The sequence below is a fragment of the Lepus europaeus genome, chromosome 2, assembly GCF_033115175.1.
Source record: "Lepus europaeus isolate LE1 chromosome 2, mLepTim1.pri, whole genome shotgun sequence".
Classification (NCBI taxonomy): domain Eukaryota; kingdom Metazoa; phylum Chordata; class Mammalia; order Lagomorpha; family Leporidae; genus Lepus; species Lepus europaeus.
This window is the reverse complement of record NC_084828.1, coordinates 68,167,285-68,282,831: the sequence shown is the minus strand read 5'-3', so window position 1 is coordinate 68,282,831 and position 115,547 is coordinate 68,167,285. Positions and strand designations below refer to the sequence as shown.

General features: G+C 38.1%; 1 protein-coding gene and 1 pseudogene across 1 annotated transcript; both read left to right on the top strand.

Moving 5' to 3' along the window:
- The first annotated feature begins 1,546 nt into the window (after positions 1-1,546).
- Positions 1,547-115,193, top strand: SLC9C1 (solute carrier family 9 member C1). The gene is made up of 27 exons (XM_062180986.1): positions 1,547-1,700; positions 2,682-2,782; positions 4,965-5,093; positions 6,304-6,469; positions 10,012-10,140; positions 27,595-27,756; positions 29,565-29,664; positions 37,461-37,604; positions 38,726-38,900; positions 45,987-46,068; positions 47,619-47,785; positions 49,960-50,088; positions 60,935-61,032; positions 62,801-62,920; positions 68,810-69,005; positions 72,202-72,387; positions 74,717-74,866; positions 76,160-76,211; positions 78,083-78,231; positions 86,619-86,744; positions 87,881-87,979; positions 88,850-89,017; positions 102,120-102,251; positions 102,389-102,574; positions 103,952-104,078; positions 113,869-113,921; positions 115,149-115,193. Exons 1-27 carry the CDS (start codon positions 1,547-1,549, stop codon positions 115,191-115,193), a joined length of 3,525 nt encoding a protein of 1,174 aa, XP_062036970.1.
- LOC133748093 (large ribosomal subunit protein uL16-like) lies at positions 34,739-35,345 on the top strand (annotated as a pseudogene).
- Positions 115,194-115,547: the final 354 nt, after the last annotated feature.

Sequence of the window (115,547 nt, the reverse complement as noted above, 5' to 3'; positions counted from 1 at the left end):
CTATTCCTGAATTTCAGAAATAATCAGGATTTGGGGTAATTTTATCATTTTCTGAAAAGAGTTTATTAGGACTGGATGCCCTAATAAACCTTATAAAAGTTTTTCAAATCATTTTAGAATTATAAAAAATGCTGTGGTAACATGTATCCTTACTTACAAAAGGACTACAAAAAGTTTGTGGAAAAGTAGAATTAAATCCCTGCATAATTTTTTCATAATATACATTTCCATGAAGTTATTGAAGACCCCCATGTGCACAGATTTCATTTCTTTTGGCTCAAAATAGAACTATATTTTTATTTCATTTAACTTCTTTTTTTCTTTTTGAGATAGAGATCTGCTTATCCCATCTTTTTGTTGTTTGTTTTTTAGAGTGGTAACTCTTGATGTACCCTTGTATGGTTTAGCAAACAATAGATTCCTTAACTACATTAAATTCTGGAAACATGTAAGAATATGCAACCATCCTTTTTTTGGCCAAGTCAGTATGCTCCAGCATGTTTAGTCCTGGATTAATAGTGGGCAAGGTAAGAGTTGGCATTACAATGTGATGTGTTTTCCTCAATAGTTTCTTGTTAACTAACAGCAAGTATTATTGCTCAGTCAGAACACTCTTCCCTAATAGCACAGATGTCTCCTAGAGCAAGTCCCTCTTTAGGATCATTGAGCTGATCCTCTGAGGGTGGCACTGAGCCAGAAGCGTCTTTAAAATCCTCCAAATGATTTTTTGTGTAGCCAAGTTTGACAATCTCTGTCTTAACTCACAGTTGAGCTTGTTCTGCTCTCTCACTCATTTCACTACCAAGATCTCCAGATCTACTAGCTCTAGATTAGTGAAGATGAAGTTAAGGAGCTTGGAAATCTTTTGAGGAATCTAGAACAGGGTCTGAAACTGCCAGCCTGGGCTCATTCTCACCTCATGCTGGCCTAATGCTCATTGCTAATGCGTGTTGTTCTTCTCTTGGGCATAAACAATCACACAGATCATCACCATCACCATGTAAACCCTGACACAAGCAAGGTAAAACCAAGGTCACGGTGTAACCCATATACCACCAAACAGTCCCTACACTCAGCTAAATGAGTGGCTGCTGTTTCTGTACATGTTTCAGCTTTATCTTAGCTCTAGCCTACTCTCTCTATATAGGTAAGATTTATCCAGGTATCCAACCAAAGAATCATCCAGGCTTTCTGACAGCACTCAGCCTGGAGTGAACCCTCTCTTGATTAGAGCCTCTCCAAAGTTACCCAGCCAAAGTCCAGGTCCTATAATAGATTCTTTAGAACATCTTTTGTTCTGAGACAGCCCATGCCTCCTCATGATGAGTAGTTTTTCTCACTGCAACAAATATACAGAAAGTCGGAAGTATCCAGAAGGGAGAGGCATCCTTGATTTTGCCAGACTTTAAGATATTAGAATTAAAGGAGAAATATGTGTGTGTTTTTAAATAGAAAGTCAAGAAAAAATCTTACTTTCCTTTAACCCTCTTTGAGTTTTGCAGACAGACGTGGAGTCAGATTCAGACTCACTGTGAGATACAAGAAGATGAGTACTGATAATGCCATTAGTTTCAATTCCAATCCTAATAATAGAAGAAATACTGGCTCATGGCTGGAGCTGTTCAGAGTTTTGTTTTTGCATCCTGCTGAGGATCTCCCTGAAATCATCCTAATATTGTCCTTGATCTGTACCATCGGAGGTAAATATCACCCTTCCTTTGAGTTTAGTCCATAGGTTTATCTTATAAATGCTAGCATATAGAATTAAGGAGAGCAGCATCACTAGGAGATTAGAATTTTTTTCCCAAATTCATACCTTTGTCCCAATATTTTCAACAAAATGTATCAAACAATAATCTTCCTGAAAGAAGTCCTGAAGAATCTGATTTCCCTCTTCGTTTACTTCCTTTGATTCAAAGTGTTCACATCTTATTTGCTAGGTCAAGCAAATAAGATAAATCACATCTTATTTGCTAGGTAAAGCAAATGATTAAAATGATGAGGATAACTGAAACAAATAAGCAGACAAACAAGGGTGGGGATAGGAGATCTCATGGGTTTTATGCAAATAACAAGTTACTCTTAAGTCTATGGTAAGAAAAGAACATTGTAGAAACGAACAGAAAATACTGGCTTTGCCTTGATTAGCACTTGACTGAGCACTTTCTTTGACCTCTGTATTACAAAGTGGAAGAAATTAAAGGAAAGGAACTGTGGCAATTTTTTATTGCACTTTGACAATAATAAAGTTTAATATTTACCATGGGCTTTTGATGTGCAGTCGGTTACTGTTTTTTTTTCTTTCTTAAAGCAAATAACCCTAACTGGTTTCTCATTGTTCCTCAGCTTGAAGGAACCTCTTATTGTAGGATCACTAAATCTTTGATCCATGGAATTACAAATGCTACTGTAAATATTCCACTTGTAACCCAAGAAACAACGATTGTTAGCAGTGTTTATTAAGACTGCAAGGCAATATACATCCCAGGAAAGGGAAAGCAGGAACCTGGTATATCAACAATCACAGAGATTCTACTTGGCTATGGGGGTGGGTTTGAATGATAGGAAATTAGCAATGAAACAGTATTTCACTGTCTTTTATATTAAGAAATTACATTACATTAAAAGTTCTACAAATGTGATATTTAATTACCTGTCCATACAACATGTTTTTTTTCTAGCATTTTTAAACCTGCACTTGAAAGACTTTCCAATTCCTCTCCCTGTGATACTATTTTTACTTGGATGCAGTTTTGAAATTCTAAGTTTTACTTCTTTCCAGGTATGGAAATTTTGCACTATATTTAAGAATCAAAAAATACAAAGATAGCTTAAGAAAATTTGCAAAAATACTTGTCTCCTCACTGCTTTGCCAGTCAGTAGATGTTTATTGTGTAGATAACATCAGATCAGATGTGTAGAGAAAGGATCCAGGTCCAAAAAAGTGGATATGTGCCTAAAATTGAATACACCCTGAGTCTGAAATGATACAGGGAGTTCAGACGTAGCTACTGAGCTCATTTTCCATGAACATATTAAAGAGCCATGATAGTTAAAGTAGCAAAATAGTTGGAGACAGTTGGAGTCAGGTAGAGAAGGGAAAGAATTCTTACTCAAGGTACACAGATGGCATTGTTGACACATTAGACAGTTCTCTAGCACAGGAGTTTGTCACAAAGCTTTTTGTAAAAAGCCGTATTACATTACACAAGATGTAAAGTCTCTGTCATAGCTATTCAATTCTACCCACTTAACTCAAAAGCAACCATAGAGAGCAAAGTACCATTGCTGAACTCCAATAAAACTTCATTTACAAAAATGAACGTTGGTCCAGATTGATTCTAGCACCCATAGTTTGCCAGTGACTGTCCCAACCAATCAGAGTAGAACCTGTGTGAAAATGATTGAATTTAGCCAGTGATGTTTACAGAAAATACATACTTATGTGTGAACCAGAGCAGGTTATTACTTCATTTGTCATAAACAGGTTTTATGATCATATAATTTTGGCATAAATTTGTCAGTAACTCAAGAACAGTGTAAGGTCCAAGATGCCACTTCACCTGTTTGCTAGTAAGCTAGCTTACCACAGTTTCACAGTCCTGGCAAAAGACATGACACTACTGGGCCAGAAACAAAAGACTTTATTATTCACATCCTTAGCAATAAGCAGAATATGTGCATTTTCCTATGCCTGCTTCTTGAATCCCAGTCCCTCAGAGACAAGAAAAGAGAGCCAGCTGAAATGCACACACATGGTGGGTCACGTAACAGGAGATGAAACCAGAACTCAGAAAACCCAAATCATTTATAATGATAGTAAGTTTCCTTGCTTTTTAACCCCAGAAAAACACATTCTCTTTATTACATTGGACAATAAAATAAACCTGCCCTTGGCTCTGGAGGAAGACACTGGCTTCCTCTTAAAAGGTTGTTAGCCATATCAGCATTCATGAAAAGATCATCTTGAAGAAAAGCAATCAGTACATCCAATCATAAGAAACAGAGGGGAAAAAAAGAGATCCAAGGAGAACTATTTCCCTAATGCAAATTCATCACCTAATACAGTATGTACTGTTTCCTTAATGAATAAAATTTGAATAGATGCCCACAATAGGATTTACTAATACTAGCTACATTCTTATGATAAGCATCATTTATTCCCAAAACTGCAAAAACTTTCCAGTCTTTTTTTTTTTTTTGGACAGGCAGAGTGGACAGTAGAGGGAGACAGAGAGAAAGGTCTTCCTTTGCCATTGGTTCACCCTCCAATGGCCGCCGCGGTAGGCGCGCTGTGGCCGGTGCACCGCGCAGTTCTGATGGCAGGAGCCAGGTGCTTCTCCTGATCTCCCATGGGGTGCAGGGCCCAAGCACTTGGGCCATCCTCCACTGCACTCCCTGGCCACAGCAGAGAGCTGGCCTGGAAGAGGGGCAACCGGGACAGGATCGGTGCCCCGACTGGGACTAGAACCCGGTGTGCCGGCGCCGCAAGGCGGAGGATTAGCCTACTGAGCCACGGCGCCGGCCAAACTTTCCAGTCTTTATCTCTGAAAGTCTTTTTATTCTTTCCACTTACATCTATATATATGGCTACCTACACCTACATCTATATAAATCATGGCTAATTACAGTTTCTGGAGTTTGATAGAACCATTTATTCCTTTGTGAGTTTTGTGCATGGTAGTTCACCTATCTGAAATCTCTGCTTCCTCTTGTAAGCCCGAAAATCCACTATATATTCTCTAGTACCATGTCAGTGTGTTTCCTATACTTGATATTTAATAATAAATGAGTACATTTATAACTGATAATCTGATAGAAAATTATGAAAATTCAACATCAGTTCTTACTATCTTGTGATGTATTTTTTTAAAAAACTATGTTGCTAGAGATAAAAGTGCTTGACAGATATCTCATGCTAACAGATCGATGAACAAAAGAAAAAAATATTTTTATGTTACTAGATCCAAAGCTATGCAGATGCCATACAATGGATGAGTCCAGACTTATTTTTTGGTATATTTACACCAGTAATTATCTTTAATGTTGCATTTGACATGGATGTATACATGCTCCATAAGTTATTGTGGCAGGTAAGCGTTCTTTTTCACTAATATCATTCACTCAAGGACCACATGATACCTATGCTATCTACCTACCACATGCAGGTCAGATTTTTTAAAATTTTGCTCCAAATAGACAGCAAAGAAGACAGAGAAAATTAAAGGGAATGAGAGTAGTAAATTTAGTTTCTTATGTTAGTGAATAAATCATTTTCTTGACAATTGTCTATTGAAGACCCAGGGGATAAAAACAAGGAGGAAAAAAAGTAATTCTGAAAAATCTGACTGGTAGAACTTTCATATCAATTATAATTTTATTTCTGAGATGTCAGCAGAGAACTATTATGAAAGACAGTGGCTCCAGTAAAAGGAAATTGCTGAGAAAGTCATGTTTCACATTCCCTAATCTAAAGTTTCCTATACCCAGAAGTAAAAGAACAAAAGCAGCAAAGGTAACTTCACAGATGCAGCTATATTCCTAATTGACAAGCCATGTGATATTTTAAAGATTTTTTTAAAAAGTTTTACTGGAGGGAGGGGTGGTGTGGAGAGAGATGCTTGTTCACTCCATAAGTAGCCACAACAGCTTGGACTGTACCAGGCTGATGCCAGAAACTCCTTCCGGATCTCCTTCGGGGGGGCGAAATTCAAGTACTTGCGTCATCATCTGCTGCCTCCCAGGATGCATTAGTAGGGAGCTGGATAGTGAGTAGAGTAACCAGGACTTGAACTGGCACTCCATATGCGATGCAGGTGACACAAGTGGTGGCTTAACCGACTGCACCACAATGCCCACCTGTATCAGGAAAAGACCCTGAAATAAAATATTTCATAATATTCATAAACAGGAATTAAATTTCCTTCAATGTAATTGAAACAGTTTTGTAAGTATGAGGCCATCGCCTAAATTGTATAGAAACAAAACTACTAGAATAATTTATATTCTAAACCAAATGCAGGCACAAGAAGTTCTGACAAATCACAAAAAGATGAAATTGCAAGACCAAAGAACTGAAAGTAACTTGTGTTGGCTCAGATGAGCACTGCTGAGCCCTTTCGTAGATCCGTGTTGCAGGCAGGGGAAGTAGTTGGAGCAGGATGAGCTAAATGGCCCCACACCTGTGTCTGTTTGTGGGCGGGCACTCTTAGTGCTGGCTACATTTCTGATAATCCTGATTATCAGCTTTTTTAAATGGAATACGAAAGCAAGCTGACATTTTATTTTAAAATTTCTTTGCAGATACTTTTAATTACGATTCCCGGCTTTGTGATTAATTATATCTTAATCCTTTGGTACCTGCAAACTGTGAATAAATTATTTTTGAAGACCATACCATGGTTCTTATTTGCAGCTATCCTTGTGAGTTCAGATCCTATGCTGACTGCAGCTGCTATAAGAGATCTAGGTAGATATATCATTCTCTTTTCCTATTTTGAAAATGTGATGTTATAAAATCAACTTGTCTTCATGTTAACACCTTTTCTTTGTGGTAGCTTTTCCCTGTGTAATGTGATGTTGTGAGGGATTGGGGATTGAGTGTTGAACAGAGGTTCTGCAAGTGATGCTTAGAACAGAAGGAAATAGCTGTGATGCACTTACTTAGTATCCCTCCTCCCCCTAGAAAGCATTATATCCAGTTGCAGCAAAGGGCCAGAGATCATTTAGAATCTTTGATCTCCCTCGAGCCAGTAGAACAGTTCTGGAACATTACAAGATTCTGTGTAGGCTGTGGTAACACGTCTGGTGCCGGATATTTCTTTTCTTTTGAAAGCAGTCACTAGGATAATGGTAATTTTTAAATTGCCTTTGGAGTCATTGTCACCATAAAGACCAAATGCCTGAAAAGTTATAAGCAATAAAATTACCAATCATGTAATGTTTGCAGTATATACTTTTAAAGGAGACAGAAATCTATGTTTAAAATTAAGATGCCTAATTAATTTAACCCAGAAAACCAAAAAGGAAAAGAAAAATCTAAGTGTGCCTCATAAAGAAAAACAACATCCTAATTTCCCCCTCAGTCACTTTTCAATCATGATCGCTAGAAAAATTACTTTCATATGGAATATTAACATGGCATATCCATGCACATACACCATATACATTCTTTTAAATTTTATTTTCACCCTATAGCTAAAGGAAAAACAATTATTAGAGGCAAGTAGCAATAGGGTAGGGGAGACACAGCAAGTATAAATACGTGAATAAAGGAAGACTGACATAACTTGATTAAGAGAGCAAGGTGAGATTTTAGAAGGAAGAGCCAGCAAGCTGTTATTTAACCCACAAACCTTGTCTCCATCTCCATGCTCTCTTCCAGCGTACATCCCTACCTCTATGTAACTTGGCCAGTGTCCAGCATTTTTCTATTTAAAAATAATTGGGGGAGTTCAGTGATACCTGAGACCTGATCTCACATACCCCTAAACTTCTTAACTTGTAGTATAGTATTGTACGGCTTTTCTAGCCTGCCACTGTTGAATTTAAATAATCTGTTAGATAATCTTTGGATACCTTGCGAAGTTACTCATAAATTTTGGCCATCTTGCCATTACTTTGGGAACTTTTCTTTTCAATTTGCATCTTTCAAAAATATTTTTAAAAGTATTTCCCCTTGTAATATTTTTGCCAAAACTTATGAAAACAAGATGTATAACTATATATTTTACATGTATATCAATAATGTAAATTTTATAGATTTATATATGGATATAGATATCCTCAAAAAATCTGCCCAAGACTTCCAGGGGAGTATATGACTACATTCACATGTTTGTGAGCTTTTTGTAAAAGGTTTTTAATTCTTCTGTGCCCCATGTCTTTTATTTATTTCCAATCATTTTTTGCAACACTACTAATATTTTGTAAAATGGAATAATTACACAAGAAGATCACTTAAGTCTTGGCGAGAAGGGAACAACTGCAAATGCAGTGGCTTGAAACAGCAGTTATTGCCGTTTCTCATGAGTCTGGGACTTCCGACGGCATGGACTGGACTCTGCTGATGTTGGCTAGGTTCACTACTGCATCTACAGCCAGCTGGCAGGTGGTTTGTGGGCTAAGGGAACCTAGCATGGCTCCAGCTGAGAAGATCTGCCTTTCCTCCATGGCTCTCTCAATGTTATTCAAGAGGGTAGCCAGGAAATGCTCTCACTGTGGCGGGAAGTTTTCAGAGCAAGGAAGCAGTCTCTACCGCGAAGGGCATGGCTATAGGAGAGAAGAACTAGAACATCAAAGCCACTGAATCTCACAGGACAGATGGCTTTGACTGTTCTTCTTTTCTATTAGCCCATGTATTGTAATTGGGTTGTGGTCATAGTTTCAGAGTGTTCATTCACAGAATGGACTTTCGTATTTCCCTCCGATGGAGTTTAGGAAATCACTACAGATGCTCAGAATTATCCTGTTGCCACTCTAGGCACAGTTCATGGCAGAGGCAAAGGAAAACTGATAGCTAAACGTGGAATGTCATCATAAATAGAAAACAATTAGAATGTAGATAAAATCAAGATGTGCTCCATTAATGGAACTTGACTCCTATAACCACAGAAAGACGTGTGTGTGAAAGGCAGGTAGTTTGGAGCTCTCACTAGATTATCTGGGCATTTCCCTTAATACTTAAGTGCTGTGTTATAAAGTCTTGATCTTTGATTTACTTTATCCCTCAATCATTATTTTCTGTCTTGCTTTAAATATATCTAATTTATAGTGCTTCCATTTATATAGGCCAAATCACTGAATTTAAAGAAATTTTATATTTTTTTCTATACTTTGAAATGAGGAATGACAGCTCTAGTTAATTATCTTATTTAATATAAATAGAATGGACCATAGTTAATTTGGCACTGAATTATGAATATCTAACCTAACTTGCAGTTGATAAGAGCCCATGAGAGTATTGTAGGCATGGAAAGCCAAGACACTCTGGAAAAAAAAAAAGACCTAAATGAAAGATCTCTGTGAGTGAGATCCCAGTGGAAAGAACGGGGCCATCAAAGAAGGAGGTACCTTTCTCTGAAGGGAGGAGAGAACTTCCACTTTGACTATGACCCTATCAGAATAAGATCAAAGTCAGCGAACTCTAAAGGCTTCCATAGCCCTGACAACTCATGACTAGAGCCTAGGGAGATTACTGACGCCATGAACAGGAGTGTCAAATTGTTAAGTCAGCAACAGGAGTCACTGTGTACTTACGTCTCATGTGGGATCTGTCCTTAATGTGTTGTCTAATGTGAAGTGATGCTATAACTAGTACTGAAACAGTATTTTTATACTTTGTGTTTCTGTGTGGGTACAAACTGATGAGGTCTTTACTAATTATATACTGAATTGATCTTCTGTATATAAAGATAATTGGAAATGAAAAAAAAAAACAACCTGGTGTTAAATTGGAAATGGCATAGAAAATTAATTAATTTAAAAAAAATATTATGTAGGATCTCTGTCTTTAATGTGCTGTACACTGTTATTTAATGCTATAACTAGTACTCCAATGGTAGTTTTTTCACTTTGTGTTGCTATATGGGGCAAACTGTTGAAATCTTTACCTAATATATACTAAACTGATCTTCTGTATATAAAGAGAATTGAAAATGAATCTTGATGTGAATGGAAGGGGAGAGGGAGCGGGAAAGGGGAGGGTTGCGGGCGGGAGGGAAGTTATGGGAGGGGGGAAGCCATTGTAACCCATAAGCTGTACTTTGGAAATTTATATTCATTAAATAAAAGTTTAATAAATGAAAAAACAAAACAAAAAAAAGAGTACTGTAAAAACTTTCCTTTAAGTGAGTTTTTAAAAATGAATAAAGTTTGAGATAGTAGTGGAAATTGTGTGAGATAAATCCATAGCTATAAATGCCTTTCTACCTCGTAATAAAAATTTATTATTTAATATTGATGAAATCGTTCTTATTTTAAAAAATCTTCTTCTCTCTTTGATATACACAGGTCTTTCTAGAGGCCTCACCAATTTAATTAATGGAGAAAGTCTGATGACCTCTGTTATATCATTAATTCTATTTAACAGTGTTGTAAATACTAACTTCAGAAGACAACATAAGATAAACAGTACTTTAGGTAAGCACCTATTTTTTTCTTAATTACTTTAAAATCAGAATGATTTATTTCTAAAAACTGACATGAGTTTTTTAGTATCTTACCATAAGTTGTGCTCTTAGAAATATAATACTCAGGGGTCAGCATTGTGGTACAGCAGGTTATGGCACTGCTTACAATGTTGACATCCCATATTGGAGTTCTGTTTGAGTTCTAGCAGCTCTATTTCTCATCCAGTTCCCTGATAATGCACCTGGGAAAGTGGTGGATGATGGCCAAGTATTTGGGCCCATGCCAATCATGTGGGAGATTCAGTTGGAGCTCTGGACTCCTGGCTCTGGCCTGGCCCAGCCCTGGGTCATTGTGGTCATTTAAGGAGTGAACCAGCATATGGGAGATCTCTTTCTCTTCCTCTCTATCATTCTGTCTTTCCAATAAATAAAATAAATCTTTTTAAACAATCAACAAAAAGGATTTGTATAGTGATTTACTCTTTATATAGCTCTACCACACATTCCATATTTACTATTAGTTATAGTTTTGTCATGAGGTTTGATAGGGACTTTTCATGAGGATGCTTATAACAGCAGCATCCCACAGGCCTGATATGAATCAAAATGCTAGACCACAAAACAAAAGATTTTTTTTTAAGATTTTATTTATTTGAGAGGTAGAGTTAACAGACAGAGGGAGTGCCAGAAAGAAGGGTCTTCCATCAGCTGGTTCACTCCTCAAATGGCTGCAATGGCCAGCACTGGGCTGATCCAAAGCCAGGATCCAGGAGCTTCTCCCAGGTCTCCCATGTGGGTACAGGGGCCTAAGCACTCGGGTCACCTTCCACTGCTTTCCCAGACCATATGTTGAGAGCTGGATTGGAAGAGGAGCAGCCAGGACATGAACTGGTGCCCATATGGGATACTGGCACAACAGGCAAGAGTTTAGCCTACTATGCTACAGCACCAGCCCCCAGGACTTGGATTCTAACCTATGGGGTGTTGGTGTGCTAAGCATCTAAACCACTGCAGCAAATACCTTCCCCTTGGGGTCTTTTATAAGAGCACTCATCCCAGTCATGAAGGTTCCATTCACATGGTTGATCACCCTTCAAAGGCCCCCGCACCTCCTAATCCCATCGTGTTGTTAATTAAACTTTCAGCATATGAATCTTGAGGGGACACATATATTCTTAGCAGATAATAAGATGAGAAAGATATACTTCCACTTCTCAGGTAGCTTACCAGCTAATGGGAAGAAGGCACTGTGAAGAAATGGTACACAAATTACTGCAGGTACAGTAAGTGCTTTAGAATTTCAAAGAGACGAATGTTCCTTGAAGGGATTAAGAAAAGCTGCTTGTGGAGCATGATGTGGCCTAGTGGGTTAAGTCAACACTGGAAACCCATGTTGAAGTGCCAGTTGGAGGCCTGCCTGTGCTGCTTCTGAACCAGCTTCCTGCTAATGTGCTTGGGAAGGCAGCAGAAGATGGCCAAAGTAGGTGGGGCCCTGCCACCCACGTGGGAGATCTGGATGGAGTTCTTCCTCCTGGTTTTGACCTGGCCCAGCCCTGACTGCTACAGCCACTTGGGGAGTAAACAAACAGATGGAAGCACTCTCTCTCTCCCTCTCTCTCTCTGCTACTCTGACTCTCAAATAAATAAATAAGCAAACGAATCTTCAGGCAACTTGAAGGCTGGGTGAGATTTTGACAGATGGAAGTAGTAATAAAAAAGAACAATCCAGGAAGATGAGAAACGAAGGTGGAAACATTCAGGGTAAAGTTGGAATGGAAAATAGAGTGAATTCAGGCTAGAAAAATAGGGTAGGGCCAGTTAGAGGGTCTTAGGTGGCAGATTAATAAGTTTATCATTAATGGGCAAGTCCTTGGGTTTCCCCTGTGTAGGTGAGTACCTACCAGAGCTCAGTTTTGAAAAGAGTAATCTGCAAAGAGATGGAATAGAAGTTGAAACACTCATTATGATGAGACTCTCTTACCTAAGGTAGGAGCTTATTAGAGGGCAAGCAGAGATGGAAATTTTGGCTAAGGCATAAGAGTGAAATAACATTTTAAGATATGGTAAATCTTGTTCATTCATGTGTACAGTCAATGATTATTTATTGAGTACCTATCATAACCTGGCACTGCTACTGTTAGGTGCAAGAGAAAAAGGAAGACTAAGAAAGGCAAGGTCCCTTCTCAGGGAGCTTGCCGTCTAATGAATGAGATAGATGACTAATCAAACAAATAATTTCAAACTGTCATAAGTTTATTGAAGAAAGAAAAGAGCAAGGATTGTAAGATTTTTTTATAAGGACAGATAACAAATAATTTAAGCATTGTAGACTGTAAAGTTTCTGCCATTGTAACACAAAAACAGACACACACGGGACATAAAGGAATGGGCATGGCTGTGTACCACTAAAACTTTATATACACAAGTGGGTGGAGGTTGAATTTGACCAACAGTCTGAGTCTGTCATTGGCTGACTCATAACACAGTGGTAATCATCCTAGTTATAAGATCAACTGTTGAGGAAAGGCAGTGCGTGTGTTCAAGTGACACAGAGGTACTAGCCTAACACTATGGTCAAATGCCAGTGTTGTTCACTCACTCGATCTCATCATATAGGCAACTGTGTCACATCAACATCACAAGATGAAGGGTGAGTAGAGTAGAGTAAAATATTTTGAGAAACAGACCACATTCACAAAATTTATTATAATCTATTTTATTGTTGATGTCTAATTTATCAATGAAACTTTGTCCTAAGTATATATGTTTAGGAAAAAGCATTGTGTATATAGGGTGGTTTCATACTATCCGTGGTTTCAGGCATCCACTTAGAACATATCCTCCAAAAGATGTTTTTTATGTGCTAAACATAAGATAAGAAAACAAGCCAAGTAGCTTTCCCACAAGTGGTGAGAGGAGGCAGCTTCCTTTTTCTTCTTTGGACTGTCTGTCTCCCATGAGGCAACACAGAAAACTGTCAACTCAGGGAAGAAGTGGACTTATGAGGCCATCTGCAGGACAGAGAGCAAAGCTACTAAGCTTTCTTTTGCAAGGTGCTTAACAGTTCTCTTTAATTACTTTCACATGGCCCTGAACCATGGTCATGTTTTTGTCCACTCTATCATGTGCTTCTGTGAATATAAAAAACAGATGGTATATGGACAATTATAATGAATAATTGTAAAGTATGCAGCTGCATAATCACTTACAACCAGACATATATGATTACAGCACCTCCTGATGCATCGTATCTGCCCCCTCTTTGGTCAAAACACCCATCTTCCTCCTAGAGATATTGTTCTCAATGTCCAGTTTCTGAACATTTGTATAGTGAGTGGAGGCAGGTCCACAGGACCATTTTAAAGCATAAACATTCATAAAACTAAAAATATTTCCATAATAAAAATGAGATATTTACCTATTTTATTTTGTTGGCACTTTCAGTGATTATAATAGTCTTGAGAAACAGTTTGTATACTGTTCTACTCACTAGATGTCTTCTTTGTCCTAATGCCCTCTGCAGTGTTGTCTCATTCCAGCATCACTCCAGTCCCTTGAAAAACAAATGTTTAGGAAGTATCTCCATGCCATGTTCTAACCCAATATAGGTCTGTATGATGCCAAAGCATCCACAGTGTTGAGGTGGGATTCTTCTACTGCCCTTCCTTCTTCAAATTACCTTTCCAACCACTCAGGAAGGGGAGGTTTTAGTTGTAATTGTTTACCATGTCCCTGGAGAGTGTTTCATTGTTAAGCATCTAGAGACCCTGTTTTCCTCTGTTCTGATCCACCTCTGCTTACCTTATTTATAATCATATCTAAAACTCAGAAGTGGACTACTGCTACCTTTAAGATCCATTCTGAGTACCACTACCCCTATCATCTCTTCCTCAGAGTTACTCATCTATACTGCGGACAATTACCCATAAAGCATACAAGGCATTTACCTTTAGCATGGGGATTTGCAAGCAATAAACTGATAAAGAGTTCCATATCTAGTGTTCATTTCCCCAAGTCATGCAGCTTGAAACACCTGTAGGGAACTGGGAACCTCAGTTCAGCACAGAAAAACACATCATTTTGAAGTGCGTCAAATGTATGATGTCTGGAAAGCCATGAAAACACCCATACAAAATCTTCTAAAATCAAGAGTACAAAGAGAGGTGATCCTGTATGGCACTCAGAAATTTCACCATGAAACTTCCTGGAAATAAAACCTTCCTGAAGATAATTAAGAAGAAATTTCTGCTTCAGATACTTCCAAGAGAAAGGCAATTCTTGGGGTAACTGAAAAGATAAAGGAATACAATTACACATGCCAATTAGGAAGATCCATGTGTAGCTGCTAAACACAATCCAGTATTATACCAGGACATGCCGTCTCAGCTGGTCGTGTCGCCAGCTACCTCTGCTTCTTCACAGCCAGCTCCTGACTGGGAAATGCTATATCGCCGAGACAAGGTAGGAAGACATTTCTGCAGCAGCCTGCCACTGACAATGTTGACTGAGGGGAGAATTCCACAGTCCCTCAGGGACTCCAAGTCCAGCCTGGAGGAGGTCTATATATAACAAACCAACAGCCAATATATACAAATGGGGAAGAGCTGAAAGCCTTTTACCTCAGATCCAGAACAAGACAAAGATGTCTACTTTCACCACTGTCATTCAATGTGGTATTGGAGTTACTAGCCAGAGCAGTTAAAGGGAAAAAGAAACAGGGGCATCAAAAATGGGAGGGAGAAAGTCAAAATATCTATGTTTGGTGATGACATGATGTTGTACATGGAAAAACCTAATCACTCCACCTAAAAGCAGTTATAACTGATGAATCAAGTCAGTAAAGTACAGATTACAAAATAAACATATTAAAAGCAGTCATTTTTATATGCTAATGATGAGCTAACTAAAAGCAAAATCAAGGAAGAAATTTCATTTATAATAGCCACAAAAAATAAATATTTAGGTATAAATTTAACCGGAGATGTTTCTCTACAATGAAAATTATCAAACATTGATGAAAGAAATCATCAAGGACACAAAAAAAGGAAAGATATTCCTTGATCATGGACTGGAAGAATTAATATCAATAAAATGTCTATACTATTATAAAGCCATCTACAGATTCATTGCAACTTACATCATAATACCAATGACATTCTTTACAGAATTAGAAAGAACAATCCTAAATTTCATATGGAATCACAAAAGCCCCTGAAGACCCAAAGTCAACCTGTTCAAAAAAATCAGTCTGGAGGCATCACAATAGCTGGCTTCAAAGTGTGCTACAAAGCTATAATAATTAAAACAGCATGGTATTGATATAAAACCCAACACATAGATCAATGGAACACAATAGCCAGAAATTAATCCATGTACATGCAGCGAGTTGATTTTTTGACAAAAGTCCCCAGACCATACACTGAGGTAAGGATAATCTCTTGAATAAATGATGCCAGCAAAACTGAATGTATATATGTAGAAGAATGAAATTAGATCCCTACCTCTCACCATATATCAAAGATCTAAATTTAACACTTGATACTATGAAGTTTCTGGAAGAAAATTTAGGGAAAACCCTAAATGATGATAACTTCTTGGATAAGACCTCCAAAATACAGGAAACAGCAGCAAAACAAGACAAATGAGATTATATCAAACTTGGAAGCTTCTGCACAGTAAAGGAAACAATAGAGTGAAGAGACATCCAACAGAATGGGAAAAAATATTTGCAAGCTACTTATCTGACAAAGGATTAATAATCAGAATGTTTCAGCAATTCAAAAAACACAATAATAAAAACAATAGTCCTGTTAACAAATGGGCAAAAGACTTCAGTAGACAGTTCTTAAAAGAACAAATACAAATGGCCAACAATATATAAAAAAATGCTCAACATCACTAGCTATCAGGGAAATGCAAATCAAAAACACAATGAGATATCAAATCACCACTGTCAGAATACTATTTTATGAAAGACAGAGTAGCAAATGCTGGTGAGGATGTAGAGAAAGGAGAACTCTTATACACTGTTGGTGGGAATATATATTAGTACAGTCATTGTGGTAAACAGTGTAGTTAAAAAATGAGGAACAGACTTGGTATACGATCCAGCAGTCCCACTCCTGGGTATGTACCTAAATGACATGAACACACTGTATCAAAAAGAAACTCACGTCACCATGTTTATAGCAGCACTGTTCACAACAGCCAAAACATTGAATCAACCAAGGTTGATTTTATTTACATGTGTGTGTATATATATGATGGAATGTACAAGATTCACACACACACACATACACACACATACATGATAGAATAATATTCAGCTGTAAAAAATGAATGAAATTCTATCACAATAAAAATGTTGCATCTGGAGCACAATCATGCTGAGTGAATAAGCCAGATATATGTGAAAGCTAAAATTTTTTTAAAAATCAACACCAAAAACTAACAGAAAGCAATGTTTGTGTGTATCTGCTTTGTTGTAATTAGAGTGTTTTGTCTCAGTTTTAAAAAAAATTTTTGTCAAATATTATTAGGCAAGTAAAGGAAGAAAGTTGATTTTTCCTGTATACATCTCCCTGCCTATTTTTTTCAGTTGCAATGTGGTTTTGTGCTATAAAAGCAAACCAAGAAAATACTTCTATTTTTACAATAAAATTATATACTACTAGTTTTAATAATCTGTGGTAGCTTTAAAATATATTGTATATGAGTGAAATTGACATTGTTTCCTCATTTGGTTATTTTTATAGCCCTTGTCTATATTCTTTCTGAACTATGGTCTTCTTACATCTTACTTTTTATTTTTTTTTCATGTTAGGCATGTATCTATTTTTTTTAAACTTTTATTTAATGAATATAAATTTCCAAAGTACAGCTTATGGATTACAATGGCTTTTTCCACCCCATAACTTCCCTCCCACCCGCAACTCTCCCCTTTCCCGCTCCCTCTCCCCTTCCATTCACATCAAAATTCATTTTCAATTCTCTTTATATACAGAAGATCAGTTTAGTATATATTAAGTAAAGATTTCAACAGTTTGCACCCATATAGCAACACAAAGTGAAAAATACTGTTGGAGTACTAGTTATAGCATTAAAGCACAATGTACAGCACATTAAGGACAGAGATCCTACATGATTTTTTTAAAAAATTGATTAATTTCCTATGCTATTTCCAATTTAACACCAGGTTGTTGCTTTGTTCATTTCCAATTATCTTTATATACAGAAGATCAATTCAGTATATACTAAGTAAAGATTTCTTTTTTTTTTATTTTTTTTTAACTTTTATTTAATGAATATAAATTTCCAGCGTACAGCTTATGGATTACAATGGCTTCCCCCCCCCCCAATAACTTCCCTCCAACCCGCAACCCTCCCCCCTCCCGCTCCCTCTCCCCTTCCATTTGCATCAAGATTCATTTTCAATTCTCTTTATATACAGAAGATCAATTTAGTATAAAGATTTCAACAGTTTGCACCCACATAGAAACACAAAGTGAAACATACTGTTTGAGTACTAGTTATAGCATTAAATCACAATGTACAGCACATTAAGGACAGAGATCCCACATGAGGAGCAAGTGCACAGTGGCTCCTGTTGTTGACCCAACAAATTGACACTCTAGTTTATGGCGCCAGTAACCATCCTAGGCTGTCGTCATGAGTTGCCAAGGCTATGGAAGCCTTCCAAGTTCACCGACTCTGCTCATATTTAGACAAGGTCATAAAAGAAAGGGTGAGGATAGTAACCAATGATCCTAAGAGTGGCATTTACCAGGTTTGAACAATTATACAGCATTAAGTGGGGAAGAGGATCATCAGTACACACAGGTTGGGAGTAGAGCCATTGGTGGTAGAGTAGAGGTTATGATTACAAAGGAATGAGGCCCAAGTGCACTAGACAGGGCCTAGAACAAAGGACAGAGTCATTATTAGAGGAGCTAAGAAAGGTGCTGTCTAAGCTACAATTAAGTTTTCTGATTGAGAGGCAAATAGAACCTGATAGAAGGGGCTTGATAATAATCTGGTGGGCTTTAGGCCTTGTAAATTCAGAGGCCCAGACCTATCTATCTCTTCACATGGGGTATATCCTAAGGGAGGTGTGAACCTCCTAGGGGAAGGCACTCTGTTGACTTTCATTACTTGGCTGGCCTGGGAGGAGAGCTGGCCAGGTAAATGCAGGTGGCATCTCTAACAAGAAATTTACAGTTCTGCCTGCAATGTTGCTGACCCTACTTGACCATCCCCTCAGCTGCAGTGGTCACTTTGGAAGTTGGGCTGAGTGAAGGGCTTTTCAGCTTAGAGCCAATAAGATCTGTGGCTCTGACCTGGGCATCCTTCGACTCCAGGGCAGGTCCATTTCCAGTGATCCAACTCTTGGCAGAGCTGCCAGGGCTCTTCACAAGCTGACTTCTGCTGAAGCCCAGGCTTACCACATTGAAAGCCACTGCAGTGGACTGGCCTGTTGGGTCTCCTTGAGGGCAGATCACTGTACAGATCAGCCATTAATAGGCCTGCCACCCATTGCTTCTGATGCCGAGCTTTCTTTTCCTCCTGGTTTGTGTTAAAGCAGACCAGAGGATGCAAGTCAAGGGAGTGCCCGTGTCCCATCTCTAATCTTCGGTGGCCTGAACTACAAGTCTATAGTCACAGGCATGTTCTGTAGTAGTTTTTCTAAGGTAGACAATGCCCATGAGGAAAATTATATTCTCACTTTAAAACTTTCTTTCCCTTTGGTCTGAAAGGGAGGTTTTTTCTACTTACTGTATACTTCGCTGATGGCGAAGTGAATCTAGCTATGAGATTATTATTTAAGTTCTTATTTTGGCTATGCTATTGCAGAAAAATGTTAGCCATCTCTTTTATAAGGTCTAAAGATTAAATTGTGCATCCTACAGATTCCTTCATAATAGAATTAGTTTCCTACCTTGAAGAGAATAGAGAAATGAAAGAACAAGTTGGGCTTAGAATAGAGAAATGAGGGAGCAAGTCCTAGATCGCTTGCTGACAATAGCAATATCACATGAATACTTAGCAAACCGTTTCAACCATTAGATAACAACTTAAGAAAACATTTACCAGAAGGTCCAATGCCTTCTATAAATTTTAAGAATCATGTATTTGAAAACACCTCTTAAATATCTAACATGGTGTAGTTTGTTTAGCCAGTAAACTTAAGCACAACCATCTAAAATGTTTTTAGTTTCTTTCTACCAACAAGTCTAAAACATATGATACACAGATTCAGGTCCCACAAATTAAAATGTATCTTTGATTGATTTTAGCAGCTTAAATTTATGGACAATCTTATCTATAAGCCATTTAAAATAAAACTCTTAATAAAATTTCCCCATGTGGACATACAATATGTACACACATATAATATAGCATAACAGACCAATATATCAATTTTAATAATAGCTTTTAAAATCTTTAACTCTTTTTGTAGATTGCCAATTGATTTGAATTGCTTTTTCTTTTTAGTAACCTCAGTTAACCATACTTTCTCTCAGTTGGTACTGTTAATACATTATTGGCTTCATCTGTTTACAGAGCCATCCCAAAGTACTGAATACAATAAAAGTGGCTGGAAAAAGTCCATAGGAACCTATAGGAGGACAGCGAAACACAGAACCAACAACGCTTTAGTTTTATGAGCAGCAATATTCAAATTTTTGAAAAAAGCACATATTTAAATAACCCATAGCTCTTAATAAAAATTCAGCTGTTTTTGAACAAATAGAATTTAACAGACATCAAGAGAACATAATAGATTACTTTAACACATTGCTTTAACAGAGCATCAGAGTTTAATTCTATGTCAAAGAGAAATTGAGCTTCCTGTGATCTTTTGCTGTGAGGTTTCCTTCCTTTACCTTCTTTCATATTGGTGACCATGTTTCTGTGTTTCTGTGTGTAACACATCTTTAAGCATCTTTTGCAGGGCAGGATGAGTGGCAACAAATTCTTTCAGTTTCTGTTTGCTGTGAAAAGTCTTAATTTCACCTTCATTCACAAATGAGAGCTTTGCAGGATATAGTATTCTGGGCTGGCAGTTTTTCTCTCTTAGTACCTGGGCTATGTCTCGCCATTCCCTTCTAGCTTGTAGGGTTTCTGATGAGAAGTCTGCTGTGAGTCTAATTGGAGATCCTCTAAGAGTGATCCGACGTTTCTCTCTTGCACCTTTTAGGATCTTTTCTTTATGTTTCACTGTGGTGAGTTTGATTACAACATGTCGTGGTGAGGATCTCTTTTGGTCATGTTTATTAGGGGTTCTATAAGCTTCCTGTACTAAGATGCCTCTGTCCTTCTCCAAACCTGGGAAATTTTCTGCTAGTATCTCACTGAAAATGCCTTCTAATCCTTTCTCCCTCTCCATGCCTTCAGAAACTCCTAGAACCCGAATGTTGGGTTTTTTAATAGTATCCTGTAAATTCCTGACAATATTTTTTAGATTTCTAATTTCTTCTTCTTTTCTTTGGTTTGCCTGTTTCCTTTCCTGTTCTCTGTCTTCTAAGTCTGATATTCTCTCTTCTGCTTCGCCCATTCTGTTTTTAAGGCTCTCTAATGTGTTTGTCATTTGATCTATTGAACTCTTCATTTCATTATGATTTCTAGTCACTATCAGAGTTTCTTGTTCCACTAGTTGTTTCATTTCATTTTGATTCCTCCTTAATATTTCACTTTCACGAGAGAGATTTTCTATCTTGTCCATGAAGGATTTCTGTAGTTCAAGAATTTGTTTTTGAGAACTTCTTAATGTTCTTATCAATTTTTTGAGATCTGCTTCTTGCATTTCTTCGATCTCATCATCTTCATAATCTTGAATTGGGGTGTCTTTTTCATTTGGGGGTGTCATAGTTTCTTCCTTGTTCTTGTTAGCTTGGTTTTTGCGTTTGTTGTTTGGCATGTTGGAGATATTTGGTTTCTTCACTGTGGTGTTTTTTCTTGTTACACTATGGCTCTATATTAAGTGGACTGTCTGCTTTCAGTGGAGCCTTAGAGGCTTGAGATGAGTGTGGACTGAGAGCTGTGTTTGGTTCCTCAGGGCTGAGGGTGTGTCAAGGATGACACTCCCAGGTTAGGTGTGGTAAATCTCTCTTTTTTTGATTTAAAAGGGAAGTAATTCCGCACAGCTGAATGTAATTGGAGGTAGTTAGCAGGCAAATGATATACCCACAGGAGCCAGAGATCAGAAGCTCTTTCCCAAGGACCACACAGGGAATCTGTGCTGCCCTCAGTGTGGGCTCCAATTCTCCTGCAGTCTCCCACTGGGTTGCCAAGTTAGATGCTAATCTCCTGTTATTTCACCCCTCCCCCCAGAGTCAGGTTTTTCTGCTAGGCTCAGGGCTGGTGCAGACCTGAGGTCGCCCTGCTTATGACGTATGTCCAAAATGGCGCCTGCTCTGTCTTGCTCGCCTGTGAGAGGTGAGTGGAGAGAGAGAAACTTGTGTCCGTATCAGTCACTTTTTTTATTTTTTTTTCTCTCTCTTCTAGTTAGCCTGGTGAACTTTTCCCCACGGAGTTTCAAGCCTCGTTCCCTCTAGCCTCCTCTTTCCGCTTGCCTGCTGGTATCTCGGGCTATGGAGGTTCGGCTCACCTCGCGTTCCAGCGCTGGTGCGTTGAGTCTGCCGCTGGTGTCCCGAACTTGGGCTCCCACGCTCTCCACGCAGGTCCACTGTGAATCACTAGTTCCGGAAGAGTTTCCTCTGCTGTTTCATCCCCTACTCTTCCTTGACCCAGCAGTATCTCCACTTATATTAAACTTTCTCTCCCCCCGGACTAAGTGTGCTTCCTGCCTATTCTGCCATCTTGCCGCCTCTCCCTAAGTAAAGATTTCATCAGTTTGCACCCACACAGAAACACAAAGTGTAAAAATACTGTTTCAGTACTAGTTAATACCATTATTTCACATTGGACAACACATTAAGGACAGATCCCACATGAGACGTAAGTACACAGTGACTCCTTAACAATTTGACACTTAACAATTTGACACTCTTGTTTATGGCGTCAGTAATCTCCCTAGGCTCTAGTCATGAGTTGCCAAGGCTATGGAAGCCTGTAGGGTTTGCTGACTTCGATCTTATTCCAACAGGGTCATAGTCAAAGTGGAAGTTCTCTCCTCCCTTCAGAGAAAGGTACCTCCTTCTTTGATGGCCTGTTCTTTCCACTGGGATCTCACTCACAGAGATCTTTCATTTAGGCTTTTTTTTTTTTTTCCAGAGTGTCTTGGCTTTCCATGCCTAAAATACTCTCATGGGCTCTTGAGCCAGATCTGAATGCCTTAAGGGCTGATTATGAGGCCAGAATGCTGTGTAGGACATCTACCATTCTATGAATCTGCTGTGTCTCCCACTTCCCATGTTGGATCTTTCTCTCCCTTTTTGATTCTATCAGTTAGTATTAGCGGACACTAGTCTTGTTTGTGTGATCCCTTTGACTCTTAGACCTATCAGTAGGATCAATTGTGAACTGAAGATGATCATTTGGACTAGTGAGATGGCATTGGTACATGCCACCTTGATGGGATTGTGTTGGAATCCCCTGGCACGTTTCTAACTCCACCATTTGGGGCAAGTCCGATTGAGCATGTCCCAAATTGTACATCTCCTCCCTCTTTTTTTCCCACTCTTATATTTAACAGGGATCTCTTTTCAGTTAAAATTTAAACACCTAAGAATAATTGTGTGTTAATTACAGAGTTAACCACTAGTACTAGAACAAAAAAAATACTAAAATGGATAAAGTATTACATTGTACATCAACAGTCAGCACAAGAGCTGATCAAGTCACTGTTTCTCATAGTGTCCATTTGACTTCAACAGGTTTCCCCTTGGGTGCTCAGTTAGTTGTTGCTGATCAGGGAAAACAAATGAAATTTGTCTCTTTGGGACTGGCTTAATTCACTGAGCATGATGTTTTCCAGATTCCTCCATCTTGTTGCAAATGACCAGGTTTCATTGTTTTTGACTGCTGTATAGTATTCTATGGAGTACATGTCCCATATTTTCTTTATCCAGTCTAATGTTGATGGGCATTTGGGTTGGTTCCAGGTCTTAGCTATTGTGAATTGAGCTGCAATAAACATTAATGTGCAGATGGCTTTTTTGTTTGCCAATTTAATTTCCTTTGGGTAAATTCCAAGGAGTGGGATGGCTGTGTTGTATGGTAGAGTTATATTCAGGTTTCTGAGAAGTCTCCAGGCTGACTTCCATAGTGGCTTAACCAGTTTGCATTCCCACCAACAGTGGGTTAGTGTCCCTTTTTCCCCACATCCTCTCCAGCATCTATTGTTGGTAGATTTCTGAATGTGAGCCATTCTCACCGGGGTGAGGTGAAACCTCATTGTGGTTTTGATTTGCATTTCCCTGATGGCTACTGATCCTGAACATTTTTTCATGTGTCTGTTGGCCATTTGGATTTCCTCTTTGGAAAAATGTCTATTGAGGTCCTTGGCCCATCTCTTAAGTGGGTTGTTTGTTTTGTTGTTGTGGAGTTTCTTGATTTCTTTGTAGATTCCGGTTATCAACCCTTTATCTGTTGCATAGTTTGCAAATATTTTTTCCCATTCTGTCGGTTGCCTCTTCAGTTTCCTGACTGTTTCTTTTGAAGTACAGAAACTTCTCAATTTGATGCAATCCCAAATGTTAATTTTGGCTTTGACTGCCTGTGCTTCTGGGGTATTTTCCAAGAAGTCTTTGCCGGTACTTATATCTTGCAGGGTTTCTCCAATGCTCTCTAATAATTTGATGGTTTCGGGTCGTAGATTTAAGTCTTTAATCCATCTTGAGTGAATTTTTGTGTAAGGTGAAAGGTAGGAGTCTTGCTTCATGATTCTGCAGTGGAAATCCAATTTTCCCAGCACCATTTATTAAATAGACTATCTTACCCCAGGGATTGGTTTTGAATCCTTGATCAAATATAAGTTGGCTGTAGATGTTTGGATTGATTTCTGGTGTTTCTATTCTGTTCCATTGGTCTATCCATCTGTTTCTGTACCAGTACCATGCTGTTTTGATAACATCTGCCCTGTAGTATGTCCTGAAATCTGGTATTGTGATGCCTCTGGCTTTGTTTTTCTTGTACAAGATTGCTTTGGCTATTCGAGGTCTCCTGTGTCTCCATATGAATTTCAGCATCATTTTTTCCAGATCTGAGAAGAATGCCTTTGGTATTTTTATTGGTATTGCATTTAATCTGTAAATTGCTTTTGGGAGAATAGACATTTTGATGATATTGATTCTTCTAATCCATGAGCATGGAAGATTTCTCCATTTTTTGGTATCCTCTTCTATTTCTTTCTTTAAGGTTTTGTAATTTTCCTCGTAGAGATCTTTAACGTCCTTGGTTAAGTTTATTCCAAGGTATTTGATTGTTTTTGTATCTATTGTGAATGGGATTGATCTTAGAAGTTCTTCCTCAGCCATGGCATTGCCCGTGTATACAAAGGCTGTTGATTTTTGTGCATTGATTTTATAGCCTGCTACTTTGCCAAACTCTTCTATGAGTTCCAATAGTCTCTTAGTAGAGTTCTTTGGGTCCCCTAAATAAAGAATCATATCATCTGCAAAGAGGGATAGTTTGAGTTCTTCCTTCCCAATTTGTATCCCTTTAATTTCTTTTTCTTGCCTAATAGCTCTGGCTAAGACTTTCAGAACTATATTGAATAGCAGTGGTGAGAGTGGGCATCCCCGTCTGGTACCAGATCTCAGTGGGAATGCTTCCAACTTTTCCCCATTCAATAGGATGTTGGCCATGGGTTTTTCATAAATTGCTTTGATTGTATTGAGGAATGTTCCTTCCATACCCAGTTTGCTTAGAGTTTTCATCATGAAAGGGTGTTGTAATTTATCAAATGCTTTCTCTGTGTCTATTGAGAGAATCATGTGGTTTTTCTTCTGCAGTCTGTTAATGTGGTGTATCACGTTGATTGTTTTGCGAACACTGAACCATCCCTGCATACCAGGGATAAATCCCACTTGGTCTGGGTGGATGATCTTTCTGATGTGTTGTTGCATTCTATTGGCCAGAATTTTATTGAGGATTTTTGTATCTATGTTCATCAGGGATATTGGTCTGTAATTCTCTTTCAATGCTGCATCTTTTTCAGGCTTAGGAATTAAGGTGATGCTGGCTTCATAGTAAGAATTTGGGAGGATTCCCTCTTTTTCGATTGTTCTGAATAGTTTGAGAAGAGTTGGAGTTAGTTCTTCTTTAAATGTCTGGTAGAATTCAGCAGTGAATCCATCTGGTCCTGGGCTTTTCTTTGTTGGGAGGGCCTTTATGACTGTTTCAATTTCTGTGTCAGTTGTGGGTCTGTTTAGGTTTTCTATGTCTTCCTGGTTCATTTTAGGTAGGTTGCATGTGTCCAGGAATCTATCCATTTCTGATAGATTTCCCAGTTTGCTGGCATCAGGTCCTTGTAGTAATTTCTGATGATTCTTTTTATTTCTGTGGTGTCTGTTGTTACATTTCCATTTTCATCTCTGATCCTATTGATTTGGGTCTTTTCTCTTCTTTTTTAGTTAGTTGGGCCAGTGGGGTGTCAATTTTGTTTATTTTTTCAAAAAACCAGCTCCTCGTTTGGCTGATTTTTGTAATGTTTTTTTGGGTTCAATCCTGTTGATTTCTTCTCTGATTTTAATTATTTCTCTTCTACTAGATTTGGGTCTGGTTTGCTGCAGATTTTCTAGATCCTTGAGATGAACTGAAAGCTCATCTTTTTGGTGCCTTTCCAATTTCTTGATGTAGGCACCTATTGATAAAAACTTTCCTCTTAACACTGCTTTTGCTGTATCCCATAGGTTTTGGTATGTTGCGCTGTTATCCTCATTTACTTCCAGGAAATTTTTGATTTCTCTTTTAATTTCTTCTATTACCCATTGTTCATTCAGGAGCATGTTGTTCAATCTTCTTGTTTTGCACGTGCTGTAGGGATTCCCGAGTTGCTAATTTCCAACTTCATTCCTTTATGATCTGAGAAGCTGCATTGTATGATTCTAATTCTTTTGAATTTGCTGAGACTTGCTTTATGGCTTAGTATGTGGTCAATCTTAGAGAAGGCTCCATGTACTGCTGAGGAGAATGTAAATGCTTTCTGTGTAGGATGAAAAGTTCTGTAGATATCTGTTAGATCCATTTGGGCTATAGTGTCGTTTAAATCTATTGTCTCCTTGTTGATCTTCTGTCCTGTTTGAACCTCCTAACTTACTGTCCATTTCTGTATCTCCATGATTTATTACATCATTTGATCTACAGTAATCACTGGATAGATGTATATGCCTTAATGGAGACTTAAAGGTAAAACACTCTTAGATTACACTAATCAAATATTACAATTTAAGTATGGCTTTCAGTGTTTGATTAGAAACTCTTTCAAATGAGAAATCAGAAAATACTGCACATCATCCCCAAGACAATGAACTGTGTCTTATCAATATTGTTTTAAATTACTAAATTATAAATGTATGTAGATGTAGTGTACAATATAATGTGGAATGATTCAAACTAATTAACATATACATCATTTCACCTATGGTTTTTTTGTGAGATATTTCAAATTTAGTTATTTTGACACATACAGTACAGTATGATTGACTATGGTCAATCTACAACTTATTTCTTCTTTGCGTCTGAATCATTTTACCTTTCAGTCAATAATTCCCCTTCCCTCTCTCCTCATTCCCTATATCCGGCCTATAGCAAATCAAGTGTCCACTTCTCTAAGTTCAAATTTGTTAGATTTCACATACAAGTGAGATCATGTGACATTTTTCCTTTTGTGCCTGGCCTATTTCACTTAGTGTGTGCCCTCTAGTTTCACCCATGTTATTGCATTTTGAAAAGTTAACTAACATTCCATTGTGTATGTATACACCACATTTTCTTTATCCATTCCCTCACTGATGGACACTTAGGTTGATCCTGTATCTTAGAAGCAAATAACAAATGTTTTAAATGAACAAAGGACTGAAAAAATATTTCTCAAAAGCAAACATCCAAAATAGCCAACAAACACATGAAAAAATATTCAGCATCATTAAACATTAGGGAAATGCAAATCAAAACCACAATAAGATATCATATAACAGCTGTTAGACTGGTTTTCTTATCAGAAAGATGATAGATAAGATGCTGAGCATGCCAAAAACAGGAAATTCCTGTATATTGTTGATGGGAATGAAAAGTTGTACAGCCATTATGGAAAAAAGAATGAAGGCTCCTCAGAAAACTAAAAATAGAATTATCATATGATCCAACAATTACACTTCTGGGTATATATCCAAAGGAATTAAAGTCAATACGTCTAATGGATACCTACACTCCGAAGTCCACTGAAGAAATGAACTAAGTTTAAAGATAATGAAAAAAGACAGGTTGACTCAGAGTCCACTTAAAACTAAGAGCAAGTAGGTTCTATTAACAATTTTCTATCTGTTCCTCTTTCTTGTAGGCTCTCAAGTCATGTATGGAATTTGGTCATATTTTATTGCAAGTTTCTTGTTTGGAATTCTAAGTTCAAAACTGATTCAATTGTGGATGTCAACAGTTTTTGGTGATGATGTCAATTATATAAGTCTCATCTTTTCCCTTCTATACCTCATCTTTTATATTTGTAAGTGAGAGGCCAATGCCAAAAATTAAATGATATTGACAGATTCAAAATAATATGGGGAGATGACGCTGTGGTATAGCGGGTAGAGTTATTGCCTGCAGAGCCAGCATCTCATATGGGCACCGGTTTGAGACCCAGCGGCTCCACTTCCAATCCAGCTCTCTGCTGTGGCCTGGTAAAGCAGTGGAGGATGGCCCAAGTCCTTGGGCCCCTGTACCCACATGGGAGACCTAGAGGAGGCTCCTGGCTCCTGGCTTTGAATTAGCGCAGCTCCAGCCATTGTAGCTATTTGGGGAGTGATCAGTGGATGGAAAACCTTTTTTTCTCTCTGTCTCTACCTCTCTCTGTAACTTTTTCTAATAAATTAAATAATTTTTTTTTTAAAATGTAAAGCCAAAATGAGTATTTAAAACCTTGCTTTTATAGTTAAAATTTAATTGCACCAATGTTGGCTATGTTTGGAGATTTATTTAAAGTTCTATTTTAGTTCATTTCTATTAATAATCTATAGGTATATACAAGGGATATATATTCCATTTTGGGAAGTAAAACTTTATGTTTCTTATAAAGCAAACATATAAGTTGTTATTTAAATACTTTTGTACTCATAATTATTTTTTGTCCATTTGGCTATGAAATATATTTTTCTTGATAACTCATATCATATGGTAGCTTTTTTTCTCTGTATCTCTCTGCCTAACAAATAATTTAAAAGTTTTAAAAAATTGTACCTGAATTCTTATCAATGGAAGTATAGGTGTTCTTTTTTTCAAACACTAATCTCTATATTGTACCATAGTTTTTGAATTTTCCCATAGGGATAATATGCCACTTTCATAGGCTTAAGGGAGAAACAACTCTGATGGAGCTACTTTTAAGAATATTCCACAGAGGTAGATGTTGTGGTGCAGTGGGTTAAGCTGCCACTTGGGACACCTATATCCCACTTCAAAGTGCCAGTTTAAGTCCTGGCTTCTCCTCTTCCAGACAAGCTTCCAGCTCAGGCACACTGGGAGGTGGAAGATGATGGCTTAAGAGGTTGGAGCCCTACAGTCTCACTTGGGAGACCTGGATGGAGTTCCTTGATCTTCACTTCAGCCTGGCCTACTCCAGACTGTCCTGGGCATTTGAGTAGTGAACGAGTGGATGGATATCTCTCTCTCTCTCTCTCTCTCTCTCTCTCATCTCTCCCTCTCTGCCTTCCCCCCACCACCACTCTGCCTTTCAAGTAGAATAAATATATTTTTAAAAATTTCTCAAATAGGTCATACTTTATTATGCTTTTTGTCCCCCACAGTGAGTTCATTAAACCAAAATAATGCTGGGGGAGTAGATCTGTGTTGAGTCGCTCGCTTCTGGCCAAACTTCCTTAGTCCTCTCACAGTATCAAACTGTTTCTATCTTCTACTATCACCCAGGCCAAAGGCGTATGTTGGGATCTGTTCCATTCAGAACTCATCAGGTCATTTCCATTTCAACTCTGATGAGCTCCCCAAAACTATCCGACCTGTAAGAGTGTTCCAGCCTCATTAGCAGACATGAAGTATTTATTAGCTCCATATGTTGCCAGTGATCTGTGTCGAAGCTGTACAGGGTCATTATAGACTTTACTGTATAGTTGGAGGTAAATTCAAGGGTGAAAAAGAACAATGGGTGGTGGTAATAATATGCAATATTTTCCAGTTGTTGCCAAGTGAGGTAGTCTCTCTATAAAGTCACCATACTAGCAGATATTTGATATTTTAATCTTGTAAATGTTGTGCTGTTGTTCATATTAATATTTTGTGTTTATCTCCTTTTAAAAATAGGTGAACTAGTTGGAATGTCTGGAATATTCACCCTGACCATTATGGGGCTTTTTTTAAATTCTACAAGTTTTAAACCAGGAGTTGAAGCACTGCTTCTCGAGTGAGTGGCTAGAATATTTTTACTTTGTTTCATACATGGGAAGCAATACTATTACAGTTATAGGTACAGACACACTAACAACTCTTCATAAAAACTCTTTGGCCTGTACAATTTGTAATCTCACCTGAATTCACATTGGTCTTTTTCCCCCTAACTCTTCAAGCCTTTGACCATCTACTCTGCAATTTCCAATCTAAAATCCATGCTTGACAGACAGGGTCAGGATTAAGATAAGAGAAGTGAAGCAGTCACCTCAGGCATGAAATTTAAGAGGCATCAGTACATAAAGTAATTGAGATAAATCGTATTGTAGTGCAATATTTTTTAAAATGGAAATTAATGCAAAAAAACTTAAAGGTCAATATTTCAAGGATGATGAGGAGATGCTACATAAAGCAAATTAAGATTAAGCCAGGACACTCGAATAAGATTGATAGTATTATAAAAGACAGTATGGCCAGGGGAAGACATTTGGCCTAGTAGTTAAGATGCCTGCTAGGACACCATTGTACCTGGGAGTATTTGGATTCAATTCCTTGCTCTGGCTCTGACTCCAACTTCCTGAAAATATGCATCCTGGGACAGCAAATTATGGCTCAAATAGTTGGATACCCAGATTGAGTTCCTGGCACCCATCCTATTAGCTATAGATCAAAGTTATTTTAATGGTAACATTCTGTAATTTGTCCCCATGATACAATTTTTATTCATTTCTGCCACCCTCATCCTCACCCACTCTGCTTGAGCCACACTGATCACCTTGCCACTCCTCGAGCAAGCTAAATATATTACCCTATTCAGCTCTGTGTCCTTGTGCTTCCGCTCTTAGAAGGAACTTCCCCACACACACTGGCAAAAGTGACTTCCTCACTTTGTTCATGTTTCTATTTATGTATCACCTTGTTAAAAAGATATCCCCAAACAAAAACTACCTCCTGCCAGACAGCACAATATTTTATTCTTGGAAAATTGACCTCCCCCAAATGTCCAGCCAGTTAGTTGTTTTCTTTTCTCCAGTTTCTTATTGGTCAATAAAAATGTGGATGTCAGATCTCTGAAAATCAAAATCTTGATGGTGAGATCGAAGGGCTTCTAATTTTTAAAAGCTCGTCCCAGGTGATACTTATATATAGGTAACATTGTAATCATTGCTTCTCAAAACAACTAGTTTATTAGCACAAGTCATGATCAACAAATGAAGGAAAGAGACTTTAAAAAATATTCACAGGCTCTGTTTTAGTGTGCCTACATGATATTGTGTGTACACACACAGAAACGTGTGCAAGTACATGCACACATCTACTGGATGGGTTTGGAGCTCGGGTGTTGGTCTCTCACCCACCTCAAACTCAAAGGAAACTGATTCCTAAGAGAATACGATTTCATCCGCATCAGATTTCTCTGATTAATTTTAGGTATGAAAGCACCTTGACAGCGCCTCAATATTTTTGGCTTAGCTAATTAAAAAGACTGATTTGGAGTGTTCAGAGGCATTTTTTCCACTAGGAGAAGTTTTTTAACTGATCAAATGCTATTGTGGCTCACAGTCATCATTCGCTTGACTGAAATATCCTTCTCAGCATTTACTGATCTTGTTAATGTATGGATAATGTGTACAGTGCTTTGAGGGACTTTTTGGGGAGAGGATTATGCACATGTTTCAACACTTGAGGTTTTTTTTTTTAATAATGAAGTCAAAAGAAGGAAAAGTATAAAAATTACACACTTGTCATAAAATATGTCTTAGTGAGTTTTCCTACAAGTTTGTGTGGGATGCATTAGTTAAACACCAGAAGATAACAGAAGTTAAAATATGATCATCCATTTTCTTTACCTGGTCATCAGTTGATCATATCAAAATGTGATATATACACATAAAGGAATGTCACTCAGCTATAAGTAATAATGAAGTCTTGACATTCGCAACAAAATGGAACTACAAATCATTATGCTAGAAAGACAAATGTCACATGCTTTCCCTTATATATGGAAATCAGTATATAGGTATTTGGTATATAGTATTGTCTTCTCTGAATTATACCATGGCAATATATCCATTTTCTTCAATTTATGGTCTTTATTGGGAATCACATATCTTGTTACATTAATTGTCTTGTTTTCAAGAAAAATAGCATATTTAATATACATGTGAATTGACTATGAAAAAACATTAAAATTATTAAATATTTAAATTAAAAAATAAAAGTCTTTAAATGGCTGCACATGTTAAAACAAAGGAATGCTAGTTTATAGTCTGAGTACTAAACGAATTTTTAGTAAAAAAATATTTTTCACAATACAAAATAATATTTCTTAGACTTTTTATGTTGATCCTAACTAGAATTCAAATAGCATTCATATGACTTTTTAGTTCTTTCTATTTATTTTATTATAAAAATGCAGAAATTAAAGACATAAAATACATAGAAAGGAAGAAAGTGTAAATTTAAAAATTATTTTCCATATTCACACCACCAAAATATGATCAATATTGATCCTTCTCTAAAAAGTACTTATTTGTCAGGAAGAGAGACACAGAGACAGGCAGACAGAGATTTCTCATCTGCTAATTCATTCCCCACAATGCCTACAATAGCTGGAGCTTGAACAGGTTTAAATCAGTTCAGAATTTAATCCAGGTCTCCCACATGGGAGGCAACTATCCAACTACTTGAGCCATCACCTGTGCCTCCCAAAAGTGTGCATTAGCAGGAAGCAGGAATTGGGAGTACTCAGGCACTCTGATCGGGGATATGTGTATCTACAATGGTATCTTAATCACTTCAAATGCCCATCCACTGAACACCCTTTTATTTAAGTTGCTCTGCCTATGGCTGATAAGAACACGAGCTTTGGGAATGATATAGAATTCCCCTAGACTGAAGCACTTGTACAGGCATGTTTATTAATAACCTTTTAAAAAGCGAAAGAAAACACAATGAAATGAATCAGGAAAATCATACATGAATAAATGAGAAGCTTAATGAACATATAGAAGTCATAAAAAAGAAACAAATTCTGCAGCTGAGGAATACAATGACGTATGAAAAATTCAAGATTTTTAAGAACAAACTTCATTACGCAAAGGAGAAAAGCAACCTCAACAACAGGTCCTTTGAAATTAGCCAGTTAGAGGACCAAAATGAAAAAAAAAAAAAAAAGAGTGAAAGAATTAAAAAAGCACAAAGGGCCTACAGGACATCCTCAAGTGAGCTTGTATATACAAGAAGGGAAGTTAATAAAGAGAAGAGAGGGAAAGGAATCGAAGGCTTATTTAAAGAAATAGTGGCTGAAAGCATCCCATATCTGGAAAAAGAGGCATCTTGATTCATGAAGTCCAAAAATTCTAGAAAAATTGTCCCTTAAGAATAAAGGAGAGATTAATATTTTCTCAAGTTAACAAAATTGGAGAGCTTACCCCACTAAATCTGCCTTACAGGAAATGCTAAAGAGAATTCTTCAAGTTGAAAAGAAAAATACAAATAAACAATGTGAAAATATGTGAAGGTCTAAACCTCACCACTAAAGGCAGACATAAAGGCAGATACAGACCATTGAAGAACTGTAACGGTGGCACATAACCGGTGTTTAACATTATATGTAAATTAACAACAATTTACTAAGAACACTATCACCACAAAAGAAAGAAGTAAAATCTGGCATTGATGACCTAGAATATGTGATACAAAAGTAAAATGTAGATTTTCTTCTGCAAATGAAGTTAAGATATTATCAGCTTTAAATAGAATGCTGTAACTATAATAAGAATAAGTAGTACTGACCTACCCAAAACCACTTTAAAAGTAAATGGACGATAGACTCCCATCAAAGAACATAGAGAGGTAACTAGATTTTTAAAAACTCCAAAATGTTGGCCGGCGCCGTGGCTCAACAGGCTAATCCTCCGCCTTGCGGCACCGGCACACCGGGTTCTAGTCCCGGTTGGGGCACCGATCCTGTCCCGGTTGCCCCTCTTCCAGGCCAGCTCTCTGTTGTGGCTAGGGAGTGCAGTGGAGGATGGCCCAAGTCCTTGGGTCCTGCACCTCATGGGAGACCAGGAGAAGCACCTGGCTCCTGCCATCGGAACAGCGCGGTGCGCCGGCCGCAGCGCGCTACCGCGGCGGCCATTGGAGGGTGAACCAACGTCAAAAGGAAGACCTTTCTCTCTGTCTCTCTCTCTCACTGTCCACTCTGCCTGTCAAAAAAAACAAACAAACAAAACAAAACAAAACAAAAAAAACAGAAAAAAAAAAACTCCAAAATGCACTTTGTATAGGAGAGACTCACCTTAAATGCAGTTATGCTGATTTGTACACTAAAAAATGTAAAACACACAAAATACACTGAGCAAGATACAAATAAATGGGAAGACATCCTTTATTCATGTCTTAGAATTATTATGAAAGTCTTCATGCTACCCAAAATAATCTACAGATTTCATGCAATCTTTAGCAAAATCTCAATGACATTCTTTACAGAAAAAAATTCTAAAATTCATATTAGATCCTGAAGCCAAAACAAAATTATCAAAAAAGAGCAGAGGCCAGCAGTGTGGCATAGTGGGCTAAGCCTCCACCTGCGTCATCAGCATCCTATATGGGCACCTGTTCATGTCCTGGCTGCTCCTCTTCCAATCCATCTCTCTTCTTATGGCCCGGGGAAAGCAGTAAAGATGGTCCAAGTGCTTGGGCCCCTGCACCCACGTGACAGACCCACAAGAAGCTCCTGGCTCCTGGCTTCGGATTGGCTCAGCTCCAGTTGTTGCAGCCATTTGGGGAGTTAACCAGCAGATGGATGGCCTTTCTATCTCTCCTTCTCTCAGTAACTCTACCTCTCAAGTAAATAAATAAATAAAATCTTAAAAAAGAAGAAGAAGAAGAAGAGCAAAGCTGTAGATATTACACTTCCTGATTTTAAAATATATTACCTCTTTTTCCTTCAGCACGCCACCAAAGACCCTGGTGTCGCCATGGGGCACTGCCCGGCCTGGTGGCAGCACTGAATAGCGCCTGGTGAGCTCACGTGTGAAGCACACCAAATCTGAAGTTTGTTTTTTTCTTTCTGCAGTTACTGATATTGTAAGAACAAGCCGTACCCTAAGTCTTGTTTCTGCTGAGGTGTCCCCGAGGCCAAGATCGTATCTTTGATCTGGGCTGGAAGAAGCCAAAGTGGATGAGTTTCCACTGAGTGGCCCCATGGTGTCATGAATATGAGCAGCTGTCTGCTGAGGCCCTGGAGGCTCCCCATTTTGTGACAGCAAATACCTGATAAAAAGCTCTGGCAAAGATGATGTGGCTTTCATATCCGAGTGCGGCTCCACCCCTTCCAGGTCATCCAAATCAACAAGATGTTGCCCTGTGCCGGTGCTGACAGGCTGCAGACAGGTATGTGGGGTGCTTTTGGAAAGCCCCAAAGGCACAGCAGCCAGAGTTCACATTGCCATCATGTCCATCGGCACCGAGCTGCAGAACAAGGAACATGTGGTTGAGGCCCCACGCAGGGCCAAGTTCAAGTTCCCTGGCCACCAGAAGATAACACATCTCAAAGAAGTGGGGCTTTACCAAGTTTAATGCAGATGAATTTGAAGACATGGTGGCTGAGAAGCGGCTCATCCCGGACAGCTGTGGGATCAAATACATCCCCATGGGCCCTTAGACAAGCGGTGGGCCCTCCACTCATGAGGGCTTCACTCTCCCGTGCTTCTTAATCATCAATAATAAATCTGGATGTCTGTTAAAAAATAAAATAAAATATATTACAAAAAATTACAAAGTTACAGTAATCAAAATCCATACAACAGCATAAAAACACATAAACACATACAACACATAGACCAATACAATGGAATAAAAAGCCCCAAAATTTATCCAAGCATTTAAAATCAACTGCCCTTTGACAAAGATTCCAAAATATATGATAGGCAAAGGCTAGTCTCCAAGTAATTGGTATTAGGAAATATGAATATCCACATTCAAAAGAATAAAATAGACCTTATTTCACGTCACATAAAAAAATCAACTCAAAATTAAATAAAGACTTAATAGGACACAAAATTGTAAAATTAGAGGAAAACAAAGATAAAATGCTTTTTTTTGAGAGAGACAAAGAGGCAGAGACGGACAAACGTGATCCCATCTACTGGTTCACTCCCCAAATGCCCATAATGGCCAACACTGGGGCTAGAGCTGGAAGCTGGGAACTTGAGTGGCAGGAATTTAATTACTTGAGATATCACAGCTGCCTCTAAGGGTCTGCCTTGGTAGGAATCTGGAGTCAGGAGCCAGAACTAGAAATCAAACCCAAGAATTTTGATATAGGAAGCAGCTTTCTAACAGTGATTTTGCAATGATTTTTGGATATGATCCATAAATCACAGGGAAATAAGCAAAGCTAGATAAGTAGGATACATAAAAGTGAATGTTTTCAAACCATAAATCTGACAAGGGGTTAATATCCAAAATGCACAAGGAACTCACATAACTCAATGACAATAAAAATCAAATAATCCAATTAAAAATGAGTAAAGAATCTCAGAACACATTTCTCAAAAGATGACATATCAGTGGCCAATGGGTATATGAAGATACTCAACATTGCTAAACATTAGGGAAATGCAATCAAAACTGCAATGAGATGTCACCTTACACCTATGAGAATGACTGCTATCAGAAAGAAAAAAGGCAGTAAGTGTTAGCAAGAAACTGGAGAAGAGGGGACGCTTGCATACTGTTGGAGAGAATCTCAATTGATACACATTTACTATAGAAAACAGTATGAAAGTTCCTAAAAAACAAAAAAGGACCTACCATATGACCCATCAGTCTCATTACTGGGTAATTATCCAAAAGAAATTAAATCAGTATATCAGAGAAATATCTGCACTTCATGTTATTGTAACACTATTGATAATAACCAAATTATGGAATCAACCCAAATGTCTGTTAACAGAAGAATGGATGAAGAAAACATGTGATATGATAGGTAGGTAGGTAGATAGATAGATAGATAGATAGATAGATAGATAGATAGATAGATAGATAATGTGTTTGCGCCTGTATGCATAGATTCAGGAATTGTCCAGCATATATGTGTATATCAGAGAAACAGAATATTATCTTTGGAAAAGAATATCTTGCCATTTGCAACAACATGGGTGAACCAGGAGAACATTATACCAAGTGAAATAAGGCAGAAAAACAAATATTACATAATCTTACTTACATGTGACTCCAAAATTCTCAGCCTTGAAGAAGTACAGAGAATGGTGGTTGTCGGGTAAAAACTACATAAAAAGCAAGAAACAATGCTTTAGTTAGGTAAGATGAATAAGCTTTGGAGAGCTGATATATAACATGATGGTGACTTTAGTTAACAATATTGTATTGTATGTTTGGAAGTTGATAAAAGGGGATAATATGTTCTCCTAACATGCACGCGGGCGCACACACAGACACACACACACAAAACTAAGTATATGAGGTGGTGGATATATTAACTAGCTTGAGATTGTGGCCATCATTTTATACTATATATGTATAACAAAATGTAAGTTTGTACAACTTAAATATACATAGTTTCTATTTGTCAATTATCCCCCATAAGCTTAATGAGAGAACGGGGTTCTTTTAATGCCTTAGTGCTTCTCTCTTCGTACCAAATTTTAAGTACCTTGAGTGTTGATAAATGCCTTATTCATCTTTTTTCCTTATTAATGAATGGCACAGTATGTAATATGGGTAAGTCTTGCAATGAACATTATAATTAACTATACTTAAATTTTTTCCTGAAAAATGCAGATTCTGGAATTGTTTATCATTTGTTGCTTTTCTCATGGTGTTTTCTTTCACTGGACTTCTAATCCCTGCACATACGTATTTATATATATCATTTTCTGACATATATTATTCAATAAATATATACTTCACATTGATTGTTTTAAGGTAAGAGTACCATTTGAATTCTTGTATTTATAGGAGGTTAAGATCTGTTAAATAATAAAAAGGTTTCCTATCCATGATTGAACAATTGACTCAAACTTCTCCAGGAATCATCAACAAATTAATGCATAATATATTTTCAAATTTTTAACTGAATTTTAAAGCAATGTAAATACTTTGTAAAGTTTTTTGAAAAAAATAGAAAGAAAGAAAATATATTTCATAATTTTAACACCTAGAGGTAACCACTGTAAATACTTGGCATATTTTATCCAGTGTTTCTTTTTCTATGAGGTTTCATGAAGCTAAACACCTATCATACACAGAAATCTGATCTTGTGTTTTTGCTTAGCATTACATAACAAGCAATTTTGAATTAAAGTTAGAGTTCAAAATCAATTTTTAAAAAGCGCAGAAAACTTCTTTTTGTAAATGTGATTTGTGCTTAAAGAAATTTGTGGTTAAGGCCAGCAAAGTGCCTGCCTGTGCCACATTAGAGATGACACTTGTAGGAGAAATCACCGTAACTTCAATCACAGTTCTTTAATCCCAACAATCGAGTTATAACAGTCTATTTTCATCCAGGAAAATCAGTTGAATGGATAACACTATGTCACTAGTGCTAATTAAATGGAAATGAGTTCCAAACTATCAAGTAAATTTGTTGAAAAGTGTAGGAATGATATGTTACTGAATGAAGAAAAACAGATATTGGACAGATTCAATAAGATTAAAATCTATGAAGAAAAATAGAGGAGGGGACTTTTTTTCTCACTTATAATTTGCTAGATTATTTTTGTTCTTTTTGGGATCTAAAATATATCTAGAAAACATATCCTTTTGTTTTTGTTGTTGTTGCACTTGAAGAAGCGCTCTTCAAGGATGATGTGGAATGGCCCTACTACTGCTCACCTAGTATGAGAAACAAAGAGAAAAATGCCATTGTCTTGGCATGTCCCTCTAGGTGAAACACCTTCTACTTTCCTTTGGTGCCAGACCAATAGCGTATGTCGGTTCATTTCTTTGACAGTTAGCAGTGACTCGGGAAATACATTGAAATAGTGCAGAAGGAAACAAATTTCTGTGACAAAAAATAACTTTTTAAAAATTGTTTTGTCTTTTAGACTTCTGGTCTTCCTATTAATGAGCCCTCTTTTGTCTCGACTTGGTCATGGGTTCAGCTGGCGCTGGGCATTCATAATGGTCTGGAGTGAAATGAAAGGGATGCCTAACATAAACATGGCCCTTCTGCTCGCCTACTCTGACCTTTCTCTTGGATCCGAGAGGGAAAAATACCAAGTAAAGAAAGCTGTATTTTCTTGTTTGGCTATTTGATAAAATCGTTGCTGTGTACTTAAAATATATTTTTGTGGTGAGGTAGTACAACTTGCCCAGGCATGGCGGAGAGTTTCAGCTATAATGGCAAGATTGGGGAAAGGAGGAAAGACTGACGACTCTCCCCTTCCCCATTCTAGCTTAGGACTTCCTAAATTCCTTCATACTCCTAAAAGTAGGTTTATTATGATGAAATGAATTGAAACTTGTAAGTCATCCAGAATAGTATCCAAACAAACTATGCCCTTAATAGATGCCCTCATTTTTATTCAAATAAAAATTAATTTTAAAATATAATACTCAAGTGAAGACAAACTCTACCTATTATTGGCTCTTTTGCCTTCTGTAATAAATTCCTCTATTGCCTATATTTAGTAACACTAGGAACCATCATATTTTTTTTGACAGGCAGAGTGGACAGTGAGAGAGAGAGACAGAGAGAAAGGTCTTCCTTTTGCCGTTGGTTCACCCTCCAATGGCTGCCGCGGCTGGTGCACTGCGGCCGGCGCATCACGCTGATCTGAAGCCAGGAGCCAGGTGCTTCTCCTGGTCTCCCATGGGGTGCAGGGCCCAAGGACCTGGGCCATCCTCCACTGCACTCCCTGGCCCCAGCAGAGAGCTGGCCTGGAAGAGGGGCAACCGGGACAGGATCGGTGCCCCGACCAGGACTAGAACCCAGTGTGCCGGCGCCGCAAGGCAGAGGATTAGCCTATTGAGCCGTGGCGCCGGCCAGAACCATCATATTTTAATTGCCAGATAAAGTTATCTCTAAGACAGCAACCCCAAACTCTTAGCATAACATACTGGGCATGACTCTCCCTCTGCTGAGTCACAAGTCAGGAGAATTACTAGGAGCCCTGTAAGACATTTCCTATGCAGGCATCACAGGACAATGGATGATTTCATTACATTATATTTTTATATAAATGCCAAATGTAAGTAAAAGAGTGTCAGGGTGATTGCTATGTTTCTTATTAAATAATAATCTAAGAATTAAGCTGTTTTTAAAACCAAGATGATGTATTATCACACAACTTCCTTTTTCTTTTTAGTCTAGTTACACATGCCTTAATTATCACGATCAATACCATCATCATGCATGTTGATCATTGTGGTGATGAACACGGCATTTAGGTTCTGAAATTTTCACCTCAGCTACTATTTTTCCATGTGACCCTCAATTTATTTAATTCCACCTTACCTTAAGTGTCAGTGCCACTCACTTCTTAGGACACTATTTAGTATATATTAAATGTACAATAAATAGAAGTAATAATGATGCTGATGGTGAGATGATAATGGTTGTTAATAGTTTGTACAAGATTGGGCTCCCAAAACTCATGTTGACATTTAAACCTCAAAGTCTTATAATAGTTAATAGATTAATGTTAATGAATTAAGAATGGAGAATTAATCTAATTATGGCTTCTGGGAAGCTGGCCTGGTGGGAGGTGTTTTGACCAGTGGGGTCTTGCCTTTGGAAGGTAGGTATCGAGAGGGTTGGTTGCATAACTTGAGCACGCTTCCTCTCTCCCTCTACTTCTTTGCTTGCCATGTGATCATTGCTCTATGTGCTCTGCCATTGCCAACATCAATCAGATGCCAGACTACTGGGGCTACTCAATCTTAGACTGTGAACATCCACACTGTACACAGAAATCAACCTTCCATCTTCCTAAGGCACTCTTAGGTATTTAGTGAAAATACCAAAAGACTGACTAATGCAGTGATGAGGATGATGTTATTCCAGGTAGCCCTGCTTTAAAACTTTAGTCAGTAAAATCATTTTGGAAATGTCTTCCCTTTTACTTGAGAAAAACAGTCATATACCCTGCTTAATTTAATTTAGCTGAACTCTATAACTAACTTAGTTATTACAGACAGGCAATATAGTAGAGGGTTAAAAATACTAACTTCAAAGGCATGCTGCCTTTGAAATCGTGTCTATACTACTCACCAGTAACGTAACTTCGGGTAAGTTACAGTGAGTCAGATGCTCATATGCATAATTGGAGAATTTTGGTTTTGACTTTACAGATTTGTAATGAGATTAAGTAAGCCTATTATATTATACTACATGCCCACTTCCTGAATGTTAAACTGCTTTAATTATCTTCAATCTAGAATGCACTAGGGTACACTTTACGAACTTTTAGAAAACCTCAAGCATGTGGAATTCTGGCCCAGGCTATGATGAATAAAGGATATCAAACTCAGTTTCTTCAGTAAAATAGCTATAACAAAGGTGAAAATATATGAAGCAGTGGATTTTTTTGAAGAATCATTTATTTATCTATTTGAAAGGCGGAATTACAGAGATGCAGAAGCAGAGAGAGGGAGAGGTCTTCCACCCACTGATTCACACCCTAGATGGTGGCAACAGCTGGAGCTGCACTGATCCAAAGCCAGGAGCCAGAAGTTTCCTCCAGGTCTCCCATGTGGGTGCAGGTGCCCAAGGACTTGGGCCATCTTTTACTGCTTTCCAGGCCATAGCAGAGAGCTGGATCAGAAGTGGAGCAGCAGAGACTCGAACCGGTGCCCATATGGGATGCTGGCACTGCAGGCGTCAGCTTTACCTGCTTTGCCACAGCACTGGGCCCACAGTGGATTTTGAGTACCAGGAAAGGAATGTTGCACAGTTATAGGTTATATGCTTGAGAAAATAGAAACATAGGAGGTGAATTCATATTCATTCTGATCTCTCTTCCAAAATCTGGTAGAGAGAAGTGAATATCAGAGTATAGTAATCTCACTGAGTAGAAGAAAATGAAATCAGGGTTTAGGACTACTGAAACGATTTAAATTTATGGGACAGGGTACCATAAATGGCAGAATGTGTAGAAAGAAATTACTATGGGGCTGGTGTTGTGGTACAGTTGATTGAGCATTACATATGAGCCCTGGCTGCTCCACTGCAAATCCAGCTTCCTGCTAACGTGCCTGGGAAATCAGAGGAAGATGCCCTGAGTGCTTGGGCCCCTGCCACCCAAAGGTGGGAGACCTGGATCTAGTTCCAGGCTCCTGACATCTACCAGTCACAGTGCATGAACCTCACCTAACAACATGGGTTAGGTTGTGACCCTAGGAGACCATGTTGTATATTTACTCCAGACCACTCTGAGACAAGAATGATGACTGGTATAATATAGTGATCTTCCAGGAAATTAACAGCCTAACACAAAACTTGAAACTCTTTACCAGAAAAAACTTAATAAAGATTCAACAATGTAGCATCCATCATGTACAACCTAAAGTAAAATATTACGATGAATATGAAAAAGCATGAAATGTGGCCTATAATTGAGAGATAAAATTATTTAAACAAAACATAGAGAAGACAAATATGTTGGAACCAACAGAGCTATTAAAACATTTTCTAGAATTTAAAGGAAAAATAGACATAAGAAATGAGAACATAGAATACTTTGGTGAAGAAATTCAAACAATTATGGAAAAATTCTAAAAATGAAAAGTATAATGACTGAAATGGAAATTTTTCATGAACTTGATGGCAGACTGGACACTGAAAAAGAAAAATTCAATTATATATTCATATATTCTAAACAAGAGCGGGAAGATATATGAAGTAAAGCCAATTTATCATTGGAGAATTTAACACCCCTTCCTATAACTTTCTATAATTAATAGTCTTATCAAAAAGTAGTGCTAAGGGGCGGGTGGCAGCATCCCATATGGGCACCAGTTCAAGTTCGGCTGCTCTACTTCTGATCCAGCTCTCTGCTATGGCCTGGAAAAGCCATAGAAGATGACTCAAGTCCTTGGACCCCTGCACCCATGTGGGAGACCCGGAAGAAGCTCCTGGCTCCTGGCTTCAGATAGGCTCAGCTCTGGCCGTTGCGGCCATCTGGGGAGTGAACCAGTAGATGGAAGACTTCTCTCTCTCTGCCTCTCCTCTCTGTGTAACTCTGACTTTCAAGTAAATAAATAACATCTTTAAAAAAAAAAGAAATGAAGAACTGATTATTGGTTGTTGGTACTTAAAGGGGGATGGTGGCAGGACAGAACTGGATGTGACTACACAAGGGCAGTAGGAAGAATATTTATGTTATAGAACGGTCATAACCATGAGAGTGTCAATATCCTGGTTATCATATTCTAGCATTTTGGAAGATATTACCATCTATGAAATTAATGATATACATGATCTCTTTGTGTTATTTATTAAAACTATATATGACTGTACAATTATCTCAAAACAAAATGATCAATCTTTTTAAAAAAAAATGAGAGAAAAGAACAAATTACCAGTATCAGCATTAAAGAGAATGTAACTACAAATTATATTTTTATCAATAATTAGTGTAAAATATGCACAATTTTTTGTCAAGAACTTTAACACTTTAGATGAAATGGCTAAAATCATGGAGGAAATAAAGGTCTAACTGACACAGGAACAGAAATTTTGAATAATCCTATATCTGTTAAAGAAATTAGGCATATAAATTAAATATTCACACAGAGAAAATTAAAATCCCAGATAGCTTGACTGATGAGTTCTACCAAACATTTAAAAGATAAATAGCACTATCTATATACAAATTATTCCACAAAATGGAAAAGGATGGAATACTGCCTTACTTATTTTATGTGGCTGGCTTGGTCTGATACCAAAAGCCAGTAAATATATTATCAGAAAAATAAACTATTGATAAAACATCATGCAAAAATCATTAAATATTTATTCAAGGGCTGGATATGATGGTACAGTTGGTTAAGCTGCCACTTGGGATGCCCATTTCCTATATCCCAGGGCCTGGGTTTGATTTCTGGCTACTCTACTTCTGATCTAGCTTCCTGCTAATGCACCCTGGGAGGCTTCTGGTGATGGTTCTAGTGTGCTTAGGCTCCTGTCAGCCACACAGGGGATGCAGATCGAGTTCTTGGCCCCTGGCTTTGGTGTGTCCCTCCCTCAGTGGTTGCGGCCATTTGGGGAATGAAACCGTGGATGGAAGAGTGATCTCTTTGTCTCTGCACCTGTCAAGTAGAAAAAAATTAATAATTAATTTTTAGAAGAATAGTTTAAAAATATTTAGTCACATGAGATCCCACAGAGATCCTCATGTGGGATCCCTGTCCTTAATGTGCTGTACATTGTGATTTAATGCTATAACTAGTACTCAAACAGGATGTTTCACTTTGTGTTTCTATGTAGGTGCAAACTGTTGAAATCTTTATACTAAATTGATCTTCTGTATATAAAGAAAATTGAAAATGAATCTTGATGCAACTGGAAGGGGAGAGGGAGCGGGAGAGGGGAGGGTTGTGGGTGGGAGGGAAGTTATGGGAGGGGGAAGCCATGGTAATCCATAAGCTGTACACTGGAAATTTATATTCATTAAATAAAAGTTAAAAAATAAAAAATAAATATTTAGTCAATAAAATCCAAATTTTGGTGTAAAAGATAACACACTATGATCAAGTAGATTTTATCCAACATGCAACATTAATTTCGCATTCAAAAACAAACAGCACAGCTCCGTGCACTACCACAATAAAGGAGAAAATGTACATCACTCTCAGCAGATGCTGACAAAGCATTTGACAAAATTTATGCCCATTTATGAATCAGGAAAAGAAAACCTTTCTGTGAAATAGCCTTAATCTGATAGCTGGCATTTTAAAAACATCTTTGATAAACAATATTCGTCCATATTTACGGGGCACAGTGTGACATTGCAACACATATATACAATAAATATTGATCAAATTAGGGTGATTAACATTTCTCTCTCTCTGCCATTACTTTATTATTTAAATTATGTAAAAGATATTTATTTTAAAAAAAAACAACCTAAAGCTCACATGACACATAATAATAAAATACTGAATATTTTCCCCTAAATCTGGGAAAAAGGCAAATATCTCTGCCTCCCACAGTACTCAATGCCTACCCAGGGAAACAAGCGGAAAGATAGAGTTTGCTTCACATGAATACAAATAACTACTAGAACCAGAAAGTGGATTTAGTAAGATCATGAAGCACATATTCAGCATACAAAACAAATTGATACCGGTATGAACCGGAAACAGAAGAGTGAAATAACAGTAGCATCAGAAACATGACAGAGGAATAAAAATAATTAAAATATTACACGTGAGTTATCTACGGCTATGTAATAAATTGCTTCAAAATTTAACTGTCTTATTTTTCTAAGATTTATTTATTTGAAAGGCAGGGCAAACGGAGGGTGGGTGTAGAGAGAGAGAAAGAGAGGGAGAGACAGATATTTTCCATCTACTGGTTCAATCCAGCTAAGACTGGACCAGGGCAAAGTCAGGAGCTTCCTAGTCTCCTGTGTAGGTGGCAGGGGACCAAGTACTAAAAGCAATTTCTACTGACCCCCTAGGTGCACTAGCAGGAACCTGGGTTGGAACAGAGCAGCCAGGACTAGAACCAGCACTCCAATATGCCATGTCAGTGTTGCAAACAGCCATTTAACCCTTTGCGCCACAATGCCAGCCACAGTGTAGCTGCTCTGAACAAGAAACTGATCTCAGATTCTGCAGGTCAGAAATCTGGATGTAGATTAGCTGGGTGCCTGTGGGTCGGTTTCTGCCCTAAACATCTAGTCAAGCATAAATGGGGGAAGCCGACATCACAAGACTCAACCAGGGCTGGAAAAATCTGCTTCCAAACACAGATATCTGATTGTTGAGAGGATTCATCCCTCTGCAGGTAGTAGGACGAAGGGCCAGAACCCTCCTTCAGTGCCTTCTTACTTGAGTCTGCACAGAGGTCAGCTCACAATATGGTAGCTGGCTTCTCTTAGAATGAGCAAAGCAAGAGAGTAAACCCCCAAGACAGAAGCCCCGGTCCTGATTTCGGTTTGATTTAAAACATGGGTTCAGTATGTACAATAAGATGGACATCCCAGAGTACTTTTCTTGTACTTGCCTCCAGTTTCCTCCCTGCCTTGAGCATCTTCAACAGGCTACAACCTGACTTAGGCTACATTGCTAAATGTAGAATATGCTATGAGAAATTGTTGAGAACACTCACTTTGTTTTTTGTTTTTTTTTCAATTCCAGGTGTTATTTCATGGAGTCTTAGTATGCTTAATTACCCTAATTGTTAATAGATTTATTTTGCCAATGGCAGTTAACAAACTAGGTAAGCCCTCCTAATTACTATTCCAAGTGAATACAAAGAATTCTAAGTTTGCTAATGAAGCGCTAGTACAAAAAAAAGAAAAGAGAGAGAATCCATATAAATACAAGGCCTGTGTTGTCAAACTAAGAGCAAATAGAATCACCATGTAAAGGCATATTAACAGCTTTGTTCAATAAGCTTTTCTTTTTAAAAGATTACTTATTCACCTTAGTTCCATATACCTGAAATGGTGATGTAAATTTATCCAATATTAAACAAGATTTTAAGAGCTTCCTTTATGCTAAGCACTATTATAATTGATTGTGATACAGTCACAGAGATTTTTCCTGAATTGACAGAGCTTACATTGGAGTGAGGAGAAACAGGCAGTTAACATGACAAATAAGGTTCTATCAGAGAGTCGTATGTGCATCCAAGAAAACAAACCTCATCCAAAGTAAAAGAGGGAATATAGCAAGTGCTACAGCAGCTTCCAGAGAAAGCTGGAAACTGGGAAGGCTCAAGGACAGAAAGAAGGTCTGAGGGGTTAGAAATTTAAGAGACTAATACTGGTAATCTCTCCTACGTGATTGTGGCAGCTAAGCCCCGTGATCTGCTAGCTGAAGGTCTACAAATCAACAAAATCGATAAGGTAAGTCCCAGTCCAAGTTCAAAGGCAGAAGACCAGTGTCCCAGCTTACAGACCTTCAGGCAGAGAGAAGCTTCTCTCCCTCAGCCTTCCATTTCGTCAGGCCTCCGGCAGACTGAATGAGGCCAGCCTGCCTTGGGGGTAGCAATCCGCTTTAGTCAGTCTACCGAGTGAAATGCTCTTCTCAGGCAGAAACACCCTGGTGGACACATCCAGAATAATGCTAACCCCAATGCAGATGGGTGTGGCTTTCGACGGTTCCACTTGGGATCTTTCAACATGAAGATGGTGCAAAAGTGAAATTCATTCCGTGGGAACCGTACTTTCTAATCTTGAGTTTTAATCTTTTCCTGGGCTGGTGACATGCAGTACAATGTTGAGCCCCACCTCCCAGACAGCCCCAGAATCCAGGAGGAGAAACAACTGACATCCTGCAGAGTATTGTGTGGTTCAGCCACATTATTCAGTATATTAGGTATCTTCAAGCCCTTTTTCCCCTACGGGACTTTCAGTTTAGGATGGGTTTATCAGGACATCATCCCACTGTAACTGGAAGAGCATCTGTGTCCAATTACGTTCTGGGCCAATCAAGTTGACAAAAAATGAACCAAAAAACCCTGATCCTCTGTTTCTCACCTATCATACTAGGAGAAGGGACTCACAGCAAAAGTTGATAAAGACAAACAAAAAAGGCTTACTACATGCAAAATGGCCAGACATGTTTCCCTAGCACAGAGTAAGCAACTTTTATGAAGACTATTATAATAAAAAAATTTTAATTGTTAGCATTCCTATTATAAAATTTATGTTGTCTTTTTTTAAAGAAATGACTGATGACAATAAGAATCAAAAAGAGCTTTATGATTTACATCAAAATGGTGATGCTCCCATTAATTTATAAAATGTACTCTTTGTGTCAAAGGTCTTCGTGATGTCACATCAACTAAATATAAATCAGTTTATTATACATTTCAACACTTTCAAGAGCTAACTAAATCTACGGCCTCTGCACTAAAATTTGACAGAGATCTTGCTAATGCTGATTGGAATGTGGTTGAGAAAGCGATTGTACTTCAAAACCCATATGCCGTAAGCAAATAATATCTTTTGCTTATTCCTTCAAAGTAAATACGATTGCCTTTAAGTAAGTATAAATCATCTTATAAATATTAATTCACAACTTTTAATATTTGCACTCAACAGAGAAGTTGTATTAGTAGGTCCTTATGTATCAGAATAGTAAAGAGAGGCTCTTAACTCTGTGATCATGATTGAGCAAAATGGAAGTCTCAACTCTTTTGAGCATGAAGAAAACATATGCATTGTAAATTCAAGAGGAAGCAGTTTTTTGGAGCTTTCTTTAAGAGATGTCATAAAAACAAGAGTGTGAGGCTTCAAAAATGGTTAGTTTTTGACCAGATCGAGGTTGGCAGTGGCCTTAATTCATTCATTTCTTCAGCATTTATTTAGTTTATTATATATGTTAAACATTTGCTAGACCTTAATTGGTTAATCACACAGCTTATTTTTGAAATAAAATGGAACTGAAGGCCAGTCATCAGTTAGCTGTGTGTGCATGAAATGTCACTTTCTGGTTGGGAGATGCACTTTAAAATCTTTGTGGTCAAACTGAGCCATGAATGAGTACTCAGCACACCAAACAGTAGTGGCGTCCTTAAGGAGAAATAATATGTCCTGGGATCTCAAAGCTGCTGCTGCTTTTCTTTCCCACATCCTACGTCGTGTCTGGTTCTCCTTGCAATTTTCTTCTATATCACACGGTACGAAGGACCACCTTCTAGGAGTGCAAAGGAAAGGTCATGAATCTATAAAATAGAGTATCCCCAATCCATCTCATACCCACTATCCAGTGCTTGAAACTGCAGATAGGGCCTGAGCCAATCCCTGCGCCTGAAGAACTACCGCCAGGATTTCTGAATGGAGAAAGTATCACAAATCCAAGAATTTCTCTAGCAGCTCTCAATAGCTGATTGTGGCCTTTTGCTAATCTGTCTGCATCAGAATAATCTGAAAACCTTTCTAAAAATATTGAGCTCCTGGCTCCCATTCTGGGATCATTTAAGACACTACCTAGATAATTCTAACGCAGAATAAGAGTTTGGGCTACAGCTCTAGTGACTGATGTACTTCAGAAGGAGGAAGAACAAGCAGCCAACCACACTTTTCTCCTTATGAGGCAGACATAAAGAATGCTATAGTCTTAGAGACAAGCACTGGCTTTGGACTTGAAAGTCTTGGGTTCACATCCTAGCTTTGTTACTTAATTCATAGCTTTGTGGTCTTAAGCAAATCAATTACTTTCTGTAAGATTCAGGTTTTCTCATCAATAAATTGTCTGTACTCCCATCTTCTTACATGTTCACCCTCTGACTCCCTTAAGTGATTAAAGCAGCAGTTGTCAAACTTCAGCTGAGCCCCACGCCGTGGCTCAACAGGCTAATCCTCTGCCTTGCTGTGTTCTAGTCCCGGTCGGGGCACTGGATTCTGTCCCGGTTGCCCCTCTTCCAGGCCAGCTCTCTGCTATGGCCCGGGAGTGCAGTGGAGGATGGCCCAAGTACTTGGGCCCTGCACCCCATGGGAGACCAGGAGAAACACCTGGCTCCTACCTTCGGATCAGCATGGTGCGCCGGCCGCAGCGCACTGGCCGCGGCGGCCATTGGAGGGTGAACCAACGGCAAAAGGAAGACCTTTCTCTCTGTCTCTCTCTCTCTCACTGTCTACTCTGCCTGTCAAAAATAAAAATAAAATAAAATTAAAAAAAAAACTTCAGCTGAATTAGAATTGTCAAGTGAGTTTGCAGAAACACAGACAGCTGTCCCCCCCGCTTCCAATTCTGATCTAGTTGGTCTGAGAACATGCATCTCTCACAGGTCTCAGGGGCTGCAGTTGCTCTTGGAGGATCATATTTTGAGAACTGCTAGCTTCAAGTCTGATTGAATATAATATGGGATCACCTTTATAAACTTTTCAGAATGCCATGTAAAAGTAAAAAATATGATACAGCTCTTCTCTCTGAACTGATAGTTATTTTACCTTCTATACAACTAAGAAAATGGAAGGGACATTTTTAAAAAATAATGAGCATCTGAACATTTTTCTAAATCTCACAGATTTTCTATCATATTTTGATTGGTTCTGGTATGAGAATTGCTTGAGGTTTATGCAAAGTTATATGTTACATATGTTAATATATGTTATATGTTAATATCCATCTATTATTTTGAAATTTGTGTTGGATTTAGTTGGAACACGAGGAAGAAACTCTAGAACATCAGAAAGTGAGATGTCCAAGCTGTGACAAGGAAATAGATGAGACCCTTAACCTTGAAGCAATGGAGCTGGCCAACAGACGTCTCTTGTCTGCACAAATAGTTAGTACTATACTATACCATTTTAACATTGCTTAGGGGTATAAAATCATACTGAAAACTTTCTCCTTGCTAAAGAATCCATGAGTATGTTCATTTGCATAATCTATTATTTACAAGCAAAGGGAAGTTTGGCATTGTCTTAGGAATCTGCTTGACAGACAAAGGTGGGAGGAGAGAGAGTGAACATCACCCAAACCAACTTCAGTAAAACGCATTTTTAGTATGGAGATCTGTCAATTTCACAGACCCAAAGGCAAGAATTACTACTGGGCCCAACCTTCTGATACATTAGGCAATCAGTTCCATGACACTTCTCATCTCTAGCTCCATGCCAGTTTTTCAGGGAAGGATACCACCCAATTCTCTCATAACAACAGGTAGAGAATATTGTGTTTCAAACCTTGGGTAAAAATTAGAGAAATTCTGGAGCACAGCAGCCTACAGGATGCTGTGGAAATCAGTTAATAATCTAGTTTCTGTTTGCTAAAAGCTCAGGATGTTCACCATCTACCACAACGCACACTTTTTTTTTAAGTTTTATTTAATAAATATAAATTTCCAAAGTACAGCTTTTGGATTACAGTGGCTTCCCCCCCCCCATAACTTCCCTCCCACCTGCAGTCCTCCCATCTCCCACTCCCTCTCCCATTCCATTCACATCAAGATTCATTTTCAATTATCTTTATATACAGAAGGTCAATTTAGTACATATTAAGTAAAGATTTCAACAGTTTGCACCCACACAGAAACACAAAGTGTAAAGTACTGTTTGAGTACTAGTTATAGTATTAATTCACATTGTACAACACATTAAGGACAGAGATATCCTACATGAGGAGTAAGCGCATAGTGACTCCTGTTGTTGACTTAACAATTGACACTCTTGTTTACAGCATCAGTAATCACTCTAGGCTCTTGTCATGAGTTGACAAGGCTATGGAAGCCTTTTGACTTTGCCAGCTCTGATCTTATTTAGACAAGCTCATAGTCAAAGTGGAAGTTCTCTCCTCCCTTCAGAGAAAGGTACCTCCTTCTTTGATGGCCCGTTCTTTCTGCTGGGATCTCACTCACAGAGATCTTTCATTTAGTTTTTTTTTACCCAGAGTGTCTTGGCTTTCCATGCCTGAAATACTAAAATGTTCAATGTTGGGTCTTAGTGCATATGGAGCTGTCATAAATTTTTCAGCTATTCTATCCATCCAATATTCCAAGCATTCTATTTGCTCAGTCTAACTCTGGAAACAGGAGATGGGCAGGGATGTTGGCTCTCTTTAGCAGTTGTCCTGGCGGACAAGTTGAGCCACCAAAACAATCTTTTTTTTTAAATTTATATATTTATTTGATACTCAGAATTATAGGGAGAGAAAGGAAGATACAGGGCCGGCGCCGCGGCTGAATAGGCTAATCCTCTGCCTGCGGCGCCAGCACACTGGGTTCTAGTCCCGGTCGGGGCGCCGGATTCTGTCCCAGTTGCACCTCTTCCAGGACAGCTCTCTGCTGTGGCCTGGGAGTGCAGTGGAGGATGGCCCAAGCGCATGGGAGACCAGGAGAAGCACCTGGCTCCTGGCTTTGGATCAGTGCAATGCACCGGCCACAGCGCGCCGGCCGCGGCAGCCATTGGAGGGTGAACCAACAGCAAAAAGGAAGACCTTTCTCTCTGTCTCTCTCTCTCTCACTGTCCACTCTGCCTGTCAAAAATAAATAAAAATAAAAATAAATTTAAAAAAAAATAAAAGAAAGGAAGAGACAGAGAGAGGAGAGAGATCTTCCATCCACTGGTTCACTCCTCAAATAACAACAACTACCAGGGCTGGGCCAGGCAAAACCCAAGAGCTTAATCTGGATCTCCCACATGGGTACAGGGGCCCAAGCACTTGGGGCATCTTCCACTGCCTTCCCTGGCACATTAGCATGGAGCTAGATCAGGAGCGGAGCAGCCATGACATGAACCAGTGCCCATCTGGGATGCTGGTTCTGCAAATGGCAGATTAACCCACTGCAACACAGCGAGGGACCCCAAAGCAGCTTTTTCAAGGGGCCAAATAACCTCTTTAAGCAGCTGAGGCAGTGCCATGCAGGATGAATCTTATGACCACATGATACTTTGTTCAACCATCAGAATTCCTACCTGTCTCACCAAATTAGGTGTTGCCACCTGCAGGGCAATGATTTCCTCACATAGGCTAATTTAACACAGGGGGAAATACTCCTTTTCTACCTCTGTCAGTCTTCTAAATCTGAAGCTCCAGAGGCAAAGAGTCTAGAGATATATAGTCAAAAGCCAGTCATCAGGGTTCCCCTCTGAAGCCAAGACCAGGATGCAGACTGTGTGAAAACACTAAGCCAGCAGGAATGAGCCAGGGGAAAGGTCAGTCAAAAGGGAACACTGGAACAGGAGAGACAAATACTGCAATCAGAATTTCAAAGTAGAAGAGCATCCAAAAACCACAGAGAGCTATGCTAGGGTAACCCTGAATGATTATGAACACTCAAATATTGCTTCTTTAAGCTGCAATCATTGCTCCCTTGGACGAGGAAACTAGAAAGGGGAAGCTTGTAGAAATTAGTCTGTAGCTGTGAAAACATGCGACAGAATAGTGAAAAGCAAAGCCGTCTGCTATATAATATAGGAAATATAAACCACAGTTCTTTATTTCTGTAGAAGTTCCAAAATAAGAACACTTTCGATGAGACAGAAAATGAAAGCCAAATTCATCCTGCTTCACCTTGAATTGACCGACTTCACTGTGTCCTCCCATTTACATGCATGTAAAAAAATGCATTTACTCATTTATTTGAAAGGCAGAGAGAATTTTCCATCCACTGGTTCACTCTCCAAATGACCACAACAGCCAGGAATGGGCCAGGATGAAGTCATGAACCAGTAATTTCATTCAGGTCTCTATTTGGTGACAGAAGTCAAGTATGTGAGCCATCAATTGCTGCTTCCCAGGAGAATTAGCAGGGCACGTGACCAAAAGCAGAGCAGCCAGGACTGGAACTGACACCCTGTTGTGGAAAGCCAGCATCCCAAGTGGCTGTTTAAGCTACTGTGCCACAACACTCACCCACACTGTGTCCTCCCTTTGGTGCCTTTGTCCTACTCCTCAGATTGTGCAGACATACATTTTGATAATAATTCTGTTCACAATTGATCATAATGATAGGACTAAGAGCCAAAGGGATCACATAAACAAGACTAGTGGCTGCTAATACTAATGGATAGAAAAAAAAAGGGAGAGAATGATCCAACATGGGAAGCGAGATACACAGCAGACTCATAGAATGGCAGATGTCCTAAATAGCACTCTGGCCTCAGAATCAGCCCTTAAGGCATTCGGATCTGGCTGAAAAGCCCATGAGAGTATTTTAGGCATGGAAAGCCAAGACACTCTGGAAAAAAAAATGACCTAAATGAAAGATCTCCAAGAGAGAGATCCCAGTGGAAAGAACAGGTCATCAAAGAAGGAGGTACCTTTCTCTGAAGGGAGGAGAGAACTTTCACTTTGACTGTGACTTTGTCTAAATATGATCAGAGTTGGTGAACTCAAAAGGCTTCCATAGCCTTGGCAACTCATGATAAGAGCCTTGGGTGATTACTGATGCCGTAAACAAGAGTGTCAATTTGTTAAGTCAACAACAGGAGTCACTGTGCACTTATTCCCCATGTAGGATATCTCTGTCCTTAATGTGCTGTACATTGTGATTTAATGCTATAACTAGTACTCAAACAGTATTTTTCACTTTGTGTATTTATGTGGGTGCAAACTGTTGAAATTTTTACTTAATATATACTAAACTAATATTCTTTATATAAAGAGAATTGAAAATGAATCTTGATGTGAATGGAAGGGGAGAGGGAGCAGGAAAGGGGAGGGTTGCGGGTGGGAGGTAAGTTATGGGGGGGTGAAGCCATTGTAATCCATAAACTGTACTTTGGAAATTTATATTCATTAAATAAAAGTTTAAAAAAAGATTCATTTTCAATTATCTTTATATACAGAAGATTGATTTAGTATATATTAAGTACAGATTTCATCAGTTTGTACCCACACAGAAACACAAAGTGCAAAATACTGTTTCAGTACTAGTTGTAGCATTACTTCACATTGGACAACACATTAAGGACAGATCCCACATGAGAAGTAAGTACACAGTGACTCCTATTGTTGACTTAACAATTTGACTCTTGTTTATGGCGTCAGTAATCTCCCTAGGCTCTAGTCATGAGTTGCCAAGGCTATGGAAGCCTTTAGAGTTCGCCGACTTCGATCTTATTCTGACAGGGTCATAATCAAAGTGGAAGTTCTCTCCTCCCTTCAGAGAAAGATCCTCCTTCTTTGATGGCCCCGTTCTTTCCACTGGGATCTCACTCACAGAGATCTTTCATTTAGGTCTTCTTTTTTTTTTTTCCAGGGTGTCTTGGCTTTCCATGCCTAAAATACTCTCATGGGCTCTTCAGCCAGATCCGAATGCCTTAAGAGCTGATTCTGAGGCCAGAGTGCTATTTAGGACATCTGCCATTCTATGAGTCTGCTGTGTATCTCGCTTCCCATGATGGATCTTTCTCTCCCTTTTTGATTCTATCAGTTAGTATTAACAGACACTAGTCTTGCTCATGTGATCCCTTTGACTCTCAGGGCTATCAGTGTTATCAATTGTGAACTGAAATTGATCACTTGGACTAGTGAGATGGCATTGATACCTGCCACCTTGATGGGATTGTATTGGAATCCTCTGGCATGATTCTAACTCCACCATTTGGGGCAAGTCCGATTGAGCATGTCCCAAATTGTACATCTCCTCCCTCTCTTTTTCCCACTCTTATATTTAACAGGGATCTCTTTTCAGTTAAAATTTAAACACCTAAGAATAATTCTGTGTTAATTACAGAGTTCAACCACTAGTACTAGAACAACAACAACAACAAAAATACTAAAAAGGATAAAGTATTACATTGCACATCAACAGTCAGGACAAGAGCTGATCAGGTCACTGTTTCTTATAGTGTTCATTTCACTTCAACAGGTTTTCCCTTTGGTGCTCAGTTAGTTGTCGCCAATCAGGGAGAACATATGATATTTGTCCCTTTGGGACTGGCTTAATTCACTCAGCATAATGTTTTCCAGATTCCTCCATCTTGTTGTAAATGACCAGGTTTCATTGTTTTTGACTGCTGTATAGTATTCTATGGAGTACATGTCCCATATTTTCTTTATCCAGTCTACTGTTGATGGGCATTTGGGTTGGTTCCAGGCCTTAGCTATTATGAATAGAGCTGCAATAAACATTAATGTGCAGATGGCTTTTTTGTTTGCCAATTTAATTTCCTTTGGGTAAATTCCAAGGAGTGGGATGGCTGTGTTGTATGGTAGGGTTATATTCAGGTTTCTGAGGAATCTTCAGACTGACTTCCATAGTGACTTAACCAGTTTGCATTCCCACCAACAGTGGGTTAGTGTCCCTTTTTCCCCCCACATCCTCTCCAGTATCTATTGTTGGTAGATTTCTGAATGTGAGCCATTCTAACCAGGGTGAGGTGAAACCTCATTGTGGTTTTGATCTGCATTTCCCTGATGGCTACTGATCCTGAACATTTTTTCATGTGTCTGTTGGCCATTTGGATTTCCTCTTTTGAAAAATGTCTATTGAGGTCCTTGGCCCATCTCTTAAATGGGTTGTTTGTTTTGTTGTTGTGGAGTTTCTTGATTTCTTTGTAGATTCTGGTTATCAACCCTTTATCTGTTGCATAGTTTGCAAATTTTTTTCCCATTCTGTCGGTTGCCTCTTCACTTTCCTGACTGTTTCTTTTGAAGTACAGAAACTTCTCAATTTGATGCAATCCCAAATGTTAATTTTGGCTTTGACTGCCTGTGCTTCTGGGGTATTTTCCAAGAAGTCTTTGCCGGTGCCTATATCTTGCAGGGTTTCCTCCAATGCTCTCTAATAATTTGACAGTGTTGAGTAGTAGATTTAAGTCTTTAATCCATGTTGAGTGAATTTTTGTGTAAGGCGAAAGGTAGGAGTCTTGCTTCATGCTTCTGCACGTGGAAATCCAGTTTTCCCAGCACCATTTATTGAATAGACTGTCCTTACTCCAGGGATTGGTTTTGGATCCTTGATCAAATATAAGTTGGCTGTAGATATTTGGATTGATTTCTAGTGTTTCTATTCTGTTCCATTGGTCTATCCATCTGTTTCTGTACCAGTACCATGCTGTTTTGTGAACAACTGCCCTGTAATATGCCCTGAAATCTGGTATTGTGATGCCTCCGGCTTTGTTTTTGTTGTACAAGATTGCTTTAGCTATTTGAGGTCTCCTGTGTCTCCATGTGAATTTCCGCATCATTTTTCCAGATCTGAGAAGAATGTCTTTGTTATTTTCATCTGTTTTTTAAAAATAAAAAGAATAAAAATAGTTTACTAGATCTTGTATCAGTGGTTGAGGATATAAAGATGAATTTATTTCTATTTCAATATTTTGAACACTTTTGTGTTCCTCTTTTAACTTTCAAATCATATTTACAAAATTGTTTTTTCCAAGTATGCTTATTAGCTATTCTTATGAACAATCAGTTTCTTATAGTTTCCTTTCTTAAATATTACATTCTTCAACAGGCTATCATTATTTTATAATTTTTTACTTATTATTTCTGGCAACTTTGTTAGTGGAGAATGTTTCTCAAATCTACCTTCTAATGTTATACCTTGTGCCTATAGCCAAATGTATAGAAAAAGTGATTGATTATTGAATTTTTAAAGTATTTCAAATCTAAAAATATGAGAGTACAGCTAATGATACATTCATATAAAAACAACAGTGATGAAATTCATAAATTAATATTTGTGGAATTAAATACAGCATCTTTTCCTGCTTGGATGCTAGCAGAATTATTTCTATTTGCTTGTAACATTAACATCAAATTCTGATGGGATTATGTCTTCTAATCACTTTCAAATTTGTAAATTTATTTCAAGAAAACATAATATTCAAGAACTAGCAAAACAAATGAAGGATATTCTATTTCAAATCTTGCTTTCATTATTAATAGGGCATATGATTCAGAACCCCATCTGTAAAACAGAAAAATTATGCTGACTGGATGATCTCTTAGATTCCTTGCACTTGTGATATTCTACATTTTCTGCACCATATATTCTATGCACCATTTTGGTTTCTTACCTCCAAACTTTGGTTTCTTTTATTACATCTTTGACTGTTGATTTTGTGCCTTTATGCAATGCTGTGCTTAATATGGAAATCCAATTTTCCAAAATAGATTGGATCTCTCGTCCCACTTTTTATCTTTGTAGTCCTTTTTATGACATATTTTCATGTTTATCTTGTTTGTTGATTCGGTTTCTGCAGTCTCAATTCTAATGTTCCCAATAGTAATATAAATTGGTCTTTTACAGTTTTCAGAGCTTCGAAAGTTTCTCTGTAAATCTCAGCCAGTTCTTGCTGAGATGGTATCTATTGTAGGTTGGAAAAGAAAGCACAGTGTGGCAAGATGGTGGTGCTTCTGCACCACGTGGGAGGAGGGGAACACGCCTTAAATGCAGAGATATTTGGGTTTCTAATATGATCTTAGGAAAACTCAATTCTGCGAGCCTCAGCTTTCTCTTATGTACAAGAGAGATCAGAACATGGTTTTTCATAATGCAATAACAATGTTAAACAAAAACATGTAGACTAGTTAATCTAATAGTATAGCAGAGAGCTCATGAATAAAAGTTGTCTTTAGAAGTCAGTCATTCTCCTAAAGAAGTTCAGAGTCGGTGAACTCAAGGGGTTTCCATAGCCTAGACAGCTCATAGCAAGAGTCTCGGGTGATTGCTGACGTCATAAATAAGAGTGCCAATTGTTAAATCAACAACAGGAGTCACTGGGTACATGCTCACCACGTAAGATCTCTGTCCTTAATGTGTTTTACTATGAAACTTAAAAACAACACTACTAGACGAACAATACCCTATACCTTGTGCGGTTGTGTGAATGCAGCCTGTTGAAATCCTTGCTTAGTATATACTAAGTTGATCTTCAGTATATGAAGGTAATTGAAAGTGAAACTGGCCGGCGCTGCGGCTCAATAAACTAATCCTCCACCTTGCGGCGCCGGCACACCGGGTTCTAGTCCCGGTCGGGGCACCGGTTTCTATCCTGGTTGCCCCTCTTCCAGGCCAGCTCTCTGCTGTGGCCAGGGAGTGCAGTGGAGGATGGTCCAAGTACTTGGGCCCTGCACCCCATGGCGAGAGCAGGAGAAGCCCCTTGCTCCTGGCTTCAGATCAGCGTGGTGCGCCGTCTGCAGCGCGCCGGCCGTGGCGGCCATTGGAGGGTGAACCAACGGCAAAAGGAAGACCTTTCTCTCTGTCTCACTCTCTCACTGTCCACTCTGCCTGTCAAAAAAGAATTAAAAAAAAAAAAAGAAAATGAAACTCGATAAAGGGTGGGATGGGAGAAGGAAAGGGGAGGGCCACGGGAGGGAGGGAGGCTGGGAGGGGAAGCCACAACAATACGAATGTTGCACTTTGTAAATTCACACTTATGAAATAAAAAATAAAATAAAATAAAAAAAGAAATTAAAAAAAAAATATATATGGAAAAAGTGTTAATATCAAACAACAGCATTAAAAATATACTCTAATGTACTTCAGAGATATTGTTTATGCAATAGTTGAGAGACTTGTAACTGGGTTTTAATTATACAACCCATGAAAGCATGGGCATCACCAGCTTTTGATTTCATTGCTTATTGTTTACTAGAAATATAATTTTGAAAAACATGTTATTGAAAACAGTTGGATAGCAAAATAAAAATGAAGGTTTTTAAAGTAGTCATATAATATTTTTCCTTAGGAAGTAGAGAACGATGTGTAACTGTGTGCACAGAGGAAATGCTCATGACTATGACATAAGAACGTTGAGACTGTTCATTTACATCAAAGTCATTGCATGCCATTAATAGGCAGAAGCCACTATCAAGAAAACAATGCCTGTTGGTGTTATTTTTGTGGTTATAAAGTGAGAATAAAAAACTCATGTTAAAAAAAAAAGAAGTCAGTCATTTCCTAAATTCTTCTTTTATTTTGGTGGGAGTTATCATTCAAGAATTTATATTTTTTAGTATCTTATTTCAAGCCACCAGACCACCAAGGAGACAGGATTTTTCTAGTATCTTAACTATTTTATATTGCTAAGCTTTCTTGAGATCCATGTCATTTTCAGCTTTTTCTTTTTCTGCCAACTACAATTTTTAGGAGGACACAAAATTTTAATCTTATATGATTTTTAAGGATTTTGATGATGTTTAAGGAAACAGATACTATTTTATTGAATTCTTGTTGTCATGGACGATAGCTTTTTTTTTTTTTTTTTTTTTTTTTGACAGGCAGAGTGGACAGTGAGAGAGACAGAGAGAAAGGTCTTCCTTTTTGCCGTTGGTTCACCCTCCAATGGCCGCCGCGGGTAGCGCGCTGCGGCCAGCGCACCGCGCTGATCTGATGGCAGGAGCAAGGGGCTTCTCCTGGTCTCCCATGGGGTGCAGGGCCCAAGTACTTGGGCCATCCTCCACTGCACTCCCGGGCCACAGCAGAGAGCTGGCCTGGAAGAGGGGCAACCGGGACAGGATCGGTGCCCCGACCGGGACTAGAACCCGGTGTGCTGGCACCGCAAGGTGAGAGGATTAGCCCTAGTGAGCCGCGGCGCCAGCCGACAATAGCTTTTTGATGCTATAATCCCCAAATGTAGTTGCTTTCTCTTCCTAGTACCCTTCAAGAACAAAACAGTGCTTTAATATCCATAAATGATGTTTCAGAGAGAATGCCTGCAATGGAGCTCAGGGATCTTGCGTTATATCGGACATTTCAGTTTAAGAAGTTGGTATATATAGTGATTCTAAACAGTGTGCAGCACATTTAGGCAGAGACAGTGTCAGGTGGTGCTTTCCACAGCATGAATTACAGTCCCTGAAGCTGAATAAGCTCCCAATATTTGACCTGAATGAAGGAGTAGCTGTGTTCTGTACAATAATAGTAGTCCCTTTAATCTTTAGCAAAGACTGCAGACACCAGTGTTCTGTTGTAACAGCATGTGTAAAAGTGAAACCAAATAAAGACACAAGCCAAGATCTTTCATCTTAAGATTTCTCAGGCCCTCTAATATTGTAATTTTGGAGGTAGGCATTTGATTCAACAATTAAGTTGCCACATGGGACACCCATGTCCCATATCAGAGTGCCTCGTTCAGGTCCTGGATGCTCTGCTTCCGGTTTCCTGCTAGTGCACAACTTGGGAGGCAACAGGTGATGGCTCAAGTACTTGAGTCCCTGCCATCCACATGGGAGATCCAGATGGAACTCCTGGCTTCTGGCTTCACCCTGGCTCAACCCTGGCTATGGTGGGCATTTGGGAAACCAGCAGATAGAAGATCTGTAGCTGTTTCTCTCTGTCTCTCTCTCTCTCTCTGCCTTTCAAATAAGATGCAAATAAATAAAAATTTTAAAACTATATATCCTATTATGCATTATGAACTTTTAAGTTGGGGATGTAGCTCGCAGCAATTCCTGGTCTTATTTGTCACAGAACTCCATTTTACTTTGTGGAAACCTAATTAGTGTCTAGGAGAACCCTAGTCCCTTCAGAACAAGTTGGATTCTACCCAAAGCCCAGAGGTACCTTCTATGCTGATCTTGTGTTGTGGACTCCGTAGGAAGATTCATTTTATAAAGAAACTAGATTATTTGGGGATTTTTGACCTATTTCTCACAGATTATATTCCCATAAAAGTGGTAATAAGTTGTTGCTGTTATCCATGCTCTGTAATGATTTGAATCAACATTTCTTTCAGGCAAGCTACCAGAGACAGTACAGGAATGAGATTCTGTCTCAGAGTGCAGTCCAGGTGTTGGTAGGTGCAGCAGGAAGCTTTGGTGAAAAGAAGGGAGAGTAAGTATGTTGGAAAGAGAGGGCTTTTATCCCAAACCACTGCATTTAGGAAACTATGCGAGTGAGTTTTCATGCTTTTAGTAACTTGGGTTCATCTAGTATTATATGTGCAAGCCACTGCTTGCTCTGATCGCCACACTCAGGCCAAAACACCTGTCTTCAGTTTCCCAGATGTGCCGTATTATTTCACGCCTCTGTGCATTTGAACTAGCAGTTGCTTCTAACCAAAATGCTTTTCCCTTTCTTTCTTTACCCCCTCCAAAAGCTAGACTGTGGTGGATTAGTCTTCCCATTTAGACTACTGGGACGCCTGACTAAGGGCGAAGTCTTCCTTAATCCCTCTACACATGATACCAGATTTCAAGACATACTACAGGGCAGTTATAATCAAAACAGCCTGGTACTGGTACAAAAACAGATGGATAGACCAATGGAACAGAATAGAAACACCAAACATCTACAACCAACTTGTATTTGATCAAGGACCTAAAACCAATCCCTGGAGCAGGGACAGTCTCTTCAACAAATGGTGATCTCACAGAGCTTTAGGATTTGTTGGAATCTCTGAAATTATCAGGAACCTGTGAAATCATTAGCTTCAGCATTAATCTCTTCAGTAAGATTTAATCATTCCCCAAACCTACATTAGGTGCCCCTCTTTCTGGGTCCAGAATGCTGTCATCTTAATTATTATCTGTTGCAACATGTGTTCCGGTTTACTGCAATTGCTATTTCTTGCCTTATCCCACTACTTGGCTGGAGCCTTGAGGGCAGTGATCAGTATCTTCTTATGGTTTATCCAAAGCACAGTAGGTGTTCAGTAATTATTTTTTAAATTATGAATGAATCAAGTCATAGATCCATTGAAGATTTTCCATGTAATTAGCATATTGAATCATGAAGAATTAAATTACTGCATTTTTAAATTTTGATTAATATCCCTGTAGCACAGAGACTTAGAAATTTCAGAGTTGAAACATTATAGTCAATAGGAAAGACAAGGTCCATCTTGAATTTAAGTCCCCATGACTCCTCCATTAAACCATATTATAAGCTGGACCTACCCACCTTCTGATGAAGACAATGAAAGTATTTGACCAACATCAGGCAAATTCCCCTATAACCAAGGGAATTCGCCAAACAGGACCATAGCACAGTCCACAGATTGAAAAGTCTCAGTGCAGAAGCCAACAGAAATCTAAAGGCAGTGCCACCTTTTAGGTCCTTTGGGTAATTTATGACCATTGACTTCTACAATCTACAATTTTGACTTTTTTGTAGTCCTTTTAGCCCAACTACTTGCCCTAAAGGTGAAAGAAGAGAAGTGGGAAGATGTGTGAGATGGACTGGATGTGTTATATATACTTTCTCATTTAAGTATCCCAGCCTGACGCAGACGAACAAGCATGTTACTGAAGTGACCTATTTATTGTGATGCCAGAGAATGGAAGCTCCAACATGAAAACCCAGATGAAACCAAACCCTAAATATTTGAATCATGATATACTTTCTCTCCGTAAACCTTGGACGGTCTCACTATTTTGAGCCATGTATCTCCAATTTCTTATACTCTCTTTATAATGAGTGGGCCCTACAATCTTATTTTATGATTATATATATACTAGTTCTAACTTCATGACTTGGAACTCTGCCCATGAAAATGTCTCATTCACAGTCACCACTGTACAAAATGGTCATTTTGCTTTCTGACAATACTGCATTGTTTACCCATTTTGAAAGCAAGTCCAAATGCTGTTCTTTCTTTTAGATATATGAATCTTGGGACAATAAAGGTTTATTCTGAAAGTAAAAAATTCCTTACCTTTTTAAGAAAATTACTGCTCAACTGGGTATATAATACTAAAAAAGACAAAGGAGTCCCATCAAGGTAAGTGCTTATAAATGTTACAAGAAATGCTTTTATATTTATTTGAAATTCTCTATTTTTAAATCATATCCAGAAATACTCTGCAAAGTATTTTGAAGTAGTATACAAATCACTAAATCTAGTAGTATACTAAATTACTTACATACATACAGAAATATACTTGAAAAGAGATAAGATGATATTCTCTCTTCTTTAACTGATGTATATTTCACCTAAAATTAACCATAGCCATTTTAAAGGGTACAATTCAATGTTATATTCAATGTTATTTTGTACATTCATAATGTTGAACAACAATAAGTTCCCAAAATTTCTTACAAATAGAATCATCAATATTTAGCCTTGCATTTCTGTCTTCTTTCATTTATCATAATGTTTTCTTAATTTCATTTTTGATAGTTCATTTCTAGTGTATAAGGATACAACTGATTATATATTGCTATTCTATCTTGAAAGATTATTGATTTAGCTTTTTAATTCTAGCAGCTCTTTTGTGGATTCTCTAGGATCTTCTATAAATACTGTCATGTCATCTGTGAATAGAGACAATTTTTAATTCTTTCGTTTCAATTTGAATTCCTTTTCTTAGATTCAAGGGCAAGGAATTCATTTGCTTCAAGAGAAGTCTCAAAGAACTTACAGCCATCTTTAATCTACCACACTCAAATATCAAAATAATGTTTTTGTATTAATTATAAACCTTTAACACTGACTTAAGCTAAAACTTTTCTGAACAGTATTTCTATTGATAATAACTTAGAAGGGAATTTGAGAAACTAGTATTGGCAGTCCATGTATCCATAGGCTATCTTTCAAATATTATCCTAGAGTAAACAATGGTACAGATTCTGGAGTCAGATGACTTGGTTTAGAATCCCAGGCTCCATCACTCGTTAGCTGAATAAGTTTTTAAGGTCTGAGTTTCTTCATTTGAAAAATGAACACAATCATGTTGACATTTCTGGAGAATAGCAGATATTTGTAAAGGATCTAGTAAGGTAAATGACACAAAGTAGGTACTAGGATATTCTAATTGAGTTACCCTCTGCTTACCTAATGAGATTATTGTAAAGACTGCATAAACAGTATGTATAGAAAAACATAGGGACAAGAACTAAGTAAACAGCTAACAAAAGTTAGTATTTATTACTAAGTGCTAAGTAGCATCTATTCAAAATTGAGTCCCATAGCCAATGGATGAAATTACTATTAAAGATCAACAAACACAGAAGAAAATGCATAGCCATGAAAGAGAATCAGCAGAACCACCTGCAGTTTTATGTCTCTAATACTTCAGTTATTAGAATTATTCAATATGGACTATAAGAATAGTATTACTAAGATGTAGGACTTTATAAACAATGGAATCACAAACATGGTAAGTCCAATCACCAGAAGAAACTGAATAGAAAAGTAGAATACATATTAATTATAATTGGAATTAATTCAACTTGTTAAAAATCAAATAATATAATCACTATACCATTTATAATTTGAAGGGCTGTAGCTACACCTGTGCAAAGGAAAATAAATGCAGAGCATTGACAATGCTTCTGATAGAAAAAGATTGGGTCTGTGACACAGGAAATAGCCACATTAAGCAAGTGGACAGATCTGAAGGTCTTAAATCCCCAGATTCTCACAGATGCTGTGGCCTGTCAGAAGCAACCTTCTCTCCCCACGAGAGAAGAGTAGCTTCCTATCTTTTCAACATGCAGCAAGGCCATCACAAAACGAAGATTTCTAAGACTGATTTTTAATGATCTTTCATTTTTCCAGGGAAATTACCTGGCCAGGTGTCAGCTCAGCTAGAAGGGGAAATACAGTGCTTGCTTCTAGAGGCTACGGATTATTACAGAGATTATGAGATTGAGTAACATCAGCAAATTCTGGTAGGATTTATGAAGTAATGAATCTGGAGGGTATCAGTCAAGTACGTAAAACAGATCAGGGAGAATGTATTGGCATAGGTGGTCTTTCCCCCTGCTGACTCAGGGCTCAGCACTCTGTACCCAGTACTCTGGCACTATTTTATTCCAGAGGTAGTCCTTTAAAGTTTAACCAATAGCCTACGTTAAGTGAGATGCAGATGACAAAAACTGGAATGTATGGCCACATTATTCCATAAGAAAGAAGAAGCAACTGCATAACTGTGGTAGATGTCTTCTGCATGGCACAGTTGACAGTAGGAGAAACTGCTGTGGAGTTGATGTCATGAATTACAGAAGGATGTTAAGGATTCATGAATGGCAAAGGGAAGATGGTAACACCTAAATGTCAGCAGCAAGATGGGCATATTTTCTCTTATGGGCAGCATATCTGTAGTAATAGGGGAGCTTGACCTGAAGAATTTCTGGATCTAGGTATGAATAGAAAATAATGCATTTGGAGGATGTGGGGAAAAAGGGACACTAACCCACTGTTGGTGGAAATGCAAACTGGTTAAGCCACTATGGAAGTCAGCCTGGAGATTCCTCAGAAACCTGAATATAACCCTACCATACAACCCACCCATCCTACTCCTTGGAATTTACCCAAAGGAAATTAAATTGGCAAACAAAAAAGCTGTCTGCACATTAATGTTTATTGCAGCTCAATTCACAATAGCTAAGACCTGGAATCAACCTAAATGCCCATCAACAGTAGACTGGATAAAGAAAATATGGGACATGTACTCTATAGAATACTATACAGCAGTAAAAAAAAAAAAAATGAAATCCGGTCATTTGCAACAAAAAGTAAGAATTTGGAAAACATCATGCTGAGTGAATTAAGCCAGTCCCAAACGGACAAATATCATATGTTCTCCCTGATCGGCGACAACTAACCAAGCACCAAAAGGAAACCTGTTGAAGTGAAATGGACACTATGAGAAACAGTGACTTGATCAGCCCTTGTCCTGCCTGTCAATGAACAACTTAATACTTTATCCCTTTTAGTATTTTTTTATTCTGCTTAATACTATTGGTTGAACTCTTTAATTAATTAACACACAATTATTCTTTTTTTAAACTTTTATTTAATGAATATAAATTTCCAAAGTACAGCTTATAGATTACAATGGCTTCCCCACCTCATAACTTCCCTCCACAATTATTCTTAGGTGTTTAAATTTAACTGAAAAGTGATCCCTGTTAAATATAAGAGTGGGAATAAGAGAGGGAGGAGATGTACAGTTTGGCACATGCTCAGTTTGACTTGCCCCAAACGGTAGAGTTTGAAACATGCCAAGGGATTCCAATTCAATCCCAACAAGGTGGCATGTACCAATGCCATCTCACTAGTCAATGTAATCAGTTTCAGTTCACAATTGATCATAATAATAGGATTAAGAGTCAAAGGGATCACATAAACAAGACTAGTGTCTGCTAATACTAGCTGATAGAATTAAAAAGGAGAGAACCATCCAACATGGGAAGCAGGATACACAGCAGACTCATAGAATGGCAGATGTCCTAAATAACACTCTGGCCTCAGAATCAGCCCTTAAGGCATTTGGATCTGGCTCAAGAGCCCATGAGAGTATTTTAGGCATGGAAAGCCAAGACACTCTGGGAAAAAAAAAATCTAAATGAAAGATCTCTGTGAGTGAGATCCCAGTGGAAAGAACGGGCCATCAAAGAAGGAGGTACCTTTCTCTGAAGGGAGGAGAGAACTTCCACTTTGACTATGACCCTGTCAGAAAAAGATTGGAGTTGGCTAACTCAAGAGGCTTCCATAGCCTTGGCAACTCATGAAAAGAGCCTTGGGTGATTACTGACGCCATAAACAAGAGTGTCAATTGTTAAGTCAACTACAGGAGTCACTGTGCACTTACTCCCTGTGTAGGATATCTCTGTCCTTAATGTGTTGTACAATGTGAATTAATGCTATAACTAGTACTCAAACAGTACTTTATACTTTGTGTTTCTGTGTGGGTGCAAATTGTTGAAATCTTTACTTAATATATACTAAATTGTATATAAAGATAATTGAAAACGAATCTTAATGTGAATGGAATGGGAGAGGGAGCAGGAGATGGGAGAGGTGTGGGTGGGAGGGAAGTTATGGGGGGGAAAGCCACTTAATCCAAAAGCTGTACTTTGGAAATTTATATTTATTAAATAAAAGTTTAAAAAAAGAAAATAATGCATGTGAAAGGGCAGTAGAGATGAACAAATACTTTTCTACAGAGAGAGCTAATGACAAACAAGATGAGATCAACTAGCACAAAGCAAGACTAAGATTGCCTCACTGCCTTGCTATAGAATATCTTGTCATTTCTCAGAGCCAGAGCCATTGATAAAGAACTTAAAACCACATCACAAGAAAATAGAATGAATGTTCCTTCAACTTTTTCCCAAAACGTTAGCCATTTTACAAGTTACTACACATTGAGGAAAGAAAATACCCAGAGTTTTTGATGATTTTTAGACATGGCATTTAAGAAGCCAATGCTGCTACCAAAGGCCTGAAATGTTATTGTGGTCCTCAAGTGAGATGGAGGCTTTTAGGCTGGACAACATATGCTGTTTCTGGCCTAGCTTGCCTGAATCAGAGTCTACTCCATCATTATTTCTCTGAGTCCCTTAAGGCATAATTGAGATTAATATACTAGTATCTAGCCAAACACTTCCCTTGACTCACCTACACAGAACAAGAACAATTAGAGCAGGAAAAATCAAATATCCAACTGGATCTTAAAAATACAGCATTCCAAGAGGAATTAATGATTAACACAAACACTAAATATTATAAAGAGTACCTAAATGCCCCTCTCAATACACTTATCTGCCACACACCAAAAAAACCCAGGTTATAGTCATCCATGAACATAAATAAAAGGTTAACTAAATCTTGGTGTTGTGCCAGGTATGATTCTGCCATTGGAAAGAGTCAAGGCAATCAACCTGGAGAGATTGACTGGAAATCCAGAAGTGATGTTACTGTGAACCTAACAAGGCATGCACTCCATGGTTGCTCTCCTAGACAGGCCCTGCTATAGACCTTGGTGGGTGCTAGCAACATGGTCATGTGATCATATGTTTCTGATTTCATCTATATTTTCTCAAATAAGATCCTAAATTGTAAAAGCTTCTGACTCATAACAAAGATCTACTCCTGATAAAGGGAAAAATGATTCAGTGCCTACCCAACTTTTGATTAGTAGTTGATCAATTCTTTAATTTGAATTTTAACACTAGTGCATCATTTTACTACTTGAATAATTTTAAAAATAGGATTAAAATGTAAAAAACAAGTTGTACTCTTTAGCATACCTGTTGGGGAAACTATTTTTCAAAGTAAATATATTAATTTAAATTTTGTGATAAAACATGTGTTCATACTGTTTCACTACCATACACTCTAGGCTTCTGTTCACAACTGTACACCTTGACAAGGGAAGATGTTCATAATTCCTTAAAAAAGGGAGGAGAAAGCAGATTACAGTAAAATATGTGTAATGTTATTCTTTTCATGTTTACAGATAATGATTATAAATATAAAAAGATTAGAACAATATTCAAACTGTTAATAGTAGTCATCTCTGGGAAAGAGGAATTATTGGAAGGTGGGGGAGATTCTCCTTGCTTTATTTTTAAAATATTTTCAATTTGAGTTATCCCTGTCATATAACAAAAGTATTTCTATTATTGTTTAAAAAAAAAGGTGAATGAAAGATACAGAAACATAGAGAAAGAGACAAGCAACTAGACTCAAGACATTTAACAGATAAGGAGATTAAGATGAAGAAAATGGAAGCAAATGCCACTGTTAGCAAGTAATGGCTGCTTCTCAGAATTAAGCAGGGACTATTATACTTAGAACAGAGCTGGGTATATAATAGAAATCATTTTATATAATTCTACAGTACTTCTGCTAGATAAAACTGTTTTTCTTTTCTTACAGACATCTACTTCTTCGTGTATGCCATAAGGCAGTATTTACTGATGAATTTGAGTATGTCGGATACCTTGTGATACTAATGAATGTATTTCCTATTATAATCAGTTGGATACCACAGTTAAATAAAATATATGACAATGAAATAAAATATACTAACTACTCTTTTCTTGCAATTTATATTCTAGAGGCCCTAGTTAAGGTAATTTGAAGTGTGTGTGTGCCTGTGTATATACATGAAAGACAGACAGAGATTGAGACACAGAGAGAGAACATGTTATATTTCCTAATCTAATGTTTCAATACTAACTCCAGACAATGTTCTAAGAGTGTATGAAATTCTCCCTCATGTCTCAATTTTTTTTTCATTTTTAAAGTCTATTTTAGGGTAATTCAATAGAAAATTTGCGTAGTGTAAGCATTGATGTTTCTATTTGCAAAAATAAGTTTCAAGATGGTGTGAGTCAAAGAATACAGAGTGAATGTAAAAAGTATTGGCAATATTCCTGTACTTTGCAGCTGCATGAGTACACGGATGTTCATCTTACTGCTTTTATACTGGATAGACAGATAAATAGATCGGTAGCTTGATAGGTATTCTTTTATACTTGAAAAAATTGTAATTTTTATTAAAACCCAATCGACATTTATTAAATGATGGAAATCTATATATACAAATTTATGGTGGTACTTATTGCATTTTATGGATCAACAGGTTGCAATATAAAAGAATTTTAGCCAGAAAATTTAAACAGAAGAATTATATCTGATATATGGACAAAATAAATGGACATTAAATCCTGACTGGAAAATTATATGCCACTGCAGACCCATGATATTGGAAAAGAGGAGTTTCAAATTCAATCACATTGTGTGTAACAATTTCCAAGCCAGTCAGAAAGACTGCAGGAAGTCTCATAGAATTAAGAGATTAAGAAAAAAAACAACAGTTAGGGTTAGTGTGTGGGCGAGGACTAAAATTCCCCTAAAACAATTTAACACATAGTGTAGTGGAGAAATGAGTGAGCTGAGGCTTAGTAAACCTGGACGTTGTAATCTGCTGGCCGTTACTGAACTTTTCCCAACCTTCATTTCCTCTGGTATAACATGGCAGGGTTGGCCTAAATAACAGATGAGTATCTCTCTAGATCCAGTGTACTTTTCTTTGTACTTTGCAAAGTTGAGATGCTGCTGTGGCCTTGATGGGCTTCTTACAGTCAGGCCTGCTTACAACACCAGAGCTGGGCTGCAGGGACACCACTCCACCCTCTAGCTGAGTGGATACTGTGCCATCCTGGTCTTATTTCTATGTCCTCCTTAAGACTCATCCTCACTTCTCAGTTGGAGAACTTGCACTCACATCGCATTTCCTTTATCTGCTTTTCTGTTTGGCCAGTTTGCCCTTGTTAACATGCCTTTTTTTTCTACTTAAGCCTCAGAATAGATGATTTGCCCTCAGCTGAGATTTTCAGACAGGAATAACTACTTATACGCTTACTTTGCCTTTTTAAATGTTTATTATGTTAGTAACAATAAGTTATTACCTGCAAGGTGCCAGTCATTTCGACACTAACATTTCACATTCTTAAATTAATCCTGTGAAGCATGTATTCTGCCTGTGCTCTACAGATCGGGAAGCTGAGTCTCTGAAGAATTGCGTTATTGCTTAAAATCACGAACAAATGAAGAGTAGAGTAGAGATACGATTCCTTAAAAGCTTATGCTCTTTCAAATAAACAATGCTGCCTTCAAATTCCCTTCTTTGTATTTTCAACCTCTTCTCAAAACAGTCTTCCCTCTGTTAGAGAAATTAATTTCCTGAAACTCAGAGGGGAAAGCCCATCATGCCTCTCAAACAGCATATTTAAAAGAGATGTTATAATCTCTAATCCTACTCTTCCTCCAGAATTCCTCTAGAAACCCAATTTCCCAAGCTGAAATCCAGGTATCTTTGAAAACCTCCACTCTCTTACCTATAGTAGGTTCTCAATAAGTATTTATCTGAAATAAGGACTGGCTGAATAAACTATCATAAAATAGTAGGCATTATTTTTGTTTCAAATTTCAAAGTAAAATTATCATTTAATAGTGTGAGCATATCTTTTAATTTAGCACATTTAAAAATCAGGTGATTTTTTTTAAAAAGGTAGATGGTATGATATGAAGCCCTCATAGCTAGTCACAATTCTGGAATATCTAAAATTACTGTTCCAGTATTGTAATTTCAGCAAATCAATTAACTGTTAGTGAAGTGCAATAAAATATGAAGGTAAAGATATAAAATTTAAAGTTTTCAGATATGTTTCACCTTAATTTACAAACTGAACTTATTCTATAACATACATTCTAGTAGAAGCTGCATCAACTATCTTTAATAGGCATTCACCTGGCCCTGGATGGAACTGTCAGAAAAGTTTTCTCATCAATGTATCCAAGGTGATGAAATTCTTGTTTTTAGAATTCAAATTACATTACAGAGTTAATGTAGTCAATGCAATGGAAGGGATCTCCGTGTTCTAGCGAGGCCCCTTGCCTACAAGCAGATCTGTAGGCACTTCATTTTTCTTATTTCCTTTTGCTTCTACCAGGTTCTCCTTTTCAGGGATCCTGAAGGAATGCTGCCTTACTACCTACTCTGGTTGTCTTCACTAGCTCTCTAGAGGTGTATAAAAAACAAAACAATAGCCTATTTTAAAGTGGCAGAAGTCAGGGTGGGCATTCTGCCTAGCTGTGAAGATGCCTTATATTAACTCTAAAAACAATTTATCAAAATAAAAGAGGACATTGATGCAATTGTCAAGGTAATTCTGACAGAATATTTACTTTTAAGAAATCAAAAATAACTTCTTTTCTACATCATTGCAGAATGAAATTACATGAATGGATTTAGTGAATAAAAGCTTTTTATAAACATTATTTAAATTGTGAATCACTTCCATAAAAGTCTTGTCCGCATGTATCCCAATAAACAAAATCTATTTTTCCTTGATTACCCCGAGTCACCATTTTGGATATTAATCATTTAGTACTAAAAGACAGAATTCAACCCACAGATTATTGTAGTATTTAGGCTGCTTGTTTTAATTAAAAGACCCTGACACACCATGGGTGTTTTCATGCTGTTACTTTTTACTGGTGTTTTTCTATAAATCTGTTCCTTTTCACCTGTACCTGTACTTTACTGCTCATCCTAAATCAATAGTCCTTTTAGTGTTTCCTTTACTAGAGGATAAAGTTGATGAACAAGTTTGGTTTGTCTGTTTGATTTAGGTTTCTTGGTGATTTTTTCAGAGATGTAAAGTCTTAAGGTAAATCAGAGAAGTAGCAACCTGACTGGTGATGTGTAAGTCTGAGAAAAAGCAAAAACACATTCCTGCAATTTCTTTTCCAATCAACAGATAGCAGCAATGAGGAGGGCATATTTTTCACATGCCTGGAATATATTTGAGTTAGCAATTACACTCATTGGCATCGTAGACGTAATACTGATCGAAACAAATTCCATTAGTTATTCATTTGACTTGATCCAGACAATGGTCGTTATGAAAATTGCTCGATTTCTTCGGTTGCTGCGCATTTTGAAGGTAAAGAACAAGTAAATCACGCAATTTTAAATTCCAGCTGTTTTCATAAAATGTGGACTAAAATCAGTTTACTTGTTTTATGGTTACCAACTGCTATTGAGCAATACTTACATTATGAATTTTAGCTCATGGAGCGGGCATGGCCTAGTAGTTGGGACACCTGCATCCCATATCACAGTGTCTGCGTTGAGTCCTGGCTCCTCCCCAGATTCCAGATGAAAGCTATTGTGCACATCAGGAGGCAGCAGGGGATGGCTAAGTAGTTGAGTCCCAGCCTTCATTTCCTAGAGGATGAGAGCTCTCTTTGTCTTTATGTCTGTTTTTATGTCTCATAAATAAATAAATACATAAAGCACTCTTTGACAGCTTTTATAGAATTTTATATTATGAATATCCAAATTATATTAGAAATACATTTCTAACATGAAAGTAAGGAAATACTTATCACAGCTTGTTCTTTCAATAGAGAACACATGGAACAAATATCTATATTAATTGAAGTGCAAGTTGACCTAATGTTTCTTTTATAGATTCCTGGGGGATAAAAGATGGAAATCTTCAGAACACACAAACATGCAAACCATTCATAGGGAAAAAATAGTATGCAAATCAAGAACAAAAACACACATTCCTTGTTATTTATATTCATAGTATCATAGACTCAGGATATAAAAATAAGCTTTGAATATCTGAACATGTTTCTATACAAATATGATGGGTAGATATTTATATGTTCTATATTTTATGAAATGAAATGCACTCCATCATAAGATATATAAGTATGTATGGATAGATATTTTCAGTATGTGTATGCTTTTCTGTACTCATATACAACCAAAACATGCACACATATCAGCACTATGGAAGGTATAAAGAAATATCACCTATTTCATCTAGAGACAAAATTAATGGATTAGAACATTTGCATTTATATCTTTTTCTAAAGGTCTAATTTGAATGTTATAGTCACAGCCTTTCTTTTTATTATAAGATTGATTTATTTATTTGAGAGGCAGAGTTATAGAAAGAGAGAGGGAGAGAAAAAGAGAGAGGTCTTCCATCCACTGGCTTGCTCCCTACATGGCCACAATGGCCAGATCTGGACTCATCCAAAACCAGGATCCAGGAGCTTCTTCCAGGTCTCCCTTATGGGTACAGAGGCCCAAGTACTTGGGCTGTCTTCCAGTGCTTTCCCAGGGCCATTAGCAGAGAGCTGGATCAGAAGAGGAGCAGCTGGGACTTGAACCAGCACCCATATGGGATGCCAGTGCCACAGGCAGGGGCTTAACCTACTACGCCACTGTACTGGCCCCTCCCCTACATTTAGATCTTTTCTCACATATCTTAAAAATAGCCTTCTCCTCTTTCTATTCTGTGGAGCTCTTAGTATTGCTAGCGCACAATTTGGCCTAAGGAAGGCAAGTCCAAATTATTCCAATAATCAGTTAACTCTTGCTGATAGGAAAGTATAGTCTATCTAATAGTTTAGATGGTACAAAAAAACTGATAAACTATCTAAGAAAAGTTTATTTATATAGTCAGGAAATTCTGCACCCTGTATCAGACGGTAGCCCCTTGGAACAGGAAGACAAATTAGATACAGTCTCTGTCCCTGGGGAGTTTACTGTAGAAGGGAAATGACAAGTAATCTAGATATTTCAATGTGATATGGCAGGATAAGTGTAAGATGTAGCACAGAATGCTGATGGAATAGCAAAGACTTCCTTTGTGAGCTGATTCTTGAGTGGAATCTTGAAAGAGGAAGATAAACTCTTCAGGGATTAATGGCGGTTTGTTGGGGACAGAGTGTTTACATTGTAGAACCTTGGTAGGAAAACAAAGATCAGCCAACTTTATTGGAGCTAGGGTACTGCACATTGGTAGCAAATAACCTGGAGATTTAAACGCTCAGCAAAGAAACAGGGAAAGAACGTAATTATGCATCTTAATAGAGATTACGATTGTGGTAGGTTCTAACCCAAAGGAATCACCTACTAGGACAATTAGCAGACATAGCTTTCAAATGGCAGTACTTTTTAGACTGTCACTTTATTACCTAAGCCCAGAAGATGAACCACAATATTTTCCAAGAATTTAAACTAGTTAAAAATCACATTCAAATCTCCATAAAGGAAACAATTAAAGAATTGTCATAAACTTCACATAGGTGCCCGATGTTATTAGTCACAGAGAAATAGCTATAGTTGTGAAGTCATAGAGGTGCCATGAATAAAATAAGAACCCAGGCAGATTGTTGCAATTATTTTTGAGGGCAGTTATCTTATTATCAACAATTTTGGTAAAACTAGTCAAATAAAATTTTTTTCAGCTCGTAACACCAAAGTTGCTGCAAATAATAGATCAAAAGATGAGCCACCAGCTGTCCTTTAGATATGCTATACTAAAAGGATATGTCCAAGGTGAAATGGATGTGATGACCATAATTGATCAGATCGCAAGTTCTAAACAGGTTAAACAGGTGAGGAAAACCTTAAATACCAAGAAAAGAGTTTGTTCTCCCATTAATCAGTTGTCCTCACTCAACGTATCCTCTGTCTATATATGTAAATGTGGTTCCTGACTCCTGGCTTGCTAATTAATTCCTGTGAAAACTTAAATTCTCTATATTTAAATTACTTCAATGCCTCCTTACAGAAATACCTGTGCCACATTAGTAAGCTACAAGGCTCTTGGAAGTCACCTTCTGTCCTTGTGGAGAAAGCCATGAAACCCACATGTGGTAGGCAGCTTCCTCCCAATGCAAGCCCTAGACTGTGTCAGGCTACAGGTGTCTTAAGTGCAGAATATGGGGAGGTGAGATCTTAAGGCAATGTCGAGGAAATGGAGGTTCCTCCTGAGACCCACTATTTCCTTCCAACTCCTTCTATCCCTAGATACCCCCACAGTAAACAGCAAAAGGAAATGAAACCAGGTGATCTGGCAAATGGAAAGAAGTAAAGAGGGAAACGTAGTCTGATAAGAAAAACAAGGCCAAGGAGGGTTAGATGACTGTGCAAAAACTACAGAGCAAATAAGCAGCAAAGACAGTTCTAGGATCTAAGTTCTGGATTTCATTTCTGATTTTCTACATTGAGGTAGATTAACACTAATAACAGGCCCAAAATCTTGTTGCCTGTGTAGAGTTCAATATTTACCTTTCACGATGATTTAGTACATTTGGGTAATATTTTGTACGCCCAAAGACTTGCTCTCCAAAACATGACCATTCAACATGTGATAGAATACAAAAAGTAGTATCTTCCCTCCCTTCTCCACCTGCAACTTTAAATACCACCTCCAGCCACTGATAGCACTGCAATTTGAGAAAACTGTAGGAGAAAATACCAAAGAACTTCAGTTTCTAAAACACTGTCCTCATTTCCGCTCTTCCACACCTTGGCCAAACCTTCTACTCATTTACAGTGGAAAGCCATCCCTGTGTTCCAAATTTGGAGGCTTTCATAAGGCTGAATGAGAAAGTATCTGTCACACCTGCACTTTAAGAACAAACAGTATCCTAAGCCACATTACACATAAGGAAAAGAATAGGATGCACCTTCGTGCTTCTCAAAATTGGCGTAGGGAATGCCACTTCTCCACTGCTCTTGCTCAAGCAAAGAAAACTAATTGCACACAATTCAGTTCTAATTCCTGAAAACTCTCCATCATACTTTTCTTTGCAGTTTTTCATTTGTATTAAAAACTAAATTAAGACATTGAACAAATAACTATTTGTTTTTCTGGTGGAAGTAACATTTCTTTTGTTCCGTAGATGTTATTAAAGCGAGTCATAAGAAACATGGAACTATCTATGAAAGAGCTAGGTAGGTGCTTCCCATCCTACGTTCAGAAAGGCAATGGCATTTATAACTAACCTAATCCTTGAGAAATCCTACTCACTGATAATGATGAAGTGGATAATGGAAACAATCAACAGGGTCACACTTTCTGGTTCCGATGAGAACAGTGTAATAATAGCTCTATGAATGTGTTCTGTCTGCCTTATACCACAATTGAGACCTTTTAATTTCTGTTTAAAGAATCCTCATTAGTATTCCATGATTACACAGGTCATTAGAGCCTTATTCTATTTTCTTCCAAGCCAGAAATACATGTACCTTCCGTGAGTGACACAAGGAAATCAGTTACCTGTATTTTCTGCTTGCCACAGAGCGGTCACCCAAGGACTGAGGCTTTACAATGAGTTCAAATCCAAGCATAGTCTTACATGCCTCTGTTGTGACTGTGTGGAGGCTCAGTGCACAAACATGGCAGCAGGCTGTGAGTCATGCCAGCTCATGCTCCTGGTGCAAGACGAATAGTGGCAGTGGAACAGATATTACTGTAACATGATGATCATGGGAGAGGAAGAGGAAAAAGGGGTTTCAGACCCAATGGTGGGCTCAAGATAACACAGAAAGTCTGGATATAAAATCAGCCTTGAGAGATCTTGTATGGTAGATAGTTACCAAGCCACATAAAAGGTTGTGAACAAGGAAAAGCCCAAATGTGGAATCTAAATGGATGAAATCTACATGGGCATCCATTAATCCAGATGAGACAAGCAGAGAAGCATAGACAGATGACTCATTTAGAAGCACTGCAAGGTGAGTTCACAGTGATCCAGGTTGAGTGGGAATCGATCAGAAGCACAGTCTATAGTCAAAAATTCTGATTCTGGCCGGTGCCGCAGCTCAATAGGCTAATCCTCCGCCTGCGGCGCCGGCACACCGGGTTCTGGTCCCGGTCGGGGTGCCAGATTCTGTCCCAGTTGCTCCTCTTCTAGTCCAGCTCTCTGCTGTGGCCCAGGAGTGCAGTGGAGGATGGCCCAGGTGCTTGGGCCCTGCACCCGCATGGGAGACCAGGAGAGGCACCTGGCTCCTGGCTTTGGATCAGCGCGGTGCGCCAGCTGCAGCGTGCCAGCCACAGCGGCCATTGGAGGGTGAACCAACGGAAAAGGAAGACCTTTCTCTCTCTCTCTCTCTCTCTCTCTCTCACTGTCCACTCTGCCTGTCAAAAAATAAAATAAAATAAAATAAAATAAAAAATTCTGATTCAGGGGCTGGCACTGCGGTGTAATAGGTTACACCTCCATCTGTGGTACTAGCATCCCACAGGGGCACCAGTTCACGTCCCAGATACTCCTTTTCCAATCCAGCTCTCTGCTATGGCCTGGGAAAGCAGCAGAAAATGGCCCAAGTGCTTGGGTCCCTGCACCTGCCTGTGAGACCTGGAAGAAGACGCCCAGCTCCAGTCATTGTGCCATTTGGGGAATGAACCAGCAGATGGAAGACCTTTCTCTCCATCTCACCCTCTGTCTGTAACTACTTCTCAAATAAATAAATAAAACCTTTTAAAAAATCAAATTCAAACAGAATAGGAAAGTGGGTCATGCACTTCAGACCTAAAGCTCTGAGTGGCCTCCCTGTGTCCAGAGCAGGTGGATCAATGTAACGGTAAACCTAGGACTAAGGCTATCACTCTCCATGAAATTAGGGACAAGCAAGAGACCTGCCAAGAAAAGCCATTCAGACCTCAGGCACCAATGGTAAATAATGGCTGACTGCAACAGCTGCATCAGGGAGAGAGACATTTCCCCATGTTCAGGGTTACACTCCAGGGGCTTAACATTCACTTATTGAGATATTTCAAACAATGTCCTTTAGTTCATCTGAAAATATGTTTTTTTTTTCAGGCTACTTAGAATATGACCACCCAGAAATTGCTGTCACCATGAAATCAAAGGAGGAGATTAATGTCATGCTCAATATGGCTAGAGAAATTGTGAAGGTTTTCAAGTCAAAGGGAATTATTCATAAAATTGAATGTGCTGAAATTAATAAGGTAAAATAGAGTATTATCAAAGAAAGTATATTTACTTCATTTATAGTGATTCATGATCTTCAATCCTACTTTTGACATTTTCTAATATCAACACTCCTGAGAGATGAAATTCTTACTCAAAATAGCTATCTAAAAACAGATAATCTCCTTCCTACAGTCCCAGCAGTCAACTCCTCTTTCCATTTTTTCATTGGTGAGGAACCACCTCTTTCTCTGCTTTGCTCCCAAACCAAGGGCCTGGTGAATCTAGTCTTCATTCTAGGTTACAGTGGGTATCAGTATATTCTTGGAAATTACCAGGGACATGGAAATAATATTTTACATATAAACTATTCAGGAAAACAATTATAGTTGAGATTGTCTATATTATCTTCCTCTAAGTTATTTAAAATGATACAATGACATGTAAAAATATAGAAAGGGTCCCAATTCATTCTCTAAATACAAACAGGACACCAAAATGGGAATAGAATAGAAACAGAAAGCTTTTATATTTGTGGGTACACATATAAAACTTCATAGTGTAATAGTACTGAATGAGATTTAAAAGTATGTTAAATGGTAGTATATTGGATATAAGTAGTTTTTAATCCCCCAAATAGCTATGTGTCTCACACAGAAAAGAAAAATCAATTTTATAAGACTCAACCCTCACTCAGAATGTTAAAAAAAATCTTAAAAGGCTGATAACAGAAGAAACATCCTTAACTTGATTTAAAAAATACTTGTTAAAAACCAACAGCAATAAATCCTTTCCCTTACTCCGGTGTTCAGTGTGTTTTGTGACGGCTAACATTAATATATAACAATTTCTTTCTTCTGAAGTGTGCCCATTGTTGCATAAATATAGCCACTGACTTCAGAAAAAAACGTACACGAGTTCCCTTGCAGATATCCTGAAGACAGTGACTAGCAGTGATTTTAAATGGAGTTGTTGAAGAAAATGAAAGACAAGATCTTATATGTGGGTATATAAATGGGCCAAAGACTGTCCAACACAGAAAAGGAAGTGGCTAGTGCGGGTGAAATCTGGTTTCTTTCTTTTTTTTTTTTTTTTTTTTTAATTTTTTGACAGGCAGAGTGGACAGTGAGAGAGAGACAGAGAGAAAGGTCTTCCTTTTGCCATTGGTTCACCCTCCAATGGCCACTGCGGCTGGCGTGCTGCGGCCGGCGCACCGCGCTGATCCGAAGCCAGGAGCAAGGGGCTTCTCCTGGTCTCCCATGGGGTGCAGGACCCAAGCACTTGGGCCATCCTCCACTGTATTCCCTGGCCACAGCAGAGAGCTGGCCTGGAAGAGGGGCAACTGGGACAGAATCCGGTGCCCCGACCGGGACTAGAACCTGGTGTGCCGGCGCTGCAAGGCGGAGGATTAGCCTAGTGAGCTGCGGTGCCGGCCCGTGAAATCTGGTTTCTAACATTGGCAGAACTTAAGCTATACATCGTTGTATAGAGAGAAGTCATACAAGGATGATGGGTGAATCCATAAAACAAACTTTCACTTGAAATTATAGTTTCATGAGCATTTTCTAAGTAAATTTAAATGATTATATGGTAGTCACAGATATACCATAATTGGCTTAATAAGTTACCATTGTATATTACATTGTTTATAATGTTGTATTATAAATAATGGATACATGGAATGCTTTTGGGCATAAAGATCTCATTATATTTGTTCCATTTCCTTAGAATAGAGTCCTAGAGATAGAAGCTAAAGAATATGGAAATTGTGATGACATATATACAGTATTACCAAACTGCCAGACCCACCACAGTTTAACTCACAAGCATGAATACTTGGCATGACCTATCTCACTGCTTCCTCCACCCACTGCACCCATAGATTCTCCTTTACTAATTTGATGTGAAAGGGATAAAGAGGGATTATATTTCCATTTTATTGATTGTCTTGACTATGAAATATTTCTATTTCTTCTGTTGCAGTATGCTGACTAGTATGGAAACTCTCCTATAAGCATTAATAATTTGTATGAACTTTTCACACTGAAATCATTTCAACTCATTGTCATGGTAATGTTGCTTCCAGTTTAGTTTTTGTCTTAATTTAGGTGTTATTTTTCCATTTATAGAATAAAAAGTAGCTTATGATATCAAAAAAAAAAAAAAACTAACAGCAAACATTGCATTAGCTAGCAGGACATTAAGAAGCATTCCAATGAAACTCTGGAGTGAAAGGAAAGCAGTGAGTATCGTGTCCAAGCACTGAATGCTGGGCTGGAAGTCTTAGCTTCATCTAGGAGGAAAGAATGGAAACTGAGAGATGGAAATTTTGGAAAGAGGAGAAAACTGCTTTTTTATTTTTAATTAAAAATCATAGGGCGTTAACATAAAAACTGTGGGACTGAAGGGCGCGTTGAGTCTAGCTGCTAAGATGTGCAAGTCCCATCAGCTCTGGCTCTAGACTCAGCTTCCTGAGATCCTAGATCCTGTACTGCAGCAGTGCTGGTTCACGTAATTGGGTTCCTATCACTCATGGAGGAGACTTGGATTGAGTTCCTGGCTCTTGGCTCCAGCCCAGCCCAGCCCCAGCCATTGCAGGCATTTGGGGAATGAATCAATCAGTGGAAGCTCACACACAGTCTCGCTCTCTCCTTCTCTCTCTCTTTCTCTGTTTCTCAGTCTCTCAAGTAATAATTTTTTAAAACATCACGGGGTGGGGGTGGGGGGGCGGGGAGAGCCGTTTGCCAGCATCCCATATGGGCACCGATTCATGTCCCAACTGCTCTGCTTCTGATCCAGCTCCCTGCTAATGGCCCAAGTATTTGGGCCCCTGCACCCGTGTGAGAGATCTGGACGAAGTTCCGTCTCCTGGCTTTGGCCTAGACCAGCCCAGCTGTTATGGCCCTCTGGGGAGTGAACCAACAGTTGGAAGATCTCTCTCTCTCTCTCCCCCTCCCTCCCTTTCTCTCCCTCTCCCACTCTCTCTCCCTAATTCTCTATCTCTCCCTCTCTCTAATTCTGACTTGCAAATGAATAAATAGATCTTTAAAAATAAATCTGTAGGATTAGTAAGTAAATTCAGTAGGGTTTCAAGAAATGAGATCAATAAAGTTTTTCCTCAATAAAAGAAAATGTAGAAAGTGTTATATTACAAATTATAGGAAAAAATCTAAATCTGTAAACATGAGTTTTATGTAAACTATGCAACATCTATATGGCACAAATTGAAAAATTTTACAGAACACATGTTTCTGTAGAGCAAGAGTTGGCACATTCTCTGTTAAGGCCAACTTAATAAACCTTTTATATTGTTTGAGTTTTGTAGTCGCTGCCACAACCACTGCATCCTGACATTATAGAAACAAAAGGACATTAGAGAATTTACAGATAAATGGGCATGACTGTGCTCTGAAAAAAAAAAAAAAGCTTTATTTACGAAAACAGGATTCAAGCAGGAATTGACCTAAGGGCAGTAGATTACAAATTATTCCTCAGAATATCAATGTACTAAGATGTTAGTTATCAATAAAACATTAGTCGAACTAATAAGCCTTTTGAACAAAATTCAAACAACATTCTAGAGAATTTAACAAGTAGATTTTACTTACACAATTTACTGCTCAGAAGTTATTTTTTTAAAAACTGGCAAGCATATTGGAGTGCTGGCTGGAGTCCCAGATACTCCACTTCTGATCCAGCTTCCTGCTAATGCATTCTAGGAAGCAACAAATGACAGCTAAAGTGCTTGGGCCCCTGCCACTCACATGGGATTCCTGGATGAAGTTCTTGGCTAATGGCTTTGGCCTGCCTCAGCTCTGGCTATTGTTGCTGTTGCAGGCATTTGAACAATGAACCAGCAGATGGAAGACATTTCCCCCCTCTCTCCCCTTCCCTTCTCTCCCCCTCTCTCCCCCCCCCTCTCTCTTTTTCTCTCTCTCTTTCTACCTTTCAAGTAAATGAAACAAACAAAAAACCTTAAAAATAAATTATTCTGGCACAATTGGACATACATATGTAGAAAAATAAAATTAGATCCCTATCTCTTGCCAAATACAAAAATAACTCGATAGATCAAAGATGTGAAACTATGAAATTGCAAGAAGAAAATGTAGAGAAACACTTCAAGACATTGGTGTAGGCAATGACAGTTTTGCACAAGACCCCAAAAGCTCAGACAACAAAATCAAAACTAGATAAATGGTATTATATCAAACTCAGAAGCTTCTGCACAGTAAAAGAAGCAAGAGAAAATATATCTTACAGAATTGGAGAAAATATTTGCAAGCTACTTTTCAAACAAGGGATTAATATCCATAATATACGAGGAACTAAAAACACTCAAAAACAAAAACAAAAACAAAAAAACAACCAATCAGTGAAGAAATGGATAAAAGACCTGAATAAACAGTTGTCAAAATAAGAAATACAAATGCTCAACAAATATATGAAAAACTGCTCAACACCACTAGCATCAGGAAAATGCAAATCAAAACCACAATGAGATATTAACTCACCCCTGTCAGAATGCTATAATCAAAAAGACAGAAAGTAATGAAAGCTGGCAAGGATGTGTAAAAAGAGGAACTCTTATACACTTGTCATTGGGAATGCAAATTGGTACAGTCTCTATGGAAAATAGTCTGAAGATTTCTTTAAAAACTAGTAATAAAACTGCAATATAACCCAACAATCCTACTACTGGATATACCCCCAGAAAACATGAAATCATTGTATCAAAGATATACCTGCTCCATCATGTTTCTTGCAGCTTTGTTCATAGTAGCCAAGATATGGAATCAACCAAGGTGCGTAGCCATCATCAGATGAATGGATAAAGAAAATGTGGCTCCCTCCACCCCTCCTTGATTTTGGGGTTGATGTAAGCCCGTACCACACCTGCTTTATAAAAACAAAAGGGGGAATATTAGTAAAATGGTGCAGTCTTTTCTGTGATGCAATCTATGCCCTGGACACCATCCTAGGCTCTAGCCCTCACCACCATTGCTGGAAGCCAGGTGACCACATGGCCCAACCACAGGTGTCAGCTCCTACCTCCCTGCCCACCCCAACCCCTCCCGGCAAAGATTTAACAGGAGCTGTTCCCAAACAAGTGCTCTCTCTTGACCTCTCTCTCTTATGCTCTCCTCCTCTCTCTCACATTCTCACCCTCTCTCCCCAACCCCTGCCCATCAGGCTTCCTCCGCCCAACAATAAACCTTTCCTCTAAAAAAAATGTGGCATACATACACAATGGAATACTATTCATTCATTAAAAAGAATAAAATTCTGTCATTTGCATCCAAACAGGTGCAACTGGAGGATATCATAAAAAGTGAAATAAGCCAGAAGCAGAAAGACAAATATTGCATGTTCTCCCTCATATGTGAGAGCTTAAAAAAAAACTCAATCTGACCCACAGGATGGTGTTTACTAGAGGATGGGAGGGATGGAGGAGGAAAATAGGGAGTTTGGATAACGGGTACCAGATTGTAGTTAGATCAAAGGAGTAAATCTCCAGTGATACACAGCATAGAAGGAGAGACTATAATTCACAATAAACTGGTATATACTGAGTGAACAAACAGAAGAAAGATGCTTCAAGTCTCCAGTCATAAAGCAATGTTGAAGAAGGGAAAATGTTGACTACCATGTTTTAACAAGTACAGAGTATATTGATATATTGAAATATTACACAGGACCATAAAATATGCACAACCATTGTTAATAAATTTTTACTGATAAGCAGTAAAAAGTTTTAGCTCATTAAAAGTTGAAAAGAAAGAATGTCTTCCATAACAATGCTAGGTCAAAGTTAGCATTTTTCCTATATAGATAATCAATTGATCTAGCATAATTTGTGAAACACCCCCACTCTGTTACACTATATGAGCCTTTGTCATAAATTAAGTGATTGTGTAATATGTGGATGTGGATAGATTTTTACAGTCTATTTTGTCCCATTGTTTATTACTATTACTGAACCAAATCACATTGTCTTACAACTAAAACTTAATACTTCATATCTGATCATGTGTGTCTTCCAGTTGTGTTTTTTTTTCTAGACTATTTTGACTAGTTTCTGACATTTCATATTTTCAAATAAATGTAAAAGTCAGCTTGGAAATTTCCACTAAATAGTTGTTCAGATTCCATTGAACTTTCCACTGAAATTCCATTCAACCTGCATATCAATTTGAGGAGCATTGACATCTTTGTAATACTGACTCAATCTATCAACACAATATCTTGCCACTTGGTTAGGCTTGAATTTTGTCTCAATAGCTTCTTTTTCTCTGTTAGAATGCCTTCACTATTTCATTCCTGAATCTGAACCCTTATTTCACACCATACAATTCAAGATATATTGTAGAATCAAATGTAGAAGGTAATGCAATAAGATTCTAAAAGATATTAGAATTTTAATGATATTGGCATAGGCTGTGATTTCTTAAACAGGACACAAAATTGGGTTTAAGTAACATAAAAATCAAAAACTTCTTTTTATTAAAAGATTAAGGAAATGAAAACGTAATCCACAAAAGGGAAGAGGATATTTGCAAGATTAATATATCCAAAGAAGAACTCATACCTAAAATATACAGAAAAATAAATTTAAAATATATTTTAAAATCTCTTACTAATCCATAAAAACAAAATAGAAAGTCCACTTTTTAAATGGGCAAAAGATTTGTGTAGACAACACTTCAAACAGAGAATATTCAGATGGTCTATAAATATAGGAAAATGTGTTAAATATAATTGCATTGAGCTTAATGCAAATTAAAACCAGAGTGATACACAGCTATAAGAAACTTAATTTTTTAAAATTACCATACCAAATGTAGGCCACCATATATAACTGGAACATTAGAGGAGGAGTATAAATCTATACAAGCACTTGGAAAAATTATTGAACACATGCAAATCTTACTACCCAACATGAGGTTAGATAACCAATGAAAATGTATGCTTATTAATATCAGGCATATATTCAAAGTAGCATTATTCATAAAAGCCTCAAACTGAAGCAGCCCAAATGGCAAGCAATAGGTAAATAAAGTGGTGATGTATTTATACAACAAAATACTACACAGCAATGAAAATAAAATGAACAAATTTTGCTCCTTGCAACCCTTGGATGAATCTCAGAAACACAATGCTGAGCAAATGAAACCAAAAGCAAACAATACATATCCTGATTTCATGTAGATAAAGCCTGAGACAATAAAAACCTTAACAAACACAGTTGTAGAAAAATCCATGCTAGTCTTTGGAAAGGAATGATGATTTGAAGAGATCACAAGGCAGGATTCTCAGGTGTAGTAAAAACATTTTTTTTAGAGGAAAGGTTTATTGTTGGGTGGGGGAAGCCCAATGGGGTGAGGGGGAGAGGGCAAGAGGGTGAGAGAGAGAAAGAGAGCATAAGAAAGAGAGGTCAAGAGAGAGCACGTGTTTTATTTTATTATTTTTTTGACAGCGAGTTAGTGAGAGAGAGAGAGACAGAGAGAAAGGTCTTCCTTCCGTTGGTTCACCCCCCAAAATGGCCACTACAGCCGGCAGGCTGCGCCGATCCGAAGCCAGGAGCCAGGTGCCTCCTCCTGGTCTCCCATGTGGGTGCAGGGCCCAAGCACTTGGGCCATCCTCCACTGCCTTCCCGGGCCACAGCAGAGAGCTGGACTGGAAGAGGAGCAACCAGGACAGAATCCGGTGCCCCAACCGGGACTAGAACCTGGGGTGCTGGCGCTGTAGACGGAGGATTAGCCTAGTGAGCTGTGGCACCGGCCACCATGTGTTTTATTTTTAATCTGGATGCTGGCTACAAAGAATTTTCACTTTGTAAATACTCTTTGAATGGACATTTATGATTTGTGCTCTTCAGGTGTATCCAATATACTTGAGTTTGTAAAGAGGAGAGATTAGAGGTTTTCATGGGAGAAAAAAAAAATCAGATCAAGAACAGGAAATAGGGCTGGCACTGTAGCACAGCTGGTAAAGCTGCCGTCTGCAGTGCCAGCATCCCATATGGGCACCGGTTCGAGTCCCAGCTGCTCCACTTCCGATCCAGCTCTCTGCTGTGGCCTGGGAAAGTAGTAGAAGATGGCCCAAGTCCTTGGGCCCCTGCACCCATGTGGGAGACCCGGAAGAAGCTCCTGGCTCCTGGCTTCAGATCAGCGCAGCTCCAGACATTGCAGCCATCTGGGGAGTGAACCAGCAGATGGAGGACCTCTCTCTTTCTCTCTCTCTCTCTCTCTCTCTCTCTGCTTCTCCTTCTCTCTCTGTATAACTCTGACTTTCAAATAAATAAATCTTTAAAAAATACACACATATATATAAAAAACAGGAAATAGCACAAAAACAATATTGTTTTGAACATTCTGTGAACTCCAGTTTGGTTCATCATCTTTTTTAAATTTTGTGATTTCAGTTAATCATGGCCAAAACAAGAGAGGTGCTCGATTTTCAATCTATTATCAAGCCTATGACTGTTGAAGAAACCCTATATCATATTCCATGGCTAGATAAGGATGAAAACCTCATAAACTTCATCCAGGTAGAATTTTTATTTGCTAGTAATTCATCTTTAATGAACCAAGATATAATATTTTTAAAAATAAGGATTTCACCGTAGTATGCTCTAGTGTAAGATTCGCTAAATTTTCCTTTTATTTCTCATTATATAAAATCAAAATCCTCGAGTATGATGTGCAACTCCCTTCCACAGTCGGTTTTTGTGTCTTCAACTTCTGTTTTTTATGCGTCAGACACTCTCTGTGCTCTGTGCTGTGCTACTCAATGGTGATCACACACTTGACACTGCTTTCTCATCCCAGTCATTTCTAGATGCTTTTTACTTTTCATGGACTGCTCCTTCACATTTGTCTTTTTCAAACATTTCTTGCTCCTCTGGACACCACAGGCCCTAGGAGAAGTAGACTTTGGGGTCAGATACTCCAATTGGTAGAGGACCATCCTGTGGTCCATTTTGCATTCAGCAGACTGAAGTTGCCACCAATGTATCCAGTATGTACTTTTATTGCTGCAATAAGTACACTAAATTAACATTATGCTTACATCTCTTTCCTCTGCCATATTTTACCTCCTTTACTATAATTTCAATGCATCTTTTGAGTACTTAGTTCCTAGTACTTTGACTAATGTATACTATAGTCTGAGTAAGTATTTGTGGAATGAACATATAAATGAATCTAACTTCTAATAATATTTGTTTTCTATGCCTGTCTGGTACCAAGATACCAATTATATTTTTCCACCTGCTTAAAATATTTTGAATAAGTGATTTTTTATTTCATCAGCTATTTAGAGCATGAATATATATCAGACATGTTTGAACCACCAGCCTACATATGCTGCCATTATTTTTTATCCAGATGAAATATTTTTCATCCTTATACCTAGATTATTTCTTTCCCATTCTACAAATAAATATTACATCTGAAATTACATGTATCTGTGAAAATCCACCTTCTTCTCTTTGCTATTCATAATTCCTATTTTCTCTTATAAATTTATTACTAACGTGATATTTCAGACATTATTGAAAGATACTTAATATAAAATATAAAAACATCTATCGAAATATAAACTTCCATATTCCTAATCATTATTGAAATATTGTTCGTGGCAGGGCCCAGCACTATGGCTCACATATTTGGTAATATTTTTTAGGAAAGAGCCAAAATTGTTACATTTGACTGTGGAAATAATATATTTGAAGAAGGTGATGAGCCCAGAGGAATCTACATCATTATTTCAGGCATGGTAAAGGTAAGACAGAGTGTTTTTGTTTGTTCTTCATTTATTTGAGAGGCAGAAAGACAGAAAGAGATAGACAAAGAAAGAGAGAATGCCATCCATTGATTCATTCCTCAAATGCCCACAACTGATTGTGGCTGGGCTAGGAACTGAAGTCAGGAACCAGAACTCACTACAGGTCTCCCATGTGTGTGGCAAGAACCCAGTCACTTAAGCCATCACAACTGCATTTCAGTGTCTACAATAGCAGGAAATTGCCCTCAAAAACCAAAACCTGATATGAAATCCTGGCATTCTGATAACGGCACACAGGCATTTTAACCAGGATCTTAACTCTTAAGTGAACTGCCCACTCCCAGAATTATTTACAAATGCACTTTTGAGCACAAGTTTTAATGAAAACTTTTTGAAATTGAGAATTAATAAGTTTGGGTATTAAGAACTAAATAGTTATATTTGTGAGACAGCAACAATCATCTAAATGATAATATTCATGTTCAGACACAGTAAACAATACCCATTACTGTTTAAGCCACAATTTCTCAAAGATAAAAAAGAATCATCAAAAGGATCAGCATTTAAGATAAAAATTATGGTATAAATTATCACTTATCTTAGGTCTACCTGAGTTGGAGATTTAGCCATTATAAGGTAGCTGGTACAAGTTGGTTGACTAATAGAAATCAGAAAGACCAGAATGTTTAAGAATGCTTTGTATCTAAGTCACCACTAATTTAATAAGTTCTAAAAACAAGTTATAAGTGTTCTTAAAATTATATGAACATATTGCAAATGTTAAAATCAAAGTGGGAAAAGTCATAAATTGGTTTTGGTAATACATGTTAATTGACTTAATGTATTTTTCTAATTCTTATTGAACAGCTTAAAAGATCAAAACCAGGTTTGGGGATTGACCAAATGGAGTCAGAGGATAAAGATTATCAGATAATTTACACAGACTATGTGCTCAGTGGGGAAATAATAGGAGAATTAAACTGCTTAACTAATGAACAGATGAAATATTCTGCCACCTGCAAAACTGTAGTGGAGGTAAGAAAATACCACATGCATCTTACCATTGTAACTTGTCAAAGATTTCATATAAAATTCAAGGTTATTTCAGTGTCTAGTATATGTTTATATTCTGGTGACAATTTACATAAAAAATAAGAATGACAAAGGAGCAAAAGTTATTATATAATTAAACTCATTAAATGTGCTGATTTCATAGAAGAAGAATTGAACCAGAAAAACCAGGCATAGAAACTCTCTGATGGATATGCCAACTATCAATACCTTGATTTGGAGAATGAGAAGGGGGGGGGAGTCAGAGCAGAATATGTTAATATACATTGATATATTAATAGAATACATTAATGGAAAAGTTAAGCAAAGTGGGTTGAAGTTTTCCAAGATATGATAAAGGACTAAATTTGCAAACTACCATGCTTCCTACTGATTTACTACTGCCCCAAAGTCATAAAATGAGAGCTACACAAGCTCAGACTGATCAGACTGCAAATGAACAGCCTATCACAACAGAAATCAACAATTTTCTGTGGAAGACACAAAGCATCTGAGAGTTCTACAAGATATCACCAGCAATTATGAATTTCAAAGCAAGCAGAATAAAATTAAATTGTAATCTTTAGTATAAGTACTATGGAGGGAAAAACAAACATTGAGATTGCCCAGAATATGGGTTGGGCAGACAAGAACCTTAAAGCAATTAAGAACAGATTCAGAGGATCAAAAGGACATACATTCAAACAACTAAAGGAAAATATATCCAGACTGTAGAGATAGGAAACATTAGCCATCATAATAAAGAAATACAGAAAGTAGCCAAATGGAAATTTTAGAATTAAAAAAAAAAGATTGAATATGGCAGTAATAAAAATCCGTGAACTGGAAAACAGATAATGGAAATAATAAAGTTTGGAAGACAAAGAGGATGATGATTCTTAAAGGTGTCCAGAGACTCTGGAGATCTGTATGACGTTACCAAGTGGTGCAGTACATGTAAATAGAAATCGCATTAGGTGAAGAGAATGAGATTTTTCGCACATGGGTGGAAAATTCTATCTTATGGTTTCAAGAAGCTGAGTGAATCCCAAACATGATAAATACACATGCACACACACATACACACATCAAATTGCCAAAAAAATCAGAGAAAGAAAAATTCAGAAAGCAACCAGAATAAGAAAACTTGCATCCTAGAGATCAAAGAGAATAATTGTCATATCACTAACTTCTTATCAGAAACAATGAAGGCCTGAAACCAATAGGACAACATCATACAGACAAGAAGGAGAGTTTCATCCATCTGCTAGATCACTCCCCAAATGGCTACAACAGCCAGAGCTGAGCCACACCAAAGCCAGAAACCAGGAGCTCCATCCATGGGTGATGGGTACCCAACTATTGAGCAATCAACTACTGCTTCCTAGACACATTATGGAAGCAGAGGAGGTAGGATTCAAACTGGCACTCTGATATAGGATGTGGTACCTCAAGTAGTGGCTTAAGCCATCATGTCACAATGTCAGCTTAAAAACAACACTTTAAAATGTAAAAGAAAAAAGTATTTTTCTACTAAAAAGCTGAGAGAAGTTTTCCTAATCAGACCTGGACTATCATTAATGTTGACCAATATTCTCTAGGCTAAAAGTAAATGCTATTAGACAGAAAACCAAATCTATAGGTAAAGAAAAAGAACACCAAAAATAATGAATAGGTAAGTAAAATAAACAAATTTTTTTGATTCTTGTAATTTCCTTAAAATGCAAGTTTCTTAAATAGAAATAATACTGTTGTAAGAGAAGTGTAGGGGCCGGAGCTGTGGTGTAGTGGTAAAGCCTCCACTTGCAGTGCCAGCATCCCATATAGGCGCCAGTTCAAGTCCTGGCTGCTCCACTTCCGATCCAGTTCTCTGTTACAGCCTGGAAAAGCAATAGAAGACGGCCCAAATCCTTGGGCCCCTGCATCTGCGTGGGAAGACATGGAGGAAGCTCCTGGCTCCTGGCTTTGGATCAGAAGAAGCGCCAGCCATTGCGGCCATTTGGAGAGTGAACCAGTGGATGAAAGACCACTCTCTCTCTGTGCCTCTCCTTCTCTCTTTGTGTAACTCTGACTTTCAAATAAATAAATAAATATTTAAAAAGAGAGAGAGAGGTTTATAACTTGTAAAGTAAAAGATATAACAAAATATAGAATTAGGGACATGTAAATGGAATTATTCTCTTGTAAATCTATTATTTTTGTGACATAGGAGATGAAAACAGTGAAGTGTGAAGTTAGGAGTGGTGAGTACAAAGGATTATGTGTGAAATATAAAGTGGTATTAGAGTATGGATTGTTAGTAGTTAGAGGGACAACAAAATATATGTAGCTTAAGCCAGTGCCGTGTCTCACTAGGCTAATCCTCCGCCTGTGACGCCAGCACCCCGGGTTCTAGTCCTGGTCAGGGCGCCAGATTCTGTCCCGGTTGCTCCTCTTCCAGTCCAGCTCTCTGCTGTGGCCCTGGGAAGGCAGAGGAAGATGGCCCAAGTGCTTGGGACCTGCACCCGCATAGGAGACCAGGAGAAGCACCTGGCTCCTGGCTTCAGATCAGTGCGGTGCGTTGGTTCATGGGTGAACCAACGGAAAAGGAAAACTTTCTCTCTGTCTCTCTCTCACTGTCCACTCTGCCTGTCAAAATATGTGTGTGTGTGTGTGTGTGTATATATATATATATATCTCTTAGAACAAATAAAGGAATGAATGGAATATAAAAATATCTAATTAACCTACAAGAAGACATGAAGGGAGAGGAAACCATCCCCAACCCACCCCAAAAAAAGATAAATGGAAAACAAATAGTGAATGATCACTTTAAACCAAATCATATCAATGTTTGCACTGTCAGTGATCTAATCATATCAATTAAAGAAGTAGTTATCATCATTAATTTTAATAAAAGGTCCAATTCTGTACTGCCTTCAAGAGATACATATTAGTAGACACAGCAAGTTGAAACAACCATAAGATAATTTGTATAGTTAGGTTAATTTTAAACAAATTAGACTTCATAATAATTATTAAGAAATGAAGACGTATTGTTTATGATTGATAAAAGGGAAAATTAAAGAACACATATGTTTCTAAATGTGTACACCTCTAATAACATTACTGATTTATAGATTTAATGCAATCTCAATCATGCATGCTCTCAGCAGACATTAAGGAGAAATTTACAAACTTCTTATAAAAATTAAACAGAACTGGAGAGCGGCAAGATGGCAGAATAGGCAGGGAGCACACTATTAGTCCGGGGGAGAGACAGTTTAATATAAGTGGAGATACTGCAGGGTCAAGGAAGAGTAGGGGATGAAACAGCAGAGGAAACTCTTCCGGAACTAGTGATTCACAGTGGACCTGCGTGGAGAGCGTGGGAGCCCAAGTTCGGGACACCAGCGGCAGACTCAACACATCAGCGCTGGAACGCGAGGTGAGCCGAACCTCAATAGCCCGAGACACCAGCGGGCAAGCAGAAAGAGAAGGCTAGAGGGAACGAGGCTTGAAACTCCGTGGGGAAAAGTTCACCAGGCTAACTAGAAGAGAGAGAGGAAAAAAATTTAAAAAGTGACCGATACAGACACAAGTTTCTCTCTCTCCGCTCACCTCTCAAAGGCGAGCAAGACAAAGCAGGCACCATTTTGGACATACGTCATAAGCAGGGCGACCTCAGGTCTGCACCGGACCTGAGCCTAGCAGAAAAACCTGACTCTGGGGGGAGGGGCGAGATAACAGGAGATTAGCATCTAACTTGGCAACCCAGTGGGAGACTGCAGGAGAATTGGAGCCCACACTGAGGGCAGCAGAGATTCCCTGTGTGGTCCTTGGGAAAGAGCTTCCGATCTCTGGCTCCTGTGGGTATATCATTTGCCTGCTAACTACCTCCAATTACGTTCAGCTGTGCGGAATTACTTCCCTTTTAAATCAAAAAAAGAAAGAGAGATTTACCACACCTAACCTGGGAGTGTCATCTTTGACACACCCTCAGCCCTGAGGAACCAAACACAGCTCTCAGTCCACACTCATCTCAAGCCTCTAAGGCTCCACCGAAAGCAGACAGTCCACTTAATATAGAGCCATAGTGTAACAAGAAAAAACACCACAGTGAAGAAACCAAATATCTCCAACATGCCAAACAACAAACGCAAAAACCAAGCTAACAAGAAAAAGGAAGACACTATGACGCCCCCAAATGAAAAAGACACCCCAATTCAAGATTATGAAGATGATGAGATCGAAGAAATGCAAGAAGTGGATCTCAAAAAAATTGATAAGAACATTAAGAAGTTCTCAAAAACAAATTCTTGAACTACAGAAATCCTTAATGGACAAGATAGAAAATCTCTCTCATGAAAGTGAAATATTAAGGAGGAATCAAAATGAAATGAAACAACTAGTAGAACATGAAACTATGATAGTGACAAAAAACCACAATGAAATGAAGAACTCAATAGATCAAATGACAAACAAATTAGAGAGCCTTAAAAACAGAATGGGCGAAGCAGAAAAGAGAATAACAGACTTAGAAGACAGAGAACAGGAAAGGAAACAGGCAAACCAAAGAAAAGAAGAGAAAATGAGAAATCCAAAAAATATTGTCAGGAATCTACAGGATACTATTAAAAAACCCAACATTCGGGTTCTAGGAGTTCCTGAAGGCATGGAGAGGGAGAAAGGATTAGAAGGCATTTTCAGTGAGATACTAGCAGAAAATTTCCCAGGTTTGGAGAAGGACAGAGACATCTTAGTACAGGAAGCTTATAGAACCCCTAATAAACATGACCAAAAGAGATCCTCACCACGACATGTTGTAATCAAACTCACCACAGTGAAACATAAAGAAAAGATCCTAAAAGGTGCAAGAGAGAAACGTCGGATCACTCTTAGAGGATCTCCAATTAGACTCACAGCAGACTTCTCATCAGAAACCCTACAAGCTAGAAGGGAATGGCGAGACATAGCCCAGGTACTAAGAGAGAAAAACTGCCAGCCCAGAATACTATATCCTGCAAAGCTCTCATTTGTGAATGAAGGTGAAATTAAGACTTTTCATAGCAAACAGAAACTGAAAGAATTTGTTGCCACTCATCCAGCCCTGCAAAAGATGCTTAAAGATGTGTTACACACAGAAACACAGAAACATGGTCACCAATATGAAAGAAGGTAAAGGAAGGAAACCTCACAGCAAAAGATCACAGGAAGCTCAATTTCTCTTTGACATAGAATTAAACTCTGATGCTCTGTTAAAGCAATGTGTTAAAGTAATCTATTATGTTCTCTTGATGTCTGTTAAATTCTAATTGTTCAAAAACAGCTGAATTTTTATTAAGAGCTATGGGTCATTTAAATATGTGCTTATTTTCAAAAATTTGAATATTCACCTTGTAACAATGATCAAATTTGGTCTATGTTATGTCATGATTTTAAGAAATCTTATTTCAACCAGATATTTTGGATTTTGAGCCTTCTTGGCATTCTTGACAGGCATTCAAAAAATCAAAGTTTCAAACAATCTGGTCTCTAAAATTTCCAGTAAATCCTGGACTTTGGTTTTTCCAGTTTGGGCCCAACTGAAAAAATCGAAGGACCTATGTCTCTCATCATATAGAGACACCAACTAATCAGTCTATTTGGATTATATTAGAAGGACTGTCAAGATGTGATGTGGTACCAGACTTTAAGTTTCTATAATGGAAAATGCTATTAATACAAATGTTTGAGAACTAAAAAGTCTAATGATCTTGTGTTACTAGACATGATAGTTATCTTAATGAGAAAGCCCCAGAGGCCTACAGGGTTAAATACTTGTAAACTCCTACAGGTGCTTTCAAAAATACTGTGAAGTAAGCAAGTGCCTCTTGTTGGCTGATGAGTTTATAATTTTAAACATGGCGACTTAAAGTCTTTTGTCATCCACAGTTATATATGATTTGCTGCTCATAAAACTAAAGCGTTGTTGGTTCTGTGTTTAGCTGTCCTCCTATAGGTTCCTATGGACGTTTTCCAGCCACTTTTATTATATTCAGTACTTTGGGATGGACAGATGAAGCCAATAATGTATTAACAGTACCAACTGAGAGAAAGTATGGTTAACTGAGGTTACTAAAAACAAAAAGCAATTCAAATCAATTGGCAATCTACAAAAAGAGTTAAAGATTTTAAAAGCTATTATTAAAATTGCTATATTGGTCTATTATGCTATGTTATATGTGTGTACATATTGTATGTCCACATGGGGAAATTTTATTGAGTTTTATTTTAAATGGCTTATAGATAAGATTGTCCATAAATTTAAGCTGCTAAAATCAATCAAAGATACATTTTAATTTGTGTGACCTGAATCTGTGTATCATATGTTTTAAACGTGTTGGTAGAAAGAAACTAAAAACATTTTAGATGGTTGTGCTTAAGTTTACTGGCTAAACAAACTACACCATGTTAGATATTTAAGAGGTGTTTTCAAATACATGATTCTTAAAATTTATAGAAGGCATTGGACCTTCTGGTAAATGTTTTCTTAAGTTGTTATCTAATGGTTGAAACGGTTTGCTAAGTATTCATGTGATATTGCTATTGTCAGCAAGCGATCTAGGACTTGCTCCCTCTTTTCTCTATTCTAAGCCCAACTTGTTCTTTCATTTCTCTATTCTCTTCAAGGTAGGAAACTAATTCTATTATAAAGGAATCTGTAGGACGCACAATTTAATCTTTAGACCTTATAAAAGAGATGGCTAACATTTTTCTGTAATAGCATAGCCAAAATAAGAACTTAAATAATAATCTCATAGCTAGATTCACTTCGCCATCAGCGAAGTATACAGTAAGTAGAAAAAACCTCCCTTTCAGACCAAAGGGAAAGAAAGTTTTAAAGTGAGAATATAATTTTCCTCATGGGCATTGTCTACCTTAGAAAAACTACTACAGAACATGCCTGTGACTATAGACTTGTAGTTCAGGCCACCGAAGATTAGAGATGGGACTTGGGCGCTCCCTTGACTTGCATCCTCTGGTCTGCTTTAACACAAACCAGGAGGAAAAGAAAGCTAGGCATCAGAAGCAATGGGTGGCAGGCCTATTAATGGCTGATCTGTACAGTGATCTGCCCTCAAGGAGACCCAACAGGCCAGTCCACTGCAGTGGCTTTCAATGTGGTAAGCCTGGGCTTCAGCAGAAGTCAGCTTGTGAAGAGCCCTGGCAGCTCTGCCAAGAGTTGGATCACTGGAAATGGACCTGCCCTGGAGTCGAAGGATGCCCAGGTCAGAGCCACAGATCTTATTGGCTCTAAGCTGAAAAGCCCTTCACTCAGCCCAACTTCCAAAGTGACCACTGCAGCTGAGGGGATGGCCAAGTAGGGTCAGCAACATTGCAGGCAGAACTGTAAATTTCTTGTTAGAGATGCCACCTGCCTTTACCTGGCCAGCTCTCCTCCCAGGCCAGCCAAGTAATGAAAGTCAACAGAGTGCCTTCCCCTAGGAGGTTCACACCTCCCTTAGGATATACCCCATGTGAAGAGATTGATAGGTCTGGGCCTCTGAATTTACAAGGCCTAAAGCCCACCAGATTATTATCAAGCCCCTTCTATCAGGTTCTATTTGCCTCTCAATCAGAAAAATTACTTGTAGCTTAGACAGCACCTTTCTTAGCTCCTCTAATAATGACTCTGTCCTTTGTTCTAGACCCTGTCTAGTGCACTTGGGCCTCATTCCTTTGTAATCATAACCTCTACTCTACCACCAATGGCTCTACTCCCAACCTGTGTGTACTGATGGTCCTCTTCCCCACTTAATGCTGTATAATTGTTCAAACCTGGTAAATGCCACTCTTAGGATCATTGGTTACTATCCTCACTCTGTCTTTTATGACCTTGTCTAAATATGATCAGAGTTGGTAAACTTGGAAGGCTTCCATAGCCTTGGCAACTCATGACGACAGCCTAGGGTGGTTACTGGCGCCATAAACTAGAGTGTCAATTTGTTGGGTCAACAACAGGAGCCACTGTGCACTTGCTCCTCATGTGGGATCTCTGTCCTTAATGTGCTGTACATTTTGATTTAATGCTATAACTAGTACTCAAACAGTATGTTTCACTTTGTGTTTTTATGTGGGTGCAAACTGTTGAAATCTTTATACTAAATTGATCTTCTGTATATAAAGAGAATTGAAAATGAATCTTGATGCAAATGGAAGGGGAGAGGGAGCGGGAGAGGGGAGGGTTGCAGGTGGGAGGGAAGTTATGTGAGGGGGAAGCCATTGTAATCCATAAGCTGTACACTGGAAATTTATATTCATTAAATAAAAGTTAAAAGAAAAATTAAACAGAACCATAGAGGACCTGTAACAGAAAAAATAAATTTCAAAAAGAATAAGATGATTTATCCTACATGATTTAAAGGCTTATAAATCACTGTAATTAATAATACTTATTATTAACTCTGAGTTAAGATATATAGATCAATGGGAAATGAAAGGGAATCCTGAAATAGATCCATACATATCATCAACTGGTTTTTTTTTTACAAAGAATCCAATTATTTTTATGAAAAAATAACATTCTTTAAATGATGATCCTGAAAACACCGAATATACGTATGGAAGCAATGAAGCTTGACCCTGTACACCATGCACAAAAATTAATTTGAAATCATCATACACCTAAACATAAAAATACAACTATAAAAATTCTAGAAGAAAACAAAAAAAATCTTGAGATAGGCAAAGACCTCTTAGCCAAGATTTAAAAACATACAAACCATAAAAGCAAATATTTATAAACTAGATGGCAGCAAAATGAAAAATTTCTGCTCTCCAAAAGACACCATAATGAACTTGAAAAAAGCAAGCCACTGGCTGGGGGAAGAGGACTTAACAAATCTACAAAGAATCCTTACAACTCTAAATTTAAGAAAAGAATATCCTGAATTAAAAGTTGAGTGAAATATTTGAGTAGACACGTCACAAAGGATGTGCAAATGGCAAATAAGCATGTATAGAAGATGCTCAAGATTATTAACAGTCAGAAAAATACAAGTTAAACCCACAATGATGGAACACTACACATCTACTACATGAGTTTAAAAATAAATAAGTTGATTGTCCAGTATTGACAATGGTGTGGAGTAACTGCAAAGTGTAAAGTTTCACAACCTCTTCTAAAAAGAGTTCAATTTCTTACAAGGTTAAATATGCACTTATTATAATGCTCAACAGTCCCAATTGTATGTATTTACCAAACAGAAATTATATAGATCAAACACAAAGGCTTGTATCTGAATAGTCATAGCAACTTCATTCTTACTTCGTATCAGTACTGTTGGGCTGAAACATTTGCTACCCTCAAACATATATTTTTCAAAATATACCTTTATTTGAAAAGGTTAAATGGGGGCAGGCATTGGGGTGTGTCAAGTTAAATGACCACATCCAACATCAGAGTGCCAGTTTGAGTCCTAGTTCCTCTGCTTCTGTTCTAGTTTCCTAATCATGCATCCTGTGATGGCTCAAGTCCTTGTGTCCCTGCCACGCACATGAGAAACCAGGAGGAAGTTTCAGGCTCCTGGCTTGAAAACCATACATCTAATCAGGGGCTGATATCCAAAATACATATAGTACTCAAACAATGAAATAGCAAGAAAACAAATAATCCAATTAAGGGGCTAGTGCTGTAGTGTAGCAGGTAAAACCACTGCCTGCAGTGCCTGCATCCCATATGAGTTCCGGTTCGAGATCCGGCTGCTCCACTTCCAATCCAACTCTGCTATGATCTGGGAAAGCAGTAGAAGATGGCCCAAGTTCTTGGCCCCTACACCCACATGGGAGACCCAGAGGAAGCTCCTGGCTCCTGGCTTTGGATCGGCGCAGCTGCGGCCAATTGGGGAGTGAACCAGCGGATGGAAGACCTCTCTCTCTATCTGCCCCTCCTTCTCTCTCTTGTGTAACTCTGACTTTCAAATAAATAAATAAATCTTTTTTAGAAATCCAATTAAATTGGTCAGAATACCTGAATAGACTTTTTTTTTAAAGAAGACATACAGATGGCCAACACATGCTCAACATCACTATTCACAGAAATACAAATTAAAATCACCTCGCACCTGTTAGAATAGCTTTATCAGATACAAGACAACAAGTGTTACACAAGATGTGGAGAAAAGGGAATCGTTGCCCACTTTTCGTGGGAATGTACATTTGTATAGCCATCATGGAAAACAGTATTTGCAAAGAAATTTAAAGTAGAACTACCATAAAATCCAGTGATTCCACTTCTGGATTTAAAGCCAAGGAAATGAAATCATTATGTAAAAAAGATGCACTCTCATGCTCTTTGTGGTGTGGCCAAGATATGGAAGCAACCAAACTGTCCATCAATAGACGAATGGATGAACAGACTACACTATGTAGTCACAATACATGAATCTGGAGGACATTATGCTGAGTGACATAAACCAGGCACAGAAATGAAAAGTCTACACGATTTCAGTTACATGTGGACTCTAAAAGAGTTGATCTCATAGAAACGCATTAATAAGTGCATTACCACTGTCTGGGGAGTAGAAGGAGGAGGGATGAGGAAAACGGAGACTTTTTAAAATTGAACTTTATTTTTTATTAACATAAAAAGAACACATTTCATATATTTCAAAGATATAATTCTAAGAACATAATGATATTCCCCTCCCACTCCCACTTTCTACCTCCCTCCTTCCTTCTTTTTTTCTTTTAATTTTTACAATAACATATGTTCAATTTACTTTGTAATCTCAGGCTTCATAGCCCACTAAATATAATGTTCAACAAGTAAAAAGTAGAAAGACCATTGTTCCACAGGAATACAGGCAAGGGCTACAAACAATAATCAAATCATAAGATGCCAATTTTACTTATACATTCAGGGTTTTTTTGTACTCTATAAGCTACCACAAATCAGAGAAAATATATGATCTTTGTATTTTGGGCACTGGTTTATTTCACTAATCATAATGGTCTCCAGTTGCATCCATCTTGTTACAAATGTCAGGATATCATTCTTTTCATTGGCTGAGTAGCATTCCATAATTTTCTTTATTTAGTCATCAGTTGATGGACATCTGAGTTGATTCCATTTCTTAGCTTTTGTGAATTAAGCTGTTACAACATGGGAGTACAGATAACTCTTTTATATGCCAATTTCATTTCCTTTGGGTATATTCCCAGGAATTGGATGGCTGAGTCATATGATAAACTTCCATCAAAGGATGCATTTTCAGTTCTACTGGAAGAATAAGTTTTTATTATCTATTACATAGCATGGTGACCATAGTTAATATGACATATATCTCAAAATTGCTTAAAAATGGATTTTTGGGCCGGTGCCGTAGTGCAGTAGGTTAATCCTCTGCCTCCGGTGCTGGCATCCCAAATGGGCACCAGTTCTGGTCCCGGCTGCTCCTCTTCCGGTCCAGCTCTCTGCTGTGGCCTGGGAAAGCAGTAGAAGATGCTCCAAGTCCTTGGGCCCCTGCACCCACATGGGAAACCAGGAAGAAGTACCTGGCTCCTGGCTTTGGATCAGCATAGCTCTAGCCATTGCATCCACTGGGGAGTGAACCAACAGAAGGAAGACCTTTCTCTCTATCTCTCCCTCTCACTGTCTGTAACTCTACTTCTCAAATAAATAAGTAAAACGGATTTTTAATGTCCTCACCACAGACAAAAATGATTAGTTGATGAGGTGATAAATCTATAATTTGATTGACTCATTACAATATACACACTACACACTACACAGTTTGGCACATGCTCAATCGGATTTAGCCCTAATGGTAGAATTAGAAAGGTGCCAGAGGATTCCAATTCAATCCCAACAAGGTGGCATGTACCAATGCCGTCTCACTAGTCAAAATGATCAGTTTCAGTTCACAGTTGATCATAATGATAGGATTAAGAGTCAAAGGGATCACATAAACAAGACTAGTGTCTGCTAATACTAACTGATAGTATAAAGGAGAGAATGATACAACATGGGAAGCGGGATACACAGCAGACGCATAGAAAGGCAGATGTCCTAAATAGCACTCTGGCCTCAGAATCAGCCCTTAAGGCATTCAGATCTGGCTGAAGAGCCCATGAGAGTATTTTAAGCATGGAAAGCCAAGACACTCTGGAAAAAAAAATCTAAATGAAAGATCTCTGTGAGTGAGATACCAGTGGAAAGAACGGGCCACCAAAGAAGGAGGTACCTTTCTCTGAAGGGAGGAAAGAACTTCCACTTTGACTATGACCTTGTCTAAATAAGAACAGAGTTGGCGAACTAAAAAGGCTTCCATAGCTTTGGCAACTCATGACTAGAGCCTTGGGTGATTACTGACGCCATAAGCAAGAGTGTCAATTGTTAAATCAACAACAGGAGTCACTGTGCACTTACTCCCCATGTAGGATTCCTGTCCTTAATGTGTTTTACAATGTGAATTAATGGTGTAACTAGTACTCAAACAGTACTTTATTCTTTGTGTTTCTGTGTGGGTGCAAACTGTTGAAATCTTTACTTAGTATATACTAAATTGATCTTCTGTATATAAAGATAATTGCAAATGAATCTTGATGTGAATGGAATGGGAGAGGGAGCAGGAGATGGGATGGTTGCAGGTGGGAGGGAGGTTATGGGAGGAAAAAGCCACTATAATCCAAAAGTTATACTTTGGAAATTTATATTTATTAAATAAAAGTTTTAAAAAATTATTGATATATACACAATTATTTGTTAATTAAAAATAAATTAATAAAAACAAGTATATTTGTGACATGTATGTTAATGAGCTTGATATAATTACTCCACAATATATACATATATCAAAATAACACACTGCATTCTATAAATATACACAATTTTTTGAAAGAATAAGAAAGGATCTTTCATTGAATCACAGTCTTTTAAAATTTAGTACATGACAAGATTGCATAAATATTTATCAGTATGCACATTTTAATAGGTTTCCAGACAATAGCATACATCTCACACAATTTAAACTCTTATTATTAATGTTACATGTGAGTGAGAAAACCTTATTTCTTAAACCACACATGCACAGAATGAAATATTAAATTTTTATGCTTTTTCTAGACATGTTTTATTTCCAAAACTCACTTGATTGAGGCTTTTGAACAATGCTGTCCTCTCATTGAGCATAAAATGTGGCTAAAAATTGGACTTGGTATTACTGCCCGAAAAATCAGAGAACATTTGTCTTATGAGGTAAGAGGCGTTTGTGTAAACTTGTCCTTCCCTCTGAGTGTAATTGGAATAAAATATTATTAGACATTAATTATGTCTGAGTTTGTATTATACTTCATAAAAAATAATAAACTACAAAATTGTATTTTTTCTTATAGGATTGGAACTACAAGATGCAATTAAAGCTCTGTAACATTTATGTAAGAGATATACCCAAGAGCATCAAAAGTGATATCTATGATGAAACTGTAACTGACGTTATCCTCATACATGGAGCTGTGGAAGACTGTCAGTTACGAAAAGTTTATAAGGCACCTTTCTTAATTCCTTTAACATGCCATCAGGTAAAGAAAAGTCAACCTATACCTTCAGATCAGTAGTCCACTGTCACAGCAGTCCTGAGCTTTCACCCCTCCATCCTCCGTTTTCCTCCACCATTCCATAAACACTACCCATACCCATACCCATATAAGTCCATACACATGTGTTACGCTGCAGCCCAAGCAAAAACTGTTCTCATTCAATGACGATGAAGTGGTCCAATCTGCACAGACATTTGGGTCACAGATTTTTGGTGTATCTGTACATAGTAAAAGAGGGCCTACTTAACCTCAGGAGATTTCTTAACCAAGAAACAAAAAGTTATGTCAATGTAGTAATTCAATGTTACTGGCTAGATGTGAGATATGTCAATGTAGTTATGTCAATGTAGTAATTCAATGTTACTGGCTAGATGTGAGATACAAGGAAAAAACAAGATGGGAATGGGAGGGATTCTGAGACAGGAAATGATGATGAGAGAATTTTCTGAGGGGACACTACCAGAACTGATGTGTTACCATGAGAACAGTGAAGCATTCTTAACGATGGTGCTCTGTACCTCTGTTCCTGAACACATAATAACAGAGCTTTGGTGTTGGGGCTGGTTGGAAATTTAGAGAGCCAAGTGAGAGATTCTCGAAGCTTCCTGCAACCTGTCTGACTCTATGAGATCTGTTCACTGTGGATGGGAGTACCAACACGATTCAGAGCTTGTCAGAAACAACCATAACATGGAATGGTTTCCTGAAGATCTGCTCTTTCTTAAACTTTCTATTCTACTGTATTGAAAAAGTCTGGGTGATTTTTTAAATGGTCATTGATGATTAGATCTGGATCATTTTTCTCATTTGGAAGAGAAATGAACAAAAATATTTTTAGAAAATCAAGGAGGGATGGGCATTTGATGCAGCAGTTAAGATGCTCCTAGGGATGTCTGTATCCCATACCGGAGTGCCTGGGTTCAAGTCTCAGTTCCAGCTCTTGTCTCTGGCTTCCTGTCAATGTGCACCCTGAGCGGTAGCAGGAGATGTCGCAAGTACTTAGGTCTTTGCCACCCATTTGTGAGACCCAGATCAATATCTTGGCTCTTGGTTTCGACCTAGCCCAGCCCTGACTTTTCTAGGCATTTTGGGATTGAACTGGCAGATGGAAACTCTGTGTGTGTGTGTGTGTTTCTGTCTTTACCTTACAGATAATTTTTAAAAAATACAAAAATCAATGAAGGTATATGAAATATGGACTTTCACAAAACCAACATGTTCAGGAATTTTAAGATATCTACCTTACTTGTGTTGATTCATTAATATTTTCCCTTTAAAGAGGTATTAAATAGTAGCTTACAAGAGAATCATTTAATTGTATTTTTGCTCAGAATTAACTTACATTCTGTCAACTTTTAGATACAAGGCACTGAAGATTTCACAAAAGTAATGATTATTCAAACTTCAATTGATATGAAAAAATTCAGATTCAACTCTAGAAAGTATGTATCTACACGTAAAATTTCTTCTGTACCAAAATCTTTAGGTGAGTTCTATTTCTGTGAAAAACTGTGGGCCGGCGCCATGGCTCAACAGGCTAATCCTCCACCTTGTGACACCAGCACACCGGGTTCTAGTCCCGGTTGGAGCGCTGGATTCTATCCCGGTTGCCCCTCTTCCAGGCCAGCTCTCTGCTATGGCCTGGGAAGGCAGTGGAGGATGATCCAAGTGCTTGGGCCCTGCACCCGCATGGGAGACCAGGAGAAGCACCTGGCTCCTGGCTTTGGATCAGCACGATGCGCCGGCCGCAACGGCCATTGGAGGGTGAACCAACGGCAAAAAGGAAAACCTTTCTCTGTCTCTCTCTCTCACTATCCACTCTGCCTGTCAAAAAATAAAAATAAAATTAAAAAAAGAAAAAAAAAGAAAAACTGTGAGAACACATTTCCTTTTATAAATAGTCATATATATTTTGGAAATGGTTGTAAGCAATATGCCTAGGACATTGAGGATTCCTTTTAGTTGTTATATTTGGTGTTCCTATGCTGAAGTTAGACTGAGAATATTGAAGTTTTATTTATATTTTATTCTATAAGAATAAATATACATAAGTTACCAAAATGATAGGGAGAAAATTAATGAGAGAATTACTAACCCTTCCTCCAAAATCTTACATAGAAAGAACTATAGTATTATATCATCTGAACAACAAATACACAAATCCCTGGAAGTAAATGAATAACTTATATAAATGCTAATCTTCACACAAATTTCACAAGATAAAAATCAAATCATAACAAATTATTTATTAAGCCATTGATTAAAAGTTGGTAGCTAAATTTGAGATTGATTTAAAATTGAAAAGTACAGAATTAAATTATGGAATAAACAACTATACTAGAACTGAATATTTATCATTTCACCAAAAGTGAAATAATTTCCTAAAATGAAATACAGAATTGATTTTAGGGGCTAACATTGTTGTACCATGGATTAAGTCACCACCTGCAACATAGGTGTCCCATATGAGTATAGGTTTGAGTCCTAGCTGCTCCACTTCCAGGACAGCTCCCTGCTAATGCACTAGGGAAGGTAGCAGCAGATTGCCCAGAGCCTTGGGCTCCTGTTATCCACATGGGAGACCCGGATGGAATTTCAGGCTCCGGCCTGGCACAGTCCTAACTGTTGCAGCCATATGGGGAGTGAACTAGTGGGTGAAAGATTGATCTCTGTCTTTCCTTGCCCCCTCTTTCTAACTCTTTCAAGTAAATGAAATGAATCATTTTTTTAAAAAAAAAAGTTAATTTTAAAGTCTGTCAATATGTTATTAATCAAGAGACAAAAAGAACAATTTATGAAAGAAAATATATCTTTCAGACAAAATAGAGGAAAATGTTCATATGCTAAAATTTAAAAAAAATAAGCTAAATATTTGATCTATTTAATTTGTGAGTTTTCTTAAGAATTATAGTATCTACTGACCAAAAATGGTAAGGAATCTGATATTTGTTCTTTCTTTACTGATACCAATATAAATTGATAAAGTAAATTTATCTAAGGATTCCAAAAGTCATAAATGTATTTATACCCTTTGATTAAATAATGTAATTCATAGAAACTTATCCTAAGTATATAAGGCAACAGAAAATAATCAAAATGCATATATGAACAGTTAATTAAATCAACTCAATGAACGATATGATTGGATGTTATATAGGCATTAAAAATTAATTTTCCAAGAGTGGCAAGATGGCAGAATAGGAAGGGAGCACACTGATAGTCCGGGGAGAGACAGTTTAATAAAAGTGGAGACACTGCAGGTTCAAGGAAGAGTAGGGGAAGAAATAGCAGAGGAAACTTCCAGAACTAGTGATTCACAGTGGACCTGCATGGAGAGCATGGGAGCCACGGTTTGGGACACCAGCCACAGAATGAACACACCAGCACTGGAACGCGAGGTGAGCTAAACCTCAATAGCCCAAGACACCAGCGGGAAAGCGGAAAGAGGAGACTACAGGGAACGAGGCTTGAAACCCCGTGGGGAAAAGTTCACCAGGCTAACTAGAAGAAAGAGGGGAAAAAAAAAAGTGACCGATACAGACACAAGTTTCTCTCTCTCCGCTCACCTCTCAAAGGCAAGAAAGACAAAGAGCAGGCACCATTTTGGACATACGTCATAAGCGGGGCAACCTCAGGTCTGCACCTGCCCTCAGGCAAGCAGAAAAACCTGACTCTGGAGGGGGGTGAAATAACAGGAGATTAGGACCTAGTGAATCTATGGTGCTAATGAACTGAGACTGAAAAAAGAGACGGTGGGGGAGAGAACTCACGGAATTCAAGTGAGTACTCTCCAGAGACGCTACAATTTGGTAACCTTGGCAAACCAGTGGGAGACTGCAGGAGAATGTGAGCCCACAGTGAGGGCAGCACAGATTCCCTGTGTGGTCTTTGGGAAAGAGCGTCCAATCTCTGGCTCCTGTGGGTATATCATTTGCCTGCTAACTACCTCCAATTCCCTCAGCTGTGTGGAATTACTTCCCTTTTGAATCAAAGAAAGAAATAGATAGCTTTACCATGCCTAACCTGGGAGTGTCACCTTTGGCATACCCTTAACCCTGAGGAACCAAACAGAGCTCTCAGGCCACACCCATCTCAAGCCTCTAAGGCTCCATCAAAATCAGACAATCCACTTAATACAGTCATACTATAACAAGAAAAAATACCACAGTGAGGGAAGAAGAATCCAAAGAATATCTCCACAATGCCAAGCAACAAATGCGGAAACCAAGGAAACAAGAACAAGGAAGACATTAAGACACCCCCAAATGAACAAGACACCCCAAACCAAGATTATGAAGATGATGAGATGGAAGAAATGCAAGATACGGATTTCCAAAAAAATTTATGATAAGAACAATTAGAAATTTTCAAAAACAAATGCTTGAGCTACAGAATTCCTTACTGGACAGGATAGAAAATCTTCCAGAAAATGAAATCTTAAGGAGGAATCAAAATAAAACACAGAAACTAGTAGAACAGGAAAGTGTGATAGTGAAGAGAAATCAAAATGAAATGAAGAACTCAATAGATCAGATGACAAACACATTAGAGAGCCTTAAAAACAGAGTCAGTGAAACAGAAGAGAGAATATCAGACTTAGAAGACAGAGAATACGAAAGTATACAGTCAAACCAAAGAAAAGAAGAGGAAATGAGAAATCTAAAAAATATTGTTGGGAATCTACAGGATACTATTAAAAAACCCAACATTTGGGTTCTATGAGTTCCTGAAGGCATGGAGAGGGAGAAAGGATAAGAAGGCCTTTTTAGTGAGATACTTGCAGAGAACTTCCCGGGTTTGGAGAAGGACAGAGACATCCTAGTACAGGAAGCTCATAGAACCTCTAGTAAACATGACCAAAAGAGATCCTCACCATGACACATTGTAATCAAACTCACCACAGTGAAACATAAAGAAAAGATCCTAAAATATGCAAGAGAGAAATGTCAGATTACTCTCAGAAGATCTCCAATTAGACTCACAGCTGACTTCTCATCAGAAACCCTACAAGCTAGAAGGGAATGGCGAGACATAGCCCAGGTACTAGAGAGAAAAACTGCCAGCGCAGAATATTATATCCTCCAAAGCTCTCATTTGTGAATGAAGGTGAAATAAAGACCTTTCACAGCAAACAGAAATTGAAAGAATTTGTCGCCACTCATCAAGCTCTGAAAAAGATGTTTAAAGATGTGTTACACACAGAAACACAGAAACACGGTCACCGATATGAAAGAAGGTAAAAAAAGGAAACCTCACAGCAAAAGATCACAGGAATCTCAAAGCATATATTAGAAAATATCTTTGGCAAATGGCAGGGCAAAGTTACTCCTTCTCAATAGTCACATTGAACGTCAATAGCCTGAACTGTCCAGTTAAAAGACACCGATTGGCTGATTGGGTTAAGGAACAAAACCCATCTATTTGCTGCTTACAAGAAACACATCTTTCCAACAATGATGCATACAGACTGAAAGTGAAAGGCTGGAAAAAGATATACCATGCCAACAGAAATGAAAAAAGAGCAGGCATAGCCATCTTAATATCAGACAACATAAACTTTACCACAAAAACTGTTAGGAGAGAAAGAGGGGCACTATTTAATGATTAAGGGATCCATTCAACAGGAATATATAACGATTATCAATGTATATGCACCTAATTACAGGGCACCGGCTTATTTAAAAGATTTGTTAAGGGACTTAAAGGGAGACTTAGACTCCAATACAATAGTTCTGGGGGACTTCAATACTCCACTCTCAGAGATAGACAGATCAACAGGACAGAAGATCAACAAGGAGACAGTAGATTTAAATGACACTATAGCTCAAATGGATCTAACAGATATCTACAGAACTTTTCATCCTACACAGAAAGCATTCACATTCTTCTCAGCAGTACATGGAACCTTCTTTAGGATTGACCACATACTAGGCCATAAACCAAGTCTCAGCAAATTCAAAAGAACTAGAATAATGCCATGCAGCTTCTCAGATCATAAAGGAATGAAGTTGGAAATTAGAAACTCAGTAATCCCTAGAGCATATGCAAACACATGGAGATTGAACAACATGCTCCTGAATGAACAATGGATCATAGAAGAAATCAAAAGAGAAATCAAAAATTTTCTGGAAGTAAATGAGGATAACAGCACAACATACCAAAACCTGTGGGATACAACAAAAGCAGTGTTAAGAGGAAAGTTTTTATCAATAGGTGCCTACATCAAGAAATTGGAAAGGGACAAAATAAATGAGCTTTCAATTCATCTCAAAGATCTAGAAAATCTGAAGCAAACCAGACACAAATCTAGTAGGAAAAGAGAAATGATTAAAATCAGAGAATAAATCAACAGGATTGAATAAAAAAAAAATTACAAAAAATCAGCCAAACGAAGAGCTGGTTTTTTGTTTTTTGTTTTTCTTGAAAAAATAAACAAAATTGAAACCTCATTGGCCCAACTAACTAAAAAAAGAAGAGAATAGACCCAAATCAATAGGATCAGAGATGAAAATGGAAACGTAGCAACAGACACCACAAAAATAAAAAGAATCATCAGAAATTACTACAAGGACCTGATGCCAGCAAACAGGGAAATCTATCAGAAATGGATAGATTCCTGGACACATGCAATCTACCTAAATTGAACCAGGAAAACATAGAAAACTTAAACAGACCCATAACTGAGACAGAAATTGAAACAGTCATAAAGGCCCTCCCAACAAAGAAAAGCCCAGGACCAGATGGATTCACTGCTGAATTCTACCAAGCATTTAAAGAAGAACTAACTCCAATTCTTCTCAAACTATTCAGAGCAATCGAAAAAGAGGGAATCCTCCCAAATTCTTTCTATGAAGCCAACATCACCTTAATTCCTAAGCTGGAAAAAGATGCAGCATTGAAAGAGAATTACAGACCAATATCCCTGATGAACATAGATGCAAAAATACTCAATAAAATTCTGGCCAATAGAATGCAACAACACATCAGAAAGATCATCCACCCAGACCAAGTGGGATTTATCCCTGGTATGCAGGGATGGTTCAACGTTCGCAAAACAATCAACGTGATACACCATATTAACAGACTGCAGAAGAAAAACCAAATGATTGTCTCAATAGATGCAGAGAAAGCATTTGATAAAATACAACACCCTTTCATGATGAAAACTCTAAGCAAACTGGGTATGGAAGGAACATTCCTCAATACAATCAAAGCAATATATGAAAAACCCATGGCCAACATCCTATTGAATGGGGAAAAGTTGGAAGCATTTCCGCTGAGATCTGGTACCAGAGAGGGATGCCCACTCTCACCACTGCTCTTCAATATAGTTCTGGAAGTTTTAGCCAGAGATATTAGGCAAGAAAAAGAAATTAAAGGGATACAAATTGGGAAGGAAGAACACAAACTATCCCTCTTTGCAGATGATATGATTCTTTATTTAGGGGACCCAAAGAACTCTACTAAGAGACCATTGGAACTCATAGAAGAGTTTGGCAAAGTAGCAGGATATAAAATCAATGCACAAAAATCAACAGCCTTTGTATACACAGGCAATGCCACAGCTGAGAAAGAACTTCTAAGATCAATCCCATTCACAATAGCTACAAAAACAATCAAATACCTTGGAATAAACTAAACAAGGACGTTAAAGAGGAAAATTACAAAACCTTAAAGAAAGAAATAGAAGAGGATACCAAAAAATGGAAAAATCTTCCATGCTCATGGATTGGAAGAATCAACATCATCAAAATGTCCATTCTCCCAAAAGCAATTTATACATTCAATGCAATACCAATCAAAATACCAAAGGCATTCTTCTCAGATATGGAAAAAAAATGATGCTGAAATTCATATGGAGACACAGGAGACCTCAAATAGCCAAAGCAATCTTGTACAACAAAAACAAAGCTGGAGGCATCACAATACCAGATTTCAGGACATACTACAGGGCAGTTGTTATCAAAACAGCATGGTACTGGTACAGAAATAGATGGATAGACCAATGGAACAGAATAGAAACACCAGAAATCAATCCAAATATCTACAGCCAACTTATATTTGATCAAGGACCCAAAACCAATAACTGGAATAAGGACAGTCTATTCAATAAATAGTGCTGGGAAAATTGGATTTCCACATGTAGAACCATGAAACAAGACCTAACCTTTCACCTTACACAAAAATTCACTCAACATAGATTAAAGACTTAAATCTATGACAAGACACTGTCAAATTATTAGAGAGCATTGGAGAAACCCTGCAAGAAATAGGTACTGGCAAAGACTTCTTGGAAAAGACCCCAGAAGCACAGGCAGTCAAAGCCAAAATTAACATTTGGGATTGCATCAAATTGAGAAGTTTCTGTACTTCAAAAGAAACAGTCAGGAAAGTGAAGAGGCAACCGACAGAATGGGAAAAAATATTTGCAAACTATGCAACAGATAAAGGGTTGATAACCAGAATCTACAAAGAAATCAAGAAAATCCACAACAACAAAACAAACAACCCACTTAAGAGATGGGCCAAGGACCTCAATAGACATTTTTCCAAAGAGGAAATCCAAATGGCCAACAGACACATTAAGAAATGTTCAAGATCACTAGCAATCAGGGAAATGCAAATCAAAACCACAATGAGGTTTCACCTCACCCCGGTTAGAATGGCTCACACTCAGAAATCTACCAACAATAGATGCTGGAGAGGATGTGGGGAAAAAGGGACACTAACCCACTGTTGGTGGGAATGCAAACTGGTTAAACCACTATGGAAGTCAGTCTGAAGATTCCTCAGAAACCTGAATATAACCCTACCATACAACCCAGCCATCCCACTCCTTGGAATTTACCCAAAGGAAATTAAATTGGCAAACAAAAAAGCCATCTGCACATTAATGTTTATTGCAGCTCAATTCACAATAGCTAAGACCTGGAATCAAACCAAATGCCCATCAACAGTAGACTGGATAAAGAAATTATGGGACATGTACTCCATAGAATACAATACAGCAGTAAGAAACAATGAAATCTGGTCATTTGCAACAGGATGGAGGAATCTGGAAAACATTATGCTGAGTGAATTAAGCCAGTCCCAAAGGGACAAATATCATATGTTCTCCCTGTTTGGCGAAAACTGAGCACCAAAGGGGAAACCTGTTGAAGTGAAATGGACACTATGAGAAACAGTGACTTGATCAGCTCTTGTCCCGACTGTTGATGTACAATGTAATACTTAATCTATTTTAGTATTTTTTTTTATTTTGTTCTAGTACTATTGGTTGAACTCTGTAATTAACACAGAATTATTCTTAGGTGTTTAAATTTTAACTGAAAAGTGGTCCCTGTTAAATATAAGAGTGGGAATAAGAGAGGGGGAGGAGATGTACAATTTGGGACATGCAAAATCAGACTTGCCCCAAATGGTGGAGTTAGAATCATGCCAGGGGATTCCAATACAATCCCATCAAGGTGGCATGTACCAATGCCATCTCACTAGTCCAAGTGATCAATTTCAGTTCACAATTGATGGCTCTGATAGGTCTAAGAGTCAAAGGGATCACACAAACAAGACTAGTGTCTGCTAATACTAACTGATAGAATCATAAAGGGAAAAAACGATCCAACATGGGAAGCGGGATACACAGCAGACTCATAGAATGGCAGATGTCCTAAATAGCACTCTGGCCTCAGAATCAGCCCTTAAGGCATTCGGATCTGGCTGAAGAGCCCATGAGAGTATTGTAGGCATGAAAAGCCAAGACACTCTGGAAAAAAAAAAGAAGAAGAAGAAGAAGAAGAAGACCTAAATAAAAGATCTCTGCGAGTGAGATCCCAGTGGAAAGAACGGGCCATTAAAGAAGGAGGTACCTTTCTCTGAAGGGAGGAGAGAACTTCCACTTTGACTATGACCCTGTCGGAATAAGATCGAAGTTGGCAAACTCAAAAGGCTTCCATAGCCCTGACAACTCATGACTAGAGCCTAGGGAGATTACTGACGCCATGAACAGGAGTGTCAAATTGTTAAGTCAGCAACAGGAGTCACTGTGTACTTACTTCTCATGTGGGATGTGTCCTTAATGTGTTGTCCAATGTGAAGTAATGTTATAACTAGTACTGAAACAGTATTTTACACTTTGTGTTTCTATGTGTGCAAACTGATGAAATCTTTACTTAATATATACTAAATCAATCTTCTGTATATAAAGATAATTGCAAATGAATCTAGATGTGAATGGAATGGGAGAGGGAGCGGAAGATGGGAGGGGTGCGGGTGGGAGGGAAATTATGCAGGGGGGAAGCCATTGTAATCCATAAACTGTACTTTGGAAATTTATATTTACTAAATAAAATAAAAAATAAAAAAGGAAAAAAATTAATTTTCCATGTTGTGATATGAAACAGACAAATGATACACATTAAGTGAAATATCAATGATTAACATTGTATTGCTAATTTTAACTTATTTTTATCTTTATTATGTTACAATTATATGACTGAATCTATATGGACACAAAATGCCATCATCACATCGGTCCCCGCTGACCTTAAAATGCAACACATACAAGACACAATATTGGGCCTTTCACCATCTTTTCCTTTGCTAGCCTTTTCCACTCTTTCCCCTCTAAGACCTAGTGCTACCAAACCACTAGTGGCTCACCTGACGTGGGAGAGCTGGTGGTCTTTCTGAGCCTCTACATCTACTGTTTCTTCTTTCTGGAACAGTCTCTTCCCCATTTCTCCATGTTCTCTGAAGCTACTCCTCCTTATCCTTTAAATTTTGACTTTTTCTCTGAGCAGCCATTATTGATACATCCCAATCAATAAAACTGAACGATGTAACTCTTTGGTGCGTTTCCATAGCCCAGTGTGCACAAACCTATTTTTACCATGTCGTATCTTTTTGCTAGTCCATTTGCCTGTCTGCATGTTCCACCAATTGGAAACTCAGGAAGGCATGGGTGTGAACTCTTTTGCTTTCTTATGTATCCTCATTAGCTCCTCAACACCTCTGACACTTTCAATACATATTAATGTAAAAATACTGGGGGGGGGTGTTAAGATGGTTCTGTTTCTCTACTTTCCACACTTTCTGGACATTCATTATAGACTCTTGATAACAGAAACTCTTCTTAAAAATGATCTTTCCTCCCATGACCACCAGTTTCAGATCACAGATAACCAAATGTACATGGTTTGAATGAGGTCTGATTTGATTGTTGCACTAATCAAAAACAGTGACTTGTTTCAGTGATTGAACTTTTTTCTTTAAACCAGCTGCAAAGAGAATGTTGGAAGGATGCCTTCAAGAAGAAGCAAATAAGGGAGAGGTAAATTTAAAGCACTTTTTCAAAGTTTTGTATTGGGGGAAAGAGTCTGGAATTTATGGAAACTACCAATATATTTCTCTTGTTCTGAAGGAGTTCACCAGCTAAACATTTTGTAGATTTTTTAAAAAGATTTATTTATCTGAAAGAGAGAGAGAGATTTCCCATCCTCTGGTCACTCCCCAGTTGGTGGCAATTGCCAGGGCTGGGCCAAGCTAAAGCCAGGAGCTTCTTCCAGGTCTCCCACGTGGGTGGTCGGGGCCCAACCACTTGGGCCATCTTCTGTTGCTGGATGTTGCTGTTGAGCTGGGTCGGAAATGGTACAGCTGGATTACAAACCAGTCACCATAATGGGAACCAGGTCCCATCATTTTGTAGATTGGGATCTGGAAAGTTTCTATTGCTGCAGGAAATTATATTAATTTTATTTGAATATCAGTGAAGTGACAAAGAAAAAGTTCAGGAGATGAAGATTTGTTTTGAATCACATGAGTATCCAGCTGCTTCTCCAGGTGACCACTTGCGGTGTACCTGGGCTGCTTCCACAACATCTTATGCTGACACTTAAACTCATCTGCTACCTCAGCAAGGCATCTAGAACCTTCCAGCCTGAAGGCAGTTTGCCTCTATATTCACAATGCCTGGCAACACCCACAAACCTTTTCTCTATCACAACCAACCAGTAACTGTGGTTTTTCCCTTTACAAAATGAAGAACTCCATCAAAGGCCTGCCACATCAAGCAGCTCCTTGCAAAGTGTTCTGGTCGCCCAGGCAGAGCACATAGTACTGCCATGGCCAGAAGTGTCAGTTTTTAGTCCTCTGATCTATAGACCAAAAAAAAAAAAAAAAAAATTGGTAATTTTTAGCTATATTCATCTACTTAAAAGGGAGAGCAAGAGAGAAGAGAGAAAGAGAGATCTATTTGCTGGTTCAGTCCCAAATGCCTACAACATCCAGGGCTGGGCCAGGCCAAAATCAGATGGCTGGAACTCCATCAGAGTCTTCCACGTGGGTGGCAGGGACCCAAGCATTTGGTTGGTCATCTGCTGCCTCCCAGCAGGCATTACAAGGAAGCTGGATTGGAAGTAGAGCAGAGACTCCAATATGGGATGCAGTTTTCCCGAGCAGTGGTTTAGCTACAACACCCACCCCTAGAATCTGCTTTATAAATTTAACCTTTATTAGCAGTCTCAACATTTTCATTTCTGTTTCCTATCTCAACTTCTAGATACAAGAGTCTGAAGAATTACTTGAAGAGAATATTAACATCTAAGGTGTCCTGTGGTATAAACCTCAGTGAAAATTCGGTAAGCTGCCCCCATTTCCTTCACATGAGCAGGGGTACAACTGCCCCTGGAAGCCCAGATTGAAGCCTGAAGTCCATTTCCCCTACTGTGATAGTGTGAATTATATCACTACCCACTAGCCTGTTGCTTTTTCTAATGACAGTGTTTCTAAATTCTAGATTGGAAAATTAACTTTAAAATAGGATTCCTTTATCTAGATCTCTGGAAACTACGTAGTCTCTTAGTTTTTCTCTCTCTGCCCTACTGTTTAATCTCACCTGCAGCAGTGGCTGCTTCCAGTTCAGCGGGCTATTGTTCAGGCATCCGTGCACCGTTGAAAA

What these genes read in the sequence shown, in the direction of transcription:
- SLC9C1 (XM_062180986.1), top strand. Translation starts at nt 1,547, where the DNA reads ATGAGTACTGATAATGCCATTAGTTTCAATTCCAATCCTAATAATAGA. An exon ending in GTTCTAAACAGGTTAAACAG is followed by an intron (nt 74,867 to 76,159) that starts GTGAGGAAAACC and finishes TTTGTTCCGTAG; the next exon opens with ATGTTATTAAAGCGAGTCAT. An exon ending in ACTATCTATGAAAGAGCTAG is followed by an intron (nt 76,212 to 78,082) that starts GTAGGTGCTTCC and finishes TTTTTTTTTCAG; the next exon opens with GCTACTTAGAATATGACCAC.